General features: G+C 48.6%; 3 protein-coding genes across 14 annotated transcripts; all 3 read left to right on the top strand.

The window, feature by feature from the left end:
* Positions 1–21,519: 21,519 nt before the first annotated feature.
* ZNF835 (zinc finger protein 835) lies at positions 21,520–26,653 on the top strand. 2 transcript variants are annotated; one of them, XM_025270299.3, is made up of 3 exons: positions 21,520–21,700; positions 22,809–22,903; positions 24,109–26,653. In XM_025270299.3, exons 1-3 carry the CDS (start codon positions 21,650–21,652, stop codon positions 25,730–25,732), a joined length of 1,770 nt encoding a protein of 589 aa, XP_025126084.3. In that variant the 5' UTR covers positions 21,520–21,649; the 3' UTR covers positions 25,733–26,653. The 2 variants fall into 2 exon arrangements, with proteins under 2 accessions (XP_025126084.3, XP_044787659.2); XM_044931724.2 differs by having other exon boundaries at positions 21,562–21,700; positions 22,696–22,903.
* Positions 26,654–27,966: 1,313 nt separating this feature from the next.
* Positions 27,967–79,964, top strand: LOC102408184 (zinc finger protein 470). 4 transcript variants are annotated; one of them, XM_045163365.1, is made up of 10 exons: positions 27,967–28,197; positions 28,616–28,707; positions 33,424–33,550; positions 33,636–33,731; positions 35,785–35,936; positions 36,614–36,725; positions 37,055–37,150; positions 40,804–40,869; positions 58,303–58,539; positions 58,651–62,119. In XM_045163365.1, the coding sequence occupies exons 1-10, from the start codon at positions 27,990–27,992 to the stop codon at positions 60,006–60,008; spliced, it is 2,544 nt and encodes an 847-aa protein (XP_045019300.1). In that variant the 5' UTR covers positions 27,967–27,989; the 3' UTR covers positions 60,009–62,119. The 4 variants fall into 4 exon arrangements, with proteins under 4 accessions (XP_045019300.1, XP_044787630.2, XP_044787632.2 ...); XM_044931695.2 differs by lacking the exon at positions 40,804–40,869 and having other exon boundaries at positions 58,303–62,119; XM_044931697.2 differs by lacking the exons at positions 37,055–37,150; positions 40,804–40,869 and having other exon boundaries at positions 58,303–62,119.
* On the top strand, positions 76,367–95,461 carry ZNF71 (zinc finger protein 71). Of its 8 annotated transcripts, none has more exons than XM_044931714.2 (6): positions 82,722–83,201; positions 84,621–84,732; positions 85,007–85,078; positions 86,050–86,189; positions 86,553–86,662; positions 93,931–95,461. In XM_044931714.2, the coding sequence occupies exons 4-6, from the start codon at positions 86,098–86,100 to the stop codon at positions 95,319–95,321; spliced, it is 1,593 nt and encodes a 530-aa protein (XP_044787649.2). In that variant the 5' UTR covers positions 82,722–83,201; positions 84,621–84,732; positions 85,007–85,078; positions 86,050–86,097; the 3' UTR covers positions 95,322–95,461. The 8 variants fall into 8 exon arrangements, with proteins under 8 accessions (XP_044787653.2, XP_044787649.2, XP_044787650.2 ...); XM_044931715.2 differs by having other exon boundaries at positions 84,590–84,732; XM_044931713.2 differs by lacking the exon at positions 84,621–84,732.
* The last annotated feature ends 7,607 nt before the right edge of the window (positions 95,462–103,068 follow it).

The following is a 103,068-nucleotide window of genomic DNA, read 5'->3' as shown; positions in this document are numbered from 1 at the left end:
TCGAACCTGCATCTCTTAGAGAGGGTCTTACTAAAGTGGAAATCTAACTAGACAGGTTAGTAGACAAAACAGGGTTGGTTTTTTTGTTGTTATTGTTTGAGAGTTAATCCTTTTGTTTTAATAACAGATTCCTACCTCTTTCATATTAGCTTTTTAAAGATAATATAATGGATCAAACTTCTAAATTATAAATTTGAATCAAATTGAAATTTTTTATTTAAGGTGACAGTAAATTTTATTATTCTCTATGAGCTGACATTCCGGGTGTTGTCAGAATTTCAAAGCATTCTGCGACTTCAAAGAGGTCAGATTGGTAAATTGGATGCTCGCACTCCCACAGGCAGGACCCGCCTTGCAAGGCTCGGTGAATGTGGGTGAGACCCAAGGGCCTTACCAAGGCCGGGCGGCCCTGGCTGGCCTGGGTCCACGCCTCTGGGACTCTGCAGCCCTGAGCTCCGCCCTCAGTGCCTGGCCGGGCTTCAGGGCCTTTGCACTGCTGTCCTGCCAGTGAGACAGCCTCCCCCTGGTGTGTGCACCGTGCGTGCATGCTAAATCCTTTCAGTCGTGTCCAACTCTGCGACCCCATGGGCTGTAGCCCGCAGGCCCCTCTGTCCACGGGCGTCTCCAGGCAAGAATACTGGAGTGGGTTGCCATGCCCTCCTCCAGGGGATCTTTCCCACCCAGGAACAGAACCCGCCTCTCTCCTCTCCTGCATTGGCAGAGGGGTTCTTTACCGCGAGCGCCCCCTGGTGTTTGCACCACTGCCTCCCTTTTACAGGGTCCTTGTGGACCGGTTCATGGCCACCTCTCCAGCAGCACCTCCCTCTGGTCTTGCTCTCTAAGGCCAGCTTCAGAGGCTTCATGACCCAGGAACTTGCCTTTCCTGCTCACCTCAGGGCCTTTGCACTTGCTCTCTTCCCTCCGTTTGAGGCACTCCTCCCCTTTTTTGTTGTTTTTACTTTGTTTTGTTTTCCGTGCTGCACAGCCATGCAAGATCTTAGTTCCCCAACCAGGGATCGAACCTGTGCAGAAGCTGGGAGTCCTAACCACTGGATGGCCGTGGAAGTCCCTGGGTCAGTCTTTCATCCTATGGGTCAGCAAACTGCGGCCCTTTGCCCATTGTCTACCGTCCTCAAGCCAAAAAAAAAAAAAATGATCTTCACATTATTAAATGATTGGAAACAAAATTAGAAGAAGAGTAATAGTTTGTGAACGGTGAGCATTTATATAAAATTTATATAAAATTCAAAATTTGACATCGGCAATGGCACCCCACTCCAGTACTCTTGCCTGGAAAATCCCATGGACAGAGGAGCCTGGTAGGCTACAGTCCATGGGGTCGGGAAGAGTCGGACACGACTGAGCAACTTCACTTTCACTTTTCACTTTCATGCATTGGAGGAGGAAATGGCAACCCACTCCAGTGTTCTTGCCTGGAGAATCCCATGGACAGAGGAGCCTGGTGGGCTGCCGTCTATGGGGTCGCACAGAGTTGGACACAACTGAAGCGACGTAGCAGCAGCAGCAGCAAAGAGCTTTTAAGGGGGCAACAGAGGATGAGATGGTTGGATGGCATCACTGACTCGATGGACATGAGTTTGAGCAAACTCTGGGAGATGGTGACGAACACGGAAGCCTGGTGCTGCAGTCCATGGGGTTGCAAAGAGTCGGAGGACCTAGCGACTGAAAAACAGCAGAGAGTTTTTGGCGAACACAGTCCTACTCATCCATGGATCGTCTGTGGCTTCCAGGCAGTGATGGCAGAGCTGAGCAGTAGCAACAGAGAACAGATAGCTGGCAAGGCTGAAAATATTTCCTCTCTGGCCCTCTATAGAAATGTTGGTCGGCCTCTGACCTGTGCCCAGCGGGTCCCTCGAGGCTGAACGCACCAAAATGCGCAGAGATTAGGAGGGACGGAGTAGGGGGGCGCAAGATCACAGAGCCTTGAGTCGGAGCCAGGAGGGGGCTCCCGGCTCAGTGTCCCCATGTCCCCGGGGTCAGCCCCGCGCAGTGCTTGACCCCCGGAGCCCGGCCAGGGCAGAGCGGGCCGCCGCGTGGACCTCGCGGCTCCGAAGGCTGTCGATGAGCTGGTTCAGGACGGGCGTCACGACGAGACAGAGAACAGCCACCCGCTCGGGGCGCTCGGCGGGGCGCGCGGGAGCCCTGGGGCGCGGGGCCAGGGCGGTCCCCGTGCGCGACCAGGTGGGAACCGCAGGGGGACAACGCCTCGACGCGGCTCTGGACAGAGGGCAGGCGGCCCACGGCCGCCGGGATCGAGGCGTAGGAGGCGAGGACGGAGGCCAAAGGGCCCGCGAGGATGGGCGCGCGCAGGCGAAGACCAGCGTGCGGTCGGCCGCGGTGTAGGCGCCCGCGGTCCTCGGCGCGGCGGGCAGCTGGCAGAAGAAGCGGCCAACCGGGGGCCGCCCGGGGCAGAAGAGCCATCCCGGCCGAGGAGGGCCTCTTAGCGGCCCGGGGAGAGGCCCACGCGGAGCTGCGCCCCGCCGGCCCGCACGTGCGCCACAGCCGGCGGGAGCGGGGCGCTCACCCAGGCCGCCGCCGGCGGCGCCAGGTGGGCGGGCGGGCAGGCGGGCAGTACACAGGCCGGTGCGGCCGCTGGTCCGGGGCGATGAGCCCCAGCAGGGCGCCGTCGCCCAGCGCCGCGGCCAAACAGGCCGCCAGGAGTGCCGTCCGCATCAAGCGCCGCGGCAGGAAGTCCGAGGCTCCCGCCTGGTTCCCGGCAGCCGGGCCCATCCCGGGGGAGACCCGGGACCGTGAGGCTCCCCCGCGGCCCCCGGAGGGGCTGAGGGCCTGGGCGCCGGGCCTTTCCCTGGGCCTCTTTGCCCCGCACTCCTCTCCCGCCCCGTCCGCTCCCCTGCTCTTTCTGGCGCTGTCTCCCCACCGCATCTCCTGCTGCGGATCCTCTCCGGAATCGCTGACGTCCCCTCTAGCTCTCTGCTCTTCCTTCCCGCCTTGATTTCTCTCGTTTCTCTCCCCTCCCTTGTCTTCCGGTTCCCTGGCTTTATTCATCTCTCTGCCTCTCTCCTTCTGCGCAAGCCTTATGAGAATGAGGGTTGATGCGCGCGTTTAAGAAGGTGATACACACATGTCACCCCTTGCCCCCCTTTCTCTCCCGCACTCACAGTCGCCGCACTTCTCGACTTCCTTCTCTCCTTGTGGGCCTCTCCGTCTCCTGGGCTCTTCCTGCACCCTGTCATCCCTTCCCCTCCGTCTTCCTGGGTTTCTCTCCTCTTCCTCGCTCTCCATCCTTCCAGACTTTTCCTCTGGCTCCGCCCTCCTCTGTAGGAGCAGCTGAGGTGCCGCCATGGTGGGGACAACCAAGCCCGGGACTCTGTTCCTCCTTCCCCAGCACCAGGGCAGGGAATAGTCGAGCAGATAGCAGAGGAGACACCTGGCCCGTCTCTCCTGCAGGAGGTCTGCAACTCTCACAGCCTGCAGAGGAGGCAGATCCTTGTCGTAACTGGGCACTGAGCGTTGGAGGCAGAGAACACAGCAAGTGCCAAGCTCCTGAGGCAGGAATGCGCTTGGTGGGCTGCTTGGTGGGTGGAACAGACAGGATACCGGTGGCTGAGTGTTGTCAGTAGAGGGAAGGGCGACGTGAACCCAGATGGAAGGTGGACCCGGTAAGGATGAGCACACCATGCACAGAGGCGACCAGAGCGCATAAGACCAATCTGCAAGACCTAAGGCAGCTGGAGAAGAGTTGCAGGTTCTAGTCTTGCAGTGAGTATGGGTCTTATGCATGCACCCCGTGCTCAGCTGTGCTTACAGCTGGGCCACTGTAATGAACCTGAAATTAAGAATGCTTGTCCTCCAGATGTTTGGACACAGTGGGGGAAGGAGAGGGTGGGGCAAACTGAAAGAGTAGCATTGACATATGTGCAGTGTGTGTGTGTGTGTGTGTGTGTGTGCGCGCATGCGTGCTCAGTCATGTGTGCTCTTTGCAACCCCGTGGACTGCAGCCCGCCAGGCTCCTCTGTCTGTGGGATTCTCCAGGCAAGAATACTGGAGTGGGTTGCCATTCCCTTCTCCAGGGGATCTTCCCTGCCCAGGGACAGAACCTGGGTCTCCTGCATTGCAGGCAGATTCTTTACCAACTGAGCCACCAGGGAGGTCCAATATATGCACTGCTGCTGCTGCTGCTGCTAAGTCGCTTCAGTCGTGTCTGACTCTGTGTGACCCCATAGACGGCAGTCCACCAGGCTCCGCCATCTCTGGGATTCTCCAGGCAAGAACACTGGAGTGGGTTGTCATTCCCTTCTCCAATGTATGAAAATGAAAAGTGAAAGTGAAGTCGCTCAGTCGTGTCCGACTCTTCGCAACCCCATGGACTGCAGCCCACCAGGCTCCTCTGTCCATGGGATTTCCCAGGCAAGAGTACGGAGTGGGCTGCCATCGACTACCATGTGTCAAATAGACAGCTAGTGTGATGTTGCTGTACAGCACAGGGGGCTCAGCTCGGTGCTCTGTGATGACTTAGAGGCGTGGGAGGAGGTTCAAGAGGGAGGGGACATATGTATACATATGGCTGCTTCACGTTGTTGGACAGCAGAAACTAACGCAACATTGTAAAGCAATTGTGTGTGCTTAGTCGCTCAGTCGTGTCCGACTCTGTGCGACCTCATGGACTGCAGCCCTCCAGGCTCCTCTGTCCGTGGGATTCTCCAGGCAAGAAGACTGAGGGAGTTGTCATTTCCTCCTCCAGGGGATCTTTACCATCTGAGCCACCAGGGAAGCCCAAAGCCATTATACTCCAATTCAAAAAAAAAAAAAGAAAAAAGAACCCTGTTCTCCAAGCAGTCCCAAATTTTGGAAGGGAACTTGATATTTTAGACTTACTGTGTTTTTAGGGGTCTGGGAGTCCAAAAAAAAAAAAATGAGTGTCTCAAACAGACAGTTGTATACCTGATTCTGGAGTTTGGGAAAGTTATTAGTGGAGACTGAGGTTCAAGATGATCAGACGCCCTCACATCTGAAGGCCTGCTGAAGGTGGGTGTGGTGAGTGCTGGCAGGAGAGGTGCGTGCCGGCGTGTGTGCCTACGGTGTCATAAGTCTTCAAAGAGGGGACACTGTGCCCGCCAACGCTGCCCTCCTGCACACACTCACACAGTTTTGTGTATCGGGGTCTCTGGAGCACAAAACTCCATGCTGCCTACCTGTGAGTCCCCCCAGATTCCGCAGCCTCCCACACACCACCTCCTTCCTCCTGAGGCAGCATCGGCAAGTCCCCACTGCAGGGCAGGCCTCCGGTTCCCAGGACCAAGGATGGCCCATGTGTCTGGGTTCCTGGTGCCCGAGCTCAGACGCTGAGGAAGGTGGCCAGACATCCAGACCGGTCTCCATGTGGGAAGAATTAAAGCTCGCTGACTGGCTCCTCGGGGAACCTGGTCGCCTGGGATGGGGGAAGCACAGACTCGCCGCGCCCAGCCGCCGGGCAGGGCTCCGGGCAGCGCCCTTGACCCCCACAGGCCCCCTCGGTTCTGGGCCCTCGCTCCCAACGCTTCCGGGGGAGACCTCGGCACAGGAGCACCGGCTCCCCTGGGCTCTGCGCGGACCCCGCCTGCCCTCCCTGGAGGTGAGAATGGAAGGCAAATGGGTGCGGAGGAGCTGTGCTAATTTCTTTGTCTTTTGTAATCTCCCCACCTCACTCAGCTCTTTAAATACCTCTCAGGCCATTTCTGCGGACGTCCCCTTCTCCCTACCCCTGGGCCCCGATCAGTTCAGTTTCTCACCCTCCTCTGTCTCTGTATCTCTGCCTTTTTCACTTCATCTTTCTCTCTTGCCATCTCTGCAAAGTCTCTACCGGTCTCCCTGCCGCTTCCTTCCTGTCTTTCGCACTGTTTCATTTCTGACGCACGTGGTCAATACCTGCATCCCTGTGGGTGTCTTCTACCCGCCCCACCCCTCCCGGCTCTCTCCAGCATCCTCTGTGTGCCTGTCCCTTTCTCTCCTAGAATCTCCTTCCTTCTGGACGTGCTGGCCTTCCATTCTTTGACCTCCTCTCCCACCGTATCTTCTCTTTCTCCCATGTCGTCCTCTTTTTTCCTTTTCCTAGCCTTCAAAATAATTTGATATTTTCTCAGGGTTGCCAAAGCCAATTTTGTAGGCATGCTTTGCATCCAGGAACTGTTCTAAATTGGGGAGACAAGCATGTGAATGTTGTAAAAAGTCACCGTCGTACCCACAGACACACCCTAAACACACCATAACGCATTGTGAATTCAGGAATCACAGATCTTGGGTTTGGGGAGAAAACGAGGAATCGTAGCTACATTATCTCTGCTCTGTTGCTCCAGAACCAGCTTGGGTCCTGTCACGTGGCCTGTGCTTAGTGACTGCTGAGGCTGGAATAAGGCCATAAGCAGACTTCACGAGTGGCTGAAGTCACAGCATGTCCCCAGTTGGGCCGTTTTCTCTTCTTTATAAAAACAATGGGTCCTGACTTTACTTTATTCCATAAATATGTTTCAAGGTCACCTTGGCACAAGTTGGTTCGCATCGCCCGCCTCCCTTAGCTGTCATAGAATCCACAATCTCAATGTCGTTTCCGCACCAGGGACGGATTTTAGTCAATGGCGGGGCTGGGCAGATAACGAGAAGAGATTTGACCACAGAAATATTTGCCTGTGTTACGGGTGTGATGTATTAATCTTTACTACAGAGTTTATAACTTACAGATAAAGAAACAAAACGGAGAAACTTGGAGACTTAGAGACACAACAGTAGTTAACTATGCCAGTTATGATTGTGAATTTCACAGTCCTTTACAAAATGGGGGAAATGACACCTCCGGCCTAGGGGACGAGTCAGCCAGGTCAGGATAGAAGGAGACCACAGCCAGAGGGTGACTGGCCGCCCCACCTTTTCCTTGCATTGCGCAGCCCTGCTATTGCCGCAGGGGGGTCACATCAGGGGTGCTGCTCTCCATCTTGCCGGTACCCAGTACTTAGCGCTGGTCTCAGGTCTCGGATCTCGGGGCTAGTCACTGTCAAATTTCCACTTTTACCAAATGGGGCCACAAGAGCGAGTACCAGAGAGGAAGGGGGCGATGCTGGGAAAATCTCCGCTAGGTCCTGGCTGTTGGTGCCCATTCTTACTGGGTAGGCCAGGACAGCGAGCTGACTTCTCCCTCCCTGGGTCACTTCTCAGAGATGTGTGTGCAAGGAGAAAGCTCGCAGAAGCAGAAGAACGTCTCCTACACACGGAGCAAACTTCTTCCGTTGACCAGAAAAGCAGCAGATGCTTGCAGCTCAGTGTTCCTCTCCTGTTTTACAACCCACTGCACACGCAGGCTTCCCTAATGAGCTCTTTGTGGCCGACTCTCTGACACTCAGGGCATGGATAACCGAGGCAAACAAACACGAAGCATTTGGGTCTGCTTCAGCCGTGAGTGACAAAGTCCTCTGTCTCTGACTCAGAACCCAATGTCTTTCGAGGGGGAGGCCCTGCCGCACAGCATGTGGGATCTCTGTTCCCCAGACCAGGGATCGAACCACCGCCCCCTGCATTGGAAGCATGGAGTCTCAACCACTCCTGGACACCTGAGAAGTCCCACCTCATGTTTGTTTTCCAGCATCCATTCAATAGACTAGTTTGTACGTAGGTAAAATCCAAATCTTTCACACTTCTCTTTAAAAAAAAAAAATTTATTGGCATATAGTTGATTTAAAATGTTGTGATAGTTTCAGGTGTACAGCAAAGTGATTCAGTTTTTCATACACATATTTCCATTCGTTTTCAGGCTCTTTTCTCGTATAGGTTATCACAGAATGTTGGTAGAGGGCCCTGTGCTCTGTGGTAGGTCCTTGCTGGTCATCTGTCTCATATATAGTGGTGTGTGTATGTGAACCCCGTGTTCCTGATTTATCCCTGCCCTTCCCACACTGTTCTTGACAGAGACAGTGTCCAGGCTGTACAAGCGGGCAGGGACCACGAGGGCGGCAACCCCAGTGCCTCTGAAATACACACGTCACTTTCAGCTGGAGGGAGGCGCTGAGGCGGCTGATGGGGCTGGGGTCAGTCTTGATGGGGGCGGGCCGCTGGGCCCTGAAACCAGCCGTGGGGGTAGGTCAGCATGGGACGAGACCACCCGTTCACCCCTCCTCCCTCCAGCCGCTCAGAATTTCTGAGCGGATGAGAAAGGGACAGTCCCTTTCTCATCCACACCACACACACACACACACACACACACAACCATGCGCACACACGGAACCCAGGCTCTAGCCTTTGTACTGCTTAACTGGGTCTTGAGTTCCCTGGTAACTCAGTGGGAAACAATCTGCCCGCCAGTGCAGGAGGCTTGGGTTCTACCCATGGGTGGGTGGGTCAGGAAGATCCCCTGGAGAAGGGCATGGCAACCCACTCCAGTGTTCCTGCCGGGAGAATCCCACAGACAGAGGAGCCTGGCGGGCTGCAGTCCATGGGGTCGCAGAGTCGGGAATGCATAAGGATTAAACAATTGCCTCCTGCGTCACTTCCTCAGAGGAAATAGTATATGATTACTTTTTAAAAATAAGTTTGGTGTGTTTGAGTTTGTGTGTATGTGTGTGTGTGTGTGTGTGTGTGTGTGTAACACACCATCCATAGAATTATTGCAGGACAGAGTCCACAGCCTAGATTAAGCAATCCATAGCCAGTGAGGCGACCCAGCCTTGTGAACAAACATGGTCCAGTTGTGCAGTAGTTACCCCCAGACCCTCAGTTTTGTACAAAAGCAGAGCAATGGCACCCACTCCAGTACTCTTGCCTGGAAAATCCCATGACGGAGGAGCCTGGTGGGCTGCAGTCCATGGGGTCATGAAGAGTGGGACACGACTGAGCGACTTCACTTTCACTTTTCACTTTCATGCATTGGAGAAGGAAATGGCAACCCACTCCAGTGTTCTTGCCTGGAGAATCCCAGGGACGGGGGAGCCTGGTGGGCTGCTGTCTATGGGGTCGCACACAGTCGGACACGACTGAAGCGACTTAGCAGCAGTATTAATTTATTTCTTCTCCCTTCGATGCCGCATCTCAGAGGTCAGGCCTTTCCCCCAGACTGTCCTGAAGGCCCCTTCACGTCCTTGTTTCACAGGCTGCAGATGACGGGCCTCACTGTGGGGATGAGGACGCCACGGGCCACGGAGATGACCTGGTCTCGGTCGTGGATTGTCTTGGCTTGGGGCATCACGTCCATGGAGATGGCCGTGCCAGGGAGCCGAGCCACCACCGTGAGGTGTGATCCACCCGTGGGGAACACCTTGCCGCGGGCCTCTGTGGACTGCGTCTGCAGCACGGCCACGGGGATCGTCCCAGAGGAGGCCATGACAGGCAGAAGGAGCCCGCAGGGTCGGGCACCGGCGCCCGGCACAGGCGACTCGTTGGTCAGAGCAGGCAGGCTTGGGCAGGGCCAGAAGCTCACATGAGAAGCCACGCAATGACTCCAAGGGCAGGGTCATCATGGGGACCACGGTCCACAGGAAGGCTGTGGTCCACAAGGTCCTGGCCAACAGGGTGACACCCACGGCCACAGCGCAGTCACCGACCACGGCGGCCAGCGGGAGACACGCCACAAGCCCCAGGCACAACCCCGCAGCCACCTGGCCAAGCGCTGTCCTGGAGAGGTGACGGGGACAGCCACCCAGCGCCTGGCCAGACCTGGGGCACTCTGGACGCGGAGGCACACGTGTCCAGGAAGGACAGGTTGCTGAGGAAGAAGCACACGGGCGTGTGGATAAGAATGGTAGCCGACCAGCATAGGACGAGGCTGTCCCCGAGGAGGGTGACCACGCAGGTCCAGAGGAGCAGGCGGCCGGAGACGGTCTGCACCTGTGGGCGCCGGGACAGCCCGAGCAGGCCGAAGAGGACCTCGTCCATGCTGTTCTGGATGTCCGTGCTCCTTCTGAAACCCCGGGTGGGTGGGAAAGTGTGGGTCATCTTGGTGAGTCATTCAGACACTGACAGCCTCCTATAAATACGGTTTGACTCTTTCAAGTCACCAGCTGTAGGGCTTCCTTGGCACCGCTGCTCAGATTACTATTCCTATACCCCTGCATTGCGAAATGTTGCTTAATGTAATAGATGAGGGGAAATGGAAACAGAGACAGACTTTATTTTTTGGGCTCCAAATTCACTGCAGGTGGTGATTGCAGCCACAAAATTAAAAGACACTTACTCCTTGAAAGGAAAGCTATGACCAACCTAGACAGCATGTTAAAAAGTAGAGACATCACTAGACAAAGACCTGTCTAGTCAAAGCTATGATTTTTCCAGTAGTCATGTATGGATGTGGGAGTTGGACTATAAAGAAGGCTGAGTGCTGAAAAATTGATTCTTATGAATTGTGGTCTTGAAGACTCTTGAGAGTCCCCTGGACTGCAAGGAGGTCCAACCAGTCCATCCTAAAGGAAATCAGTCCTGAATAGTCATTGGAAGGGCAGATGCTGAAACTGAAACTTCAATACTTTGGCCACCTGATGCAAAGAGCTGACTCATTTGAAAAGACCCCGATGCTGGGAAAGATTGAAGGTGGGAGGAAAAGGGGATGACAGAGGATGAGATGGTTGGATGGCATCCTTTACCCAATGGACATGAGTTTGAGCAAGCTCCGGGAGTTGGTGATGGACAGGGAGGCCTGGCGTGATGCAGTCCATGGGGTCCCAAAGAGTCAGACACGACCGAGCGACTGGAAAACAACAAGGTTCGTCATAGCTTTTCTTCCAAGGAGCAAGCGTCTGTTAATTTCACGGCTGTCATATTCGTCTTTATTTTGTGCCATCCCAGTGAAAATCCCAAGAGGGTGTGCGTGTGTGTGAAACTAAACAAGCCAAATCTAAAAGTTATGTCAGAAGATAAAGACCTGCTCTAGTGGAAAGCAATGCTTATCTCGAAGCTACAGAAATTAAATTAAAATTAAAGTGTCAATTAAAATAAACATTTAATTTCAATTAAATTAAAACTTAAAATTAAACTGTTAATTAAATGAAAACTTCAATTAAAGTTAAAATGTCAATTAAACTAAAATTAAGGAAATCTGGCCGACGAGCTAGCAGAGATAGCAAAGAACTGAGCCAACACACAAATGTTTATTTAATTTATAGGAAAAAAACAGCATTGCAGGGAAGTGAAGAAAGTAAAGGCATTTCAATAAATGGCCTTAGACCGATTCTCCACTATTAGGAGAGAATGTGAAATTTTCTCAAGCCCAAATAATTCTTAAAATTATGTTCCCTCTATATATAAACAAAATCTAAACTAACACAACACAGTAAATCAACTATACGCCAAGAAAATTTAAAAGGTAGAAGACAAAAAGAAGGAAAAGTAAATTCAAAATCAATAAAACTCATAGACGATAGTAGGAGACACACTGCTTTGAGGTCTGTTTAGACTGTTAAACCAGAGCAATTGTTTTGACTACATTAAAACTAAGCACTCTGTTAATCAAGCACACACACAGTGAAAGGAATGAAAAATCAAGCTATAATGTGGGAAATTACCTACAACACCTATCTTTGAACATATGTTCGTGTCTTAAACATGGGAATAACTTCTACAAAGCTGAAAGAAGAGGAAAAAACTTCAGAAGAAAACATTGGGGAAGAAACTTAAACTAGCCCATCAGAAAGAAGAATATTGATGAAAAAGAATCCACCAACTGGTTAGCAATCAGGAATATGCAAAAGAGAAACATAGAGAGCTAGGACTGCAAAGCCTCATATACGGCCGGCAGCAGACAGAGCTCCCTGCCAAGCTTTACAGTGGAAGACACATGGGAACACTCATCCATGTTGCCAAGGCCCTCACAATAAACCGGGCGAAGTCTACTAAAGTTGCACACACACAAATTTACGACAAAGCAGCCCCACTCTTGCATGCGTATTTGATGGCGATGCATTGAGCACCCAGACACGTATAAGAATCTCTAGCAGTGTCAGACCAGAAACCACACGAATGCCCATTAACATCAAAATATAGGGAAAGCTTAACCCCCGCAAAAAAAAAAAAAAAGAAAAAAGAAAAATATAACATTCTGGAGATAAAATTTCACTGTAAACAAAATGGATCTAAATTACAAAAAAAAAAAAAAAAAAAAAAAAAAACTATTAAAATGGCCAAATGAGAACTTCCCTGGTGATCCAGTGGCTAAGACTGAGCTCCAATGCAGGGGGGCGCCGGTTCGATCCGCAGTCAGGGACCTAGATCCCACATGCCACAACTTAAGATCCTGCGTGCCACCACGAACACTCCTGTGCAGCAAATAAACAAATACATACTTTGTAAAATGACACCCACATGCAACAACAGTTCAGTCTCACAAACGTGTTAACCAAGATGCATGCGTGTGTGCTAAATCCCTTCAGTCGCATCTGCCTCTCTGGGACCCCATGGACTGTAGCCCACCAGGCTCGTCCGTCCATGGGATTCTCCAGGCAAGAGCTCTGGAGCGGGTTACTGTGCCCTCCTCCAGGGGATCTTCCCGACCCGGGGGTGGAACCCGTGTCTCTTACGGCTCCTGTATTGGCAGCTGGGTTCTTTACCACTGGGAAGCACCACATGGGAAGTCCCTTTGAACATGATTTCCAGGACCATATAGCACATGAATTAACGTATGTGAAGTCCAACCACAGCCAAAAGAAAATGATATTGTCAGACACCAGTACTGTATCAACACGCCTGTCTAGAGGCAGGCCAGAGGGTAGTACGGAAAGGAAACAAGAAAAAAAATCTTTGGGAATAACAAAAGTTATGGTTTTACTAAGAAAGGGGTATGGTTATCTGTGATTACTGTTGAATTTTACGGCATTGTAAAATCTTGGCCTGTGTACTGTTCTACATGCGTTATGTTTCACAATAGGGGGAAAAATTGTTTTTCCTGAAAAAAGACCTAACTTTTTCACGATTCAAGGGCTCCATCTAGTGGTCATAGAGGTACTTGATGAACTCAGTGAGTGGGTTGCTCAGTCACGTCCGCCTCTTTGCGACCAGACAGACTGTAGCCAGGCTCCTCTGTCCATGGAATTCTCCAGGCCAGGATACTGGAGTGGGCTGCCATTTCCTCCTCCACGGAATCTTCCCAACCCGGGGGTTTAACCCGGGTCTCCTGCATGCAGGCAGATTCTTTACTGTCTGAGCCACCGTCCCAGCCTTCATGAACTCTGAGGCATTCCCTTAAGTCGAAACAGAAAATAAGTGAGATACTTTTGTTCCTGAGTATTGTCCAGTTAAAAAAAAAAGCACAACATGAACGTCTCAAATTAATTTTTATTTGGGTTAAAATGAGGACTGCAACCCAGGAGACAGCACCTCAGGTAGCCCTGAGAAACTGCTCAGAGGTGGGGGAAAGGTCAGTATAGATGTGGTTTTGGTGAAGGGGGAATACATGCAATCAAGCAGACGTTTTCCCAGAAGGCTTCTGCTAGTCTGATGAGGCGTTCTGCTAGTTACGAGAAGCAGTCATCACCATGGAGTTAGTGCTTCTCTAGATATGAGGAGATACAAGAATTGGGCTCATAAACTCAGCTCCTGAGTGTATCTATCTGAAGGCCTGTCCGGCCAGTTTTTCCCAGGGCGCAGAGCACCTCGTTTCTGCTCCTCACCCCACACTCCTTTCAGGGGGTGCTGAAGGCCGGCAGCTGCAGCAGCACCCAATTCAATCCTTGCGGAGGTGGGGGGCGAGCGCCCATGGCAAGTGCCGATCTGTATTGATAGTTGACAGTGGAAAACCACAAGACGCCTGTGCGTGGAGATTCAGTTCAGTTCAGTTCAGTTCAGTCGTGTCCGACTCGTTGTGACCCCATAAATCGCAGCATGCCAGGCCTCCCTGTCCATTACCAACTCCCGGAGTTCACTGAGACTCACGTCCATCGAGTTAGTGATGCCATCCAGCCATCTCATCCTCTGTCGTCCCCTTCTCCTCCTGCCCCCAATCCGTGGAGATTACATCTAACATAAAGAGAGCTTGTTCTGTGCAGGCTCGGGCAGCAGCGGCCACCCCGGGAATCAGTGAGGAGGGGGCCCTGGGGAAATGCCTGTAGGGAATTTCACCTCGAAACTCACCCCAGCTACAGAGGTGGGTTAGGAATCCCTGACCTGAGGGCTTCCCAGGTGGTGCTCATGGTAAAGAACCTGCCTGGCAATGCAGGAGACGCAAGAGATGCAGGTTCGATCTCTGGGTCGGGAAGATCCCCTGGAGAAGGACATGGAAACCCTCTCCAGTATTCTTGCCTGGAGAATCCCATGGACAGAGGAGCCTGGCGGGCTACAGTCCATAAGGTCGCAGGGAGTCAGACACGCCTGAAGCGACATAGCATGACGTGAGCTCCAGGAGAGAGGACTGATCTAACTACCCCCACCACCACTACCACCAAAAAATAAATCACTGTGTACGTTCTTCTCTTGATTTCTGAATTCTTTTCTCTGATTGAGTGGCACGTCCTGCTGCAGGTTACCATGGCAACCAGGACATTCCATCCTCTTAAAGATGTCTCTGATCCACTTGTCTGATAGCCTGGGAAAGGCGAAATTATAGAGACGGCAACCAGATTGGTTGTTGACAGGGGCTGGGGGATGAGGCAGGAAGTGATTATAAAAGCGGGAAACAGAGGAGGGTTTGAGGGTAGTGGAAACATTCTGCATCTTGATTGTGGTGATGATGGTGGTATTGAATGAACCTATGTGTGTGTTAAATTTAGTAACAGCGAATAAAGTCAACATTTTTAGAACGTGCTGGCCCCAAAACTGGCAGCCATTTAAATACATTGCAGAAAAAAAAAAAAAGTCTTAATGACAAGAAAAAATAGTTCTTGCTATGTGTTGTTAAAGGATAAAAAGCACGATTACCAAGCCTTATACACCATATAATCTCTTTGCACACGTGCTAAGTCACTTCATTTGTGTCCAACTCTTCACAACACCATGGACTGTACCCGCCAGGCCCCTCTGTCCATGGGATTTCCCAGGCAAGAATACTGGAGTGGGTTGCCATTCCCTTCTCCATATAATCTCTTTACATGCCGAGAATACACGTTTGGGAGGGGAATATACCAATGGTTCCCAAACTGTGCACCGAGGCACCTGGCTATTTCATTTTATTTTGTAATTAATCTTTATTGGAGTATAGTTGCTTTACAGTGTTGTGGTCATTTCTGCGATACAGCAAAGTGAATCGGCCATACACAGACACAGAGGTGCATCCTCTCCCTTTTGGAATTCCTTCCCATTTAGATCACCACAGCGCATTAAGCCAAGGGCTACACAGTAGGTCCTCATTAGTTACCGGTTTTATACACATGGTGCATGTACGTCAATTCCAATCTCCCAGTTCATCCCACCCCGCCTTCCCCCCTTGGTATCCATTCTCTATGCCTGTGTCTCTATTTCTGCTTTGCCAATAGGATTATCTTTATCATTTTTCATCTGGATATTTTAAATCTGAGACACACACAGCAATATTCAACATCTGTCTGACACCCCAGGAGCTACCAGTTTCAGCGGATCACATTTTCAACATTCGCTCTCTTTACATTCCTTTCTCTGACAGAAGATCTTTGTGAGGCTGGGTTGTCAGTAATTGCTGTAAAGAAGCAAGTGACCTGTAAAAATCACCTTGGAGTAGGAAATTCGGGGAGTGGGGAGATGGTTCAGTCTGACTCCCAGGTCTGAGAACTTGTGCAGTGCCCAACATGCACATACAGCCCATTACTAAGTAATATTGTGAAGCTGGGCTCTCAGTAATTGCTATAAAGAAAAGCAAGTGGCCTGTGAAAATCACCTTGGAGGAGGCAATCTGGGGGTGGGGGGAAGGTTCAGTCTGACTCCCAGGTCTGAGAACTTGTGCAGTGCCCAACATGCACACACAGCCCATTACTAAGTAACTGTCATGGTCGCAGGATGAAGGAAATCTCCCTGACCTTTGGAGGGCCTGATCTCCCCACAGCGATCTCGTCCTGCAAAGGACCTCGGCTGCTTGTCCTCAGGTCACCTCCTAGACCTTGACGAGCCCCTCTCTCCACAACTTGAGCCCCCAGACCTTTGCCCCGACCTGCGCCCCAGCTGCATTGGTCCTTCCACTGTTTAAAAGAGTTTTATTAAAGTACAATTGCTTTACAATGCTGGGTTAATTTCTGCTGTACAACAGCATGTTCACTGAAACGATCACAACACAGTTTGTTAAGCAACTATATCCTGATACAAAATAAAAAGTTTTAAAATAAAAAAAGCCTAGGAAAGGTTGGGGATGAAGAAGAAACCCCAGTTTCTGTTCTGTATTTTCTATAATTATAAGTGTGTTTATAATGTGATATGAATATATATGGGCTTCCCAAGGGGCACAGTGGTAAAGAACATGCCTGCCAATGTGTGAGATGCAACAGCGGCAGGTTGGACCCCTGGGTTGGGAAGATCCCCCGGAGGAGGAAATGGCACGCCACCCCAGTATTCTTGCCTAGACAATCCCATGCACAGAGGAACCTGGTGGGCTACAGTCCACGTATGGGGTCACAAAAAGTCAGACTTAGGGACTAAACAACAATAACCTGGTAAATTAACATTGTCACTTTTCTGTTACACTAATATCTTAGGAGGAGTAAGTACTTAAGACATCCAGCTTTTTCTCCCGAAGTCAGAATTTAATTCATTTGCTCCTCTCCACAAGCTAATTTGCCCATTTCACACACAAGGCACAGTTCAGCTCAGTTCAGTGGCTCAGTCGTGTCCGACTCCTTGCGACCCCAGGGACTGCAGCACTCCAGGCTTCCTTGTCCATCACCAGCTCCCAGAGCTTGCTCAAACTCACGTCCTTTGAGTCGCTGATGCCATTCAGCCATCTCATCCTCTGTCGTCCTCTTCTCTTCCTGCCTTCAGTCTCTCACAGCATCAGGTCCAATGAGCCAGTTCTTAGTTTCAGGTGGCCAAAGTATTGAAGTTTCAGCTTCAGCATCAGCCCTTCCAATGAATAGTCAGGACTGATTTCTTTTAGGACGGACTGGCTGGATCTCCTTGCAGTCCAAGGGATGCTCAAGAGTCTTCTCTAACACCACAGTTCAAAAGCATCCATTCTTCAGCGCTCAGCTTTCTTTATAGTCCAACTCTCACATCCATACATGACTACTGGAAAAACCATAGCTTTGACTAGACGGACCTTTGTTGGCAAAGTAATGTCTATACTTTTTAATATGCTGTCTAGGTTGGTCATAGCTTTCCTTCCAAGGAGCAAGCGTCTTTTAATTTCATGGCTGCAGTCACCATGTGTGATACCAGGCACAAGGAGGTTAAATAACTTGCCCCAGGACGTTCAGCTAGGAGGCAGTGGACTCAGGCTTTGAACCCGGGTCCCAACCAAGGCAAGTGCGTGGACTCCTAACCACCAGGCGCCGCGGCAGCTTCATCATCACCTAGTCAGCCCCGCACTGCGAGGGTTAGAGACAACATCGTGTCAGTACCCGTCCCACCGTCGTCATGACAACCTTTATCTCCTCTCCTACCCCACACGCTTGGACCCAGGCCCTGGGGAGGAGGGGGGACAGCAACGTGGTGATTTTTGAAGATCGTATCCCTTTTCTTACAAGTTTGAGTTCGGGAAAACGTGCCCATTTCAAGTGTATTCCTTGCTCTTCCAGGAGCCCCCTTTGCAAGGATTATTCCTTTGCAAAGGGAACGTGCCTAGTATTCCCGGGGAGAGGGGGTTGCTAACATCGCATTTCTTGGCCTAAGGGGCAGAGGACACCAATCCAGCTTAAAGTGACTTCTTTGCCTCTCCTCCGCTAGCCCTTGACCTCAGAGCCTTCCACGGAAATCTCTTTTTATCCTTCGTAATTCTGGGGAAAAAAGAAAACAGTTTAGCTTGAGCTGATTTAGTTTTCTTTCTGTGGAGCCACAGCGCCCTCAAGTGTTCACTAAGGCTCGGCGCCACCTCGTTTGAGAAACGCGTGTGGGTGTGTCTCAGTAGTGTGTCTGCAGGGGCTTGAGAACAAACTGTATTTACCCTGGCTTCAGTTCAGTTCAGTCGCTCAGTCGTGTCCGACTCTTTGCGACCCCATGAATCGCAGCACGCCAGGCCTCCCTGTCCATCACCAACTCCCGGAGTTCACTCAGACTCACGTCCATCGAGTCACTGATGCCATCCAGCCATCTCATCTTCTGTCGTCCCCTTCTCCTCCTGCCCTCAATCCCTCCCAGCATCAGTCTTTTCCAATGAGTCAACTCTTCGCATGAGGTGGCCAAAGTACTGGAGTTTCAGCTTCAGCATCATTCCCTCCAAAGAAATCCCAGGGCTGATCTTCTTCAGAATGGACTGGTTGGATCTCCTTGCAGTCCAAGGGACTCTCAAGAGTCTTCTCCAACACCACAGTTCAAAAGCATCAATTCTTCGGCGCTCAGCCTTCTTCACAGTCCAACTCTCACATCCATACATGACCACAGGAAAAACCATAGCCTTGACTAGACGAACCTTTGTTGGCAAAGTAATGTCTCTGCTTTTCAATATGCTATCTAGGTTGGTCATAACTTTCCTTCCAAGGACTTGGTAAGCGTCTTTTAATTTCATGGCTGCAGTCACCATCTACAGTGATTTTGGAGCCCAAAAAAATAAAGTCTGACACTGTTTCCACTGTTTCCCCATCTATTTCCCATGAAGTGATGGGACCGGATGCCATGATCTTCGTGTTCTGAATGTTGAGCTTTAAGCCAACTTTTTCACTCCCCACTTTCACTTTCATCAAGAGGCTTTTTAGTTCCTCTTCACTTTCTGCCATAAGAGTGGTGTCATCTGCATATCTGAGGTTATTGATATTTCTCCCTGGCTTACGTTTGGCTAATTTCCTTTTTTTTTTTTTTTTTTTAAGGCTTATTGGTGACTTTTCTAACTATCCTGGGGGCTGACTTTGATCTCATCTCTTTTCTCCGTCAGTTCTCTGCACACTCTCTCCCCACCCACTTTCCCCAGGAGAATTCCTGTGATGGTTATTTTCACGTGTCACCTTGGCCACGCTCTGGTACCCAGCGATTGGATCAGACTCAGATGTTTCTGTGAAGTTATTCTGTAGATGTGGTCAACAGCTAACGTCATTCCCCCCACCCCCCCCACCCACCCCCCCCGCCATTCTACACAGCTTGTGGGATCTTAGTTCCACCACCAGGGTTCGAATCTGTGCCCCCTTGCAGTGGAAGTGCTGAGCCTTAACCACTGGCCCTCCAGGGAAGCCCCTCAGGGAAAGTTCTTCAGGCCAGCAGCACCCTGAATTACCTGGCCTACCCCTTTGGCCTCGTCTCTGGGCCCTGCCTCTGTCTCAGTCAGCTTATCTCCAATAAACTGCTGTGTATAATAACGAGTCACTCCTCCACTCAGGGGCTTTGTTGTTGTTCAATCACTCAGTCATGTCTGACGCTTTGTGACCCCATGAACTGCAGCACGCCAGGTTTCTCTGCCCTTCACCATCTTCCAGATTTGCTCAGACTCATGTCCATTGAGTTGGTGATGCCATCCAACCATCTCGTCCTCTGTCGTCCCCCTCTCCTCCTGCCTTCAATCTTTCCCAGCATCAGGGTCTTTTCCAATGAGTCAGTTCTTCACATCAGTGGCTTGCTCCTGGTTTATTCAATTCCTATTGAAGCCCTAAAGCACACCATATAAGAAACGCTACTGTTCTGAGTCCAGCATGCTGTGAGGAGGCCCAAGCGGGCCACATGGAGGTGTCGGACCAGTCCCAACAGTCACTACGTGGAGAAGATCCAGGCCCCAGACGTCTGGGCCAACCGAGTCAGCCCCAGCCGCCCAGCCCTTCACATGTGCCCCCTCCATGCGTCCACTGGGTCGGAGAGGCTTCCCTCCCTTTGTGGCCTGCCCCACTCTCTACTCGTAGGCTGATTTCTCTGACAAGCACAGAATAATGAGCATAAGAAAATGTTTTTCTTCATGATACTTCCACACCATGTACTTGAATAGAAAGGTCTTTTCTTGTATTGGATTAATTCCCACTTTTTTTTTTAAATGGGGGGGGGGGCGGGGGAAGCTTTTTGGCGATTAGAAAAAAAATGCTTGTCGTCTGAGCTCCCTCCCATAAACCTGTATGGTTTATGGAATGTGTAAGAGGTGTTTTTTAAATCTTCAAATGTAAAATTAAACCAGAAAAAAAAAGACTTGGTGGCTTAAGAGAACAATCCTTTAATCTCATGCTCCTGGGTCTGTAGGCTGGAGGGAGGTTCTGCTCCTTGAGGCCCAGGCTGGGAGGGACACTGGGCATATTCTTACCATGCAGAGCTAGAAGCTTCCAGAAGGACAGGGGAAACCCATAATGCCTGTGGAGGTCTACATACGAAATAAAAAATTGAAGGGTAAAGAGAGCATGTCCAGCAGAGACAGGAATGGTGGAAGGCATAAAATAGGAGTATGGGCTTAAGAAACACAAATTACTATGTATAAAATAAGCTACAAGCACTTATTGTGCTAAATACAAAATATAGCTAATATTTTATATTAACTATAAATGGAGTGTAACCTTTAACAATCGTAAACCGCTATGCTGTATACCTGAAACATATAATATTGTACAGCGACTATGCTGCTGCTGCTGCTGCTAAGTCGCTTCAGTCGTGTCCGACTCTGTGCGACCCCATAGACGGCAGCCCAACAGGCTCCCCCGTCCCTGGGATTCTCCAGGCAAGAACACTGGAGTGGGTTGCCATTGCCTTCTCCAATGCATGAAAGTGAAAAGTGAAAGTGAAGTCGCTCAGTCATATCCGACTCCCTGCGACCCCATGGGCTGCAGCCCACCAGGCTCCTCCGTCCATGGGGTTTTCCAGGCAAGAATACTGGAGTGGGGTGCCATTGCCTTCTCCGACATACTTCACCTTAATAATAAAGGCAGGTGTTACGGTTTAATGGGCAGCCTTGGGAGAACATAAAGTAATACGGTGTCTCACAGGGCTTTGTGATTTTGGTGACATACATTTATCACGTCATGCATGATTGTCCGTTCACACTGCCTTCCCAACTATCTAAAAATGATCTTGTGCCCATTTCTCTAATAGCCAAGTGAATAACTTACGAAGGCTCACCCTATGAAGAGAATAATTTAGGAAGTCTAATTCTATGGAGAAGCACTTTACAGTAATGGCAGGCCAATAATTACTCCTATTTCAAGTTCTCTGCTATAATCATTTGCCAACGTCAATGAGTTTTTCACCTTCTCTGCTCTCAGGTGGAACTACAGCAATCGTCTGAGACAAATGACTTCCATTGCTTAATGGTGAACTGTGGCATGCAAACCACAGTGCTGTGTGACCTGGGGTGACTAACTTCGCCTCTCTGATCCTCAGTCTTTTGAGGCTCTGCGGACTCCGCCCCCCTCCTTGAGGACGCGGAGTCCCGCCCCCATGTGCCGGCCCCGCCCTCCTCGGGCTCTTGGAGAGGCTGTCTTCTTTCCACAGCGTGCCGACGCAGGGCCTTCTGGGAGTTGTAGTTTCGGTGACGCCGGCACGGGGTGGAGGGGGGGGGCCTCAGTCGCTGTGTGGGCGCAGCGCGGCGCCTTCTGGGAGTTGTAGTTCTTGGGAGCCCCAAACGGGCCGCAGCTCTCCCGGCGGGCGTGCACACAGCGGGTCGGCCCGGCGCTTGGACCCGACTGTGGAGTCTGCTGCCTTGCTTCGTGAGGCCTGCATGTCCGCGCCACCGCGGGACGAGGGGCCTCAGGGGGTCCGCGTGGACCAGGTAGGGCCAGAGACTGTGGAGAAACTGACTCGAGCCCGCCACGCTTGGCGGGAGCCGCCCGAGGCCTTCGAAGCTGGTCCCGAGGCGAGGGCGCCGGGGTGTGGTGTGCGCATGCGCGGATGTTGTGCGCGGGTCCCTGTGTGTGTCCGTGTGTTCCCGGTACGTCCTCACCCGCCCCGCGTGCCACTCCAGAAGTTTTTCTGGTGCAGACGTGTATCTGCATGTGTCACCGTGCGTGTGAGCCCGCCTGTCACACCAGAACTTTGTGCCCGTGCACCTGTGCGTGTGACTTCGTGGCACGTGCCTGGCCCTCGCGGCCTTTGCCCGAAAATTCGAGCACTTGGGGACGTCTGTCTTTGTGTGACTTGGAGCATGTGTGGAATGTGTTCTCCTGGTTAGGTGTGAGGTATATAATTCCACAGTTCCTGGGTGTGCACCTGTGTGGGAAGGCTCCGCAGGTGTGTCTGCCAGCCTGGAGCCCGATGGTCTGTGTGTGCCTGAGCGTGCCTGAGTGTGGCGGGCCGTGCCTGGGGTGTTTGTGAGAGACCTCAGGAGCGTGGAGTTGTGTTTGTGTGTGTGCGCGCGCGTGGGGGAGACGCTGCACACCTGTGACTCTGGGCCTGTGTGAAGCTCTGCCCACCGCGTGACTGCATGTGATGGGTGTGCCACGGCGGGTGCTGTCCCAGGCCGGGCCTGCCCGTTGGGCAGCCGCCACGTGTGACTTACCATATGTGTAGCCGTGTGTGTGCGTGGGCAAGCGTGACCGCAGGTGCACTTGGAGTTGTGCACATGTGTGAGATGGCTGGCCTCCTTGTCACCCACAGCACATGGGAGTGTAAAGGCATCCGAGTGCCGAGGGAGGGATGCTGTTAACCGCCTCCTTCCCCCAGTATGGTCGCATGCCACCCCAGTGTGTGTCTGTGGGTGATGTGACTGCCTCTGAGCATGTCTGTGTCTCCCCTTCCGTTGCCTGTTTGTGTACCTGCCCGGCCCAGGTCCAGCCCGCCCTGACTCCACCTACCGTCCCCACACGCACACGGAGGGGACACCCTGTGTCCGGCGTCTGCCCAGGCATCTGCCTTCACATCCCTGCTGCTTTCTTGCACAGACATCAGCTGGACCTACACGGGAGGCACGTGCAGCCCGGACAGGCGCCACAGCCCGGGAGACGTGGATGGGACCCGGTGCTCCCAAACCCACGAGGTGGGTACCACTGCCTGCTCTGGGGACCCCGCCAGGCCCTGCTCAAGCCTGGGGGCTACCGGAGGGGTGACCCCACACTGGGACCGGCCCAGCCTGGGTCCCGCCGGCAGAGCGCTCACCCTGCACAAAGACCCTGCTTCAGCTGCCCTCACCGCATTGTACGAGTCTCCCTGCACTCTGCCCAGGTCACACTTCTCCAGCCCTCGCCCCGCGCCCAGCCCCTTTACTTGTCCTCTGACACCCTGGTTGTGGTCCCAGCTTAGGCCCTTTGCACTTGGCAGTGCTCGCAGGCCAGAATGCTCACGCCATCACTTCCTCAGTGAGGCCTGCACTGGGGGACGAGCCTTCCAGGCAGCTGGAACGGCCGGTGCAAAGGCCCTGTGGCAGGAGCATGCCCAGAGTCATTTGTGGAACAGGGAGGAGGCCTTTGGCTGGAGAAGGGCAAGCTCAGAGCAGGGGAGGGTGGGGTAGAAGCTGAAGTTGGGCAGCTGCTGTGCGGGCCATGGAGAGGAGTGAGGCTTTCATGGAGCCATTGGTGACTTTAAGTGGAGGGGAGAGAGGAAGGGGGAAAAGCTCTGGAGCCCTGGCATCGCCGCTTCCAAGAGCCTCACTGTGGAATAAAGAGCTAATACGTGGCAAGAGCTTAAAGCAGCAGGCCCCAGCCTTTCTGGCACCAGGGACCAGTTTCATGGAAGACAGTTTCCAGGGAGGCTCAGGCCCAGGGGGCAGACACACGACCGTCTGGATCCATGGTCTTTCAGGGAAGGGTGTGTTCAGGGGGTGATGCCATCACCCCCAGGATGGCCCCCGACTCGCCCGCCCACCCCAGGGGTCTGCCCCCAGTGGCGGATACTGACCGCGGTACACACCAGGAGTGAGGGCTTCAGTATACATTTTGCGTGGACGCAGTTGAATCCCTAGCAGCAGGGTTTAGAGACACTTGGTTGCTACACCTGGCGGGTATGGGGGTGCTCTTGGCATCGGAGAGTTGAGTCCCGGGATCCTGTTCACCTGTTGAACAGAACGCACAGGGTGGCCCCAGGACACCGGTCTGACCCAGGCAGCCCTGTAGACAGGCCCCACGCTGACCTTTTCCCAGCCTGAGACCGGTGACAGACCAGTTTAGTTCTCCGTTGTTTTCTTTCTTTCTTTCCTTCCTTCTTTCTCTCTCCCGCTTCTCCTCCCCTACTTTTCCCATAACAAAGATGTGAAATCGAGGCAGCAGCTCGGAAAGCCGGGATGGAAGCACTCCTGGAGGGCGCCGCTCCCCAGAGCTCCAAGTTGGGAGAAACCCCCAAACCCGACGGTGGGTTCAAGGACGGGCCAAAGAAGGCGGAAACCTGTTTGAAGCAGGAGGCCCGCAAGGAAAACCCCACCAGGGACGGGGTGCCCGAGCATGATGAGGTCGCCGCCGGAACCCCCGAGACCAGCTGCAGTCCTCCGACTCCCCAGGCTGACCACCGGCCCCAGAGACGCGGCGCTCCAGGAAAGCGCAGGACCCTGAAGAAGGCAGCCGCCAGCGCGGAGCCGGAGCCGGAGGAGGTGGCGGAGCGAGGGGGCGGTGGCCCCAGCAAGCCGTGGAAGTGTGGGGACTGCGGCAAGGCCTTCAGCTACTGCTCGGCCTTCACGCTGCACCAGAGGACGCACACCGGGGAGAAGCCGTTCCCCTGCGCGGACTGTGGCCGCGCCTTCAGCCAGAGCGCGCACCTGGCGCAGCACCAGCGCGTGCACACGGGCGAGCGGCCCTACGCCTGCGCCGAGTGCGGCAAGGCCTTCAGCCAGGGCTCCTATCTGGCGGCGCACGGGCGTGTGCACACGGGCGAGCGGCCCCACCGCTGCACCGACTGCGGCAAGGCCTTTGCGCGCCCCACGCACCTGGCGCAGCACCGGCGTGTGCACACGGGCGAGCGGCCCTTCGCCTGCAGCCAGTGCGCCAAGGCCTTCCGCAGCCGCTCGTCGCTGCGGGAGCACCAGCGCATCCACACGGGCGAGAAGCCCTTCGCCTGTGCGCGCTGCGACAAGGCCTTCCGCTTCTCCTCGGCGCTGCTCCGCCACCAGCGCACGCACACGGCCCAGCGGCCCTACACGTGCGGCCAGTGCGCCAAGGCCTTCACGCAGGCCGCGCACCTGGCGCAACACCGCGGCGTGCACACGGGTGAGAAGCCCTTCGCCTGCGCTGAGTGCGGCGCGCGCTTCAGCCAGAGCGCCTCGCTCAACGAGCACCGGCGCATCCACACGGGCGAGAAGCCCTTCGCCTGCGCGCAGTGCGGCAAGGCCTTCACGCAGGTGTCGCACCTGAGCCGCCACCGGCGCACGCACACCGGTGAGCGGCCATACGCGTGCGGGGCCTGCGGCCGCGCCTTTAGCAACCGCTCGCACCTTGTGCAGCACCACCTGGCGCACACGGGCGCGCGGCCCTACAAGTGCCCGGAGTGCGGCGCCGCCTTCGGCCACGTGTCCTCCCTGCTCGAACACCAGAAGGTGCACACTGGCGAGAAACCCTTCCGCTGCGGCGACTGCGGCCGCGCCTTCAGCCACGGCTCGTCGCTGACGCTGCACCGGCGGACGCACACGGGCGAGCGGCCCTACGCCTGCCCCGAGTGCGGCAAGGCCTTCAGCAACCGCGCCTACTTGGTCCAGCACCACATCGTGCACACCGGCGAGAAGCCCTACGAGTGCGGCGGATGCGGCAAGGCCTTCAGCTTCTCCTCCGCGCTCATCCAGCACCAGAAGACGCACGCTGTGGGCAAGAAGGCGGGGGCACCGCTCGGCCCCGCGGCCGCCGCTGCATCCACACCCGAGCTCCCGGCGGGAGGAGGAGCCTGCTGACGTGACAGCGGGGAGCCTGCAGAAACCTCGGTGCTGGTGGTGGCTGCTGTTCAGCCTTTCAGTCGCGTCCAACTCTTGGCGACCCCATGGACTGCAGCACGCCAGGCTTCCCTGTCCTTCAGTATCTCCCGGAGGTCGCAGACTCATGTCCATTGAGTCGGTGATGCTGTCTAACCATGTGATCCTCATCCTCTGTACATGGTACAACACATAACCTTGGTGGACCAGCCCAAGCATGAAGGCTGAGATCTACAGGGACCTCCTATAGGTGGGGGCTCACTGAACCTTTACTACCTCGTGCTCAGGCTCTTGGTGCTGGCCAGGAGACACACCACCACCCCGGTGATGCCCTTGGGGAAACCGAGGCTCTGAGAGGCTCCGTGAGGTTCCCTTCTCACTCGAGGCTGATGTCACAGTGCCAGGATCAAGCCCACATCTGCCAGTCTCCCTGGTTCAAAATCATAAAGAGAAGTGTGTGTGTGTGTGTGTGTGTGTGTGTGGTGTGGTCACTCAGTTGTGTCCGACTCTTTGCGACCCCACGGACTGTGGAGCCTGCGAAGCTCCAGTGTCCATGGGAGTCTTCAGGCAGGAATACTGGAGTGGGGTGCCATTTCCTCCTCCAGGGGATCTTCCCAATGACCCAGGGATCAACCCCCGACTCCTGCAGTGCAGGCGGATGCTTTACAACTGAGCTACCAGGGAAGCCCATAAAAAGGTCAGCTAACTCAGATAACGATGAATGTTATGGACAGGATTTTAAAAGATATGGGGAAGTGATTCTGCCTTATACATGAGTTAATTTTAATTTTACGCTAACTAAAATCCTCCAATACTTTGGCCACCTGATGTGAAGAACTGACTCATTGGAAAAGACCCTGATGCTGGGAAAGATTGAAGGCTGGAGGAGAAGGGGACGCCAGAGGATGAGATGGTTGGATGGCATCATGACTCAATGGACATGAGTTTGAGCAAGCTCTGGGAGTTGGTGTTGGACAGGGAAGTCTGGCCTGGTGCACATGGGTTCGCAAAGAGTCTGACATGACTGAGCGACTGAACTGAACTAAAATAGCTTGTTTGTGGCCTATCAAACACGCATGGTACATCTGCTTTAATTAGAAAAGAAAAGGGCGTCTGGACCAGAAGTAAAGCACGTGCTGCCTCCCTTCCTGGGACGCCAGGCTGACACTCCATCAGTAATACTTCATTCCCAGGTGCCAAGGCCAACTGCCGAGGCATTGTGTATGCATGGCGGTCCATTTGTTTTGAAAACTTGAAGAAACATATCCCTGACGTGTTTAACGTTTTGTTCTGACAATACGTAGAACTGTTGAAAACCATGCTTCTCTGGAGCGATTTCTCAGAATGATCTGGGAGGCTGTCTTCTGGGCTGTAGTCCTCAGTTTGACTCAAATAAAACTCTTTTCTATTTTTATTGTACAGTATTCATCGATTATTTTCATTGACAGGGAATTGGTGGTATTTACGAGGCTGGGCAGATCACTCCCAGGGGATGACAAGCGAATGAAAGAAAGGAGCCAACCCAGAGAGAAGTCTGGGGAAAGACTGCTTGGACCCAACGGTCGCTGAGGTCTGGCATTTGGAGGGTAGGGCTGACAGACGAGGGAGGCTCCTTGTAACAGGAGAGGGGACCCGCCTGAGGTCAAGGGGGAATGCAGACCGGACACCGAAGGCACGCTGCTCCTCAGACACCCCATCACAATCACGTCTCGACCCTGCCCAGGCCCAGTATTGCCCGTCTGTTTGCGCGTCCCCCAATTCTGATGGGTGACACCCTGCAAGGACCACGCTACCTACCCTGCCCATCGTATCATTTTCCGATCCACGGCCCCGCCCCTCGCCGCAGGCTCCACCCCCTCTGCAACTGCGCCTGCGCGCTCCAAGGCCGGCACGACTCCCAGAAGCCCTCGGGGTACGCTTCTGTCTCGTGAGGCAGCCTGTATGCCCAGCCAGACCCGCTGCTTGTGGGGGCAGCCGCGGGCCGGAAGGGCCGGGAGCGGCTGACCTGGGGCGGGGCTGACGGGCCCTGGCCTCGCCGCCGCCCGAGCTACCCTTGGCGCCTCCGCGACGCCGGCCGGGACTCCGTTTCCCAGAGGGCGCCGCGGCGGTGGACACGCCCCTTTCCGGCGGCGGCGCGCGGCCCGGCTCCCAACGGGCCCGGCGGGGTGGTGGGCTCGGCTGCAGGGCGCGCGCGGGGCGGGGTGGGGCGGGCCGGCGGCGGGGCGCGCTCGGCGCCGACATGCGGGGGGCGGTGAGCGCGGGCCCCCGCGGGCTGGGGTCGCAGCCGCGGCGAGGCGCCCCCCGCGCCAAGCCCAGGGCGGGCCGAGGCCGGAGCGCGGGGACCCCGGTCGCCTTCGCCCGTCCGGCCCGGGGAAGGCCGCGCTCAAGGAGTGGCCCCACGTCAAAGGGCCGGCGAGGAGCGGCGACCACGGGACCTGAGGACAGAGGTGGGGGTGGCGAGCGGACGGGACGAACCCATCCTGTCAGGGTGAGGGGAGCGTGGGGTCTGGGGCAGAAGGCTTCCCGGGGCCCAGGTGCTGGTGAATGGCATCCCTGGGCTGGGGAGGGGTGGGGCGGGAATCCAAAGCTTGGAAACTCAGCCTGAGAGCGTCGGTCAGGGTCACCCTCACCGGACACCCCTCTGTTTCAGTGCTCCCAGAAACCCGCCTCCGCACCGTGGTTGCCCCTCGTAGGCTAGTGACCTTATTCCGGCAGCCCCTTCAAAATTGGTCCCCGGCCGCTCATGCTGGAGCATTTGATTCTCCACCTGTTGAAGCCGTTTCGTATTTGTAGCCGTCGTTTAAGACGCAGCAGGAAGGAACAGGTGGAGACCTGGCCTCTAGCTGCTTCTTTCTCTTCCCCCAGCTCTGCCTTCCAGGGACACGGCCGCCCTCCGGGAGAGGGGGCCCAAGCAGGAGGCGGCCGGGACAGGAATTGAACGGCAAGCCACGTCCCAGGTGAGGGGGCGTTCCCTCTTCTCCTCTCTGAAAGTCAAGCTTGCTTTTCAGGGCTTAATGACGTTTATTTTCTTTTAGAAGTTTTCAGTGTAAGAGACCTGTCGGGGGAGCTGGTTCCCATTTGCCCACATTCTGGTGAGTGGTGGGCTACAGGGGCAGCCCAGGGCCTCCCTCCCTGCTTCCTCTCCGTGTCTTTCTCTGTTTGTCGGTCACTGAAGGACTGAGTCAGCCCCTCCCTAGAGTAAGGTGCTCCTCAGCACAGACAGGACAGCCCCTTCTGTTGAACCTGGTTTGTCTGATGTTCTCTTTGAGCTAGGCCCTGGAGAGACAGATGGCTGAGCCCTGGCCCCTGCTCCCTGGGAGCTCACAGCCTGTTAGTGGAAAGTCGTGGAAGCATACAGGGTTCTGAATGTGAGTTCTAGCATGGTGAGAGTGGGCTGGAGGAACTCTGGGCGTCTCGGCACCTGTCAGAGAAGGGTAGGGAGGTGATCTCTGAGCCCCATGTTTCCCTTTTCAGTATTTTTCTTTGGCTGTGCTTGGGTCTTCATTGCGGCGTACAGACTTCGTGTAGTTACACTGCAAGGGCTTCTCGTGGTGGCATGCGGGCTCTCTAGTTGCTTAGCTGCCCTGCGGCATGTGGGATCTTTGTTCCCCGACCAGGGATCGAACCTGCGTCTGCTGCATTGCTAGGCGGATTCTTAAGCACTGGATCACCAGGGAAGTCCCAGGCCTCATGTTTTTCAGGAAGAGAAGAGGTTTGGCAGACAGAAGAGGGAAGGGCAGCCCTGGTGTGGTGTGTAAGGCTGTCTTTTTCTGCTTGGTTGTGTTGCTTCTTAAAATGTTGATAAACTGTCTCTGTCCGTTGTGTCTCCTACGTGTCATCGCCAGCTCCTCCATGTATGAGCCAGGTTCCATCGCCCAGTGAGCTCCATCCACATTACCAAAGGCGGCGCTCAGGTCTTGGTCTTTCTTGACTGTTGCTGGCATCTGAGGTCGTTCAGGGTTGGCAGGCTGTCACTGTAAAGGGCTGGGTAGTGAATATTTGGGGCTCCGCAGGCTGTGAGGTCTCTGCTGCAGCTGCTCCCCTCTGCCTTCTAGAAGCAGCCACAGAGCGTTCGTAAGTGATTGGGCGGGGCTGTGTTCCAGTGAAACTTGATTGACAGAAACGGGTAACGGTCACCCCTGAAAGAGCTCACCTGGCCCGCCCCGCTTCCTGACTTCTCCGCTGCCGCAGCTCTTCATCATCCTGACCTGCGGCTGTCACTGGGCCTCCGGGCCCTGTACTTCTCTCTGTTTTTGTCTGCCCGCCTTCCCCTGTTCTCGCCTGTACAGACTAGCCACGCGCCGGCTTCTCCCGGTCCACCTTTCCAGCCCAGTCCTCTCTCTGAGCTCCAGGCCTCCGTGTCCAGCCGTGTGTCCAGTAGGAAGCTCACAGCAAACACATCCAGCCCCAGGCTCCTGGGTTCCTCCCATAAACCAGCCCCTGCCCGCAGCTTGTCTCTGCCCGTCTGCGGCAGCTTCTACCCCAGTTTGTCAGGCCAGAGCTGGCGTCACTCCTTGTCTCCTCTGCTGGCCTCACCTCCCGTGCTTGGTCCGTTGGCAGGTCCTGTCAGCGCTTCTTGCACGTTGTGCCCACTCCAACAGCTGTCACCGCCCCTGCACCCCCGCCGCGGGCCTCACTATCTTACCGTCCGCCGCTTCAGCTCGTGCCCCCTGTGGTCCCCGCCCAGCGCCGCAGCCAGAGAAGTTTGTGCTGTCGAGGTCTGCTCAGACGCTCCTGTGGCTTCCCCTGCTGGGGGCTGAAGGGCCCCCTGCCACCTGGTGCCGCCTCTGACCTGGACCGCACGCCCCCATCACTCACTTTGCCTTCTAGAAGTTGCCGTCTCCTTTTCCTGATTGCGCTGTCTAAAGCTTCAGAGCCTCCCACCCAGATTCCTCACATCCCTCTTCCCTGCTTTACTTGTTAAAGACCCTTAGCGCTTTTCAGCATTCCATGTGCTTAATTTACGTGCTTTTCTCTTGTCTGATTCTCTTACCACAAAGTACGTTTGACACAGGCCGGAGTTTTCAGTAGTTTTGCCCCAGTGCCCGACGCAGCAAATACATGGTGGATGAATGTGTGAACGTAGTCTTTTTAAAGTGCTCTTGGAAGCCAGCGTTTCACTATTTAGTATAGTGTCACAATAATAATTCTTATGCTTAGAATGTGCATTGTCTCTGATTATTGCCTGTGAGTATATTCCCAGAAGTTTTTCTTACCTTGTGGATTAAAGTTCACCAAACTTATATGAAAGCAAAATACTTTAAAAATTATATGTGGGTGGAATAGCAGTATGGCCTCAAAAGCTAGAATTCTAGTTTTTACTTTTTTACTAAAAAAAGTAAATGTCACCAAAATAATTTATTACAAACTTTTCATATGTGCACTTGAAAAATTACCTGAATTGAATTGAACAACAACAAAAAAACCCCTCTTTAATATATTTTTTCTATAAGATATTACTTTGTATTCATCTTTTCCTGTGAAAGCACAGTATTTTTCCGTGAGGATAAGCTTGCTCTGTAGCTTTCCTTTCTTTGTTTTTGAAGTCCATCTCATCTTTATTATGACAGTGCTAAGGCACCGGATCACGTTCTTGTATGAGGTACAGATTCTATAGCTGTGGCTTTCTCAGGGTGTAGTGTGACTCTGTGAAACCCATTTGAAAATCTGCGCACCTGTATGATGGCAAGAGGAATGAGAACAGGACCTGCACATTCTCGCTGTGTGCTCACACGGAGGAGGGGGCTGGGGCGCTCTCTGGGGCCTCTTCTCTAAGGACACTCATCCCATTCATGGGCAGCGGGCGGGTGGTTTCCCACAGTCCCTGTCTCCAAATAATACCTTCACACGGGGTGTTGGGAGCTCAGCATGTGACAGGTAGGGGAACAGAAACATTCAGACAGAGAACTAACCAAAGTCATTAGTTCTGTGCACGAGGAGCCGTCTGTAGAAACTGGGAAAACAGCTTCAGAGGATGGGTACTCACTCTGACATTGGGCCCCTCTGGAATATGGGGTTAGAGAGGTGGGGAAGGGACGTTTCCTATCAAGGAGAACAACGAAGCCAGAAAAACCCAGTTGCCAAGTACAAGAAAATATTTAAACTTGCATTCTTCTCCTTAAGGGCCCCACAAGTTCCAGTTTTACCAAAGACAAAGTAGTGACAGATGCCAGAAAAACAGGCAACATTTTCTCTGGCTCCAGCTTAAAAAGCTACTGTAAAGATGCTGTAGTATATGCATCTGTAGTGTATACAGCATATGCTATATACATATAATTGTATACAGTATAATTGTATACAGTATACAGTATAATTGTATACAGTAATTTGTATACAATTGATATGCTACGTATACTGTATATGTTTTGCTTCATTTAGTAAGGAATATCTGAAAGCTGTTTGAATATTGGGGGAAAAAAAAAGCATAAGGCTTGCCAGCCAAGGAGCAGGAAGACTTAGAATGGAAGATTGGAATCTGCAAAAACCCGTCTTTTAGAACTGGGTCAGAAAAAGTAGCCCCGTCTGAGCACCTGTGCCTTTGAACGCAGTTGAAAATATCTGCCAAAAAATATCTGCATTGAAATGTTTTATTTGTTTCTAAACCACTTTATTGAGGCAAGATTGACACATAGCTGCACATTTTTAATATGTACAACTCAATGAGTATGAGGATAAATATACACCCACAGAACCCTTGTGACCCGTCTTTACACAGTTTGGTTAAAGATGTCTTCAAAGTTTGTGCGAGTTGAGGAACATGTGATTGTACATTGTTCAACAGATACCGAACCTCCAAGGGGCTTTTTGTTTCCAGTAAAACGATACCAGTCTTTAAGTGGAAAGGTGGGGCCTTGGTCAGCATCACCACAGTGTTTATGAAACACCACATTCTGAGTGCCATGCTCTTGACGTGGGTCACATGGGTTTATTTCCCCATTCCTTTTTCTCTTTTTTTTTTCCTCGGAGAGGAAGAAGGACTTGTTATTACCTGCAGGAAGTCGGGAACACTGGGGATTTTTCCCAGAGCGTGTCTCTGTGTCCCCATTCTTGTGCTGATCCAGAACACTTGACTGTCCTCGCAGCAGAAAAGGCTCTGGTACCACTTGTGCATGGGACAACTCAGCCTCCCTTGTTTATTGTTTGAATTGATGTCCTCCTGTATTTTACTTGTGTACCCCCGTCACCTGCACAGAATTGCCACTTCTCCAAGGGTAGGGGCACTCTTTCTCTTTCTCTGAAGTTTATGACTGAATGAGGCCCAATCATTAACTGGATTTCCACATTATCAGACATTACTCTCTACACATAAAATCTCCTACCTATAATGGAGAGGAAGTAATTCTTAGCCCCTATGTTAGTCTGTGAGGGCTGCCACAACAGAATTCCACAGGGTGGGCAGCTTCAGCGACAGAGTGATTTTTCACAGTTCTCGGGGCCAGAAGTCCGAGACCGAGGGGTCAGCAGAGGTGCTTTTCCCCAAGATCTCCCTCTGCTCCCACCACCTGTGGTTTCTTCCTCTTGCGAGAGCAGGGGTCCGTGCGACTTCACGCAGCTCTCGATCACCTCTCTGAAATCCAGCCACATTCGGGGTACAGGGGCTAGGGGGGTGTGTTCTGCGTGTGCACCGGGGGTGTGAGCTCTGGTCCAGCGCGCACGCGGTCGTGTCGCCCCAGAGCCCGCTGACGTTCGGTGACGTGGCAGTGGAGTTCTCCGGGGAGGAGTGGGCCTGGCTGGACTCGGCCCAAAGGAGCCTGCACCGGAGCGTGATGCTGGAGAACTACAGGAACCTGGCCTCGCTGGGTAAGGGCCGGCCGCCGCCCCCGCCCCGCCCGCCACAAGGACCGACCTGTGCGTGACCGCCTGCCCTGTCTTCTTACGCATTTAGGGCTTTGCCTGTCTAAGCCCGAGATGATCTCGTCGTTGGAACAGAGGAAGGAACCCTGGGCTGTGAAGAGGAAGTCGACCAGAGGCAGGCGCCCAGGTGAGCATGGCGGGGGCGGGGACCCACGGCTCCGCGCCCTCGGACGCCTGGGACCATCACCAGTCTGCTGAACCGCCCCGCCCCCGAGGGAAAATCGAGGAATCGAGGCCTGGGCTTTGCACGTTTCCTTTTCCCTGCCTCTCTCCACCTGTGCTCCCCTCCCTCCACACACCACCCTGGTCCGCTCTCTGCACCTCCTGTCTCCAGCTCCTCTGACCTCACTCAGACTTATGCAGTCATCTCTGCTCTTCAAAAGGCTGATGCTGGTGTAGTTCTGTCTTATTTCCCTTTGATGAAATGACTTGCACTCAGGGTCTTCCTCTGACTGATTTTCACTGTGTCAGCTTTGAGTGAGGCCGCAGGTGCTGGCTGGGAAGTCGAGGGTGAGCCCTTAGAGAAGTCCCAGGGGCGAGACGACATGTGCACCGAAGTGCAATAGAAAGGGCTGTCTCACGTGTGACAAGTGTAAATAGGGACTCGAGGAAGAAAAGGTTTCATCCTCAGTTTCACGCCAGGGGAACAAGGCAGGAGCATAGAGCCTCGAGGAGAAAGGCGAGAAGGAGGGGACAGGTAGGTCTGCAGGCGATCTGGGCTGGGCCGTGATCGGTCTGGGATCCAGGGGGACGTGTGTGTGCAGACCGGCCGCGCAGGCAGGCGACTGGCTCTCAGGAGAGGACTCTGATCCTGATCCGATGGGACGTTCTTGCAGATGTTGTGCTGGTGTTTAAACCACGGGGAGTGCAGAGATTTCAGTCACAGCATTATTTCTGGGACATCAGGTTAATCACAAGGACTCAGAAGTACAGATTGCTCATGGTGGGTCCTGTAATAGGAAATGACTACCGTCCCTAAAGAGTTGAGAATCTCGTAAGACCCCTTTGTTCAAACCATACTTCGGAGGAAAGTTTATATCCATAGAACAGTTATCAACTGCATCAACTCCCATGGGTCATCATACTCCCAGGGTCATCGTACACCCAGGAGAACTGGAACGGTGTTTCAGGGGAAAGTCTTCCACTTATCGTCAAACTCGGTGGCTTTCTCTGAGCTGGTTTCCTGAGATAGAACTGGTTTTTTCCCCTTCTGTTGATGCTTTCTCTCTCTCTCTCTCAGCTAGAATCTCTAGCTGAGATTCTACTTGATGTTGAAGACTTGGTACATACAGCCAGGATCTGAACATTGGTTAGTTAGCATCGTAATAATTTTTTTAAAAGTGGGGCTGGTGCACTGGGACGACCTAGAGGGATGGTATGGGGAGGGAGGAGGGAGGAGGGTTCAGGATGGGGAACACATGTATACCTGTGGCGGATTCATTTTGATATTTGGCAAAACTAATACAATTATGTAAAGTTTAAAAAAAAAGTTTACATTATAAATGTAATGTAAACAAGAGGAGCAAGCGAAGAAACCTTTGCTAAATAAAACGGAGAAAGATTCAAAGAGAGACTTAGTAAGCGTTTCCTTCTGTGGCCTCTGCCCGCTCTTTGTTCCGGCCGTGTTTCATCTTAGATTTAAATCTCTGAACTCTCTCATCTCCTGCACTTGGATCTCTTTCTCTGCTGCTAAGTCGCTTCAGTCGTCTCCGACTCTGCGACCCCATGGACGGCAGCCCACCAGGCTCCCCCATCCCTGGGATTTCTCCAGGAAAGAACACTGGAGTGGGTTGCCATTTCCTTCTCCAGTGCATGAAAGGGAAAAGTGAAAGTGAAGTCGCTCAGTCGTGTCTGACTCTAGGGACCCCATGGGCTCCTCCGTCCATGGGATTTTCCAGACAAAAGTACTGGAGTGGGGTGCCGTTGCCTTCTCTCTTTCTCTAGTCTCCTGCCAAAAGTGTAACATGCATCACCCACTCAACATCTAGCTGTGAAAACTCACATTGTGTGTGGTAGTATTAAAGCCACACAAGTTTGGGATCAGAAGGCCAGCAGATTGTGTAGAAAGCTTTCAAACGATATGTATTTTCTGAGAATCTTTTTCCATCTGGTTCCATTTGGGAAAATGTCTTCATACTAACATGTAGTAAAAGAGATACCTTCTTAAAACTATCCTTCAGACTCGCAGACTCTGCTGAAGACCCAGGAGCTACCTTCAGAGAATAACTTCAGTGAAGAGGCGTTGTCCCAGGAAGTGCGCACGGAGAGACCCCCGGAGCGCGCCGTCCTCGGGGAAGGCTGGGCTTCCGCCGCTGTGTGTGAGGGGCAGCCGGTGAGTCGGGCACAGGCAGAAAACTGGCAGGAGGCAGAGTTTGCGGGGTTCCAGAGGCTTCCCTGCTTCAGCAGGACAGGGCAGGTGGGAGACACAGTCTCCTTCACAAAGGAAGGCAGCTTCGGAGAGCGATCTCGTCTACAGCGAGCGTGGGCGGATTTCCATTTGAACCCAGGACTTCTTACACAGTGTTGCCCCCGGAGAGAGCAGCTGCAGTCAGACACACACGAGGCGGACACTGCGTCCCAGCGAGTCGTGTGTGAATCAGGATCGTTCCACATGTCGTGGGTGTGAGAGAGCTTTGAGCAGGATCTCAACCCTTCCTTGTAATCAGAGATTTCTTACCAGAGGAAAACCCTCTACAGGATTAAGTGAACGCCGTGTGTCAGGTGTTGAGGAAGCCTCCGGTGAGCTCTAGAAAGTCCACACGCTGTGGACATTCACTCTCCTCCACCATGTTCTCCATGGAAGAAATAGTTTCCCCGATTTTTCAATCCTCCCCCTGCCACCTCCCCGCAAACTTAAATGACATAACCAGCTCCGTCGTTACATGACGGGGATCACTCAGAACTAGTGAGAATTCCTGGTACCCAGTGCCTCTCATGGCGTGTGGACATGGCCACCCCAGAGCCAGGTCACGAACATGGCTCGATGGAAACGCATGTCTGCCATTGCAGGGCTTGGTGGCCGTCACGGACGTGGCCACAGATGTCTCGCAGCGGCCAGACCCCGCTGGGCAGAGTTTCTGTAGGAGCGTGGTGTGGGCGGACTGCCATCCGGGGACAGGAGGTAAGGCCCTTCCTCTCCCAGACCTGACTCTTCAGGAGCCCCCATGCTCGTTCCTCCGTTGTGAATTGGGGGAGCCGAGCAGGGGGAGCTGCCTTCTAAAGTGTGGGTTGAATTCTTACTCCTGCTTCATAAGAGTGTGATGTTTGCAGAGTTGAAAGTTGAAAGTTTGTAGACAAGAAAGTGGGACAACTTTCTTCATCATAGATACTCTTCACTTTTCTTCCTGGGCCTTGCTGTAGTAAAACACTCTTCCATCCAAGCCAGGGAGCTGGTTGTCCGTCTGAGAATGCCCAGGGTGTGACAGACCTCGTGTCTCTTCCTGTGTGCAGGACGCTGTGTGTCTGAGCCAGACCTGGTCTCTTTGCTGGAGCGCAGGAAGGCGCCCTGGACGGTGGATGGAGAGTTGGTCAGAGCCCCTTCCTCAGGTGAGCCAGGTGGCTGGGCGGAGACGCCCCTGTGGGGCGGGGGGCCTGTTCTTCTGTGGCTTGTTTGATAGCCCTTGTTTCCATCCATGAACACTGTTAAGTCTTTTATCCAAGAACACAGGATGTTTTTCCATTTATCTAGGTCTTCTTCATCTTACTCATCAACATTGGTAGTTTTCAGTTTACAGTCTAGCAGCTTTTTAGGTAATTTTATTCCTAAATAATTTATTCTTTCAGTGCTATATTTCATGGAATTATTTTCATAGTTCCTTTTCAGACTGTTCATTCCTAGTGTATGGAAATACAGCTGATTTTTGTGTGTTGATCCTGTATTCTGCAGTTTTGGTGACTTGATACATTAGCCCTCATACTCTTCTTATGGATCGTGTAGGGTTTTCTATATATGAGATCATATCGTCTACGAATACAGGTTGCAGTCTTCCTGTCTAACTTGGATGCCTTTTATTTCTGTGTCTTCTCGCTCTGGCTGCAACTTCCCAGGCATCCTTGTCTTGTCACTGACCTAAGAAGGAAAGTCCTCAGTGTTTGTGTGGCATTTTTAAGAAGAGCTTTTATTTTCCCTTTTTTAAGATCATCTTTTCCCAGACAGCTGACTCTCCACATCATCTCTCTCCCCAACACAACTTTTATCTCCGTATATTTATTGCAATATAACTGCTTGCACAATTTTTGGTTTTTGCTAAGTGATTTAGCCAAAGGATTTCAGGTATATTCACTCCTTCCTGCAAGTTTATATTTATAGTCTGAGATAAGACCTGTACTTATGAACTTAAGAACATCTTATGTACTTAAGAACATTTGAGGTATGTTAGAGGTAATTAGATATAATGTCAGCACTCACTGTTTTTATAAAAGCAGTCTCTCCAGAATGACAAATTACATCGCAAGGCCCTCTCTGTTAATAAAGGGGCAGAGAGGAATGGAGGGTTCTGTCTGGCTGGTGGCAGCAGACAGGTCGACGTGAAGTGGTTTCTACCTGAGTGCCGGGCTCCCGCCATCAGCAGACTCTGCTGCAGTTAATCAAATGAGACACAGTTGACGGAAACATCATTTCTGGTTGTGCAGGGGCTGCCAGGGTTTCAGGCCCCCTAATGAATACTCGGTGGTAAAGAATCCGCCTGCAATGCAGGAGACAGGGTTTGATTCCTGGGATGGGAAGATCCCCTGGAGTAGAGAATGGCAACCCACTCCAGTAATCGTACCTGGAGAATCCCATGGAGAGAGGAGCCTGGCGAGCCCCAGTCCATGGAGTCGCAAAGAGCCTGACACAACTGGGTGGCTGTACCACAGCAACGAACGTTACAGAAGAGGCTGACCTTCTGTGCTTGGCCTGCTCCTGGACCAGCGTCTGTGGCACGATGACTGCCCCCCCGGCCAGGGGTGAGGGAGCGAGCGTCACAGCCTGCGTTTTAGGTGGTGTGCTGCAGAACAGTTTTCCAGCTCCTCATGCTTCTGACATGTAACTGGTTCCACAGATGTTGAATTTATTTAAACTTTTTCTCTGCACTTCTCCTGGGTTCCTGTTTGAATCTGGTCTGGAATCATCTTGCTGTTCGAGACTGCACTTTCCCGTGTGTCAGAGGTGCACAGTTTACTGGTTTCATCACGGTTTCATTCACCACTGAGAGCACTTGCCCGTCTTTCAGAGGTGCATGGTTTACAGGTTTCATCAGGGTTTCATTCACCAGGGAATTCACTTTTCCATGTGTCAGATGTGTGTGGTTCACTGATTTAATCAGGTTAGTGGTTTCCTCAGGGTTTCATTCACCAGTGAGTGGACGTTCACATGTTTCACAGGTGCATGGTTCACTGGTTTCTTTCGGGTTTCATTCACCAGGGAATTCGCTATTCCGTGTGTCAGAGGTGCGTGCTTTTGCGGCTTCATCATGGTTTCATTCACCTGTGAGTGTACTTTCCCGTCTTTCAGAGGTGCACCGTTTACTGGTTTCCTCAGGGTTTCATCTCCAGTGGGTACACTTTCCCATGTGTCAGAGGTACACGTTTTAGTAATTTCTTTAGGGTTTCATTCAGCAGTGAGTTCACTTTCATGTTTCAGAGGTACATGGTTTATACTTTACATCAGGGTTTCCTTCAGCAGTGAGTTAACTTTCCCGTGTGTCAGAGGTACACGGTTTAGTGGTTTCATCAGGGTTTCATTCAACAGTGAGTGCGCTTTCCTGTCTTTCAGAGCTGCACTGTTTACTGCTTTCCTCAGGGTTTCATGTCCAGTGAGTACACTTTCCCATGGGTCAGAGGTACACGTTTTAGTAATTTCTTTAGGGTTTCATTCACCTGAGAGTTCACTTTCCATCTGTCAGAGGTGCATGGTTTAGTGCTTTCATCAGGGTTTCATTCACCAGTGAGTTCAGTTTCCCCTGTGTCAGAGGTGCACGGTTTAGTGGCTTCATCCACCAGTGAGTTCACTTTCCCGTCTGTCAGAGGTGCATGGTTTACTGGTTTCTTGAGGGTTTCCTTCACGCGTGAGTTCACTTTCCCGTCTTCAACACGTACACAATTTAGTGGTTTCATCAGGGTTTCATTCACCTGTGAGTGTGCTTTCCTGTCTTTCAGAAGTGCACTATTTACTGCTTTCCTCAGGGTTTCATCTCCAGTGAGTACACTTTCCCATGTGTTAGAGGTGCACGTTTTAGTAATTTCTTTAGGGTTTCATTCAACAGTGAGTTCCCTTTTCGTGTGTTTCTGAGGTGCACCTTTTACTGCTTTCCTCAGGGTTTCATGTCCAGTGAGTACACTTTCCCATGTGTCAGAGGTACACGTTTTAGTAATTTCTTTAGGGTTTCATTCACCTGAGAGTTCACTTTCCATCTGTCAGAGGTGCATGGTTTAGTGCTTTCATCAGGGTTTCATTCACCAGTGAGTTCAGTTTCCCCTGTGTCAGAGGTGCACGGTTTAGTGGCTTCATCCACCAGTGAGTTCACTTTCCCGTCTGTCAGAGGTGCATGGTTTACTGGTTTCTTGAGGGTTTCCTTCACGCGTGAGTTCACTTTCCCGTCTTCAACACGTACACAATTTAGTGGTTTCATCAGGGTTTCATTCACCAGTGAGTGTGCTTTCCTGTCTTTCAGAAGTGCACTATTTACTACTTTCCTCAGGGTTTCATCTCCAGTGAGTACACTTTCCCATGTGTTAGAGGTGCACGTTTTAGTAATTTCTTTAGGGTTTCATTCAACAGTGAGTTCCCTTTTCGTGTGTTTCTGAGGTGCACCTTTTACTGCTTTCCTCAGGGTTTCATGTCCAGTGAGTACACTTTCCCATGTGTCAGAGGTACACATTTTAGTAATTTCTTTAGGATTTCATTCACCAGTGAGTTGACTTGCCCGTGTTTCAGAGGTTTTTGGTTTAGTGCTTTAGTCAGGGTTTCATTCACCACTGAGTTCACTTTCTCATGTTTCAGAGGTGCACAGTTTACTGTTTTCATCAGGGTTTCATTCACCAGTGAGTTCACTTCCCCGTGTTTCAGAGGTGCAGGCTGTACTGGTTTCATCAGGGTTTCATTCACCAGGGAATTCACTTTTCCGTGTGTCAGAGGTGTGTGGTTCACTGATTTAATCAGGTTAGTGGTTTCATCAGGGTTTCATTCACCAGTGAGTGTACTTTCCTCTGTTTCACAGGTGCATGGTTCACTGGTTTCTTTACAGTTTCATTCACCAGGGAATTCGCTATTCCGTGTGTCCGAGGTACGTGCTTTTGCGGCTTCATCATGGTTTCATTCACCTGTGAGTGTACTTTCCTGTCTTTTAGAGGTGCACCGTTTACTGGTTCCTCAGGGTTTCATCTCCAGTGAGTACACTTTCCCATGTGTTAGAGGTGCACGTTTTAGTAATTTCTTTAGGGTTTCATTCACCAGTGAGTTCAGTTTCCCCTGTGTCAGAGGTGCACAGTTTAGTGCTTTCTTTAGGGTGTCATTCACCAATGAGTTCACTTTCGTGTGTTTCTGAGGTACACTGTTTACTGGTTTCCTCAGGGTTTCATCTCTAGTGAGTACACTTTCCTATGTGTCAGAGGTACGCATTTATCGTAATTTCTTAGGGTTTCATTCACCAGTGAGTTCACTTTTGCCTGTGTCAGAAGTTCTTGGTTTAGTGGTTTCATCAGGGTTTCATTCACCACTGAGTTCACTGTCTCTTGTTTCAGAGGTGCATGGTTTAGTGGTTTCTTTAGGGTTTCATTCACTAGTGAGTTCACTTTCGTGTGTTTCAGAGGTGCACCATTTACTGGTTTTCCTCTGGGTTTCATCTCCAGGGAGTACACTTGCCCATGTGTCAGAGGTACACATTTATAGTAATTTCTTTAGGGTTTCATTCACTAGTGAGTTCACTCTCCCGTGTTCCGGATGTGCACAGTTTACTGGTTTCATCAGGATTTCATCCACCAGTGAGTTCACTTTACCGTCTGTCAGAAGTGCATGTTTTACTGATTTCTTTAGGGATTCATTCTCCAGAAGGTCACTTTTCCGTGTATCAGAGGTGCATGGTTTAGTGGTTTGATCAGGGTTTCATTCACCAGTGAGTGTGCTTTCCCGTGTTTCAGAGGTGCATGGTTTACTGGTTTCCTCAGGGTTTCATCTCCAGTGAGTACATTTTCCCATGTGTCAGAGGTACACATTTTAGTAATTTCTTTAGGGTTTCCTTCAGCAGTGAGTTCACTTTCCCATGTGTCAGAGGTACACGTTTTAGTAATTTCTTTAGGGTTTCCTTCAGCAGTGAGTGCACTTTCCCATGTGTCACAGGTGCACATTTTAGTGGCTTCATGAGGGTTTCATTCAGCAGAAAGTTCACTTTCCCGTGTGTCAGAGGTGCATGGCTTAATGGTCTCTTTACAGTTTCTTTCACCAGTGAGTTCACTTTCGTGTGTTTCAGAGGTGCACCGTTTACTGGTTTGCTCTGGGTTTCATCTCCAGTGAGTACACTTTCCCATGTGTTGGCGGTACATGTTTTCGTAATTTCTTTACGGTTTCATTCACTAGTGAGTGTACTTTCCCATCTGTCACAGGTGCATGGTTTACTGGTGTTTTAGGGTTTCATTCACCGTGGAATTCACTTTGCCGTCTGTTGGAAGTGTATGTTTTACTGATTTCTTTAGGGATTCATTCACCAGAAGGTCACTTTTCCATGTATCAGAGGTGCATGGTTTAGTGGTTTGATCAGGGTTTCATTCACCAGTGAGTGTGCTTTCCCGTGTTTCAGAGGTGCATGGTTCACTGATTTCTTTAGGGTTTCATTCACCAGGGAATTCCCTTTTCCACGTGTCAGTGGTGCGTGGTTTTGCAGCCTAATCATGGTTTCATTCACCAGTGAGTGTCCTTTCCCGTCTTTCAGAGGTGCATGCTTTACTGTTTTCATCAGGGTTTCATTCACCAGGGAAATCGCTGTTCCGTGTGTCAGAGGTACGTGCTTTTGTGGCTTCATCATGGATTCATTCACCTGTGAGTGTACTTTCCTGTCTTTCAGAGGTGCATGGTTTACTGGTTTCCTCAGGGTTTCATGTCCAGTGGGTACACTTTCCCGTGTGTCAGAGGTACACGATTTAGTAATTTCTTTAGGGTTTCATTCAGCATTGTGTTCACTTTCCCTTGTTCAGAGGTGCATGGCTTAATGATTACTTTACAGTTTTTTTCACCAGTGAGTTCACTTTCACGTGTTTCAGAGGTGCATAGTTTACTGGCTTCATCAGGGTTTCATTCACCAGTGAGTGTCCTTTCCGTGTTTCAGAGATGCACCGTTGAGTGCTTTTTAGGGTTTCCTTCAGCAGTGAGTTCACTTTCCTGTGTTTCAGAGGTTCACGGTTTACTAGTTCCATCAGCGTTTCATTCACCAGTGAGTTCAGTTTCCCCTGTGTCAGCGGGGCCCAGTTTAGTGGTTTCATTCACCCGTGAGTTCACTTTCCCATGTTCCAGAGTACACAGTTTACTGGTTTCATCAGGGTTTCATTCACCTGTGAGTTCACTTTCCTATCTGTCAGAGGTGGATCGTTTACTCGTTTCTATAGGGTTTCATTACCACTGAGGTCACTTTTCCCTGTGTCAGAGGTGCACGGTTTAGTGGTTTCCTCAGGGTTTCATCTCCATTGAGTACACTTTCCCATGGGTTGGAGATAGACGTGTTTGTAATTTCTTTGGGGTTTCATTCACCAGTGAGTTCACTTTCCCGTCTGTCAGAGGTGCATGGTTTACTAGTTTCTTTAGGGTTTCCTTCACCCGTGAGTTCACTTTCCCGTATTCCAGATGTACACAATTTAGTGGTTTCATCAGGATTTCATTTACCAGTGAGTCTGCTTTCCTGTCTTTCAGAGGTGCACCATTTACTGCTTTCCTCAGGGTTTCATCTCCTGTGCGTATACTTTCCCATGTGTCAGAGGTACACGATTTAGTAATTTCTTTAGGGTTTCATTCAGCAGTGAGTTCACTTTCCCGTGTATCAGAGGTGCACTGTTTACTGGCTTCCTCAGTGTTTTATCTCCAGTGAGTACACTTTCCCATGTGTTGGGGGTACACGTTTTAGTAATTTCTTTAGGGTTTCATTCACCTGTGAGTTCAGTTTCCCCTGTGTCAGAGGTGCACGGTTTAGTGCTTTCTTTAGGGTGTCATTCACCAATGAGTTCACTTTCGTGTGTTTCTGTGGTACACCGTTTACTGGTTTCCTCAGGGTTTCATCTCTAGTGAGTACACTTTCCCATGTGTCAGAGGTACGCATTTATAGTAATTTCTTTAGGGTTTCATTCACCAGTGAGTTCACTTTGCCGTCTGTCAGAAGTGCATGTTTTGCTGATTTCTTTAGGGATTCATTCTCCAGAAGGTCACTTTTCCGTGTATCAGAGGTGCATGGTTTAGTGGTTTGATCAGGTTTTCATTCACCAGTGAGTGTGCTTTCCCGTGTTTTAGAGGTGCATGGTTTACAGCGTTCTTTAGGGTTTCATTAAACAGTGAGTTCACTTTCCAGTGTGTCAGAGGTACTTGGCTTAATGGTTTGTTTACAGTTTTTTTCACCAGTGAGTGTCCTTTCTGTGTTCCAGAGGTGCACCGTTTAGTGCTTTCTTTAGGGTTTCATTCAGCAGTGAGTTCACTTTACTGTGTTTCAGAGGTGCATGGTTTACTGGTTTCTTTAGGGTTTCATTCACCAGGGAATTCACTTTTCCATGTTTCAGAGGTGCGTAGTTTTGCGGCCTCATCATGGTTTCATTCACCAGTGAGTATACTTTCCCATCTTTCAGAGGTGCACCGTTTTCTGGTTCCTCATGGTTTCATCTCCAGTGAGTACACTTTCCCATGTGTCAGAGTTTCATGGTTTACTGGTTTCATCAGGGTTTCATTCACCACTGAGTTCACTTTCTCATGTTTCAGAAGTGCACAGTTTACTGCTTTCATCAGGGTTTCATTCACCAGTGAGTTCACTTCCCCGTGTTTCAGAGGTGCATGGTTCACTGGTATCTTTAGGGTCTCATTCACCAGGGAATTCGCTATTCCGTGTGTCAGAGGTGCGTGCTTTGCGGCTTCATCATGGTTTCATTCACCTGTGAGTGTACTTTCCCGTCTTTCAGAGGTGCACCGTTTACTGGTTTCCTCAGGGTTTCAACTCCAGTGAGTACACTTGCCCATGTGTCAGAGGTACACGTTTTAGTAATTTCTTTAGGGTTTCATTCACCTGTGAGTTCACTTTCCATCTGTCAGAGGTGCACAGTTTAGTGGTTTCTTTAGGGTTTCATTCACCAGTGAGTTCGGTTTCCCATGTATAAAAGGTGCACGGTTTAGTGGTTTCTTTAGGGTTTTATGCACCAGAGAGTTCACTTTCCTGGATTTCAGAGGTACATGGTTTACTAGTTTCATCAGGGTTTCATTCACCAGTGAGTTGTTTCCCATCTGTCACAGGTTCATGGTTTACTGGTTTCTTTAGGGTTTCTTTCACCTGTGAATTCACTTTCCCGTCTTCCAAACGTACACAGTTGAGTGGTTTCATCAGGGTTTCATTCACCAGTGAGTGTACTTTGCTGTCTTTCAGAGGTGCACTATTTACCACTTTCCTCAGGGTTTCATCTCCATTGAGTACAGTCTCCCATATGTCAGAGGTGCATGCTTTACTGGTTTCTTTAGGGATTGATTCACCAGTGAGTTCAGTTTCCCATGTGTCAGAGGTACACGTTTTAGTAATTTCTTTAGGGTTTCATTCACCAGTAAGTTCACTTTCCATCTGTCAGAGGTGCATGGTTTAGTGGTTTCCTCAGGGTTTCATTCACCAGAGAGCTCAGTTTCACCTGTGTCAGAGGTGCACGGTTTAGTGGTTTCTTTAGGGTGTCATTCACCAGTGAGTTCACTTTCGCCTGTGTCAGAGGTTCTTGGTTTAGTGGTTTCATCAGGGTTTCATTCACCAGTGAGTTCACTTCCCTGTGTTTCAGAGGTACATGGCTTACTGGTTTCATCAGGGTTTGATTCACTAGGGAATTCACTTTCCATGTGTCAGAGGTGTGTGGTTCACTGATTTAATCAGGTTAGTGGTTTCATCAGGGTTTCATTCACCAGTGAGTGTACTTTCCCATGTTTCACAGGTGCGTGGATCACTGGTTTCTTTATGGTTTCATTTACCTCGGAATTCGCTATTCCGTGTGTCAGAGGTGCGTGCTTTTGGGGCTTCATCATGGTTTCATTCACCTCTGAATGAACTTTCCTGTCTTTCAGAGGTGCATGGTTTACTGGTTCCTCAGGGTTTCATCTCCAGTGAGTACACTTTCCCATGGATCAGAGGTACACGTTTTAGTAATTTCTTAAGGGTTTCATTCAACAGTGAGTTCACGTTCCCGTTTGTCAGAGGTGCACCATTTACTGGTTTCATCAGGGTTTCATTCACCTGTGAATTCACTTTCTCGTTTTTCAGAGGTGCATGGTTTACTGGTTTCTTAGGTTTTCCTTCACCTGTGAGTTCACTTTCCCGTGTTCCAAATGTATACAGTTTAGTGGTTTCATCAGGGTTTCATTCACCAGTGAGTGTGCTTTCTTGTCTTTCAGAGGTGCACCATTTATTGCTTTCCTCTGCGTTTCATCTCTAGTGAGTACACTTTCCCATGTGTGAGAGGTGCACATTTTAGTGGTTTCATGAGGGTTTCATTCAGTAGTGACTTCACTTTCCCGTGTGTCAGAGGTGCATGGCTTAATGGTCTCTTTACAGTTTCTTTCACCAGTGAGTTCATGTTCACCTATTTCAGAGGTGCACAGTTTACTGGTTTCATGAGGATTTTATTCAGCAGTGAGTTCACTTTCCCGTGTGTCAGAGGTGCAAGGCTTAATGGTTCGTTTACAGTTTTTTTCACCAGTGAGTGTCCTTTCCGTGTTCCAAAGGTGCACCGTTTAGTGCTTTCTTTAGGGTTTCATTCAGCAGTGAGTTGACTTTACTGTGTTTCAGAGGTGCATGGTTTACTGGTTTCTTTAGGGTTTCATTCACCAGGGAATTCACTTTTCCATGTTTCAGGGGTTCGTGGTTTTGCGGCTTCATCATGGTTTCATTCACCTGTGAGTGTAGTTTCCTGTCTTTCAGAGGTGCACGGTTTACTGGTTTCCTCAGGGTTTCATGTCCAGTGAGTACACTTTCCCATGTGTCAGAGGTACACGTTTTAGTAATTTCTTTAGGGTTTCATTCACCAGTGAGTTCACTTTCCATCTGTCAGAGGTGCATGGTTTAGTGGTTTCATCAGGGTTTCATTCACCAGAGAGTTCAGTTTCCCCTGTGTCAGAGGTGCACGGTTTAGTGGTTTCTTTAGGGTGTCATTTACCAGTGAGTTCACTTTCGTGTGTTTCTGAGGTGCACTGTTTACTGGTTTCCTCAGAGTTTCATCTCTACTGAGTACAGTTTCCCGTGTGTGAGAGGTACACATTTTAGTGATTTCTTTAGGGTTTCATTCAGCAGTGAGTTCACTTTCGCCTATGTCAGAGGTTCTTGGTTTAGTGCTTTCATCAGGGTTTCTTTCACCACTGAGTTCACTTTCTCATGTTTCAGAAGTGCACAGTTTACTGTTTTCATCAGGGTTTCATTCACCAGTGAGTTCACTTTCCCGTGTGTCAGAGGTGCATGGCTTAATGGTTACTTTACAGATTTTTTCACCAGTGAGTTCACTTTCACATGTTTCAGTGGTACACAGTTTACTTGTTTCATCAGGGTTTCATTCACCAGTGAGTGTCCTTTCCGTGTTTCAGAGGTGCACTGTTTAGTACTTTTTAGGGTTTCATTCAGCAGTGAGTTCACTTTCCCGTGTGTCAGAACTACATGGCTTAATGGTCTCTTTACAGTTTCTTTCACCAGTGAGTTCATGTTCACCTGTTTCAGAGGTGCACAGTTTACTGGTTTCATGAGGGTTTCATACACCAGTGAGTTCACTTTCCTGTCTGTCAGAGGTGGATGGTTTACTGGTTTCTTTAGGGTTTCATTCACCAGTGAGGTCACTTTTCCCTGTGTCAGAGGTGCATGGCTTAGTGGTTTCCTCAGGGTTTCATCTCAAGTGAGTACACTTTCCCATGTGTTGGAGGTACACGTGTTAATAATTTCTTTACGGTTTCATTCACCTGTGAGTTCACTTTCCCGTGTTCCAGACATACACAATATAGTGGTTTCATCAGGGTTTCATTCACTAGTGAGTGTGCTTTCCTGTCTTTCAGAGGTGCACCATTTACTGCTTTCCTCTGGGTTTCATCTCCAGTGAGTTCACTTTCCCATGTGTCAGAGGTGCATGGTTTAGTGGTTTCATCAGGGTTTCATTCAACAGTGAGTGTACCTTCCCATGTTTCAGAGGTGCATCGTTCACAGCTTTCTTTAGAGTTTCATTTACCAGTGAGTTCACTTTCCTGTGTGTCAGATATGCACCGTTTAGTGGTTTTTTATGGTTTCATTCACCAGTGGTTTTCTAGGATTTCATTCATCAGTGAGTTCACTTATCGTGTGACAGAGGGGTATGGTTTAGTGGTTTCTTTAGGGTTTCCTTCACTAGTGAGTTCACTTTCCCATGTTCCAGAGGTGCTTGGTTTACTGATTTCTATAGGGTTTCATTCACCAGGGATTTCACTTTTCGTGTGTCAGAGGTGCGTGGTTTAGTGGTTTTTTACGGTTTCATTCAGCAGTGAGTTCACTTTCCCGTGAGTTAAGGTGCATTATTTAGTGGTTTCATTAGGGTTTCATTCAGCAGTGAGTTCACTTTCCCATGTGTCAGAGGTGCATGGGTTTATGGTCTCTTTACAGTCTCTTTCACCAGGAAGTTCACTTTCCTGTGTTTCAGAGGAGCACCATATACTGGTTTCAGGAGGATTTCATTCACCAGTCATTTCACTTCTCCGTGTTTCAGAGGTACATGGTTTACTGATTTCATCAGAGTTTCATTCAGCAGTGAGTTCACTTTCCCATCTGTCAGAGGTGGATGGTTTACTGGTTTCTTTAAGGTTTCATTCACCAGTGAGTGTCCTTTCCCGTCTTGCAGAGGTGCATGGTTTACAGCTTTCTTTACGGTTTCATTCACCAGGGAGTTCAGTTTCCCATCTGTCAGAGTGCACGGTGTAGTGGTTTCTTTAGGGTTTCCTTCACCCGTGAGTTCACTTTCCCGTGTTCCAGACGTACACAATTTAGTGGTTTCCTCAGGGTTTCATTCACCAGTGAGTGTCCTATCCTCTTTCAGAGGTGTACCATTTACTGCTTTCCTCAGGGTTTTATCTCCAGTGAGTATACTTTCCCATGTGTCAGAGGTACATGATTTAGTAATTTCTTTAGGGTTTCATTCACTAGTGAGTTGACTTTCCTATCTGTCAGGGGTGCACGGTTTACTAGTTTCTTTAGGGATTCATTCACCCATGAGTTCACTTCCCATGTTCCACACGTGCACAGTTTACTGGTTTCATCAGGGTTTCATTCACCAGTGAGTTCACTTTCCTATCTGTCAGAGGTGGATCGTTTACTCATTTCTATAGGGTTTCATTCACCACTGAGTTCACTTCCCTGTGTTTCAGAGGTACATGGCTTACTGGTTTCATCAGGGTTTGATTCACCAGGGAATTCACTTTCCATGTGTCAGAGGTGTGTGGTTCACTGATTTAATCAGGTTAGTGGTTTCATCAGGGTTTCATTCACCAGTGAGTGTACTTTCCCATGTTTCACAGGTGCGTGGATCACTGGTTTCTTTATGGTTTCATTTACCTCGGAATTCGCTATTCCGTGTGTCAGAGGTGCATGCTTTTGGGGCTTCATCATGGTTTCATTCACCTCTGAATGAACTTTCCTGTCTTTCAGAGGTGCATGGTTTACTGGTTCCTCAGGGTTTCATCTCCAGTGAGTACACTTTCCCATGGGTCAGAGGTACACGTTTTAGTAATTTCTTTAGGGTTTCATTCAGCAGTGAGTTCACGTTCCCGTTTGTCAGAGGTGCACCATTTACTGGTTTCATCAGGGTTTCATTCACCTGTGAATTCACTTTCTCGTTTTTCAGAGGTGCATGGTTTACTGGTTTCTTTAGGGTTTCCTTCACCTGTGAGTTCACTTTCCCGTGTTCCAAATGTATACAGTTTAGTGGTTTCATCAGGGTTTCATTCACCAGTGAGTGTGCTTTCTTGTCTTTCAGAGGTGCACCATTTATTGCTTTCCTCTGCGTTTCATCTCTAGTGAGTACACTTTCCCATGTGTGAGAGGTGCACATTTTAGTGGTTTCATGAGGGTTTCATTCAGTAGTGACTTCACTTTCCCGTGTGTCAGAGGTGCATGGCTTAATGGTCTCTTTACAGTTTCTTTCACCAGTGAGTTCATGTTCACCTATTTCAGAGGTGCACAGTTTACTGGTTTCATGAGGATTTTATTCAGCAGTGAGTTCAGTTTCCCGTGTGTCAGAGGTGCAAGGCTTAATGGTTCGTTTACAGTTTTTTTCACCAGTGAGTGTCCTTTCCGTGTTCCAAAGGTGCACCGTTTAGTGCTTTCTTTAGGGTTTCATTCAGTAGTGAGTTCACTTTACTCTATTTCAGAGGTGCATGGTTTACTGGTTTCTTTAGGATTTCATTCACCAGGGAATTCACTTTTCCATGTTTCAGAGGTTCGTGGTTTTGCGGCTTCATCATGGTTTCATTCACCTGTGAGTGTAGTTTCCTGTCTTTCAGAGGTGCATGGTTTACTGGTTTCCTCAGGGTTTCATGTCCAGTGAGTACACTTTCCCATGTGTCAGAGGTACACGTTTTAGTAATTTCTTTAGGGTTTCATTCACCTGTGAGTTCACTTTCCATCTGTCAGAGGTGCATGGTTTTGTGCTTTCCTCAGGGTTTCATTCACCAGTGAGTTCAGTTTTCGTGTATTTCTAAGGTGCACCATACTGGTTTACTCAGGGTTTCATCTCTAGTGAGTACACTTTCCCATGTGTCTGAGGTACACATTTTAGTGATTTCTTTAGGGTTTCATTCACCAGTGAGTTCACTTCCCTGTGTTTCAGAGGCACATGGCTTCTGGTTTCATCAGGGTTTGATTCACCAGGGAATTCACTTTCCATGTGTCAGAGGTGTGTGGTTCACTGATTTAATCAGGTTAGTGGTTTCATCAGGGTTTCATTCACCAGTGAGTGTACTTTCCCATGTTTCACAGGTGCGTGGATCACTGGTTTCTTTATGGTTTCATTTACCTCGGAATTCGCTATTCTGTGTGTCAGAGGTGCGTGCTTTTGGGGCTTCATCATGGTTTCATTCACCTCTGAATGAACTTTCCTGTCTTTCAGAGGTGCATGGTTTACTGGTTCCTCAGGGTTTCATCTCCAGTGAGTACACTTTCCCATGGGTCAGAGGTACACGTTTTAGTAATTTCTTTAGGGTTTCATTCAGCAGTGAGTTCACGTTCCCGTTTGTCAGAGGTGCACCATTTACTGGTTTCATCAGGGTTTCATTCACCTGTGAATTCACTTTCTCGTTTTTCAGAGGTGCATGGTTTACTGGTTTCTTTAGGGTTTCCTTCACCTGTGAGTTCACTTTCCCGTGTTCCAAATGTATACAGTTTAGTGGTTTCATCAGGGTTTCATTCACCAGTGAGTGTGCTTTCTTGTCTTTCAGAGGTGCACCATTTATTGCTTTCCTCTGCGTTTCATCTCTAGTGAGTACACTTTCCCATGTGTGAGAGGTGCACATTTTAGTGGTTTCATGAGGGTTTCATTCAGTAGTGACTTCACTTTCCCGTGTGTCAGAGGTGCATGGCTTAATGGTCTCTTTACAGTTTCTTTCACCAGTGAGTTCATGTTCACCTATTTCAGAGGTGCACAGTTTACTGGTTTCATGAGGATTTTATTCAGCAGTGAGTTCACTTTCCCGTGTGTCAGAGGTGCAAGGCTTAATGGTTCGTTTACAGTTTTTTTCACCAGTGAGTGTCCTTTCCGTGTTCCAAAGGTGCACCGTTTAGTGCTTTCTTTAGGGTTTCATTCAGCAGTGAGTTGACTTTACTGTGTTTCAGAGGTGCATGGTTTACTGGTTTCTTTAGGGTTTCATTCACCAGGGAATTCACTTTTCCATGTTTCAGGGGTTCGTGGTTTTGCGGCTTCATCATGGTTTCATTCACCTGTGAGTGTAGTTTCCTGTCTTTCAGAGGTGCATGGTTTACTGGTTTCCTCAGGGTTTCATGTCCAGTGAGTACACTTTCCCATGTGTCAGAGGTACACGTTTTAGTAATTTCTTTAGGGTTTCATTCACCTGTGAGTTCACTTTCCATCTGTCAGAGGTGCATGGTTTTGTGCTTTCCTCAGGGTTTCATTCACCAGTGAGTTCAGTTTTCGTGTATTTCTAAGGTGCACCATACTGGTTTACTCAGAGTTTCATCTCTAGTGAGTACACTTTCCCATGTGTCTGAGGTACACATTTTAGTGATTTCTTTAGGGTTTCATTCACCAGTGAGTTCACTTCCCCGTGTTTCAGAGGCACATGGCTTCTGGTTTCATCAGGGTTTCATTCACCAGGGAATTCACGTTTCCGTTTGTCAGAGGTGTGTGGTTCACTGATTTAATCAGGTTAGTGGTTTCATCTGGGTTTCATTCACCTGTGAGTTCACTTTCATGTTTCAGAGATGCTTGGTTTATACTTTTCATCAGGTTTCCTTCACCAGTGAGTTCAGTTTCCCCTGTGTCAGCGTGGCCCGGTTTAGTGGTTTCATCCACCAGTGAGTTAGGGTTTCCTTTACCCGTGAGTTCACTTTCCCATGTTCCAGACGTACACAGTTTAGGGATTTCATCGGGGTTTCATTCAGCAGTGAGTTCACTTTCCCATGTGTCACAGGTACATGGATTAATGGTTTCTTTAGTTTCTGTCACCAGTGAGATCACTTTCCCATGTGTCAGAGTGCAGATATTAGTGGTTTCATGAGGGTTTCATTCAGCGTGAGTTCACTTTCCCGTGTGTCAGAGGTGCATGGCTTAATGGTCTCTTTACAGTTTCTTTCACCAGTGAGTTCATGTTCACCTGTTTCAGAGGTGCACGGTTTACTGGTTTCATGAGGGTTTCATACACCAGTGAGTTCACTTTCCCATGTTTCAGAGGTGCATGGTCTACTGGTTTCTTTAGGGTTTCCTTCACCCATGAGTTCACTTTCCCGTCTTCCACGCGTACATAATTTAGTGGTTTCATCTGGATTTCATTCACCAGTGAGTGCGCTTTCCTGTCTTTCAGAGGTGCACCATTTACTTCTTTCCTCAGGGTTTCATCTCAAGTGAGTACACTGTGCCACGTGTCAGAGGTATACGTTTCAGTAATTTCTATAGGGTTTCATTCACCTGTGAGTTCACTTTCATGTTTCAGAGTTGCACGGTTTATACTTTTCATCAGGGTTTCCTTCAGCAGTGAATTCACTTTCCCGTTTTTCAGAGGTGCACGGTTTAGTGGTTTTATCAGGGTTTCATTCACCAGTGAGTGTACTTTCCCGTCTGTCAGAGGTGCATGGTTTACTGGTTTCTTTAGGGTTTCATTCACCAGGGAATTCACTTTTCCATGTTTCAGAGGTGCGTGGTTTTGCGGCCTCATTGTGGTTTCATTCAGCAGTGAGTGTCCTTTTTCCTGTTTCAGAGGTGCATGGTTTACAGCTTTCTTTAGGGTTTCATTCACCAGTGAGTTCAGTTTCCCGTCTGTCAGAGGTGCATGGTTTACTGGTTTCTTTAGGGTTTCCTTCACTCATGAGTTCACTTTCCCGTGTTCCAGACGTACACAATTTAGTGGTTTCATCAGGGTTTCATTCACCAGTGAGTGTACTTTCCCGTGTTTTGGAAGTGCATCATTTACTGGTTTCTATAGGGTTTCATTCACCAGGGAATTAACTGTTTCGTGTGTCAGACGTGTGTGGTTCACTGATGTAATCAGGTTAGTGGTTTCATCAGGGTTTCATTCAGCAGTGACTGTACTTTCCCGTGTTTCACAGGTGCGTGCTTCTCTGGTTTCTTTCGGGTTTCATTCACCAGGGAATTCACTTTTCCGTGTGTCAGAGGCGCGTGGTTTTGCGGCTTCATCGTGGTTTCATTCTCCTGTGAGTGTCCTTTCCTGTCTTTCAGAGGTGCACCGTTTACTGGTTTCCTCGGGGTTTCATCTCCAGTGAGTACACTTTCCCATGTGTCAGAGGTACACGTTTTAGTACTTTCTTCAGGGTTTCATTCACCAGTGAGTTCACTTTCCCGTCTGTCAGAGGTGCATGGTTTACTGGTTTCTGTAGAGTTTCCTTCACCCATGAGTTCTTTTCCAGTGTTCCAGACGTACACAATTTAGTGGTTTCATCAGGGTTTCATTCACCAGTGAGTGCGCTTTCCTGTCTTTCAGCGGTGCACTGTTTACTGGTTTCCTCAGGGTTTCATCTCCAGTGAGTACACTTTCCCATGTGTCAGAGGTATATGTTTAAGTAACTTCTTTAGGGTTTAATTCTCCAGTGAGTTCAGTCTCATGTTTCAGAGAGGCACGGTTTATACTTTTCATCAGGGTTTCCTTCAGCAGTGAGGGCACTTTCCCGTGTCAGAGGTGCACGGTTTAGTGGTTTCATCAGGGTTTTATTCACCAGTGAGTGTACTTTCCCATGTTTCAGAAGTGCATCGTTTACTGGTTTCTGTAGGGTTTCATTTACCAGGAATTTGCTTTCCCGTGTGTCACAGGTATGTGGTTTTGCGGCTTCATCGTGGTTTCATTCTCCTGTGAGTGTCCTTTCCTGTCTTTCAGAGGTGCACCGTTTACTGGTTTCCTCAGGGTTTCATCTCCAGTGGGTACACTTTCCCATGTGCTGGAGGTACACGTTTTACTAATTTCTTTAGGGTTTCATTCACCTGTGAGTTCACTTTCCATCTGTCAGAGGTGCGTGGTTTAGTGGTTTCATCAGGGTTTCATTCACCAGTGAGTTCAGTTTCCCCTGTGTCAGAGGTGCACGGTTTAGTGGTTTCTTTAGCGTTTCATTCACCAGTGAGTTCACTTTTGTGTGTCTGAGGTGCACCATTTACTGGTTTCCTCAGGGTTTCATCTCTAGTGAGTACACTTTCCCATGTGTCAGAGGTACACATTTTAGTAATTTCTTTAGGGTATCATTCACCAGTGAATTCACTTTGGCGTGTGTCAGAGGTTCTTGGTTTAGTGGTTTCATCAGGATTTCATTCACCACTGAGTTCACTTTCTCATGTTTCAGAGGTGCACAGTTTATTGTTTTCATAGGGTTTCATTCAGCAGTGAGTTCACTTTCCCGTGTGTCAGAGGTGCACGGCTTAATGGTTACTTTATAGATTTTTTCACCAGTGAGTTCACTTTCACGTGTTTCAGTGGTGCACAGTTTACTGGTTTCATCATGGTTTTATTCACCAATGAGTGTCCTTGCCGTGTTTCAGAGGTGCACTGTTTAGTGCTTTTTAGGGTTTCATTCAGCAGTGACTGTACTTTCCCGTGTTTCACAGGTGCATGGTTTACTGGTTTCTTTAGGGTTTCATTCACCAGGGAATTCGCTTTTCCGTGTGTCAGAGGTTCGTGGTTTTGCGGCTTCATCATGGATTCATTCACCTGTGAGTGTACTTTCCTGTCTTTCAGAGGTGCATGGTTTACTGGTTTCCTCAGGGTTTCATGTCCAGTGAGTACACTTTCCCATGTGTCAGAGGTACACGTTTTAGTAATTTCTTTAGGGTTTCATTCAGCAGTGAGTTCACTTTCCATCTGTCAGAGGTGCATGGTTTTGTGCTTTCCTCAGGGTTTCATTCACCAGTGAATTCAGTTTCCCCTGTGTCAGAGGTGCATGGTTTAGTGGTTTCTTTAGGGTTTCATTCACCAGTGAGTTCAGTTTTCGTGTGTTTCTGAGGTGCACCGTACTGGTTTACTCAGGGTTTCATCTCTAGTGAGTACACTTTCCCATGTGTCTGAGGTACACATTTTAGTGATTTCTTTAGGGTTTCATTCACCTGTGAGTTCACTTTTCCGTGTGTCAGAGGTGCGTGGTTTTGCGGCTTCATCGTGGTTTCATTCTCCTGTGAGTGTCCTTTCCCGTCTTTCAGAGGTGCACCGTTTACTGGTTTCCTCTCCAGTGAGTACACTTGCCCATGTGTCACAGGTACACGTTTTAGTAATTTCTTTAGGGTTTCATTCAGCAGTGAGTTCACTTTGGTGTGTCCGAGGTGCATGGCTTAATGTTTACTTTACAGTTTTTTTCAACTGTGAGTGCACTTTCACATGTTTCAGAGGTGCACAGTTGACTGTTTCATCAGGGTTTCATTCACCAGGGAATTCACTTTTCCGTGTGTCAGATGTGTGTGTTTCACTGATTTAATCAGGTTAGTGGTTTCCTCAGGGTTTCATTCAGCAGTGAGTGTACGTTCACATGTTTCACAGGTGCATGGTTTACTGGTTTCTTTAGGGTCTCATTCACCAGGGAATTCGCTATTCTGTGTGTCAGAGGTGCGTGCTTTGCGGCTTCATCATGGTTTCATTCACCTGTGAGTGTACTTTCCCGTCTTTCAGAGGTGCATGGTTTACTTGTTTCCTCAGGGTTTCATCTCCATTGAGTACACTTTCCCATGTGTCAGAGGTACACGTTTGAGTACTTTCTTCAGGGTTTCATTCAGCAGTGAGTTCACTTTCATGTTTAAGAGGTGCATGGTTTATACTTTTCATCAGGTTTCCTTCACCAGTGAGTTCACTTTCCCGTGTGTCAGAGCTGCGTGGTTTAGTAGTTTCATCAGGGTTTCATTCACCAGTGATTGTACTTTGCCTTCTGTCAGAGGTGCATGGTTTACTGCTTTCTTTAGGGTTTCATTCACCAGGGAATTCACTTTTCCGTGTTTCAGAGATGCACATTTTAGTGGTTTCATCAGGGTTTCATTCACCAGTGAGTTCAGTGTCCCATGTGTCAGAGGTACATGGCTTTGGTTTCATCAGGGTTTGATTCACCAGGAATTCACTCTTCCGTGTGTCAGACGTGAGTGGTTCACTGATTTAATCAGGTTAGTGGTTTCATCAGGGTCATTCACCAGTGAGTGTACTTTCCCATGTTTCACAGGTTCATGGATCACTGATTTCTTTAGGGTTTCATTCAGCAGTGAGTTCACTTTCCCGTGTGTCAGAGGTGCACCGTTTACTGGTTTCATCAGGGTTTCATTCACCTGTGAGTTCACTTTCCCACGTTTCAGAGGTGCATGGTTTACTGGTTTCTTTAGGGTTTCCTTCACCGATGAGTTCACTTTCCTATCTGTCAGAGGTGGATGGTTTTCAGGTTTCTTTAGGGTTTCATCACCACTGAGATCACTTTTTCCTGTGTCAGAGGTGCACGATTTAGTGGTTTCCTCAGGGTTTCATCTCCAGTCAATACACTTTCCCATGTGTCGGAAGTACACATATTGGTAATTTCTTTAGGGTTTCATTCACTAATGAGTTCACTTTCCCGTCTGTCAGAGGTGCATGGTTTACTGGTTTCTTTAGGTTTTCCTTCACTCGTGAGTTCACTTTCCCGTGTTCCAGACGTACACAATTTAGTGGTTTCATTCACCAGTGAATGTGCTTTCCTGTCTTCAGAGGTGCACCATTTACTGCTTTCCTCAGGGTTTCATCTCCAGTAAGTACACTTTCCCATGTGTGAGAGGTGCACATTTTAGTGGTTTCATGAGGGTTTTATTCAGCAGTGAGTTCACTTTCCCGTGTGTCAGATGTGCATGGCTTAATGGTCTCTTTATAGTTTCTTTCACCAGAGAGTTCATGTTCACCTGTTTTAGAGGTGCACATTTTAGTGGTTTCATCAGGGTTTCATTCACCTGTGAGTTCACTTTCCCGTGTTTCAGAGGTGCATGGTTTACTGGTTTCTTTAGGGTTTCCTTCACCGGTGAGTTCACTTTCCTATCTGTCAGAGGTGGATGGTTTACTGGTTTCTTTAGGGTTTCATTCACCACTGAGGTCACTTTTACCCGTGTCAGAGGTGCACTATTTACTACTTTCCTTCAGGGTTTCATCTCCAGTGAGTGCACTTTCCCATGTGTCAGAGGTACACGATTTAGTAATTTCTTTAGGGTTCATTTAGCAGTGAGTTCACTTTACTGTATTTTAGAGGTGCATGGTTTGCTGGTTTCTTTAGGGTTTCATTCACCAGGGAATTCACTTTTCCCCGTGTCAGAGGTGCGTGGTTTTGCGGCCTCATTGTGGTTTCATTCACCAGTGTGTGTCCTTTCCCGTCTTTCAGAGGTGCATGGTTTACAGCTTTCTTTAGGGTTTCATACACCAGAGAGTTCACTTTCCTGTATTTCAGAGGTTCATGGTTTTCTGGTTTCATCAGAGTTTCATTCACCATTGAATTCACATTCCCATGTTTCAGAGGTGCATGGTTTAGTGGGTTTCATCAGGGTTTCACTCACCAGTGAGTTCACTTTCCATCTGTCAGAGGTGCACTGTTTAGTGGTTTCTTTAGGGTTTCAATCACCAGTGAGTTCACTTTTCCCGTGTTTTAAAGTTGCAGTTTGCTGGTTTCATCAGGATTTCATTCACCAGTGAGTTCACTTTTCCCTTTGTCTGAGGTGCGGTGTTTAGTAAATTTCATTCAGGTTTCATTCACCAGTGAGTTTCTCCACAGTTTCCGTTTTGGCAGATTCCTCTTTTCTCCAGTGTAGGATAAAGGGAGTGTTTGTTTCTTGTTTATCTCCCTTTTATCTTTCAGGCCAGCAGTGTATAGAGGAAACCCAGGAGTTCTTTTCAAAGCAGAGTTCCTTTGCTGAAGTGGTGACAGACAGAACTTCAGACACTAACGTAGATCGTTCCTCACTCAGAGAAAGCTGGGACGCTGAACGTGTGTTTGAAAGGAAGCTGGCAAGTCAGGAGACACGACTCGGGCAGGAGGCAGTCGCTCACCACAACACCCTCTCTGAAGAGAGAGTGTGTCCATATAACAGACCAGGTAGGTGGTTCCACCTGGACGTCTCAGAAGAGGGAGTCCACCGCCCTGACTCGGTTAAGAAAGCCTTGCCCCCAAACTCAGTGCTGATAAAACATGCGGGAATCTACACAGGGAAAAAGCTCTTCAGATGTCAGGAATGCAAGAAAACCTTCACCCAGAGCTCGTCCCTCACCGTGCACCAGAGGATCCACACGGGCGAGAAGCCCTACGCGTGTAAGGAGTGCGGCAAGGCCTTCAGCGACGGCTCTTCCTTCGCCCGCCACCAGCGGTGCCACACGGGCAAGAAGCCCTACGCGTGCCTGGACTGCGGGAAGGCCTTCATCCAGAACACGTCGCTCGTCCGCCACTGGAGGTACTACCACACCGGGGAGAAGCCCTTCGACTGCCTGGACTGCGGGAAAGCCTTCAGCGACCACATCGGGCTGAACCAGCACCGGCGCATCCACACCGGGGAGAAGCCCTACAAGTGCGAGGCGTGCGGCAAGTCCTTCCGCTACGGCTCCTCGCTGACCGTGCACCAGCGCATCCACACCGGGGAGAAGCCCTACGCGTGCGAGGTGTGTCGCAAGGCCTTCAGCCACCATGCCTCCCTCACCCAGCACCAGCGCGTGCACTCGGGGGAGAAGCCCTTCCAGTGCAAGGAGTGCGGGAAGGCCTTCCGGCAGAACATCCACCTGGCCAGCCACCTGCGGATCCATACCGGGGAGAAGCCCTTCGAGTGCGCGGACTGCGGCAAGGCCTTCAGCATCAGCTCGCAGCTGGCCACCCACCAGCGGATCCACACCGGGGAGAAGCCCTACGCCTGCAAGGTGTGCAGCAAGGCCTTCACCCAGAAGGCCCACCTGGCCCAGCATCAGAAGACGCACACTGGGGAGAAGCCGTACGAGTGCAAGGAGTGCGGGAAGGCCTTCAGCCAGACCACGCACCTGGTCCAGCACCAGCGCGTCCACACAGGGGAGAAGCCCTACAAGTGCCTGCAGTGTGGGAAGGCCTTCGGCGACAACTCGTCCTGTACCCAGCACCAGAGGCTTCACACGGGCCAGCGGCCCTACGGCTGCACAGAGTGCGGGAAGGCCTTCAAGACCAAGTCGTCCCTCATCTGCCACCGCAGGAGCCACACCGGCGAGAAGCCCTACGAGTGCAGCGCCTGCGGCAAGGCCTTCAGCCACCGGCAGTCCCTGAGCGTCCACCAGAGGATCCACTCCGGGAAGAAGCCCTACGAGTGCAAGGAGTGCCGGAAGACCTTCATCCAGATCGGCCACCTCAACCAGCACAAGAGGGTGCACTCGGGGGAGAGGCCGCACGGCCCCAGGAGGAGCCGCAGAGCCTTCCGGCAGGGCTCGCACTTCGCACACACGCGGACGCACCCGGGAGACGCGCCCGCGCACCCCACTCCCGCGGCGCGCCCCGCGGACCTCTTACCTGCGTTCCTCTGGAGCCCGCCCTCGCTGCCATCCCTGCCGTCCTGAGGCGCCGCTCTGCAGGCCGCCAATGGCCGCACTTCAAACCCCGTCTCCCTCTTCCTTGAGGACTGTCCCGTTCTTGTCCTGTTTCCTCTTCAGATTGCCAGTTAAACTGAACGCTGAATTTCTTTTACTCCTCACGTAAAAATCGGTGATGCGATCCTTCAGATCGGTGAATGTGTAAGATGTATGTAGCAGGACCAGTGGTCCATACTAAGGGATGAGTGATGTTGGCTCTTTATAGAACATTAGTTTTGGACACGGAAAAGTTACCATTGGCAACTGACGAAAAACGATGCACAGAAAGAAGCTAAGGATTTTAGATCAGGAAAGGGTGATTCAAGATAGTCAGTGAGGCTTTTCCGGTTTTGGTTTAAAACTCAATTCCATAATACTGAGTTAGTATTGGGGCTTTTCATTTATCTGCCTATGTGAGATGCTGTGACCTTGTTGGTAAGAGAATTACTTAACGTTCAGCAAGACTTGATCATTTAAAGTCACCAGGGCTTAGGAGTAAATTCCATTAAACTTAAGGAACCACTAACCTTCAGGCAAATTGATCTGGACTGTGAGACTCACAGCCCAAGTTTCACTGACTGTTCAAACAGCCCATGGCCTAATTTTTAAAAATCATTTTAATGGAGAAACAAGTGAAAAGAATAATAGTTTATGACAACATGAAAATTACATGAAATTTAAATTTCAGTGTCCATAGGTAAAGCCTGATTGGCTCACAGACACGGCTCACAGTATGGTTACATGCTGCCTGGGGCAGCTGTCAGGCCACAACAGCAGAGCTGAGAAGCTGCAGCAGAGACACTGTCATCCGCAAAACCTCAAGCATTTACTTACTAGCTTGCCAACTCGCAGTCCCCTGCAGAGAGAAAAAAAATATACAAAAGGTTCTAATTATATGAGAATAATACAACTCTCCCATCAAAAATAAGAAAAACTCTAAAGCAAGTTTTGAATAGAGGTGAAAGGATATTACTAAAGCATCAAACAATAGGAAATACGAGGAAATAATGTCCACAAAAGGAGAAATAATGATATTTTTCTAGATGAAGTACTACCATTAAAATATTTATAAATTGCCGTTCACAACAGGGTCCCAGTAGGATATGTTTGTTCTGACAGTTTTAGTGGAAAACACGGAAGGATGATTTGTCAAACATAGGAGGACATTTAAAAAATGTTTTGGTTTATAATCAGATTGGCTTCCCTGGGTGTAAAGAATCCACCTGTCAGTGCAGGAGATGCAGGTTCAAACCCTGAGTGGGAAAGATCCCCAGGAGAAGGAAATGGCAACCCACTCCAGTATCCTTGCCTGGAGAATCCCACTGACAGAGGAGCCTGGCTGCTACAGTCCATGGGGTCACAAAGAGTCGGACACAACTTAGCGACTAAACCACCACCACCAAACACAGAAAGGAGAAAGGCTTTACTGAGTAGGGGGCATTGAGCCCTGGAAGACATGAAGACAGTAAGCCAGCCCATACAAAGATGTAAATCAACTTTGGCATGGCAGAAGGTGCCAAAAAGATGTAATAGAAAACTAGTAGAAAATAACAATCCATATGAATAAATGTGTCATGTAAGAACAGAGTGCTGCGGCACATACAAAGCAGGGAAACAGGCGGTGCACGCAACAGACGCGTCACGCTCGAAGAGCTCCAACAAGGAACACGTGTTAGGCTCTTAAGCCCATTGGTCAGAAAGTTACAAACTTGGTACAAATCTTGACTCTCAGATGGGTTAAAATCTAACCTGGTTAATATGCTGTACCTGTATCAGTGTGGAAAACAGGAGGCTGGTCGTCATTACCCTTGTCAATGTGCCTGCTCTGGTTTGGGGTGGCAACGTGGCATGACCTGTCCGCTTTATAAACATGCATTCCTTTTGAAACAGTAACTCTAGATCTAGGAGTTTCATCCCACTGGAATAAATATATAAGTGTAAATAATGTTGATTGCAAAGTTTTAATTACAACACAGATCGATGACATTGTGATTATTCAATACAGTATTGTCCAGTTAGTATAAAGATGAAATTCTATGTTTGCTCCTATGGAGTATTGTTGTACACAATATATTAAATATGTGATTTGCAGAACCTTATGTGTAAAATGATCTTGTGGTCATATAGAGTCAAAATATTTAATATATGTGTGTGTGTGCATGTGTGTCTATATATGAGTTGGCTAAAAAGTTGATTCAGGTTTTCTGTGTTAAAACCCAAATTAAGTTTTTGACCAACCCAATATGTGTATTTTTTCAATATATATATATTGAAATCTGTTTTTGTCTTTAGCACACGTTAGCTCTTTGTTGGCACTTTGTCTTTCTTCATTTTTTATTGTTCTGTTGGACAGTACAACAAGCCAGTAAGATTTTTCATTCTTTGTATTTTGATTGGAAACTCAGGACCAATATTAGGCTTCATATATGGGTTTCCCTTATGGCTCAACTGGTAAAGAATCCGCCTGCAATGCAGGAGACTTGGGTTCAATCCCTGGGTTGGGAAGATCCCCTGGAGAAGGGAACAGCCGCCCACTCCAGTATTCTGGCCTGGAGAATTCCACGGCCTGTATAGTCCATGGGGTCGCAAAGAGTCGGGACATGACTGAGCGACTTTCTCTTTCACAGGCCATAAGGGATGTTTGCTTTTAGTTCACTCTTCATTTTGGTTGGCTCTGCCCCTCCTTGTACTAGCTGTTAAGGATGTGGAATATCACTCCTGGACTGCAAACAGGTGGTACTGAGTCAGCCTTTGGAAGCAACCTAAATACTTCTGCATCTCTACCCATCTGATGCATTAAAATGATTCCTGCTTCCCCACATCCTAGTTTTGTTAAGTTCTTTAAATCTTCAAGGCCCCTGGTATCCTTCCAGTACTGTAACTTCGAAGTTGAAGTCATCTTTTGTTCTCATGTAGAAATTGGTGATTCTACAGGGTGATTCTCAGAACTACAGAGAAGCTGTGTATTAAGGACTCATTGAAAGAGGTCAAAAGAGAAACGAAATCCCATGTTTTATTAGTAAGGAATTCTCATGATACAGCAGGATCACAAGCCCACTGCGCACAGGGGCTGGAGTTCAGTTCATTTCAGTCGCTCAGTCGTGTCCGACTCTGCGACCGCAAAAACTAACGGCGATGAGAAATGCTGGCTTCAAGGGTAAATGTGATGCTCTTTTACAAGTGAATTAGATAATTAAAGTGAAACGTCAGTTCTTCGACCTGTGCGGGCTAAGTCGCTTCCGTCGTGTCCGAATCTTTGCGACCCTATGGACTGTGGCCTGCCAGGCTCCTCCGTCCATGGAATTCTCCAGGCAAGAATACTGGAGTGGGTTGCCCCAAGGTGTCTTCCCATTCCAAGGATCCAACCGGTGTCTCTTAAGTCTCCTGCATTGGTAGGCGGGTTCTTTACCACTAGCGCCCCTTGGGAAGCCCTCTTCAACCTGCAGACTTTTGGAAATTACCTGCCTCCCCTTGCCCCCGATCCCAGCCACCACATACGTACACACAGTCATAAAGTATCAGGAGAAATCTGAAATCTCCAACCTCCGTCTATCCTGGAGGCTCCGCCCACTTCCTAGGCCGTCCTCAGGCTCCATGCGCCTGCGCGCTCCACGCACCCTGTGACCCCGCCCACTATCGCCCGCAGCTGCCCAAGTCTCGGCTCGCTGCGCCTGACAGCTGCGCCCGCGCACTGCGAGCCCGGAGACGGCTCCCAGAAGCCCCCGGGAGGGAGCCAGTACTTCTAGGACCCGGCGTCGGAGCTGTAAGGCTTCTAGACCCCCCATTCCCGGAAGAGGAGGCACCGAGAGGTTACAGAGGGCAGCGGTCACCAGGCAGGGGACGGGACCCCTGCCTTAGCAGCCTAGTCGCCCGACTTCAAAAAGCCGGCGTCCCTGTTGGGACTAAGTTGCCCAGGGGCCCTTGCGCTGTGAGGACTCGCCCACTTCTGACAAGGACCTGAAGCCCGGACCGAGTCTGGCCGGTTCTGAGGAGAGAGTCCGGTCCGGCTGGCGACCGCTGCTGAGCCGGGCCCAGGGAGGCGCCATAGGGTCGGCGATTCGGTCTGCGCGCGGGAGGGCGGGAGTCGTGATCGTGCGCGCGTGACTTGGCGACCGTGACCGACAGTGCGTGGAGGGTGTGACCGGGAAGAGGAGGCGGGTACGTGTGTGAATGGAGGGTGTGTATGTGCAGGTGTGACATGTGACTAGCGGGCCGCGGAGGAGGCTGGTGTGTGACTGGGGCTCGTGTTTCTGCGCGTGTCTCGTGCACTTTGCCCGTCCCAGCAGCGTGTATTGGAACGAATGAAGGATTTTACGTGGCTGAGAGCTGGAAACGCCCCCGGAGGAGACCACCCCACTCCACTCCAGCACCCCCGACTTCCCACCGAAAGTTCGGTGTGGCCCAAGGCCTTGGAATCTTGGAAAGTTGCCCGGTCGGGGTGCGGCGGCTAAAGCCTTTCTTGCCTGCCGGCCTGGAGGATGTGGAAGTCGGGACACCATACATGTCCACGGGCCTGAGTATGGAGGTAAGAGTGGAAATTGGGGTTGAGGGTACTGCTTGTGGGCCCAGGGACTGGAGGATGATGGCCCTGGCCTCAGACTCTGGTGGACACAGAAGTTCAAAGATTTAAACGGTCACCTCGGACCAGAGTATGGAGCTGAATTCAGGGATGGGACTTGACTTGCCGTCTCCTTACAGGCCTGTGTGGGTGTCTCCAAGGACCCAGGGGAGAGAGCATTCAGGATTAGAACATTACCTCTGACTGCTCTGCTGCTCTTCAAGGAAGACCTCAGTATTTAATTTTTTTTTTAATCTGTTAGTGTTAGAATATTCAGTTCAGTTGCTCAGTCGTGTCAGACTCTCTGCGACCCCATGAACTGCAGCATGCCAGGCTTCCCTGTCCAACTCCCAGAATTTACCCAAACTCATGTCCATCGCATCAGTGATGCCATCCAACCATCTCATCCTCTGTGGTCCCCCTCTCCTCCCACCTTCCATCTTTCCCAGCATCAGGGTCTTTTCCAATGAGTCAGTTCTTTGCATCAGGTGGCCAAAGTATTAGAGTTTCAGCTTCAGCATCAGTCCTTCCAATGAATATTCAGGGCTGATTTCCTTTAGGCTGGACTGGTTGGATCTCCTTGCAGTCCAAGGGACTCTAAAGAGTCTTCTCCAACACCACAGTTCAAAAGCATCAATTCTTTCACAATCAGCTTTCTTAATAGTCCAACTCTCACATCCATACATGACTACTGGAAAAACCATAGCTTTGACTAGATGGACCTTTGTTGGTAAAGTAATGTCTCTGCTTTTTAATATGCTCTCTAGGTTGGTCATAGGTTTTCTTCCAAGGAGTAAGCGTCTTTTAATTTCATGGCTGCAATCACCATCTGCAGTGATTTTGGAGCCCCCAAAATTTCATTGTTTCCATTTTTTTCCCATCTATTTGCCATGAAGTGATGAGACCGGATGCCATGATCTTCGTTTTCTGAATGTTGAGTTTTAAGCCAGCTTTTTCACTCTCCTCTTTCACTTTCATCAAGAGGCTCATTAGTTCTTCACTTTCTGCCATAAGGGTGGTGTCATCTGCATATCTGAGGTTATTGATATTTCTCCCAGAAATCTTGATTCCAGCTTGTGCTTCATCCAGCTCGGCATTTCTCATGATGTACTCTGCATATAAGTTAAATAAGCAGGGTGACAATATGCAGCCTTGACGTACTCCTTTCCTGATTTGAAACCAGTCTGTTGTTCCATGTCCAGTTCTAACTGTTGCTTCTTGACCTGCATACAGATTTCTCAGGAGGCAGGGCAGGTGGTCTGATATTCCCATCTCTTGAAGAATTATCCACAGTTTGTTGTGATCCACACGTCAAAGACTTTGGCATAGTCAATAAAGCAAAAGTAGATGTTTTTCTGGAACTCTCTTGCTTTTTTGATGATCCAACAGATGTTGGCAATTTGCTCTCTGATTCCTCTACCTTTTCTAAATCCAGCTTGAACATCTGAAAGTTCACGGTTCACATATTGTTGAAGCTTGGCTTGGAGAATTTTGAGCATTACTTTGCTAGTGTGAGATGAGCACAGTTGTACAGAAGTTTGAGCATTCTTTGGCATTGCCTTTCTTTGAAATTGGAATGAAAACTGACCTTTTCCAGTCCTGTGGCCACTGCTGAGTTTTCCAGATTTGCTGGCATATTGAGTGCAGCACTTTCACAGCATCATCTTTTAGGATTTGAAATAGCTCAACTGGAATTCCGTCACCTCCACTAGCTTTGTTTATAGTGATGCTTCCTATGGCCCACTTGACTTCGCGTTCCAGGATGTCTGGCTCTAGACAGGTGATCACATCATTGTGGTTATCTGGGTCATGAAGATCTTTTCTGTATAGTTCTGTGTATTCTTGCCACCTCTTCTTAATATCTTCTGCTTCTGTTAGGTCCACACCATTTCTGTCCTTTATTGTGCTCATCTTTGCATGAAATATTTCCTTGGTATCTCTAGTTTTCTTGAAGAGAACTCTAGTCTTTCCCATTTTATTGTTTTCCTCTATTTCTTTGCATTGATCGCTGAGGAAGGCTTTTTTGTCTCTTCTTGCTATTCTTTGGAACTCTGCATTCAAATGGGTATAACTTTCCATTTCTCCTTTGCTTTTCGCTTCTCTTCTTTTCACAGCTATTTATAAGGCCTCCTCAGACAGCCATTTTGCTTTTTTGCATTTCTTTTTCTTGGGGATGGTCTTGATCACTGCCTCCTGTACAAAGTCACAAACCTCCATCCATAATTCTTCAGGCACTCTGTCTATCAGATCTAATCCCCTGAATCTATTTGTCACTTTCATTGCATAATCGTAAGGGATTTGATACTCAGCCATAAAAAAGAACGGAGAAGGGAATGGCAACCCACTCCAATGTTCTTACCTAGAGAATCCCAGGGACAGAGGAGCCTGGTGGGCTGCCGTCTATGGAGTCACACAAATTCGGACACAACTGAAGCGACTTAGCAGCAGCAGCATAAAAAGGAACTCATTTGAGTCAGTTCTAATGAGGTGGATGAACCTGGGCCCTGTTATACAGAGTGAAGTGAGTCAGAAAGAAAAACAAATCTCGTATATTAACACATACATATGGAATCTAGAAAAATGATACTGATGATCCTGTTTGCCTGGTAGCACTAGAGATGCAGACCTAGAGGATAGATTTGTGGACACAGCTGGGGAAGGAGAGGCTGGGGAATTGAGAGAGTACCATGGAAACACATATATTGCCATGTGTAAAACAGATATCCAGTGGGAATTTGCTGTATGATGCAGGATGCTCAAACCTGGCGCTCTAATGACCTATAGAGGGGTAGGAGGGAGGTTCAAGATAGAGGGCACATGTGTATACCTATGGCTGATTCATGTTGATATGTTAGAAATCAAGATAGAGGGGACATGTGTATACCTATGGCCGATTCATGTTGATATGTTAGAAATCAATACAACATTGTAAAGCAATAATCCTCCAATTAAAAATTAATGAATTAAAAAATCTGTTAGAGTCCTGTCCATTTATCACTGGAATGAGATGTGGGAGGAAGGTGAGATGCACAGCTTCATTTGGAAGTGCTGAGGGATCCCAGCCTTTCCATGGCTTAGTCACCCTTTAGTAGGTGAACAGAAATACTCCCCCATTCCTACCTCACACTTCTATGTCTCCAGCCACACCCCTCCACAACCAGAGTGAGTAAAGAGAGGGGGGAGAAACACTGCCCATAGCCTTATTGTTCTTCACTTGTTTTTCTGCATGCAGTAATGGTAGCTAATATTTACTGAGTGCTTTCTCTAGGCCAGACATGGTCCTAAGACCTTTGGGGGATATTAACACTGAACCTCAAAACAGTATGAACTGGAAGCTGTCTTATCTCCTTTTTACAGATGAGGATACTGAGGTATAGAACGGAGAAGGCAATGGCACCCCACTCCAGTACTCTTGCCTGGAAATCCATGGATGGAGGAGCCTGGTAGGCTGTAGTCCATGGGGTCGCTAAGAGTCGGACATGACTGAGCGACTTCACTTTCACTTTTCACTTTCCTGCATTGGAGAAGGAAATGGCAACCCACTCCAGTGTTCTTGCCTGGAGAATCCCAGGGGTGGGGGAGCCTGGTGGGCTGCCGTCTATGGGGTCGCACAGAGTCGGACATGACTGAAGCGACTTAGCAGCAGCAGCAGCAGAGGCATAGAAAGGACAAGTAACCACTAGTAAGTAGAGGAGCCAGGATTCACATCCAAGACAGGCTGAGTCTAGAGTGCCCTCATACTGGGTCTCATGTAAGCCCTTCAACATCTACTTGGGGTGACGTTCTTACCCACCTTAGACAGTTGAGAAACTGACCCTGAGAGGGTTAAATAACTTCAAGAGTTCAGATCCCAAGACCCCCACTGCAGGAGTTTTTTTCTTTAAACTTTCAGACCCAGCTTTTGTTATGTAAAATGAGGATGATATTATATACATCATAAGACTGTTATAAGGATTAAGTGAGCTCATACCTGTGAAGTACATGGTGTAGTCCCTACTGCATAATAACCAGTGCTTAATAAGTGTTCGTTCTTTTAATCATCATTATAATGGTTTGAAAAAGCACTGGAGTTTAGAAGAAAGAAACCAGAATCAAGTCAGTTCATCCTCTTCCTGATTGAAGAAACTTGGCTCAGGGGCCAGGGGACTTCTTCAGAACTAAATAGTTTGTCACAAAGCATAATGGGAACCTGAGTCTCCTGACAGGTTTTTGGTCCAGCTATCTGCAAGCCACGTGGACTCTGTTGTAACCAAGGTGATAATACTTCTTTCTTGGGAAGATGGCTTTTTTCAAGTCTCATAGACTCTTTGCAAATCCTTAGTAGTTAGTTGCACATGGGGGATTTTTTTCTGTTACCTTCTGGTGTCTGCTTGAGTAAATAACTTGGGTGGAAGAGTCAGGCAAATCTACGTTGGTGACTAGGCTCCACTGTTTACAAGCTTGTGACTTGTGCAAAAGACTACTTCCCAGAGCTTTCATATGTGAAACTGTGACAAGATTCCCCATTTTTGTTGAAGATTCTGAAGGTCAAATCAGAGTTTTAACATATGCAGCATGCCTCATACATCTCTATTGTTAATGAAAGGCTGGATTTGGGCACGAGAGAGATTGTGCTCAGCCTGAAAATCCAGAGCAGAGCAGAACCCCCACTGTAAACTAAAGGTTTCCCAGCAACTTCCTGGATTGTGAGAGGAGGGTGCAATAGGAATAGGAGCATGGGGTAGAGAAGAGACAGAGCTGAAGGGACGTGTTTCTGGGCTGTGACTATCAGAGCTACTCAGTTTCGCATCATTCCTTTCTCCTCCTCCCAGCTCTGCCCTCTTGGGGTAAAGCCCTTCTCCACATGAGGAGCCAGGAAGAAGAGGTGATGGGAGTTGAACTTCTTAAAGCCATGTCCCTGGTTAGTATTCCCTTTTTTCTCCTAAAGTACTAGCTTGCTTTCCAGGATTTTGGCAAGTTTGTTTCCTTCTGAAAATTGGAACATTGGGATTTAAGGAAGTGCAGCGGAAATGGTAGATCAGTTCAGTTCAGTTGCTCAGTCATGTCTGACTCTTTGCGACCCCATGGACTGCAGCACGCCAGGCTTCCTTGTCCATCACCAACTCCCCGAGCTTGCTCAGACTCAACGTCCATCTAGTCAGTGATATTTCTATGTAATTCAATCGACTATTCTTTTGAATTTAAAATATCTTAACTGGTTGAAAACAAAACTAATAGCTTAGGTTTGCTGAGCAGAACAGGACTTGAACATAGGTGTACTGGCTTCAGAGACCATGTGTGGGAGAATGTACTTTCTAGTCTTCATATAAGCTCTGCTGTCTTGCAGCTGTGCTCTTTCTCGTGCAAGCTTTCTCATGCCCATAAGACAGATATTTTGGCTGACATATCAGCCCACAGCAGATACTGTTCTGTACACAGAACAACTCCCTAGGAATCCCATGTGATCCTTCGCTGACCTCAAAGGAGTAGTGTACACGCTCATTCCATTTCCCTCGTATGTTTGCCTTTGTGCTTGATTTCTGGTTTTTGTCATACTCCTCTGAGCTCTGTCAGATAAGCTTCTAATAAATATGCTCTCAGCAGTGTCCTCAGGGAGTTGCTCTTCCACGAGCTGTCCCTGCGCTGCCTCTCATAATCCTGTGTGTTTATGAGAATTATTTCTGTGTGACACTACGACAGCCATGCTCTTAACTACCGTAACGTACTGAAGTTAGTAAAGCATAAGTAAAGCTTTTACTGAAATACTAAACCAAATGTTTCACCTCGTTCTGGGCTCCTCTTCTTTATTCCCATCTTTCCTTCATCATTATCATAGATAACAATTCTTGAGTACTTAGCCTGTACCGTGCCTGTTACTTCATTTAATTCTCACAGTGCTGCTCTAAGGTAGGTACTGAAATTATTCTCATTTTTTTTAGGAGGGAAATCTTGAAGCACAAAGGAGTTATCCGACTTGGCAAAGATCACCCAGCTAGCCAGCTAGAGTCTGAACTCTTTGGAATAATCTGACCTTTTCCTCTGGTCTTACTCAAGACTGCTGTATATTCAAAACTCATTCTTAGATATTTATGGAAATGATTCTTAGATATTAATATAATGAAATCACAAAAAGAGGAACGGAAAATCTCCCATCAACTCTAGAACCAGCCTCACTTCGTGGTTGGTTATAAATTCAGTTCATGTAACAAGACACAGGTTGCTTGTCATGTACTTATTTCATATGATCTCTCCTGATACGTCTCAGCAGATTATCAAAAAACAGTTTGCCAAATGAGTTCTCTCCTAATCCAAATATATTTGTATTTGAAAGAGAATAGTACTGCTAGGCAGTTTTTCTTTCATTTTTTAGGCATACCTCAGTATCTCAAGAACACTAAGATTTCTTAGAATATATTGTGGAGCTTGAAGTCATGCTCATCAGGTCAGCCTCATTCTTTGAAACTTTCTGTTGCAGTCCCAGAGCTCTTTAGTTTCTCCATGTAGAAAAGTGAGCTAACTCCTAACATAAAAAATAATTTACTGCTTCGTAATATTCTAGGGGTTTTGTTTGTTTTGTTGTGTTGTGGCTTCGGCTGCACTGCAAGGCATGCAGGATCTTAGGGATTGAACCCATGTCCCCTGCAGTGGGAGGGAGCATGGAGTCTTAACAACTGGACTGCCAGGGAAATTCCCATGATTATTGTTGTTGTTTTTCCATCACTAAGTTGTGCCCTGCTCTTTGTGACCCCATGGACTGCAGCATACCAGGCTTCCTTGTCCTTCACTATCTCCTGGAGTTTGCTCAAATTCATGTGAATTAAGTTGGTGATGCTTTCTAACCATCTCATCCTCTGACACCCCCTTCTCCTTCTATCTTTCCGAGCATTAAAGTCTTTTCCAATGAGTTGTCTTTTTGCATCAGGTAACCAAAATTCTGATGACTCTGTTTTGAATGCAGTCAACATTTTTTCATGTGAGAATATCTCCTCACACCATAAAATGCTTTAAGAGCAGAGAGCATCTCTGTATTTTTCTTTTTCCTAATATGTAAAGTGTAACTAGACAGAAAAGTTGTTCAGTTCAACTAACTACTTGATCTCTATCATTTAGACACCCCACTGCAACTACTCACCCAGTTTTTTTTTTCCTAACTTATAACCCTAGAGCCAGCTAAGTCAGGGGATGAACACTAATTGTGCAAGAGGACATTTGTGTCATTTCAGGATGCAGTGACTTTCACGGATGTAGCCGTCGACTTCTCCCAAGATGAGTGGGAATGGCTGACTCTTGCTCAGAGGACTTTGTACAAGAAAGTGATGTTAGAGAACTACAGCAACCTGGCTTCACTGGGTGAGAGCATATGCCGCCTTCTCTCTCCCCTTAGGAGTCTTTCCCCTCAGTACTCTGTCATGTCTTTATCAACATTTTCCTACAGTGTTTCTCTTTCTCAGTACCATTTAGCTCTGGAATATCCACAGCATAGGTAATTTTCTTGTTTTCTTTTACATACAGGTCTTTGCATTTCTAAACCAGATGTGATCTCTTTACTGGAGCAAGATAAAGAGCCCTGGATGATGAAAGGAGAGTTGACAAGAGGCCTGTGCCCAGGTAAATGCAGGATGACTCAGCTAGGAAAACAATTCTAAAGGTGTTTCTTCCCTCTGATACTTGTTGGAAAATACCTCTCAAAGTCCTTCCCAAATTGAAACCTTTTGTTCTACAACTATTTTTTTTTGTACCATTTTAAATTTTATGGACAGAGGAGCCTGTTGGGCTACAACTGAGCAACTAAGCACACACATATACACAATCTTTTCTTTGTTTATTTCTGGCTGTCCTGGTTCTTCGTTGCTGCGCCACAGACTTTCTCTAGTTGCGGTGAGCAGGGCACCCTTCATCGCAGTGCACGGGCGTCTCACTGGGGGGGCTTCTCTTGTTGCAGAGCACGGGCTCTGGGTGAGCAGGCTTTAGTCGTCACGGGACATGGGCACAGTAGTTGTGTACGGGCTTAGTTGCCCTGCAGCATGTGGGATTTTCCCAGACCAGGGGTCAAACCCATGTCCCCTGCATTGGCAGGCCAATTGTAAACCACTGGACTACCAGGGGAATCCTCTACCAGTATTTTTCAAGTGGGTCTTTTCTTCTCTTCCTCACTGGTACAACATACCACCTTTGCTGACTTTTACCAATACCACTCTATTTCTGAACTCTGTTGTGTTCCATTGATGTTTACCTAGTTCTGCTCAAGTACTATATTGTTATAATTATTCCTGATTTTGAGCCATTTTTTAATTATTTAGGTAGGTTTGTGTCTAATTTTTCAAACGTGTTTAAATGTTTCCTTTCTTTAAAATCTGACTTATCAAGTTAACCAGTATATAGCTATGTTTTTCTCTCTGATTTTAATCATTTTTCTCTTTGTTGTTTCTTTTTTATTGTTGTTATTTCTTTTTGTTTTGTTGTCTATGCTTTTTATTTAATCCCCCTTCACACCATCCCACCCCTTGAATTGAAAAAGTTTAGTTCTAAAAGTTGTTAACTTTATGACTTCATGTATTTTTTAATTTGCATTTTAAAACTCATCCACTTGAGATTCAAAATAACATCTTTTGATACCCATATGAAAGATGAAGAAATTAACTCACTAATGTTACCTATTTCCTTCTTGTCTGTCTTCTCCCTTTTATTGTACTTACTAGGATTTTTTGGCTTAGGTTACTTTCTTCAGTTTATTAGTTTTTTTACCCTGTCCTGCTTAAAAGCTTTTCTTCTGGTTTAGAGCAATAGATGAGAGCCTGTGGACATATACTGCAGGGAAATGAGTTTCAAGTGAGGAGGTTAGTTTATTCTGAGGCTTGCTGTGTGGCCTTTTCTTGCTTTCCGTTCTCAAAGTTTCAAGAAGTGGATGTTGGTAGGTCACTAAAACTGTATGTTAATAAACAATAAATAATTTTTAAATGAATTAACCATTCAATTCAAGATATTAGAAAAAACAATGAATATCAGGAAAACTGAAATAAGTTACACATCAGATCAGATCAGATCAGTTGCTCAGTCATGTCCGACTCTTTGCGACCCCATGAATCGCAGCACGCCAGGCCTCCCTGTCCATCACCAACTCCCGGAGTTCACTGAGACTCACATCCATCGAGTCAGTGATGCCATCCAGCCATCTCATCCTCTGTTGTCCCCTTCTCCTCCTGCCCCCAATCCCTCCCAGCATCAGAGTCTTTTCCAATGAGTCAACTCTTCGCATGAGGTGGCCAAAGTACTGGAGTTTCAGCTTTAGCATCATTCCTTCCAAAGAAATCCCAGGGCTGATCTTCTTCAGAATGGACTGGTTGGATCTCCTTGCAGTCCAAGGGACGCTCAAGAGTCTTCTCCAACACCACAGTTCAAAAGCATCAATTCTTCGGCGCTCAGCCTTCTTCACAGTCCAACTCTCACATCCATACATGACCACAGGAAAAACCATAGCCTTGACTAGACGAACCTTTGTTGGCAAAGTAATGTCTCTGCTTTTGAATATGCTATCTAGGTTGGTCACAACTTTCCTTCCAAGGAGTAAGCGTCTTTTAATTTCATGGCTGCAGTCACCATCTGCAGTGATTTTGGAGCCCAGAAAAATAAAGTCTGACACTGTTTCCACTGTTTCCCCATCTATTTCCCATGAAGTGATGGGACCGGATGCCATGATCTTCGTGTTCTGAATGTTGAGCTTTAAGCCAACTTTTTCACTCTCCACTTTCACTTTCATAAGAGGCTTTTTAGTTCCTCTTCACTTTCTGCCATAAGGGTGGTGTCATCTGCATATCTGAGGTTATTGATGTTTCTCCCGGCAATCTTGATTCCAGCTTGTGTTTCTTCCAGCCCAGTGTTTCTCATGATGTACTCTGCATAGAAGTTAAATAAGCAGGGTGACAATATCCAGCCTTGACATACTCCTTTTCCTATTTGGAATCAGTCTGTTGTTCCATGTCCAGTTCTAACTGTTGCTTCCTGACCTGCATACAGATTTCTCAAGAGGCAGATCAGGTGGTCTGATATTCCCATTTCTTTCAGAATTTCCCACAGTTTATTGTGATCCACACAGTCAAAGGCTTTGGCATAGTCAATAAAGCAGAAATAGATGTTTTTCTGGAACTCTCTTGCTTTTTCCGTGATCCAGCGGATGTTGGCAATTTGATCTCCGGTTCCTCTGCCTTTTCTAAAACCAGCTTGAACATCTGGAAGTTCACGGTTCACATATTGCTGAAGCCTGGCTTGGAGAATTTTGAGCATTACTTTAATAGTGTGTGAGATGAATGCAATTGTGCGGTAGTTTGAGCATTCTTTGCATTGCCTTTCTTTGGGATTGGAATGAAAACTCACCTTTTCCAGTCCTGTGGCCACTGCCGAGTTTTCCAAATTTGCTGGCATATTGAGTGCAGCACCTTCACAGCAGCATCTTTCAGGATTTGGAATAGCTCAACTGGAATTCGATCACCTCCAATAGCTTTGTTCATAGTGATGCTTTCTAAAGCCCACTTGACTTCACATTCCAGGATGTCTGGCTCTAGGTCAGTGATCACACCATCGTGATTATCTGGGTCGTGAAGATCTTTTTTGTACAGTTCTTCTGTGTATTCTTGCCATCTCTTCTTAATATCTTCTGCTTCTGTTAGGTCCATACCATTTTTGTCCTTTATCAAGCCCATCTTTGCATGAAATGTTCCCTTGGTATCTCTAATTTTCTTGAAGAGATCTCTAGTCTTTCCCATTCTGTTGTTTTCCTCTATTTCTTTGCATTGATCAGAGAAGAAGGCTTTCTTATCTCTTCTTGCTGTTCTTTGGAACTCTGCATTCAGATGTTTATATCTTTCCTTTCTCCTTTGCTTTTTGCTTCTCTTCTTTTCACAGCTATTTGTAAGGCCTCCCCAGACAGCCATTTTGCTTTTTTGCATTTCTTTCTCATGGGGATGGTCTTGATCCCTGTCTCCTGTATAATGTCATGAACCTCATTCCATAGTTCATCAGGCACAGTGATTTATATTGCTAGAGATAAAAGTATATAAACTGTCAGGACAAATGAGAGAAGACACAAAGAAAGAAATAATGGTCAATGATGCCTAAGTACTTAAAAGAATGATACGAATCCATTTTTGAAACTCAACTATTTGTAAACAATTTGAAAATCTTAATGAAATGGTTGATACTTTATGAGACTATAATTACCAGAACTGACACCAGAGATAGAAAACTTGAACAGACCAGGTACCACTGAAAATATGTAGGAAGTCATTTAAGAACTACTTCCTCCCAAAAAAGAAGCAATTAACCCCAAATAGTTTCACACAGCAATTATATAAAGCTTGTAAAGAAAAAAATCATTGTTTGAAGTTTTCCTTGACAGAGAATAAAAAGAACTATTTTAAAATGTTATTGTGAAGATAGTGTAACATTTGATACCAAAATAGCATCTCAAAAAAGGGAATTATTAATGCAATAATAAATATTGGTACAATATCTTAAATAAAAAGTCATGTTGAAATAATATACCATAGCCATTTCTAGAAATGCAAAGATGGTCACATCACTTAACTTGAAGAACTGTCAAAAACATGTCCCTTTATAGGCTTCAGCAACTGTTGTGATTCACATGGTTTTGTTTTGTAAGTGTCTGTTCTTCTAGCATTAAATAAAGGAGACATTTGCTTTCTTAATATCTTTCAGACTTGGAGTATGTGTGGATGAAAAAGGAATTATCTCTAAACCAGGACATCTATGAGGAAAAATTATCTCAGGCAATGATAATGGAAAGACTTACAAGCTATGGCCTTGAATGTTCCACATTAGGGGAAAACTGGAAGTATGAAGACCTGTTTGAGAGGGAGCTGGTAAGTCCAAAGACACATTTTAGGCAAGAGACAGTCAGTCACATAGATACCCTTATTGAGAAAGGCGACCACTTTAACAAATCTGGGACAATTTTTCATCTGAATACATTATGGTATATAAAACAGGTATTTCCCATCAAAGAGAGAATATATAATTTTGACACAGATAAGAAAAGCTTAAAGACACATTCCTTTGTGAAAAAAGACAAGCAGGTCTATGGAGAAAAGAAACTTTTGAAATGTCACGACTGTGAGAAAACTTTCAGCAAAATCTCAACTCTTACTCTTCATCAGAGAATTCATACTGGAGAGAAACCCTATGAATGTCTCGAATGCAGAAAAGCCTTTAGCCAGAGTGCCCACCTTGCTCAACATCAGAGAATCCACACAGGAGAAAAACCCTTCAAATGTACTGAGTGTGGAAAAGCATTCAGCCAGAATGCTCATCTCATCCAACATCAGAGAGTTCATACTGGAGAAAAACCTTATCCGTGTAAGCAATGTAACAAAGCCTTCAGCCAGCTTGCATATCTTGTCCAACACCAGAGAGTTCACACTGGAGAGAAACCCTATGAATGTATCGAATGTGGGAAGGCCTTTAGTTATTGTTCATCCCTGGCTCATCATCGAAGGATTCACACTGGAAAGAGACCCTACAAATGCATTGACTGTAGGAAAGCCTTCCAGCAGAACGCTTCTCTTATACGTCATCGAAGGTATTGTCACACTGGAGAAAAGCCCTTTGATTGTATTGACTGTGGGAAAGCCTTCACCGATCACATAGGACTTATTCAGCATAAGAGAATTCATACTGGAGAGAGACCCTATAAATGTAATGTGTGTGGAAAGGCTTTTAGCCATGGCTCCTCCCTGACCGTCCATCAGAGAATTCATACAGGAGAGAAACCCTATGAATGTAGTATCTGTGAGAAAGCCTTTAGCCATCGTGGCTCACTCACTCTTCATCAGAGAGTCCATACTGGAGAGAAACCCTATGAATGTAAGGAATGTGGGAAAGCTTTTCGGCAGAGCACGCACCTCGCCCACCATCAGAGAATTCATACTGGGGAGAAACCTTACTAATGTAAGGAATTCAGCAAAACCTTCAGCCAGAATGCTCATCTTGCATAGCATCAGAAGATACACACTGGAGAGAAACCACATGAATGTAAGGAATGTGGTAAGGCCTTCAGTCAGATTGCTCACCTTATTCAGCACCAGAGAGTTCACACTGGTGAGAAGCCTTATGAATGTTTTCAAAGTGGGAAGGCCTTCAGTGATGGCTCCTATCTTGCTCAACATCAGAGACTTCACACTGGCAAAAGACCCTACACGTGTCTCGGATGTGGGAAGGCGTTCAGACAGAGGGCATCCCTGATTGGTCGCCAAAGCTGTCACATGGGTGGAAAAAACTTACAAATGCAACATCTGTGGAAAAGCCTTTAGTCATCGTAAATCCCTTACTCTGCATCAGAGAATCCACACAGGAGAGAAACCTTATGAGTATAAGGAATGCAACAAGGCCTTCAGCCAGATTGCCCATCTGACACTGCACAGGAGAATTCATACTGGAGAAAGGCCGTATGAGTGTAAAGCATGTGGAAAAGCGTTTAGGCAGACTGTACGTCTTGCTCACCATCAGCAAATTCATACTGGAGGGTCATCCTCGGTGATTCCCTCCTCTTCCTACCACCACGTCCTCTAGTTTCAATCTTCTAAACACTTCTAGAATCTATCACTTTTTTTCTAGCTCAGCATGTCATTATCCCAGTCCAAGATTGCAGCCATCTCATTTGGATTTCTGCATAGCATTACAACCATATTTCTTCTTGCTCCCCTCAGGTGTATTTTTAACACTATAGCCAACTGAATCTTTTAAAAATAAAGAGTTTATTCATGTTACTTTTCCATTTAAAACACTTATTTTGAAAAAAATAGGTAATCCACTTAAAGCATTTAGCATGCTATCATAGACTTATAATTAGTGCCATTAAGGTAGAATTTTCCTTACAGTGATGTTAAGCTACAAGTATAATGAGCCAGTAGGTCAAGACTAAGAAGCCCAAAATTTTAGAGTAGACAGAGAACTCTTTACTCTCCTTGTAGGTTGGAAAGATGAACACATTCAGAATTGAAAGATTCTATGATATCCAGGGTAACATGGTGGCTTGCTCTTCCCTCTGTATGCATAAAAAGACATCTACTGGAGGAGGAAATGGCAACCCAATCCATATTCTTGCCTGGGAAATTCCATGGACAGAGGAGCCTTGTGGGATACAGTCCATGCAGTCGCAAAAGAGTCAGACACTACATAGTGACTAAACAACAACGTTTAGCAGAATAAGGCTTTAAAAAAAAGGAGACATATAGCATCATTGATGAGGAAATCTCACCTCACCTGGCACTTAGAAGTGAGACTAGGCCAGTTAGAACAAAAGCATTTGGTAGAATGTGGGACTTGCCAGGGGAGAGTATTAAAAATAAACTAAAATGAACCAGCTAGAAAACTTGAGTAGGTTAATAGCCATGAAATAAACTACAAAAGATAGTTCAACACTTTCAACTGTGGAAAAGTACCACAGACAATTCCTGTGATACTGAATTGTTCTAGCATATAAAATAAATACAGTAAAGCTTCCCATCTTGTTCTGTGAGACGGACAAGACAAATACCAAAACAGGAAAACATACAGATTGCAGTTGGCTTTTGAATGTAGATGTTAAAACAAGTTTTTTTTTTTTTTTAAAAAGCAGAGGAAATGAAAAGCTAGACATGTCTCTGTATAGACATACTCAGTCTGGCAAAGACATTTCTTCCCAAGTTAAATACCTGAATCCACTGGTCCTCCAGTAGAAGTCCCCATGTGTAAGTTGACAAGCTCATTTTGAGCACCTATATGGTATTGTGATATAACAAGGAGGATAGCACTGTAATACTCATTAAATTAAGATTAGTGGAACATTTACTAATGTTCCAGGCACTGTTTTAGGTACTGGGGATGCAGCAAGGTGTGAAATGTACCAAAAAAAAAGCTTGCTCTTGCAGATCTAGTGGGAAAAGACAAACTAAAATTTGAAATGCAACACTATATAGTAAGTATGTGACATGTATCATGATGTGAAACAATCTAAGAGGGATCCAGGGGGATCCAGGGTGCTGGCAGGGGATGCCTTACACCCCCAGAACATACGGGCATTAGAGCCAAGGGGTGAGGGAAGAACTAGAAAAAACTGTCAGCCAAAAAGGACATAATGAGAATAATTGTGATAGTCTCAAAGTGGATAATTATGATGCTTTGAGTGTTTCAGGGAGAACTGATGGTTTAACAAGGTTCATGAGAGTTCTTTTCACCCTTTGTGAATTGTGATTTAGAGGCTGTCAGAGATTTTTGTTTTTGTTTTTTTTTCCTTTATATATATTTGGCTGTGCTGGGTCTTAGTTACAGCATGCAGAATCCTTAGTTGCAGCATCAGGGATCTAGTTCCCTGACCAGGGATCAAATGTTTTCGTTTTGTTTTGGCAGCAGTCTTACTGAGCTATAACTCGCCCATTTAAAGTACATGATTCAAGGAATTCCCTGGCAGCCAGTGGTTAGGACTCAGCACTTTCACTGCTGAGAGGTGTGTTTGTGTGTGTGTGTGTGTGTCTGCTCAGTAGTGTCTGACTCTGTGATGCCCCGGACTGTAGCCTATCAGGCTCCTCTTTCCATGGAATATTCCAGGCAAGAATACTGGAGTGGGTTCCCATTTCCTCCTTCAGTGTTCCTTCCTGACCCAGGGATGGAAACCGAGTCTCTTGTTTCTCCTATGTTAGCAAGAGGATTCTTTACTACTGAACCACTTAGGAAGCCATATATATAAAATTCAGTGACTTTTCGTATGTTCAGGGTTGTGTAGCCATCACCACAGTTAATTTTAGAATATTTTCATCACCTAAACAGAGATCCCCTGCCCTTTAGTAGATACTCTTACTCCTGGTGGAGAACACTTATACCTGGAGCACTTCATACACCTGGAGGTACCTGGAGCATCCAGAGCTCTCTGGTTTCCTCTTGGCTTCTGCCTAAGGCCATGTGAGGGGAGTTCGTATCCGGAGGACACAACCACTGGAAAATAGCGTTTGGGGCTTCCTCTTTACTTTGGCATAGCGGCTTGGAGATAGGTGGTCTTGTCAAGAGCATGTGGAAAGTTTTGATTGCCCTTATATATGATAAAAGGGATTTTTCATTTCAGTGGGGCGAAGGCAGATTGATCGGATGGCCTTGGGACAGTTAGCTCTCTAGAAAGACGTAGATGTATGCTTTGCCCCTGATGAAGTTCTGACAGATTAGAGCGCTAAATGTACAATACTAAAGTACAAGACAAACAGAACATTTCTGTAACCTTGGCTTGAGGCACACTTTCTTAAGCAGTACACAAAACGCAGGAGGTGACATTAAACTGAGTAACATTTCTGTGTGAAACCATCAGTTAAGAGATAAATGAAAGACTGAAGAAAAACGTTTGCAACAAATATGACAAAGGGCAATACTCCCTGATATTAAAAGTACCGTTACAAATCAGTAATAGTAACACCTGCAACTCAGACAAATGGACAGTGCTAACAGCAAGCCACACCAGTATTCCTGCCTGGGAAATCCCATGGACAAGAGCCTGGCAGGCTACAGACCATGGGGTAGCAGAGGCAGACCTGACCTAGCAACTGAACAACAATGGCCACTTAAAAGAAAATGAAATAAAAACAGCAAAAGATTACCCACTATCATTAGTAATCAAGGCAATGCAAAATAAAGTGATAATATAATCTACTTTTTCTCCCCAATAGATTGATTTAAACCATAGAAGAGTGATAATAATCCAGTTTTGGTGAATGTGTGAAAAACAAGGCAAATCCATTTCCCATTATATAAATTGCTATATAGATATAGACCATTTGAATCAATATTCCTCAGAACCAAAGTGTACAAAGGTAGGTAAATGTATAATGGGAAAAATTTTTAATGATAAACTCTTAGCAATTTACGGTCATGGGCAAGTTAATTACGCTGAATTCATTCAATAGAATTATATGCAACTGTTGAAAAAAATGTGTATATAGCCATAAAAGATAGTTGTGCTATATTAAATGAAAAGCATTTTTTCAGACATGTAAACTAGTGTGAACTCATAATATCAAAAATAAACCCCTAAATACATGTTTTTCTGTTTTTCTCTGCCCAGTTTTCCTTGCCTTCTTCTTTTGACTGCAATCTCCTTTTCCTTTGAGTAGCTGGCCATACCCTGTGTTACAGTTGAGTACATGAGGAAGCATGTAACTCAGACAGGCCTGCACAGAACACAGATTGTCTCACTTTCCCCCACCTCCAGTACCTTCCCCCATGCCTAAGACCATTCCGCTTCTTTAACCCAAAATATCTCCAGCCCCTCCCCTCAGGGAGGCAGATGAGCTGTTCTACCACCTCCTTGCTTGGCTGCCTAGGAATAAACCTTTTCCTTGTTGCAAACCTTGTCTTTCTTGCTGTACCTTGGGCAAATGAACCTGGTTAGGTAACAACAGATGTCATCCTTACAGGAACCAGATAAACGGTACACTGGGTCTCTATGATTTCTGTTACTTTATTTATTTATTTTTTTTTACAGCTGCGTGTGTATATCTACATTTGTCAAAATATTCAATGGAAGTCATTAATGACTACCTAAGACTAGCTGACCCTTCACATTTCTGTGGCCACCCAGACATTTCAGCAAATGCTTTTGTGCTTGGCTTTGTGATTTGTGGTTTAAGAGGCCCAGCCGGGAGGCCTGGTTCCCACCCCGGCCCCTCCATGGTCCTCCTGTGCCGCCTCTCTTGTCTGCACCACTGTCTCACCTGGAAGCTTGGTTGTGAGGATTAAACACGTTCTTAAGTCATAAAAACGCCAACAACAGGAGCTGGCATATAAGTTAAGTTGCTCAGTCATATCTGACTCTCTGCGACTCCATGGACTATACATATACAGTTCATGGACTTCTCCAGGCCAGAATACTCGAGTGGGTAGCCTTTCCCTTCTCCAGGGGATCTTCCCAACCAGTTCGATCTTCAGGGATCGAACCCAGGTATCCCGCATTGCAGATTCCTTACCAGCTGAGCCATAAGGGAAGACCAAGAATACTGGAGTACCCACTCCAGTTCTCCAGCAGATCTTCCTGACCCAGGAATCGAACCTGGGGGGGGTCTCCTGCATTTCAGGTGGCTTCTTTACCAACTGAGCTATAAGGGAAGCCATAATAAAAGGGCGAATACTGTGTTTTTCTTATGATCATTTGTTACTTTGCATCTCTGTATGTTTCACAAATTTTCTATAATTCAGCTATTTTGTATAACATCACGCTGAAGTAAGCTGCCCAGAACCATCCCTCAGTCCAGCCCAGGAGATGGGTGGACATGGCACCCTTCTTTCTGGAATTTTCTCTCCTTCCCCCTTCTTCCTCTCTAAGCAAACCCTCTCCTCTCCACTCTTCTGCCCTCCCCTCCCCCATCTCTCTTCCTCCAGTCTCCGTTTTCCTTCTCTCTTCCCAGCCCTCGATTCCTCCCCTCTTCCTATCCAACTTCCCTTGGCCGCGGCTCCGGTGCCGCGCGGGCCTCTGGGAGTGGAGGGGCGCGGTCGGGTCTCCGGTGGGTTCCGCTCCGCGCGCGGGCTTCTGGGAAGTGTGGTCGGGCCGACCGCGCAGGCGCGGCGCGGCCTGGAGCGCCTAGCGCGGTGATCATTGTCTAGACCGAGCTGCGTGGGTGAGTCCGGCGGTGGCCGGGGCAGGGGCGGGAGGAGAGGGGCTGTGGGCGGGGTCGGTCCCGAGAAGAGGTGTGCGGACTGAAGGGAGGGGCGTGACGGGAGGGGCGCCAGGGTCCCAGTGGGAATTGAGGGCTGAAGGGGAGCGCTGAGGGCAAGGGTGTGAGGGTCCAGGGGAGGGGCGGGAGGGCCCAGTTGGGAACTGCGGGCTGAGGGAGAGCGGGCGGGCTGGGTGAGGGCCGGTGGACTGAGGGGAAGGTGTGAGGGCTCCGGGGAGGGGCGTGCCGGCTCAGCGAGAGGCGGGGAAGAAGCCTGGAGTCAGGAAGCCGTTACCAACCTAATGTGATGGGATGCGAAAGGAGGCGAATCCCTGTCTGCGTGTGTGTGTGTGTGTGTGTGTGCGCCTGTCTTGGTCTGTGAGGGTGTCCCCTTTGTCTAGTCTTTGCCTGTCCCTGTGGGAACATCCCTGGTGACCACCCGTGTCCACATCCTTAGTTGTGTGTCTGCCTTTATTTCTGTCCATGGTGTCTTTGTGAGAGTGTCATCCAGGTGTCCACCTGTCTCATCTGTCACTTTTCCAAGGGGTTGCAAAGAGTCAGACGTGACTTAGCAACTAAACAACAACAAGCTGGATGCCAGAATCACAATCCACATATGATCATTTCTGCATCCCCAGGGCTTTCATTCTTGGGGAGGGAAGACAGATGACAAGCTTGAAAATAACTTTTTAAAGAGACAGTTGTCAGCAATGATGCGGGCTATAAGAAGATGGCAGAGGGTGAGGGGTGGTTGCTATTAATGCTTGAGCTTGAGGCCCTGGGAATGGGAAACTTCTCCACGAGGTGACATTTGAATTGACGGTGAGAAGGAGCCAGCCAAGGGAAGAGCATTTCTGACAGAGGGAACAGCAGCTGCGAAGGCCAGTGCACCTGAGGCCAAGTGTTTCCAGGGGAGCAGAGTGGGAGAGGGAAGGTCCTCAGGGCAGACCATAAGGGCCACGTGGGCAGTGGTGAAGACTCCTGATTTCTAATGCCTGTGGGAAGCCATGGAAGAATTTTAAGCTAGAGGACGTTTTTGCTGAGGGCTTGCTCAGGCATTTGTGTGTGCAAGGCATGGTGCGCTGAGGTTTGTGGAAGACACCAGCCTGCGTGTTTTTGATCCTTTGTGATGTACAGTGGGGCTCCTTTTTAAAAAATAATTATATTGCTTTTTTATTTTAAGTTTCACTGTTTAAAATTTATGGGGACCAACATTTAAATTGATAATGTTCTCTTTTTTATTGAAGTACAGTGGATTTACAATGTTGTGTTAATTTCTGCTGTACAGCAAAGCAATTTAGTTACGCATTTATGTGCTTTTTCCTACCCTTTTCCATTATGGTTTGTCACAGGATATTGAATGTAATTCCCTGTGCTGTACAGGGGGACCATGCTGTTTCTCCATTCTATAAATAGTTTGCATCTGCTAACCCCAGACTCCCAGTCCATCCTTCCCTGATGCCCTTGCTCCTCCTTGCAACCGCAAGTCTGCTCCGTGAGTCTGTTTCGTCGATACGTGCACTTCTGTCGTATTTTAGATTCCACGTATAGATATCATATGGTGAAATGGGGTGGGTGGAAATAGTGCCCACCTTTCAGGGGTATTAGGAGGATTAAGTGAGAGATGTTGGTCCAGTATTTGCTATTAACGTGTGTGTGTGTGTGTCCCTCCCTCCTGCCTCCCTGGGGGCACGTGTGTGTGTGTCCTGTCTGCACCGTGAGGCGGACCTAGGCCTGGCCTCTCACCGTGCCTCCCTTTCTCTCCCCAGACCACAGCCTGCCGTTCGGTCACTGTGGGCAGTGGAGGGGTGGCCACCCAGCTGCTGACTGATGAGGCCCTGGTGAGTCCTGCTGCCTGCCTCTCCTTTCCAGAGGCTCAGCCCACAGGTTTGGGCTTCTGCCCAGGGATGACCCTCTGACCCCCACACCTGCCCAGGGCCTATGTCCCCACCTCCTGGGGGCTCTGCCCACCTGGTGCTCAGGGGTGATTCTTCCATCCACTCTGCCCCTTTCAAACCCCGAAGCCTCTTGCCTGCCCCTGACACTGGCTTTGGCCAACCAAGGAGGTCAGGACAGCTGGGGAGTGACCGATTCTGCCCTGGGGGCCCTCAGGAGATGCAGGAGGGCACCTGGAAAGGGAATGTTTAAATGTGTACAAGGCTCTCTGGAACAAGACCCACACCTTTCAGCCAGCAGTCACCCCCCAGGAAGGGAGGACACTCTGGGTGCTGCACACAGGCGGGCGTCCCCACTCTCAGTATAAAGTTTCCTGATATTTTAACGGGTGGTACATATATGGCTGTATATTGAACTTTTCACTAAACTTGCTTTTATTCCAGAAATATCTCAATATAAAAATATGTAAATACTCTTTATAGAAAATACGAAAAATCCAGTAACCTGTAGGTGAAACAGTATATTCACCATGGTGCCTGTACCCAGAGATAACTATGTGGATTATTTGTGTATCATTTATTGTCTTCTCTGATGATTAGTTTTTAAAATTGACCCAGAATTGGCTCTGCTGTTTTTATCTTGGAGCTTTGTTTTTTTTCATCCCACTTTAATCAGTAATGATTTCCCCAGCCTTTGAAAACTTTACAAATATCACTTGTTTGGGTGCATAATCAGTGCATCTCAGGTCCATCTGGTATTGGTGGATTTGACTTCTTAAAAATTGTTTTTCAATGCTGTAAATAATGTATCATAAAAGAAAATTCCCCAAAGGTTAGGAAATACATGATCATCATAAAAAGCTTAGACAATCCAGGACTTCCCTGGTGGTCCAGTGGTTAAAATTCTGTGCTCCCAGTGCAGGGCACATGAGTTCGATCCCTGGTTGGGGAAGATCCTGCATGCCATGTGGTGGAGCCAAAAAAAAAAAAACAACTTAGAAAATCCAGAAGAGTATAGCAGACAGGATCAGAATTACCCTGGATTTCATCCCAGGAGGTAACCACCCTCGAATGTTGTGTCTTTCTCTCTCTGGAAACATATTGTTTCCCAAAAATTTGAATCACCCCAGCTGAGCAATTTTTTTTTCCTGCTTTTTCATCAAAGATTTCTTCCTGAACGTTTCTCTACATTGTTAAAAACTCTTTGGGAAAATCTGTTTTAATGAATCCATAGAAATTTTATCTTGGGGCTGTACGTGGCTTAGTTAATCGTTCCCCCACTGCTGGGTATTTATTTGTCTCCAGTTTTTAATGGCTGTTGGGTATTAATTGTGCATCTGTGTGCGTGCTCAGCCATGTCTGATTCTGCAGCCCCATGGACTGCAGCCCACCAGGCTCATCTATTCATGGAATTTTCCAGGCAAGAATACTGGAGTGTGTTGCCATTGCCTTCTCCAGGGGATCTGCCCAACCCAGGGACTGAACCCTCATTTTCTGCGTTGGCAGGCACAGAGCCACTGCAAGTTGGATGTAAGTGATAAATGGATGTCTGGATAAATGGATTTAAGTGACAAATGATATAAGCTTTGAGCATGATAGATGAGAAATGGTGTCACAAGATCTTTTCTGAGTAACAGTATGTGTATCTTAGTGAGGTTTGATTTTTTAAAAATGTTTATTAGCCATTTCTCTTTGGGGTTAAATGATCTATCCTGTGCTTTCCCAGTCTCCAGGAATCCTAGTATCCTTGAAGATTTTAAAGAAGTGTGTGTGAAAATATTTGTGGCAAATATACTTCCCAGCTTTGCTTTTCATTTCTTATTTTCTATTTTTTGTGCCCAAAAGCATTTCTTATTTTCAGAATTGAGTCTCTCTCCTCCTCTGGTGCCTTCCATTGTTTTTAAGCTGTGAAAGGGTTTCTCCATCCAATACAGGTCACACACCACTTGTATTTTCTTTTTTTCCCGTTTATCATTTTGATGTTAACAGTGAACTTCTGAATCCACCTGGAATTTATTTTAATGTCTAAATGTGTCCGTTCGCTTACCTATAAGTTCTGATGTGTTGTGCCTTAATACACCTGTACCAATATGCACCCCACGTACCACAAAAAGTGCACTTTGTTGGTTTCTTGTATATTCACAGACTTGTGCAACCATCACCAGAGTCAATTTTAGAACATTTTCATCATCCCAAATGCAAATGTGTCCCCATTGGCACTCACTCCCATTCCCTCCATTGACCAGCCCCTGGCAACCAGTCATTCACTTTTTGTCTCTGGATTTGCTCTGAATTCATCCACATTTTAATATATGTCAGTGCTTCATTCCTTTTAATGGCTGGATAATATTCCACTGTGTGGTTAGACCACGTGTTATTTATCCATTCATTGGTTGATAGGCATTTGGGTTGTTTCCACTTTTTGGTTACTAGGAATGCTACAGTTCACACATTAGTTTGAACACATGTTCTCAGTTCTCTTGGGTGTATATTTAGGAGTGGAATTGCTGGGTTGTAATGTAACTCTGTTTAACCGTCTAAGGAACTATCAGAGTATTTTCCAAAGCAACTGCACAATGATGTCTTCATTTTTCACTTGTCTGTGATTATTGACTTGACTTCTTCTTTTACCTAATAATTTAGAAGGACTTGTCAACTGTTTTTGTTTCAGTATAGCGGGGCTTTTTTCTTAAAGTGCTTTTTTTTTTTTTTCCTTAATCACATCTAGTGTAATTCTGATTTTTTCAAAAATAGAGCCTATCTTCACCTCTGAAACTTGGGGAGGTTTTCCTTGTGGTAAATTGGTTTGTGCTGTTAGACAGGAAACCGAAACAGATGAAGCACTAGAATGAGTGGCCTTGGACGTGCACATGCAAAACACTCAGGTTGGATGCCTTTGGGGCTACACTTTACTTCCAGGGAAGTCGCCTCAGCCATCCAGAGGAACGTGGCCCCTGCTGTCTGCCCCGCAGCGTCCTTTGCTGTACGGTGTTGGCTCTGAGACTTCCAGGACTGTCCATCGTGTATTCAGTGGACACCTCCACCCCCGCACCACAGCCCAAATACAAAGCGTGGAGGCTGCTCAGTAAATGCATTACATAGTGAGCAAGTTCACTGAGATGGGGCATCCTAAGAGAAGACTCTCTGAGGACATTAAAAAACAAGGGGCAGGAGAAAACTTTTGGAGGTGATGGATAAGCTTATGGCCTCAATTGTGGTGATGTTCCATGGGTGTACACTTTCCAAACTTATCAAGTTGTATTAACTAAATAAGTACAGATTTTCTATGTCATTCATACCTCATAAAGTGTTTTCTTAAAAAGAATTATTACCAGGACTGGCCAAAGGACATATGGGCCAAAGAATCAAATAATAATATCATATAATAATAATAACTATGACTACTAATACATATATAAAATATACAAATCAAATGTCAAAACTAATACAATCTAATAGTTGACATTCACTGAGAACTTACTCCAGCCACAGCAGATACTGTGCTGGAACCAAGTATGCATCCCCCCTTTCCACTCCACGACAACTACAGAGGCGGGCATGCTTATTATGAAGCCCATTCAGCAGATGAAGCTCGGAGAGGTTAAGGCAGTTGCCCAAGGAAACACCGCCGTTGAGGCGTAGAGCCAGGATTTCATTGCAGGCTTTCAGGCTCCTGAGCCCACACTCAGCCACTGCCTGGTACCGCTTCTTTATCCAGTAGGAGTGACCCACGAGGCAGAGGGGCCCTGTATGAGCCCAGAGCCCCTGGGTGGGCACATGGATCCATGACAGGACTGGCCAGGAGGTGAGGCCTCCTCTCAGGAGGTTAAGTCAGCTCAGGGTCCACGGGGTGAGGGGCTTCGAGTGCTCGGGAGAGCCAAGGACCTGTGGAGTGGGTGGCAGTAACAGTAGCTGATGGTAATTAAGCACCTCCTGTATGCTGCACATCAAACATGGATTAGTCATTTAATCCTCATGGCCTCCTTACCCATAGATCCATTCAAGAACTATTCATCGAGGGACTTCCCTGGTGGCCCACTGGCTAAGACTCTGCATTCCCAAGGCAGGGGGCCTGGGTCCATTGCCTGGTCAGGGAACTAGCACCTACATGCCTCAGCTAAGAGTCTGCATGCCACAACTAGAGATCTCACACACCACAACAAAGACTGAAGATCCAGCGTGCCACAGCTAAGACCCCACGCAGCCAAATAAATAAAGAAGTACAGATTCTTTTTTTAAAAAAGAACTATTAATTGAGTGCCTACTATATGCCAGGCATTGTACCAACCACTGGGGAAATAGTAATGAGCAGGGCAGATGTATTGGTTTGCTCCGGCTGCCATAGCAAAGTTACCATGGGAGAGGGAAGCTTAAACAACAAATGTTTTCTCACAGTTCTGGAGGCTGGAAGTCCAAAATCAAGGTGCTGGGGGACTTTCCTGCTGGTCCAGTGGTTAAGAGTCCACCTTCCAGTGCAGGGGATGCGGGTGTGATCCCTGGCTGGGGAACTAAGATCCCACACGCCTCGGATCTACTAAGCCCGGGCACCACAGCTAGAGACACTCGTGCAGCATGATGAAGAACCCACGTGCTGCCGCGAAGACCCAGTGCAGCCAAATGCACAGATGAGAATTGAATAAAATGAAGGTGTTGGTGGGGCCACGCGCCTGCAGAAGGCTCTAGAGGAGGGTCGGCTTCAGGCCTTTCTCCCGCCTTCCAGTAGTTCCCGGGCTGTGGCACCACACTTCCAGTTTTCACACCGTGTTCTCCACGTGGGTGTGTCCCTGCGTCCACACTTCCCCTTTTGGTAAGGGCACCAGTCAGATTAGGGCCCACCTACTCCAGTAGGACCTCATCTTAACCAATGGCCCTGTTTGCAAAGAAGGTCCCATTCTCAGGTGCTGGGGGTAGACTTCAACACACGGATTTGGAGGGGAGGGAGCATAATTCACCCTGTAACAAACACTTAGAATAGTACCTGGTGAGTACAGGGAGGGGGTGGCACATAGCAACCGCCCATGAAGTGAAGCGTGTGATCCGGTGACCTACAGCTGGCGTCACCATCATCATCACTACCACCGTTACGCCATAACCATCGTCGTCATCACCACCATGGCCATTCTCATCACCTCCACCAGCGTCATCGTCCTCGTCTGCTCTGCTCAGCCACATTTGTTTCATCCCCAGGGCTGTCCGCTCAGTCATAAAGGCGCTTAGGTTTCCACCTCATGAACTTCTCACCATTCCTCAAGGGTCTAATCTGCCTTTTAAGCCTCAGGTCCCGGCCCAAGCTCTTCCTCCCTCCAGAATCTCCCCCAAGGCCCTGACCACCGAATCTCCCCCACAGACTACACTCAGTGCCACCTTTCCAAAGTCTTCCCAGATGCCCCCTAAAGCAGCCATTGCTCAGAAACTTGGAGAATTTTGTTTGTACCTTCATGACAGTATCGACAGATTGTGGGTCACTTACCGGTGTTCTCACCTGCCGCTCCTGTGAGGAACTAGTTCTTAAACCTACCATGTCTGTCTCCCAGCACCTCGCTCAGTGCCTACAGCTTGGTAGAGGCTCAGGCATCCTTGGTGAATGACTGGATTCCATCTAGCTTTCTGCCTTTGCTGGGGCTTCCCTGGTGACTCAGATGGTAAAGACTCTGCCTGCAATGCTGGAGACCTGGGTTTGATCCGTGGCTTGGGAAGATCTCTGGGAGAACGGAATGGCTATCCACTCCAGTATTCTTGCCTGGAGAATTCCATGGACAGAGGAGCCTGGCGGGCTACAGCCCTTGGGGTCGCAAAGAGTCAGACACGACTGAGTGACTAACACACACAACAATATGTTGATTCACTGGGTTATGATCATTTTCCCTTTGATGCCTTCTCTGTCACTCAAATCTGTGACTTTCTGCTCTAAACAGCCTCACATTTGTTTTATTTCTCTGTCAGAGGGCCATCCCCAAATAATGAGGCATGGAGAAAACCGAGGGGCAGGTCCTTGTTGAAATGACTTCAGATACATCCCGTGTGCCTTTCCTAAACCCTCCCGCTTTTCCATCCATTCCTCCAGACCTCTGTAAGGAGGGCCCTGTGGCTAGTGGTTGTGGGTTTCCTCTTGCATGAGTCAGTGACATTCAGGGATGTGACTGTGGACTTCACCCAGGAAGAGTGGCACCAGCTGGAGCCTGCCCAGAAGGGATGTGATGCTGGAGAACCTCCAGAACCTGGGCTCGCTGGGTGAGGGTCCGCTTCGCTGAGTTACTTGCCAGCAGCCTGTCACATGAGGACTACAAAGAGACAAAAGATGGGCAGATGTGATGACGTAGAAATCACTCTACTCAAAGCTAAAACTAAAGTTGACAGATGACAAAATGGGGAATAATATTTACTACATGGATAGCAGTCAAAGGATTGAAAGTGAAAGTGTTAGTCACTCAGTCGTGTCCGACTCTTTGTGACCCCATGGACTGTAGCCCACCAGGCTCCTCTGTCCATGGAATTCTCCAGGCAAGGATACTGGAGTGGGTTGCTTATCCCTTCTCCAGGGGATATTCCCAACCCAGGATTGAACCCAGGTCTTCCCACATCGCAGGCGGGTTCTTTACCGTCTGAGCCACCAGGGAAGCTCAAAGTGAAGGCGATGGTAGCTCAATCCTGTCTGACTTTGGAGCCCGCCAGGCTCCTCTGTCCATGCGATTCTCCAGGCAAGAACACTGGAGTGGGTTTCCATTCCCTTCTCCAGGGGCTCTTCTCGACCCAGGGATCGAACCCGGGTCTCACATATTGTTAGGAGATTCATTACTGTCTGAGTCACCAGAGAAACCCTAACCTTGAGAGGATTATAATTATATAAAGAGCTCCTACGAATAAACAAGAAAAAGGCTGAATGCAATTCATAGATGTGGAAATACATGGGATCGCACTTCATAAAAGATTTTTAAACCTTGTGCTTAGTTGCCCAGTCATGTCTGACTCTTTGTGATTCCATGGACTGTAGCCCACCAGGCTCCTCTGTCCATGGAATTTTTCAGACAAGAATACTGGAGTGGTTGCCATTTCCTTCTCCAGGGGATCTTCCCAACCCAGTTATCAAACCCATATCTCCTGTGTCTTCTGCATTGCAGGTGGATTGTTTACCTGCTGAGCCATCAGGGAAGCCCCTTTAAGCCTTACTAGTAGTCAAAGAACTATTAATATAAACTGAGCCAAAGAAATAGTTTTTGCTCATGAGGTACACAGAGATGGTAAAGAACAATCGCCTGAATTATGAAGTTATCAGAAAGGGACTCTGTCCTTTTAGGCGTATGTTGGGACAACTCTTTTGGAGGACAGCTTGGCATTATCAGCCAAGTTTTCAACTATTCCATTTTTAGAGATCTATCCTTTAAGAAATCTTTCTCTAAGTGTGCAAAGTTTTCCAAGGGCGGGGGGTAGAAATGACCTAAATGCCCACCTATATAAGACTGACTAACGTATCAAGGTGTGGCCATATGATAGAAACCATGTTCTTCAAAGATGAGCACTCTTTGTAGGCACTGACATGGAACAGTGTCCCTTGCTGCTGTTTAGTTGCTACGTTTTATTTGACTCTTTGCAACCCCATGGACCACAGGACACCAGGCTTCCCTGTCCTTCACTGTCTCTCGGAGTTTGCTCAAACTCATGTCCATAGAGTTGGTGATGCCATCCAACCATCTCATCCTCTGTCATCCCCTTCTCCTCCTGCCCCCAATCTTTACCAGCATCAGGGTCTTTTCCATTGATTTGGCTTTTCGCATCAGGTGGCCAAAGTATTAGAGCTTCAGTTTCAGCATCAATCCTTTCAATGAATATTCACAGTTGATTCCCATTAGGATTGACTGGTTTGATCTCCTTGAAGTCCAAGGGACTCTAAAGAGTTTGGGGAGAGGGGTGGCACATAGGCTTGAGAGCATCAGCATACAGAAGATACTGAACCAACACAATATTGTAAAGCAGTTAACCTCCAATTAAAAATAAGTGCATTTTTTAAAAAGAAGAAGCTACTTAAGTCCAGACCATGAAGGTCTGGCATCACTTAACTGAGGGGTCCTCAGATTCCAGTGCTGGTGAAGCCAGTTGGGGATTTATATGCTTTTTATTGCCTCATAGAAATAAGGGCTTTTAGTGACTGTATCCTCACACTTTTCATGACGTTGTGTAAGATCTCAGTTTTTAAATGTCAGGAATGGAGCCATTAGCTCTAGGATACACAGCTCCCACTAACAGAACTCAGACTGGAAATAGAAATGAACGGGATACCTGTAGGAGGGGGTTGGAGACTCCCATTGGCCGTGATTCGCAAGGAAGGATGGATGTGTGAAAAGAAGAGGTCTGGAGCCAGCCCACGGGGGTACCTGCGCCCCAGAACTGGGCATCTGAGGATGGCCGCCGGGCGGGGTGGGGAGGGATGGAGCTGGAAGACGGGGTAACCTTCACACGCCACCAACCGCAGCTGTTTTGATATCCTTTCTAATAAAAGCTGATACTCCCAGAAGCCTAACCCGTAGGGGATGTTCCGGATGGAGCCTGCAGTAACCGCTTACTCCGGTTTGCGAGCCTCCTGGCCCGCCCCCTGCCCTCCAACGAGCTCCCAAAGGGACACCCCTTATTGTCAGCTCCCCTCCTCGGTCGGTTCTGCCCGCTCGAGCCGCGTGTGCCGCCAGCGCATTGCTTTTAGAGTCTCCGTCTGTGCCCCACGGTTTATCTATCCCCGGGCTTGGGAAATCCCTTCCTTCCAGCACTAACCCCGCGCGTTTCCTCCTCTGTTCCTCCTCCCCCTCCAGACGTGGACACTCGGCCCGCAGTGAAAGAAGCGGGCCCGAAGGAGGAGATTTCGGAAGACGGACCATCCTCAGAAGGGCCCGCGAGGCACGGGGCCGGGGGTACCACCCTGGGCGGAGCGCGCATGCAGGGTGACCGCGTGGACCCGCCGCGGGGGAGCGCTCGCACCCGTCAGGGACGGCGGGGAACCTCCCGGGAGTCGGCCCCCGAGTGCCCCCCAGCGCCCCCCGGGTCGGCCATGCGGGGAAAAGGCCTCGCAGGTCACTCGGACCTCGGGAACCCCTCCAGGCCGGACGCGGAGAAGAGCGCCTACGGCTGCAGCGAGTGCGGCAAGGCTTTCGGCCGCAGCTCGTCGCTGACGAAGCACCAGCGCATCCACACCGGCGAGAAGCCCTTCCGGTGCGACGCGTGCGGGAAGCAGTTCCTGGAGCGCTCGTCGCTGACTATCCACCGGCGCGTGCACACGGGCGAGAAGCCGTACGCCTGCGGGGACTGCGGCAAGGCCTTCAGCCAGCGCATGAACCTGACGGTGCACCAGCGCACGCACACCGGCGAGAAGCCCTACGCGTGCGGCGCCTGCGGCAAGACCTTCCGGAAGACCTCGTCCCTCGCCCAGCACGAGCGGGTCCACACGGGCGAGAAGCCGTTCGCGTGCGGAGACTGCGGCAAGGCCTTCAGCCAGAGCATGCACTTGGTGGTGCACCGGCGCACGCACACCGGCGAGAAGCCATACGCGTGCGGGGAGTGCGGGCGCGCCTTCAGCCAGCGCATGCACCTGACGGAGCACCGGCGCACGCACACGGGCGAGAAGCCCTACGCCTGCGGGGACTGCGGCCGCGCCTTCAACAAGAGCTCGTCGCTGACGCTGCACCGGCGCAACCACACGGGCGAGAAGCCGTACGCGTGCGGCGAGTGCGGCAAGGCCTTCAGCCAGAGCTCCTACCTGATCCAGCACCAGCGGCTGCACATCGGCGTGAAGCCCTTCGAGTGCGGCCGCTGCGGCAAGGCCTTCAGCAAGAACTCGGCCCTGACGCAGCACCAGCGCCTGCACACCGGCGAGAAGCCCTACGCCTGCCCCGTCTGCAAGAAGCACTTCACGGGCCGCTCGTCGCTGGTGGTGCACCAGGTGGGCCACACCGGAGAGAAGCCCTACGCCTGCGGCGAGTGCGGGAAGGCCTTCGGCCAGAGCGCCTACCTCATCGAGCACCAGCGCATCCACACGGGCGAGAAGCCCTACCGATGCGCGCAGTGCGGCAAGGCCTTCATCAAGAACTCCTCGCTCACCGTGCACCAGAGGATCCACACCGGGGAGAAGCCCTACGCGTGCGGCGAGTGCGGGAAGACCTTCAGTCGGAACACCAACCTCACGCGGCACCTGAGGGTCCACGTCTAGGGAGGCTGGGCCCCCCCTCCCCCCAGTCTGCACCAGGTGAACGGGGTCCTAGGCTCGGAGTCTCCCCCCAGATGGGCGGGGTCCTCTGCGCGGAGCCTCCACCAGGTGGGCGTGGTCCTAACCTCGGCGTCTCCGCCAGATGGGTGGGGTCCTTAGCTTGAACCTCCACCAGGTGGGCGGGTCCTTACCTCGTCTGTAAGCGGGGGCGCTATGACTTGGGGGCCCAGGGTGGCGCAGCTCCACACAGTCTTAGAATGCTGGGGTCCAGGACCGGCTTCCGGTTTACGCGCGCTCCTTCTTGGCCTGGCGTCCTCACCTCCGGACCAGAAAGCAAGGTCCTCCGTGCCCAGTGTACTGGGAACGCTGCGAAGTTCAATGTGGCTGGAAACCTAGGGGAGCACCAGGAACCCAGGGCGCCAGAGTTCCGATCCGAGCTCTCAGTAAATAAGCGCCGGGCTGGAGCGTTTCCAGCCTCCGGTCTCCGTTCCGATAGTACGGGGGAGGAGCGTGGGGGAGGTGTCTGGATAAGAGAGTGGGGACCTTTCTCCTCTTGGCACACACAACCACGGTCTAGTCCTAACAAGGTGATCACTGTCTGTGAGCTCCCTAAGATCTAGAGGGGGACCCTTCATCTTGCCACATCCTAGCCCCGCTGCAGTCTCGCTAAACCGTTCTGGAAGACCTCACCCCACTCCAAGCTAATAAGCGGTAAAAGTTGGCAAGTTATTAGTGAGGGGGGAAAATTTTTTTTTCGAGGTAGCAATAACAGTAACTGCTTCAGATGCCAAAGTTTCTCATGGTGGTCTGTTCCAATTTTTTTTTAATAAAACTTTTCACGAATTAAGTCCAACGTCATTTTAAACAGTCATCAGACGAGAAAGAAACAGGGACCGTGTGTTCTGTCAAAGTCGGTTTCAGTGCTTGTGGGAGAAGGTGGGGGAGCGAGTAGCAGCAGCCTAATATTCAGGGTTAAATGCTTACTGGAGTCAATAAGCTTGCGCGCTGGAGTCTCTTTTCATAGTTGTTTTTGCAGTTAAACTTCAAGGAATGTCCTCAGCTTGACCTGAAGCTTTGTGTACACATAGAGTTCCCCGCCAGAGTCTCCTCTTTCTGGGGCCTTTTTTGTTTGGTTGGTTGGTTTGGGGTTGTTTATTTGGTTGGTTTTGCTGCAGGCTTGCAGGATCTCAGTTCCCCAAGCAAAGACCGAACCCAGGTTAGGGCAGTGAAAACCCAGAGCCCTAACCACTAGCCCTCCAGGGAACACCAGGGCCTTTTCCACCACTTTTGTTATTTTAATGTTCAGTGCTACTGGTCACAAATGTTCTGGTGTGTCTGAATGTCCCACACTTCCTGATGCCAGTATTCATGAAGAATAAATAATCCATTCTAAGCAAACACTTAGATCCGCTGGAGAAGGGATAGGCTACACTCCAGTATTCTTGGGCTTCCCTTGTGGCTCAGCTGGTAAAGAATCCGCCTGCAATGCGGGAGACCTGGGTTCGATCCCTGGGTTGGGAAGATCCCTTAAGAGAGGGAAATGGCTACCCACTCCGGAATTCTAGCTTAGAGAATTCCATGGACTGTATGTCCATGGGGTCGCAAAGAGTCGGACATGACTGAGGAACTTTCTCTTTCACTTTTTACATATCAGTAAGTGCACTTTGTGTTGCCGGTCAAAAGAGCAGCCACTCAGCCATGTATAAACACAAATAGTTTTTGAATGTCTGGCAGGGTGTGGGCATCAGGGTGGGCTTGATCCAGGCGCCATGCATCAGAGCCATTGTTCTGACTCCCTTCATCCACTGGCCTCGTCCTCAGACTGGCTTCCCTCATGGCTTCATGTGGTTTCCAACAGCTCCTCTTGACACATTTCCTCAGAAACATCCAGGTGGAGACAGGCCTCTTCCAGTCATTGGCAAAACAACAACACTTAAGTTTCTTCCAGTTGTACTCACCAGAAACGATTATTCTGAGGAGTGGAATGCCATGTGCTGCTTGGCTTAGATCTGGGTCTCGCCCTCATCCCCGAAATAGTAGCTGGGGAAGGGGAATGAATAGGAGTGACTGCCCAGATTGGCCTGAAACCACCGGGGTCGGTTCCACCCAGGTCCCGGTCAGGGAGAAACGGAAGCCAGCCCCAAGGTCATCATGCTGCTGGAGGCTAACATTTAAAGTCGGATGGCCCCTCTGACTTTTGTCATGACCGTGGGGTTCTGCTGCACAATAAATGTCTGTTCTGACATTTTCTTTGGGAAGCCCTCTCACTGCTGCAATCACCGGGAGGGCCCTCAGTCCTGTCTGTCCTCTGGGCTCTCTTGACCCCGGGATGGGGGTGGAGCCCAAGAGGCTCCAGGTCACATCTCTTTGCTCTGACTTTGGTCTCTGTCGGCAAGACCAGATGTCACGTGACCAGGTTTCCTGCTCGGGGCTGGGGGGTGGTGTATGGCCAGGAGAGTGACCTGACCCCCAGGGCAAGTGTGAGCCCTGGGTGGACATAGATGGGTGAGCCCTGGGTGGACACAGGTGGGTGAGCACCAGCCGTGACTCAGCAGGCTCCTTGTAGCCCTCTGTGCCACGGTTCACTGTACTTTAAAATGGGGGTAATGGGTGTCTCTGGGCTTCCCAGCTGGCTCAGCGGTCAAGAACCCTCTTGCCAATTTAGGAGACACAGATTCAATCCCTGGGTTGGGAAGATCCCCTGGAGGAAGTAAAGGCAACCCACTCCAGTATTCTTGCCTGGAGAACCCCATGGACAGAGGAGCCTGATGGGCTACAGTCTGTGGGGTCGCAGAGGAATAGGACATAACTGAGCGACTCAATAAGTGGGTATCTCCGGAGTCGATAATAGGGCAGTCGGGCGCAGCTAAGCAGCAGGTGCCGGCAACACAGAGCTGCAGACAGCAGAGCCCCTCCCCTCGCACTCTGTCTCTCTTCTGCTTCCTCACCTCTGTTTCAGACCAAAACACCCACGCAGTCCCACTCCTTGTGGTCATTTGGGACCTCCATCCCTGGGGACGCAGGGCTGGTCAGAGCCGGCCGCCAGCCCACAAGCATTCCAGCCTGGAGGAGGTGAGTCTGATCCACGTCTCAGCACCCGGAGGAGAAGCGGCCCAGTGTGCCCCTCACATGCCTCGCGGTTCACAGCTGGCTCGCCTCAGACCTAAGTAGCAGCTGGGAGATGTTGTCCCGGGCACGTCCAGGACGAAGTGAAGATGACCATCCCTCGAGCTGCATTTGACGGCCTGTCCAGGCAGATCGTGTAGTCAGTCCCCCCACCACTCACCTCCAGCCCCCGGCTTCTGGAGATGCGCTGGGGGTCGGCATACAGGCAGTGGCTGGGGGAAGGGCAGCCGGCCGAGAACCAGGCTTTCCTGGATACAGCAGTCTCTGGATACGCCCCCTCCCGGTTGCAAGTGGGAAATGCGATCTCTGGCAGGACTGACTCAGCAGGAGGAAGGAAGGAAAGTGAAGTGGGGATGGGGGAGGAGGGGTCGCTGTCTCCCCTGCACCCCAAAATGCAAAGCGAGTGCTCATGCTCGCTAGTACCAGGGGGAAAGCAGCCACAGTTATAAAAGTCTCAGTTTCTAGCCTTTTGGGGATGTTGTAGATTGCACATGTTCCCCTGAAATTTGAATGCTGAGACCTTAACACCCAGTGACTTCAGAACGTGACTGCATTGAAGATAAATAGGACTCTATGAGGTCATATGGCTGGGTGCTAAAACAAGGACTTGTGTCCTTCTGAGAGAGAAACATGAGGCCACACGTAGGCAGAGCGACAGACACGTGAAGAGGCCGCAAGAGGACCACCATCTGCAAGCCAAGGAGAGAGGCCTCCAGAGAAACCAGACCTCCTCACACCCTGTCATGGTATGACATAGTCAGGAAGAAAAGTTAGTTTGCACCCTTACTCCTGATCCCCAAATAAGAAAATGCTTCCTGTAAACCTGGAATTCAAGCAAAACCAACTTTATCCCTGAGTTTTGCCATGCTGAGATTTGAGAATCTTGGGACTTCCCTGGTGGTCCATGCTTCCACTGCAGTTGGCAAAGATTCAATCCCTGGTTGGGGAACTAAGATATCGCAGTCAAAAAAGAAGAGAGAGAGATTTGATGATCTGTCATGAACTTTTTGACTTTGTTAATCATTTAAACAAAATTAGTAGGTTTTCGGGTCTTCCCTGATGGTCCAGTGGTTAAGACTCCATGGTTCCAATGCAGGGGGCATGGGTTTGATCCATGGTCAGGGAACTAAGATCCCATATGCCCTGTGGCATGGGCAAAAAAAAATTTTTTTTAATCTTACCCAGTTCAAATCCCACATAATTTGAGTCTAATCCTAATGAAAGATGGTTGGCACGTTTATTCACCAACTAAAATGATACAAGAATAACACAGTTTACACAATCATTTGCAAGTATGGATTTTTGAGGTTTTTTTTTTTTAATTGCAAAAGGCTTCTTGTCATTTCAAAAAGTGCCACTAAAAAGGGTCCTGATTTCAAATGTTTATAATTCAAGGTAGCATAAAATATAGCCTTGATATATTTATATAAATTACAATAATATCCTTCTTGCAGTTCCCACCTCACAAGATCAAAAGGAAGCCTCATCAGTAAGTTACATATATAGGGGCTTTCCTGATGGCTCAGTAGTAAAGAATCCATCTGTGGTGCAGAAGATATGGTTTTGATCCCTGGGTCTGGAAGATCCCCTGGAGAAGGAAATGGTAACCCACTCCAGTATTCTTGCCTGGGAAATCCCATGAACAGAGGAGCTTGACGGGCTACGGTCCATGGGGTCACAAAGAATCAGACACGACTTAGCAACTGAGTGCACGCACACACACACACACATACTCATTGAGCATTCCCCATCTCATTTCCCTGCTGCCCCCAATCTAACGTAACCAACAACCTGAGTCCTGGCACATCTTTCCCTTGTTTTCCTTTTTATACATTTGTACATTTCTCTCTCACAGATGCTTTGGAAACTTTGTGTTAGTAATTCCAGTAAGTAGTAGCCAGGTCCTGCCGTCCTAAGAACCAAAATGACTCTGCAGTTTCTTCGTTTGTTTTTCGCTCTTTTGCATTCATTCCATACTCCCCAGAGCCCAGAGAGCTTTGTTTCCAGGCACCAGCAGGGTCACGAGGATGGGTACTTTGAAAAGTGACAGAGAAGGAGGGAGGGAGGGAGGAGGAGGAGAGAATCTCCAGCGTTTGCCTAGAGGTTCAGTACTACAGACAGCGCACGCGCAGTCGGTTCAGCACCATGGACAGGTCCACCCGAAGGGTTTCAGCACCACGGACAGAGCAGGAAACCTACTTTCCCCATTGGCCTCTGCGGGATGCAGAACTTCCTCGTGGTTCAGCCATAAAGAATCCGCCTGCATTGCAATAGACCAGGGTTCGATCCCTGGGTCGGGAAGATCCCCTGGAGAAGGAAATGGCAACCTACTCCAGTGTCCTTGCCTGGAGAGTTCCATGGACAGAAGAGCCTGGTGGGCTGCAGTCTCTGGGGTTGCAGAATCAGAGATGACTTAGTGACTGAACCAGCACCACCTGCTGGATGCATGTCCTTTTTGAGCAGTTTTGAGCCCGCGCCCAACCCTCACCCGCAGGGTCCTTGAATGCTGATATCTGAGTAATCCAGTCTCTCCTGGTGCTGATCTCAGAAACTCGGTCATTGGACACTTAACATGCACCAAACGGAATTTTGGATTTTCTCCACACACACACAAAAACGTGATCCTACTTAGTGCACCACAGGGCACTCAACTGGCCAGGTTCAAAGCTCAAAAGTGTTTCCTCTCCTCTCATCCTACCCATGCTTGAGGACTCTCAGCTTCAACTCTAAACTATTCATTGAATCTGTCCACTGTTTTCCACATACACTGTCACCACCTGACTCCATCGTTTCTCACCTGGTTCATTGCAGCAACTTAACTGACCCTCCCACTGTGCCTATGGTGATGAAGACCAGTAAGTGCTCAGTCATGTCCAACTCTTCGTGCCCCCTTGGACTGTAGCCCGCCAGGCTCCTCTGTCTATGGGATTCTCCAGGCAAGAATACTTGAGTGGGTTGTCATTTCCTCCTCCAGGGGATCTTCCCTACCCAGGGATGGAACCCACGTCTCTTATTGGCAGCTGGGTTCTTTACCACTGCACCACCTTGGGAAGTCACCAAATCTATAGCCCCTTCTGTATCATTTCTTGAATAATAGTTTTAGTGATCTTTGACATTTTAAATCATATTATATCACACCCTTCCATGGATTCCTAGCACACCTACAATAACATTCAAAGATGTTACTGTGGCTTTCAAAACCCTGGATGCCTTCTGATATTATCCCCCATCACTCTCTTCCTTGCCTGACCACTCTGGTCTCACTGGCCTCCCTGTTGACCCTCTGGACTTTTGTGCATGCTATCCTCCCTGCCACAAATTCTTGCATAACTGGCTCCTTGCCACCTTTCAGGATTAAGCTCAAAATGCCGCCGCTGCTTAAAAAAGATCACCTCCCGGGCTTCTCTAGTGATCCAGAGGTTACGATTCCACACGTCCACTGCAGGGGGCGCAGGTTTGATTCCTGGTCAGAAAGCTAAGATCCCCGTGCCTTGAAGTGTGGCCAAAAAAGCAACTCCCATCTAAAGTGGCCTCACCATTACTATCACATTGATTACATCGCATACTTCATAGAATTAGCACAAACTATATTTTGTATTTTTTTTATTTATTTGCCTTTTGTCTAACATCATTACTAGCATGTAAACTTTATTACGAAGAAGGCAATGGCAACCCACTCCAGTACTCTTGCCTGGAAAATCCCATGGACGGAGGAGCCTGGTGGGCTGCAGTCCATGGGGTCGCTAGGAATCAGACATGACTGAGCGACTTCACTTTGACTTTTCACTTTCATGCATTGGAGAAGGAAATGGCAACCCACTCCAGTGTTCTTGCCTGGAGAATCCCAGGGACAGCGGAGCCTGGTGGGCTGCTGTCTATGGGGTCGCACAGAGTCGGACACGACTGAAGCGACTTAGCAGCAGCAGCAAACTTTATTAAGCCATATATCTTGACTGGCCTGGTCACCCAAAACAAGCATGTAGCACATAGCAGCTGTTTCATAATTATTTGTCGAATGAATGAATGAATGAATTTTCAGCTAGTCATGGAACCCTGAAGAGATGTCAACAGCAATCGACTTCTGCCAGAACGGTGGTCATATGTGCTGGCCTAAGTTTTTTTTTGGCTTTGTTTTTAATTGGTTTGGCTGTGCTGGGTCTTCACTCCTGCACGGGTTTTCTCTCGTTGTGGCAAGCAGGGGCTAGTCCAAGAGTTTGTACGCCACAACTAAGACCTGGTGCAGCCAAATACGTAAACAATTTAGAAAAAAGAAAATAAGACTGTAAAGGAAGACTGTTTCCACCCTTCCCCAACTATGACTTTGTCGAAAATTTTAAGTTTTGATATAGCCTCCAGGACAGCGATTTGGCAGAGTTCATTGTATTGTATTATTGATAATAATAGCAGCTAACAGCTAATAGGGGCTTCCCTGGTGGCTCAGTGGTAAAGAATCCGCTTGCCAATGCAGGAGACTAGGGTTCGATCCCTGAGTTGGGAAGATCCCCTGACGAAAGAAATGGTAACCCACTCCAGTATTCCTCCCTGGGAAACCCCATGGACAGAGAAGCCTGGTGGGCCACAGTCCATGGGGTCACAAGGAGTCAGACATGACTGAGCAACTTAG

The sequence above is a fragment of the Bubalus bubalis genome, chromosome 18, assembly GCF_019923935.1.
Source record: "Bubalus bubalis isolate 160015118507 breed Murrah chromosome 18, NDDB_SH_1, whole genome shotgun sequence".
NCBI lineage: Eukaryota > Metazoa > Chordata > Mammalia > Artiodactyla > Bovidae > Bubalus > Bubalus bubalis.
This window is presented reverse-complemented; position numbering and strand designations above follow the sequence as displayed.

Coding starts and splice junctions, on each gene's coding strand:
- ZNF835 (XM_025270299.3), top strand. CDS start 21,650: ATGTCCGCGCCACCGCGGGACGAGGGGCCTCAGGGGGTCCGCGTGGAC. Junction 21,701..22,808: donor AGGGGGTCCGCGTGGACCAG/GTAGGGCCAGAG, acceptor TTTCTTGCACAG/ACATCAGCTGGACCTACACG. Junction 22,904..24,108: donor GGTGCTCCCAAACCCACGAG/GTGGGTACCACT, acceptor CCCATAACAAAG/ATGTGAAATCGAGGCAGCAG.
- LOC102408184 (XM_044931695.2), top strand. CDS start 27,990: ATGCGGGGGGCGGTGAGCGCGGGCCCCCGCGGGCTGGGGTCGCAGCCG. Junction 35,937..36,613: donor CTGTGTGTGAGGGGCAGCCG/GTGAGTCGGGCA, acceptor CTGCCATTGCAG/GGCTTGGTGGCCGTCACGGA. Junction 37,151..58,302: donor GGTCAGAGCCCCTTCCTCAG/GTGAGCCAGGTG, acceptor TTTATCTTTCAG/GCCAGCAGTGTATAGAGGAA.
- ZNF71 (XM_044931713.2), top strand. CDS start 86,098: ATGTGGTGGAGCCAAAAAAAAAAAAACAACTTAGAAAATCCAGAAGAG. Junction 86,190..86,552: donor CCTGGATTTCATCCCAGGAG/GTAACCACCCTC, acceptor GGAATTTTCCAG/GCAAGAATACTGGAGTGTGT. Junction 86,663..93,930: donor AGAGCCACTGCAAGTTGGAT/GTAAGTGATAAA, acceptor CTCCCCCTCCAG/ACGTGGACACTCGGCCCGCA.